The 144179-nt window shown below is 39.6% G+C and overlaps 2 protein-coding genes across 5 annotated transcripts; both read right to left on the reverse strand.

Annotated features, from left to right (window-relative positions):
• Window positions 1-17120: 17120 nt before the first annotated feature.
• On the reverse strand, window positions 17121-88835 carry Calcrl (calcitonin receptor like receptor). The gene is made up of 14 exons (XM_041639843.1): window positions 88704-88835; window positions 54407-54497; window positions 51935-52021; window positions 49941-50073; window positions 48994-49104; window positions 48652-48764; window positions 46980-47071; window positions 31732-31858; window positions 29084-29237; window positions 27636-27696; window positions 27479-27545; window positions 25822-26040; window positions 25020-25061; window positions 17121-20133 (listed from the first exon to the last, which is right to left on the reverse strand). The coding sequence occupies exons 3-14, from the start codon at window positions 51983-51985 to the stop codon at window positions 19909-19911; spliced, it is 1395 nt and encodes a 464-aa protein (XP_041495777.1). The 5' UTR covers window positions 51986-52021; window positions 54407-54497; window positions 88704-88835; the 3' UTR covers window positions 17121-19908.
• Window positions 88836-96564: 7729 nt separating this feature from the next.
• Tfpi (tissue factor pathway inhibitor) lies at window positions 96565-139161 on the reverse strand. Of its 4 annotated transcripts, none has more exons than XM_041639792.1 (9): window positions 139106-139161; window positions 136006-136151; window positions 123101-123223; window positions 119241-119438; window positions 116627-116665; window positions 109281-109457; window positions 107982-108074; window positions 98077-98256; window positions 96565-97158 (listed from the first exon to the last, which is right to left on the reverse strand). In XM_041639792.1, exons 3-9 carry the CDS (start codon window positions 123219-123221, stop codon window positions 97067-97069), a joined length of 900 nt encoding a protein of 299 aa, XP_041495726.1. In that variant the 5' UTR covers window positions 123222-123223; window positions 136006-136151; window positions 139106-139161; the 3' UTR covers window positions 96565-97066. The 4 variants fall into 4 exon arrangements, with proteins under 4 accessions (XP_041495726.1, XP_041495729.1, XP_041495727.1 ...); XM_041639795.1 differs by having other exon boundaries at window positions 136006-136131; window positions 139106-139157; XM_041639793.1 differs by lacking the exon at window positions 139106-139161 and adding an exon at window positions 136731-136806.
• Window positions 139162-144179: the final 5018 nt, after the last annotated feature.

Below are 144179 nucleotides of genomic sequence, written 5' to 3' on the forward strand. Positions count from 1 at the left end.
GTATATCTCTCTTTTTCTGACCACATGAGTCTTTAATTTACCAAGCAATCTCAGTAGGACTAAAGCCGTGGCTTTGATGGCTGGATCCAGCCCATTCCTTAGCTTTCCAGCCTCATGGCGGATATACAGGCTGCAGCCATGTTTATAGCCACAACTCTATGGCGTTTCAAGGTCCCTGCCAGCCAGCAAGCTACAACAGACAACACTCAAGTCCTCTCTCGGTAGCCGGCCCTCCTGCCTCAAATAGTCAGAGTTTGCCCTGGCAGGACAACCCAGAAAGCTGGCATTTTTAAACGGCACAGCTTTTTTCCTGCTACGGCTGAAAACCGAAAAGCATGCATTCAGCTTTTCGTCAACACCATTTAAGTGTTTTGTGGCAGGACCTCTTAATGAGCTGCAGGGTTTTGCAGCTAAAGCTGAGTCAGGAAGCCTCTCTCAGATGAGGCGCCCGCTTGCCTCTAGCAAGCAGAGTAGATCCGAGAAATTGTCACTATCAAGAAAACATGCTTTACTCTTTCCCAAGCTTTTTCAGGCTTTCTGTGGATTCAGTTGTCCACGTGGGCGCCAATCTGTAGTAATAAGGGTGGCAGGGCTGCGTCCCTGGCAAGCCAGTGTTCTTAACCATTGAGCCATCTCTCCTTATCTGGCAGTATACTTTAATGTACTTTAGTAACTAAAAAAAGAGAGAGAGAGAGAGAGAGAGAGAATTATAATTCCGAGTCTGTGAAGTAATGACAATAGAACTTGCCAGTCACACTGGACTCGGGAAAGTTGCACAGATTTCCATGTGGTACTTTGTCTAGTACATATTTGTACTCTATTAACTATGGACAAAAGTCCAAATGCTGTCTGTCATGGTTTTCTCCTACCAGCTTGTATTTATGTAAGAAGCTTTGTAAGAACTATAGAACTTCCTAATATGGTTACTTACGTATCCATAAAATGGTCGACTCAAAATTTTATGTAATTGTTATAAGGAATAAACATCAATTGGCAAAAACATATAAAATTAATTATAATGGAGCATAACCCTATCTCATCACCCTTAGAATATTTTTAAAAGTTCAAGAATGGTTCATTTTATTCTAACTTTCAAGAATTGTGGTTCTTGACATGGTAATGGGATATCAGTGCTGTTTGTCAAAATATCACTGACTGACAGAGTGTGCCTACCTCGATAAGAATTTGGACTGCAGGATCTTTGGAACCTGATATTCTAGACCAATATAGACAACAAGGCAGGCTCCCTTTTTAAAAAAGAAAAGAAAAAAAAGGAAAAAAAAGTCGAATAAAACTAAAACTCTAAAAACGTTGTTTACTGTATTTTTAATATAACTGCTCTTTGTTTTCATGTTCTCAAGCTCTCTTATTTGCCGATACCCCCCCAAAAAAAATAAAATGTAAGTATAAGACTATAGGCACATTTAATGTAAGTATATAAGTACATGTCAAGTTTTGTAAAGTCCAACCAGAAATGTGGTTCCTTGTGTTTTTATAATTTCAATTTATTTTACATGGTGAGCATTTTTCTAGCCACATTTATGTAAGCTACTAAAGCCGTGATGGGTGGAGTACCATAAGCTTTGGCTTGCTCAATATCAGAAAGCCTAATTGCACAAATTCCAGAGATGCAATACTGCCCTGTTGCATTCTGTATCGTTCTTAATGCATACAACTTCTGAAAGCTGCCTACTACATGATCTTCTTTTAACTACTGATAAAAATAATCATAATATTTCAGTTTTCATGGTGTCATTGTGATTATGGATAGAGTTCATACAGGCAAAGTACTTACAAACAGTTCTGGTATGCAGATGTACCACTCACTATAGTTATTATTATTATTATTAATGTTGCTATGTCGGAAGGGAAAATAATATATATATATATCTGACTCTAAATTTTGAAATTCTAGCTAATATAAAGGCAAGGCCTAGAGACGCACAGAGGCGGAGCGGTGGCGGCCAGACGCGGCGGAGCGACACCGCATACAGGAAGAGGCCTTCGGGGACCGGCGCAGCGGCAGACCCAAGCGGCAGGGACAGGCGTGCAATAAGGAGAGCAGATCGCCCTACTACAATTGAACCAAAGAGGTAGGCCTTTGGTTGGCCAGGTCACTGGCACAAGGGGAGCCTGGTCCTGTCCTGAAGATCCTTCGGAGGGGTGAGAGGGTTCTTGGCCTGCAGCAGGAACCACGAAAGAGAGTGAGGGCATTTTGTAAGCGGAGCCCTTGGCCAGCAGGGAAACCTGATCCGGTTTTTAAAGGACCCATTGGATAGGATCAATAGGAGGAAATGGGCAGGCGCCAAGGCAAGAATTCACCCAATAATCTGAAAAACAACATGAAAACACCAGAACCCAATGATCTTACAACAGAAGTATTTGAACAACCTAACACAGAAGAAGTGGAAAAAATAGACTTTATGAAGACAATAGAGTCCCTTAAACAACATGTAAAAGGCAAGGCCTAATATGAATATATTCTCAGAGAAGCCTTGAAAAAGGTATTTAGGGAAGTACGTGGTAGCTGTACACTATACATTACCATTTTGTTTATAGAGTTTGCTAATTAATTATTATTAATAAATAAATTTATTTTAATTTTAACCCAGCATAGCACTAAGAGATAAGTTGTCAAGAAATTCCAGTGTTTAGAATGTACTTAGAAATTGTGCTGGCCTCATACAGTGGTGGTAGCAGGTTCTCTACTAAGATCTATGACCTCCCTTGCCCCAGATAGTTGGCTAGGTTTCTAGTCATTATTTCCCCACTGTTGAGTGGGTCTTCCATAGAATTAGACAGTTTTGAGGTACCACCAAGATGAGGAACATCATTGTATGCTTGGGGATATCATGCCATGCTGGCCATTGCGTGGTTCATTTGAGTCAAGGGTTGATCGAACTATTGGTTGTTTTCCTCCCTTGGCAGCTTGACGTCTTCCAGTACTAGCAAAGTTAGCCTCCAGGAAGGAGACTTCCTTCCTAACTGCAGCTTGAATCTCCTGAGTCCTGCATTCAAAGCCTCTGAAGCAATAGGAACTTACCTTCCACCTCTGAGGGGCAATCAGAGACATCAGCAATTCCCTATATTGTTTTGGGAGTCACTTGGTCTTTCCTAGCCAACGATTAGAATGGTGGTTTCTCATGCCTGCAACAGGAATATTTTTTTGTTGAATAGTTTATGGCTCTTTGGGGAAGCATTGTCAGCCCAGGGGTATCACACGTGCGTATACACACACACACACACACACACACACACACACACACACACACACACACACACACACCAAAGAAAAAGAGACCATCAATTTGAAAGAAATTGAGAGTATATGAGAGGAGGGAACATAGGAGGAAATAGAGGGAGAAACAGGCAGGATAAATTGAAGGAATGTGATTTTAATTATGATTTTCAAAAGTGTAACTAAAAGAGTAATTCTAATTTTGCCGCTAAAGCAGAACAGTCTCTCAGCTTTTACTGAAGAGAACATCTTAAGGGCCCCACTGGGTCATAGCTGAGACAAATACTAATTCTACTTTTGCTCAGTGTCACCAACTTGGCTGAGTTACAAAAGTTCTGCGAGTCTCAGTTCTCTAATTTGCAAGGTGGAAGCATTATGCGTACCTAAAATTGTGTGATGAAGATTAAAAATATGCTTTTAAAAACCTTAATATTGCACCTAGACTATAAATTATACTATAAAATATAAATAAATACTATAAAACTCTAAGAGACACTAAATGAGTGACATTAAGATACCCATCGGTTCCTAACTGTCAATCTATTTGACACTGTTTTCTTAAGTTTTCCTCCTTGCTCTTAAACGGCCACCCCCCTTCCAAGTAGAGTCAGAGGCAGACAGCTCGTGGAAACGTCACTGACACAAGCTGTACTGTAAATACATATGCATATGTGTTTTATTTTAAAGGAGCATTATAAGTCTTCTTTTGTGAGTGTTATCAATACTCAGACTTCAGCCATCTGTTTTCCTTTAAATGTTCTCTGATTGTCCCTTTCTTTGTATGACTTCAACCATTTTCTTTCCAGGCCCTTGGGCATGAAATTCTATTCTTTCTCATCGCCTCCCTTTCTCGATCTTTTCATAATCAAACTCTTGCAACATACTCTCTTGAAGGAAAATTGATTTCATTTGTCTTCTCTTATCTGTCCTATTGTAGCCGAGTCCCTGGTGACTAGGCATTAGTCACATTATCCAAGTGGCTTTTTTTTCCCACCCTTCGATTGAAACAAAACGTCCTCCACTCAATCTCCAGATTCTCCTGTATTTGAAATTTGAAATTCATCGTTGAGAGCCTCAAATTTCTCAGCCTCTCACTCATCTTCTCTCTTCATCGCTGCACTCTCTCCTTTTGATGCCAATCCTTATAAATTCAATAAATAGATTATCAGCCACTTACATCAGCAATATCATTTATTGTAGTTCAATTTATATATTTGAATTAATATTTTTCTGAAAGAACGTGATACAAAAATCAACTTGATTTTTGGAAAATTTCTAATTCAAAATACATAATCATTATCACAAGATTTAAGTACATCTCAGAGACTGCTCACTAGCTTGTGTATGTAGATTTATAATGATGTAAACATCATAGTGTTCACACACAAAAACATCACACTATTTCAGTACACAGAAAATACCACACATATACAGCCGAGACATTTTATAGCTGCAGATGTGTGTGTTTGACATGCTGGACAAACAGTGGCTGGAAATGGGCAATTCATTCTGTGATTTCTTTAAAGTTGGAAGTAATTCCAATCAGAAGAAATGAGAAACCGAGGGGGGGGGAGGGGCTGGAAAATGTATTTGCTCTTGGCTCCATCTTCAACGCTGATCATAATTTTTACCCCAACAGAACTACAAACCTGTGACGTGCAGAGCTGGACTGAGTTCACACACTTAGCAGAAGGTAATTATAACCATTGTCACCAAGCCAAGAGCACAACATGCCAGCTGCGACTGGCCAAGAAGCCTGGAAGTCAGAGGCTGCCTTGTATTTATTTATTCTTTCATGTTGGCTGTTTATCAGGAAGTGACTTCAGTAAAAAGGAGCTGCAATTAATTTATTAAATAAACTCACAAAACCCTGGTACGTGGTCTCCATTAAAAAGCTACACTTTCAAAATATTTTTATGTAAGTGTTAATTATATTGACTATTACTGTTTCTAGTGATTCATGAAAATAAGATGGTGATGACAAGAGTAAATTTGATACATAATTTCTTCATGTTTTTGAAACACTTTCAAATTTCTCTCTATCCGATATCTTATGTGAAGGAACGCGTATGTGAATGTGTTTGCATATATGTGTGGGCTCGTGAGTGTGTGTGTGTGTGTGTGTGTATACATATTGTGTGATTTTAAACTTAATTTTCTCTCAATAGTAAATGCAACAGATGAACAGAATACAAATTACAACTTCAGGCCATACAAAACTCAGCAGAAAGATCGTGTGAATAAAAGGTAGCCTGTTCTGCTAGAGATGATGTTTGATCCACAGGTCTAAGGTTGAAGTGAGCAAGAAGGAGGAGGTCTGGTATTTTACCACCTCACAGTAAGCAAAAGAATGCATTGTACATATCAAAATGGCTAGAAGAAAACATGCTGAATGCACTCACCAGAAATAGCTAAAGATTAAGATGATAATTTGATCATCACAAAAATTATATGTATGGATCAGAACATATTGAATCAGAAGGTATTTATAACTACCTTCCTCCACTGCCGTAATGTGTTTCCTCCACCTTCAGCAGGTCTGGACTCCACAGGAGGAGAAACCCATACCTTCATTCCTGACAGGTCTGTGCCCTTTGTCACCCTGTCTGGAATAGGCTCTAAGTTTCTCATTGACTTTGCTCAAGGACGTGGCAGCACCCAGAGATGCCCTGAAGGATCTTCTGTGCTCCAGACATAATCTTACTTACCTCCTTGTGGACAAGCAATCCAATTTCTCCTCAGTAACCTGGATCGATCAGCTCCTAACACTATTCTTCCTTTCTTAGCCTGTTGGCTCAAGGGCATCAGAAGCCCAAAGAGGCCAGGTGGAAGTTTTAGCTTCCAGTTCAATGGAATGCTGTTGCTTCTCCTGGCTTGTGCCACCACCACCATCTTGGAAACAAAACTTCTCGGTCAGCAGAACTTAAGGTCACAGGCACAGGAAGCAAAGAGTGCTCCACTAGCTAAAAGTGAAATTCCTAAGAACTAAACACAATACCTATGGAAACAAAACACTTTAGAAAAAAAAAGAAGATAAAACAGGTTTTTTGGAAACACCAGAAATGTGTAAATTGTGGCTAAATAAATGTATAGATTTAGTATGTAAAATATAATTCATTAGAAAACTAAAAGGCAAATTTTGGTTGTGAAATTTTCTGCCTTAGCCAATTTGCTTAAAATGTTGTTTCAATTCATTGTTTTCCCATCATTTAATCAGTAGTAATAATTTATTAGGGTTTCTTCTGCTTTTTTTAATCACTGTTTCTTGCAATAGTGGCCAGGATAGTCTGTCTTGAACACTGTAGCATAAGCCATCACACCAAGCTTTTGAATTAAATTAATCTAGGTGTATATAGTGCCTAGCAGAAGATTAAGAAATAAAGGATATTTCAGTGAACAGAGTCTCAATTTTAGGTCCATTAATAACTATTATAAATTTTCCTTAATGTATTACATTAATAATATTATCAAAATTATACATACTAATCTTTCATAGCTACTTACTATATATAAATTTATTTACAATTAATTCCTAACCCTGCAAGGCAGAGGTGTAATTCTGTTTTAGTTATTTGCAGCTTAAAGGAAGTTAAGTTGAATGAGAGTCTCATGACTTCAACTAGAAAAAAGACAACAGATTGTAGCTAGCTGTATTTTTGTATGTGTAACGATCATGACTGGATACGTCATTTATTTTGAAAGACTGATACTTAAAAGGTGTATGTTTGTGTTTCTAACTTGGAAGTTTTAATGATCATTTACTCAATTCCTATTCTATCCAGAAGTTTTAAGTAATAATGTGTGGTTGTTGGTCATGTGAGTGTGGGAAACAAACTCGAGACGATTAAAAAAAATTCTCAGTGATATTCATCTCAAACGTAGCTGAGTGACTGTTTTATTGAAGAACCAGTTGAGGAATGTCTTTGATTCACTACATAAAGATGTGGGGCAGAAAGTGATAGATGCTGAGTAATTAAATTCATGTTTGACAGAAATATAATTCTTAGAAGGTGGTAGTGCAAGCCCTTAACATGACCGGCGTAACTTGCACATCATGTATTTGCTGGAAGACTATCAAATAGATGTAGCATCCATATCCTTCAATGTGACATAGTTGAGAGTATGCATTGCTGTGTTTGTGTTGTAACAGAGAACACAGCAAATTACACCTTTTGTAATGCGTGTGTGCGAATAAATGAACAGACTCATCCACTCATCCAGTCTTGCCCTCCTCCCACGGTTACCAATGCTTTCCTGCTTTTCAGCATCTGCAGGCTTGCAAAGTTTAGCTTGACTTGAAGCTCTCCTCCTCACTTCCTGAAACTTCATTGCATTTTTTCCCGCTTCTACTTCAGAGATCCTTGTTTTCTTTCAACTTTTCTGAGTTTTCACTCTCAACTGTCCTCAAATTCAAGTTATTTGCCACATAACTATGACCACTCTCTCAAATCCCTCAAATACTGCCCCCTACATTACCCTCTACTATCTCCAAACAGTTCCCGTCAGTCTCACGGGCCTTGTCTACCAAACCTTTATTGAATCAGCAAAGAGTAAGGGGTTGGTAGGTAAAAAGAGAAAGAAGAAAAAGAAGGAGAGAGGAAGAAAAAAGGGAAGGACAGAGAGAATGAGACAGAGAACAGACACAAAGAGAGGTTAGGATAGTTGAGCTGATATCCCAATATCATCTTCTGTCAATATGTCTAAATACAGCTGTTTCTTTCCCAATGGTCTCCACATTCAGTATTTACTAGATACACCATTAACCGCAGTAGGGAAAGGGGTGGATGAAAGGATTCCTGAAATCTGACCTTAAATACAAGTCTGCCCTCAACTCATGTCTGTCTGACCTGTCCTCTTTTCCCAGTGCCTTAGGTCAGTTCTGTGAAATCCATCATTTGGAATGTTTCTGCTTGTCCATGGGCCTGTGGCCACCCTGCTTGACTTACCACCTCAGAACCCTGTACAACTGAACACTGCACGATTCAAGCATCCCATCCCTTCTTTTTGTCCTTTGTATTTTGTATTTCTCATTGCTACCAGGCCCCCAGATAAGCAAACTGATTCTCGAGAACTCCTTCAGTACAGGTTTGCTTGAAGAACCTGTTACTTTGAACCTGTTACTCCGCTTCACACAGAGGTCTGTACTATGCAAGCCTGTGACTTCCCCAGGGCTCCCCGTGATTTCTATTTGCTTTGTTATAACTTGGTATATTCAGTAAAGGCTTTTTCCAATCCTGACAGATACGCTGAGATTTCTTTTAGCAAAAACTGAAAACAATCATTACCAAAAGTGAATCCAAAAGACAGGAAATTGGGGGAAAACCTGTGATAACTAAACGAGGCACTAGTAAAGTTGACTTCAGAACTACACTATCCTCTTCTGGCCTTTCACATGAAACAAAGGAACGAAGTGATTGTGTGCTATCATTGAACCACTTAGTAGCTGATACGCTCCCGTGGATTTGTGAAAAGAGCGGAGATGAAAAACTTCCACCCATAGTTCCCAGATTTTTTTTTTTTTTTGGCTGTACTCAAATAAATCTTGGAGTGTCTTGGAGAGCTTGGATGTTAATAAAAAGCTTTTTATTTATTTTGACACAAGGAAAATGAAAACGTCATTTCCCTTTCATAGTTTAGCATCAAGCTGAACTGCGCTTCAACCTTTCCCTATTCCTGGTTTTGTTGCTTCAGAAATGCCTGAGTAAATCAAATCACGGGCTTAACATGAGAGGGCTCGGGCATTTTTCCTTGAGAAATCAAAGTGGTTTTGTATTCAAGATTCTCAAATTCTAAATGTCTGTAGTTCAATTCGGCAGGACTTAACTAATTCTCTAAATCTATTTTGGTTGTTGATTTTCCTATAATATTTGGTAATGAATGTAGCTGTACAGTGACCTCTTGCACAGTGGTTCTCAGCCTGTGGGTCGCAATCCCTTTGGGGATGAATGATCCTTTCACAGAGGTCACCTAAAGCCATCAGAAAACGGGAATTTACAGTGTGATTTGAATTATAATACAGTTATGAAGAAGCAACAAAATTAATTTATGGTTGAGGGTCATCACAACATGAGGTACTGTATTAAAGGGTCACAGCATTAGGAAGGCTGAAAACCTCTGCTCTAGCAGCTGCCTGGTGTCCTGAAAATATTATTAATTTTCTCCTCATGTTTTTCTTATTTTAAGGCTCTCTATATTCAGACAAATAATCCCCTTTTGAGATGTCGTCTACAGTACCTTGGTGGACCTCCAGAGTGCTTAGGTTGTAGATCTCCACCACCACACTTGGCTTCCTCCTCATGATTATGTAGCTAAGCTTAAACGGCATGGCATAGCTACACAAAGCAATACACACTCATAGGAAAGGACATAATGATGTAAGAATTCTCAGCACAATGTGAACTCATGTGAGAAGTCCTTCTGCATATGTGTTGCTGTTATTGGTTAATAAAGAAGCTGCTTTCAGCCAATGGCTTAACAGAATGTAGCGAGAGAGAGAGAGAGAGAGAGAGAGAGAGCAGAGTCAGAGAAAAACCATGGAGCCACCAGAGGAGAAAGATGCAAGCTGCCAGCTGGAAACTTGCAGGTAGTTCACAAGTCTCGTGGTAAAATATAAAATAATAGAAATGGGTTAATTTAAAATATAAGAGCTAGCTAGCAATACGTTTAAGCTATTGGACAAGCAGTCTTTTAATTAATACAGTTTTGTATAATTATTTTGGGTGTCTGGGAGGCCAGGAAATGAACAATCAGCCTTCCCCAACAATGAACTTCTAGAGCTTCAGTAGAGAACATCATATATCGTGATTCCTACCACACCAGTTATTATTAAGTAGAGAACATCATATATAGTGATTCCCTGTCATACCAATTATTTACTTTCACCTGCCTGGTTTGTTTCTTCCATTTTCCTAGGAAATATTGATAATTTTAGAATCGAATCCACTACCATTCAGAACCCTAATTCAGGAGCTAATGATAATTAAAACTCCAGTCACTGGAAGGAAGACAGACTGTGAGACAAGAGTTTATCACCACAAGATGTTTTCATATACTTTGTAACTTTGGGCTGGGAAAAAGTAGATAAGCCCTAGAGGGGGAAAAAAAAAGACTAATCTAATTTGAAGCAGAACTAACTGAACTATGAGTGGGAAAACAAACTTTGGAATTTAAATCGAGCATAGATGCAAAGATACCTTCCTTATTCGTCAGTTTACACTAATATTTACATAACAGAACTCAAGATTTTTCTTAGCTAGAATTCTACAGTGTCCCGGATAAGAACAAGAGGAACAGAGTGAACTTCTGATGTCACAATGGATCGCCCATCAGTCAGACGGGAGACTTCATGGTACACTTATAGACAGTGATGCATTACTCTGGGTTGAGTCCTTAAATACAGTTTCCTAACTCCTGTATTTCTCTCCTGGATAGATGTAAAATTTGTTTATTCTTGATAAATTTGCGACTATTTGTATTTGTTTATATTGTTATCATGAGAAGAGACCAATCTTTCAAGGCATGGACCCCTCAGCAAATATCTAACCCTCTTTAGAAAACGTAAGCAATTCCAGCATTCCTGTAGATGTGCGATCCAAATCTTGCTGCATTAACCCTTGATTGCACTACAATAACAACTAAACAGCTCTGAGCCTCAGTGGTAAACAATTGCAGCATCCCTGTAGATGCACGATCTCCAAATCTTGCCGCATTAACCCTTGATTACACGACAATAACAACTAAACAGCTCCGGGTCTCAGTGGTGAGAACTGCTCATCCTTTTGAGCAACGCTGCTGCAACAGCCTTCAGGATGTGCCTGGATCAGGCACACTAGCAGCGTCTGAGGACGTTCTAACTCCAAGTTCTCAGTGAGCCTAGACTGACAATCAGCAGAGAGTTTCCCACCAAGATGTCTAGGAAATTCCAAGGCACACTCCTGTTGGCTAACCGTTGCTCTTCTGAGCTGAAACTCTTTATGCCTATATACAGTGGGAAGAAATCCTAAATTTTAGCCAGTTAAGGAAAACAACGATGTTCTCTTTGCATCCAAGTTCATGGACTCTGGTTTCCATCTATTAGTCCCTAAGGGGTAGGGCTTCCCTCTCAAGAAACATAGTTTTCAGCTGGGCAGTGGTGGCGCACACCTTCAATCCCAGCACTCGGGAGGCAGAGGCAGGCGCATCTGTGAGTTCGAGACCAGCCTGGCCTACAAGAGCAAGTTTGAGGACAGGCTTCAAAGCTACAGAAACCCTGTCTCAGACAACAACAACAACAACAACAACAACCAAAAAGATGTTTCCCTTGCAATCTGATAAATGATAGATGTGGCTCACTATGATACAACTTGTGAATCAAGCAAGTGTTTTCTGGAAGATAGAGAATAAACTGTTCTCCCTGACCCTGGGTCACCTACCTGGCAACAGGGTACCTACCTCACTACGGGGTGCCTACCTCACTGTGGAGTACCTACCTCGGTGTGAGCCAGCTACTTGGCAGTGGGGCACCATTCTCGGTATGGGGCTCCTAACTCACTGGGGGGCACCTGACTCACTAGGGGGCACCTAACTCACTGGGAGGCATCCGTTACTGTCACATCACAGCTGATAAGCACTTCGTTGAAATCATTAGAAGGCCTCCAGTTTCCTGCCTCTGCATGCAAAGTCTTATTCCACGTTTAAATCCCCTTCTGCGTTCTTTGCAAATCTTTGCTTGTTGGTTTGAGCGTTCCCATCAATACCTCTGAAACCCTTAGAACCTCTCAGAAACGGCGAATTGCAGGACAATCCTTTTGTTGCTGCGACCCACCCACATCTGAGGAAATGGATAGTTGAAAACCACAAAAACAAGCGAAGGTCGGAGGGCAGCTCAGGGCCATCGCTTCCACCCTGTTCCAGATCCTGGTTCTATGCGCTGGCCTTGCTGGCTATGGTTCCAAAGGGGCAAGAAGCCAAGCAGACCCGACTGCCGTGTGTGATAGCTCAATGGTGGTGTGAGATGAATGAAAAGGGTTTCTTTCCATTGCAGTTACTGTGGACAGACGCTTCCAACAGGAAATAACAGAGCAGAAAGGGATACGAAAACAAAGAGACAATGAGGAAAGGAGGTGCCTATCTATCCTCCCTGGCTTTGTACAGTAGGGCCTTTTCCCGCTTTTGTCAATTCCTTCTTCCAGAAACTATTTTAAAACCACGTTTTTATTCTTCCAGATCTTGTTTTTCAGATAGTTCCTTCAAACTGGTTATTAAGGGGGCAGTAAGAAGTCCTTGAGAGCGCTTTGTTGTATCTTCTAGTTTGTCTCTTGTCTGTATGTGCCGATTAGAACCAGAAATGGGCACTAGCTCGTCTTACTAATCTGGTAACAATGTAACATGAGCTAAAGCTGTCAAAAACTCATTCTCAGTTACCATAGAAGGATTGCAATTCCTCTACAGATCAGATACAGCTTTGCTAGATAAGAAAAATGAAACAGTTATGTACTGAGGACCTACTATGTGTGAAGTTCTCATCAAATGGGACAAGCAGGGTAAGCCAAGGGGAAAGGTAATACCAGGGACAGAATGGTGAGGATACAGGAAAGAAGAGCTGGTGTTTGAAGATGATGCAGCTGGCTGGAAGGGGGACGGAAACCAACCATGATGAGGTGAACAGCAACCAGACTGTGCTACCGGGAGACTGACCTCAGGGAACCTTTTGAGTGTCCGCAAAATCAGTTCTAAGGAATCAACTCATTTGTTTACATTACATAGTATGCTGAGAGCTCTCCATCTGTGTTTGCTGCCGGAGGCAGTTATGTGATGGACAATTTGAAAAAGATGGAAGTCAAAGCAATCTGTCTAATGTGTAACAAACCTGAATGCATTTTTATAGACAAAAGAGGAAGAGGTGTGAAATTTTACGTCTGCTTTTGTAAGTCATATGTGATACCCACCTCTGGCAGAGATCAGGTCTCACACATAGTTACCGGACAGGAGAGGGAAGGATTTGGTAAGCCTAATATTCTTCCGAGTAATTAAATAAAAAATTGGACATGTAAACTCTGACTTTTAATTTAAAGTTTAAGAATGGAAGATATATTTATTGTTTTAATGTGAGAAAAGAATCTGAAATGATCTTTGAAAAAGCAGCGTAGCTAGACTTTAAAATGCGACCATGGAAGAAGCTCATGATTTCTTTCTTTTTTTTTTTTTTTTTTTTTTTTTGGATTTTTCGAGACAGGGTTTCTCCGTAGCTTTTGGTTCCTGTCCTGGAACTAGCTCTTGTAGACCAGGCTGGCCTCGAACTCACAGAGATCCACCTGCCTCCGCCTCCTGAGTGCTGGGATTAAAGGCGTGCGCCACCACCGCCCGGCTGAAGCTCATGATTTCTGCAGGGACTCTCTTGTAATTTTATTTAAAGTTAAAGGCTTCACTGAGATTCACAGGTGTAATATTTGAACAGTGGAATGATAATATAGTAAATTAGTAGCTGGTTTGATATTGTCCCTAAGAATTATTATGTTTGACCTGTTGGAGACCACAGGTGTGAGGTTTAATATATTACTATAATCAATATAATAAATGTTTTATTATTAATGTTATATTATTATAATATATATTAGAGGTATGAAAAATCTATGGCTTAAATAAAAGAATGTTTAACTATTTGATATTCTTTTCAACTTGGGACAAGAAAGGATTAGTAGAAGCACTTGTGGGGAATACATATGCTTTATGAAAACCAAGGTGCTATTATCTAACATATGTATTCAGGCTCTTCCTTAGTATTGACATCTAAGGCAAGAGTCTAATAGTAAGCCTACATATTAGACAGATGTCAAGTATATAAATAAAACTACAAGGTAATTCAATAAGTTTCTACTTCCCTTTTGCAAATAATTTTAACAAACTAGAAAATTAGTTTCAAATTTAGGCTTCTTAGGAAACTCAAAATCCCTGGAGACTTGCACATAAATATGCTGCTTCTGGAATAAACTACCCTCTCTGCCCTTTGGAAAGTCCCTTTGCTCATTCCCAGATCATTCCTGAAACCTAAGGGCGGTCACAGAAGATGTACAACCCAACTCCAGGAAGGAAAATGCATCTAAAACTTCACATGGTACCTCCATGAGCACCACTAGGTTGGAATAGGGTATGCTGGTGGTCTAGGGTACACTGGTGATCTAGGGTACGCTGGTGGTCTAGGGTACGCTGTTGGTCTAGGGTACGCTGGTGGTGTAGAGTACGCTGGTTGTCTAGGGTACGCTCACGAGCTCAGACTTAACGTTCTAGGGAGATCCGTTTCCTTGATTCTGATCACTTGTCAGGACAGGAAGAAATACCAAGGCAAAGCAAACCCAAAGTTGAGAACAGTAAGTGAAGAAACAGAGGCCAATGCCTCTTTCTATTTTTCTTCCCATGGATCTAACCCTAGAACTACAAATGCTGAACCAGGATTGATGCCAGAGCTGTAAGAAAACACATCTAAATTCTTAAGACAGACTAGAATGTATGGCTACCCTGAATTCAGAGAGCACGTGTTAATTACAGGCCACACACAAACTGCCGTCTACAAAAACTGACCTGAGCATGTAAACCTGGACCATCAGGCACTGCATTTCGTAACAATGATAATAATAATTAATAATAATAATAAATAATAATAAAGAAAAACAACAAAACAAAGCAAAGAAAAAGAAGGCCATCTCTGGGTTCCTGGGCCGCAATGAATTCTCTGTTTAGGAATGTATAATGTATGCTCCTTTTGAAACCTATACATGCAGTCAGAAGCAGGCAGCTTGTGATGCTCTTGGCACTCAGCAGAGGAAGGCTCAGAACCACACAAATACACGTAGTGCACATATTCCACATGGAACACAATGAGACATAAACGACTATGCATTTTGACTTCTGTTATGTTTCCATTTTTTGCTCCTGCATGCTGTAAACTGTGCTGTGTTTCCACCCTTGCTCCTGCATGCTGTGAGCTGTGCTGTTTCCACCCTTTGCTCCTGCATGCTGTAAGCTGTGCTGTGTTTCCAACCTTTGCTCCTGCATACTGTAAGCTGAGGTAAATGTTTACAGAACTTTTAGAGACTAGCGTGTCAATTTTGATTCAAGGGAAGGGTTGTTTTGGGGTCAACTGAGGGATTTTTGAAATGGTCCCCAGTTGGAACATAAACCATTTCATTTTGTAATTATAAGAGAGATGAAACCGGATTTAGTTCAACAACTTTTTTTTAATAGTTGCATCTGCTGTAAACTGTGTTGTAAATTTATTTGCGACGTTTGAATCGCAGTCATAGATTCAAAACAAAGCAGCATTGTGCAAAGATTCTCGTGTTTACAGGAACTCCTTCTGTCGTGAGAGTGCACTGTCATGGTACGGCATTGTGAAAATCAGGGGAATATTCTCCAAACACTAAAGACCGAATGTCCACGTGATCCAGCTATACCGCTCCTGATACACAGCCAAAGGGCTCTGTGTCTTATTACAGAGGTACTCACACACCCGTGTTTCTTAAGGCACTGTTTGTAACAGCAAGGAAATGGAATCAACCTAGATGTTCATCGATAGACAAATGAATAAAAAGAATCCAAGATATATGCACAACTGAATTTTATTCTGCAATAAAGAAAAGCAAAATAACGAAAGGAGGTTGATGAACCCAGAAATAACTGATGGACCTAGATGCATTACACTGAGTCAGTAACCCAGATTCATTGACAAAACCACAGAATCTCTCCTATACACACACCTTAGCTTTTAATGCCTACGTGTGTGTGCATAAACAGAGGTGAGCGTGGGTGTAAGTCTGTTTAACAAGAAGGTCGGGAGAGGACAAAAAATGTCCAGGAAGGGTGACAATAGCATTGGTGTGACATGCAGAAAGGGGGACGGAAAAGCACAGGGGGTGGGGTGGGGCGGGAACGTGGGTAAGAGTATGGGGAGGAGAATTCAACTGTATCTGAAAATTAAACCTATCGTTGTGTGTGCTCGGTACATCCTTTAGTTAAAAAGTAAGCTGGAACAGATTGTCAGAAACCGTGTCCATGGTAAACGCCATCTGGAGGAATTCCATTTCATACTATACCATTCCCAGTGTGCTTCTGGAGTAGTATATGCTTGGAACGCTTGGTAGACTTAGGTTTGTTTCATAATGTAATAACAACCTCAGCTGTAACAATGCTGACTCCACTTTGTGTATTAGCATTTGTTATTAGGATCTCACTCGGAGCCTTATTGTTTATGAATGATTAATTTCAGAGGTAATATGGTCTGTCTAGTTGGCTCTATTGTATTTTAGCCTTTTGCCACTGAGTAGTTCAAAATACCATAGGGATTAGTTCTGTTAAATGTAAGCACTTTGTTCTTATGTAAGCCTTATGTTATTTTTTAACTCTGTATCAATATTAGTACATTATTTTAATGTCTGTCTCTCCTGGGTGTGTAGTCTAATTGTATTGACTATTTTGCCTACTTTTACCAATATGTATACTTGATTAGTATTCTTAAATACAAATATTTGTATATTTACTTGTATTTTTATATTCTCAAGCATATATGGTATTTTAAATTCTCCTTTGGCATATTACTGGTTCCAACATCAGTTATTGAGTTAAACAAAATCTTTGACACATTTAAGTTTTTATTTGTATGAGGTTATGACCGTGTTTTCTTTTGAGAAAAACTTTCATTCTTCTTATTTCTAATATTTAACAGAAACCCACACTTTGAAATACAGTGCAGAAAGGAAGATGATTCCCTAAGCGTGTTCCTCTGTAAGAGAATCTTCCTTTTCTTACAGTGTAAAAACCTGTGCATGTAATAGTTTTAGCATGAAAACAAATTCATATCTTTTAATTTATTAAATACACTTACTAGTTTATTGAAGTCTTTAAAGAAAAGGCTGAAGACATCATCTTTTATTTTGCAAAATATCTCAATTGTGGCAAGAACTTTGTGAGAGATTTAGTTATTTTGTTCTCCAGAGGAGATGAGTGAGCATCAATGTTAGCTTTAATATTCTCATAAAATCTAAACAAGAGATTTTTAAATAGATAAAACATACGTTCTTTTAAGTGACTGGAACATCTTGGATATGTTTTACAGGTAATGTTTCTGTGAGTACATTAAAACACAAAGGAAATTAAAATATTCACATTAAACTATCTAAGCAGTGGGAACACTGCGAGTTCTGCTAAATTCTATACAGTTCGTTATATTCGAACAAACGTTAAACTCCAGGATGAATGGCTTATCAATAAAAAAATACAAAGTCACTTCTAAAAAGGTCAGCCATGACTATAAGAAACAACTGTAGAAAAACGATAGATCTAACTTTTAAAATACCAGAAATTCTCTAAATTAGTTTTTAGGCACCAGAGAAGTTTCCCTTCAAAACTGTCAGGTTTTTGTTGTCTACAAGCAATACAGAAAGTTTTCATTGGCACTTCAGTTTTACAAGTCTAGTTTCAACTATCATCACAAAACTAAAGCTGACGAATTTCAAACCAGTGCGGCTGAGGATCACTCCGCAGACGAGGTTGGCAGTAAGGAAATCTCAGCTACACTCAATACAGTAAAAGAATAATACAACGGAAACGTATACCACCTTTTAAACACGCTCTCTGGCAACAGCACTCTGTACTATCATTACGGCTAATACTTGACAGTTGGGGAGAATGCAGAGCCACGTGAACACTGTCAGCAAGGATAGGAATCTAGACCTCTGAATAATAAATAGCTAAAATCTGAGAGTGGTAAAAAGAAGTTTTGTACAGTTTTGGCAACTGAGAGTTCAGAACCATCTGCATTCCCTCCTAATGATGGCTTGCTATGAAATCCACAAAACTGAACCCACCTTAGTTACACCTTTGCCTGTACAGATAAATTACAAATATTTATACCAGATCACCTGTGTCAGTTCTTGACAATCCGAATTACTTTCCTTGATGATGCTAAACAACTATTGCAGCATAAATCACTACTTCTGATTCGTCCATTGTAACCTGATTAACACACTTCAAAAAACACATACGTGACTTTCCCCAAACTGACTTTTACTAACAGAAAGTCCAAAACAAAACAATATTAAAAGAACTGAATCCATTTAGATGCCTCTTTATCTCAGGAACAAGGCTTTCTTCTGTCTTAATTTAATTTAATTTAAACACCTGACAGTTCCTCCTCCATGCTAAGTTCAAGGCTTTCCCTGGCTTGTATTATCACCCACAGAAGTCTGAAATATTGAAACAGTGTGCATATTATATAGATAAAATTCCTCTATGGTTCATTTAAAAAAAAATAACCTGGATCTTTTTCAAAACTAGATAGCTTTGTTTAGTAAAAGTCAGTAAAGGATATTTTAGTGAATTAAAGCCCGCATGTGTAGCAGACTAGTTTTTCATGCTGTAGGTGTTATAAATTTCCTGATTTCAGTGAGTCGTCATCAAAATTGAAGAAATATGTCAGCACACCAAAGATAATGTGTTTGTAAAGTTATGGCTTTGCATTGTTATATAAATATTTCATATTTAATCACTGGTATTTCTAGGGTTTGTTATTAGTTCTCAGACTTCTGATGCTGGTATCTGGTTGTCCTTAAAATATTTACCAAATATAGACTTCAGGACTCTACCATAAAATCAGCCCAGATACAGCATCAGATACTAAGTTGCATATAATGCTGCATTATCTAATTGCTTTCAAAGTTACCGAGGTTCTGTTTAGAATTAAAACAATAAAATAAAATGAGTATTTACAGGTTCATTTGCATGAAATCAATCTCTCTCTCTCTCTCTCTCTCTCTCTCTCAGATTTAGAAGATAAAAAGAAATCCTTCATTGATTCCCTTCACGTAAAATGAGTGATCACTTGTCTACACAGTAGAATTGGAAAGGCCAAGGTTTCTATGTACAGATTAGGGAAACTGATCTCCTCCGAGGCCTGCACTAAGGTTTTTTTAAAAGTAGGCTGACAGGGGTTTGCAGCTTCCACCAATACGTCTCCCTAGTGATTCAGAAAAAGACTGCAAATTCTAGATTTTGCTCACCAAGTGTCAGATTGGATATGCCACAGGATAGAACTGTCTGTAGCAGCAACTGAGAAACCCATAGGCATTCTGCTCAGCTGCTTTCCTTAAAGAGAAGAACATGAGATGACAGAGATAACAAACTCCGTCTAGTTTATTAGAGACGTCATAAAGATGGCTGGAGTATCCTCTTGGAAAACCGTTCACTTCCAACAGATAACCATAGGTCAGAAAGTTTTATAACCAACATAAATCACAAATCTTTTCATGTCTGTAAAATGGAGCAAGGTCTCCTCAGGTGAGAAGCGCAGAGCTCTCTGGTCAGCGCGGGTGTGAAGGTGCGGTCACCCATTTGTGCGTGCGTGCAGTGCTGTGCGGGTTCCAAAACCTGGCAGCTCCCAAGAGGTGATTGTGTTTAGCTTCTTTCCAGTTCCACAGTTAACAGGTTGGTAACTCGAAACCAGCCCAGTGGGGGCATTTACTGGCCAACACTATCAGTTGAGGCTCTTCCCCCATAGAGAGAGGGTTGGACACTTATCAACACAAGTCTCTTTTCATTTGAGGGCTTTCTTGGTGGCATTCAAGAAATCCATCCGCTGTTAAACCTTCTGATTATGAAATCATGGGTTCGAGTGGCAGGAAACAGGTGAGGGCTCTCTACGATCACATGACTAGGTCATACATTTTTTCCGGCTTTAAGGCAACATTTTCAAACTCCTGAATGCTTTTTCCATTTAAGTGTTCAGTGGGGCAGTCTTGACTGTAGCCTTGGACATCACTGATGGTAGACACCGTGTAGGATGCGCTGCGGAGAGCTTCGGAGTGGGAAAAGCTGTTTCCAAATTGAATTTTATATTGGTTCCAATTTCTTCGCAGAATTGCTTGAACCTATCAATCAACAAGAAGCAGAAGCGGAGAGAACAACCCATTAGTTGAGATGAAACGTCTTATTTGAAGCACAGCAAAAATGTTTTTGCAGAAAGGGCTTATTTTTTAAATTTAAGAGGAAGACCAAATGATCCTAGTCTACACTTTAAGCAACTAAGGAAACCTCCGCAGGAAAACCACACGGTCAATATCTGCATGCTAGTGTTGAGTAAGTGCAGGCCAGCCTGAATATCATTGTGTCAAAGCCAAAAGAAAGGGGGAGAGAGAGATTTTAGCTCCTGAATTAGCTGTTTGCTTAGCCTGTTTGATGTCCTAAATTTGGTCTCCAGTACACATAACACACAAATTTTAAGTAAAACACTTTTATACTAGGGAACAGATTACAATTAATCTGTATTTTTTATTTAATTAATATTTTAATATTTTTATTCTGTGTCTAGTCTTTAAAGCTATAATAATCCAAATGGGCTATGTGTATTTTTGTCAAACACAATTCATCCATACCTTTTGTATCCAACATAATATGTATATATGGATTTTATATCAATACCTTGATGAAATGAGAGTGTATATGAATTGGGGAATGATGCAGATAAAAGGAACACGGGGCACAGGGGAAATTACACTGCCATCATTACTAACAGTAGCTTTTATTGAATGTGCTAAAAATGTACCACTTTCTGAAAGCGCCAGAGCCTTTGTCCTCACAGACCTCACTTCCTGAAATCATGGAATGCACTGGATTGGACAAGAGTTACGGTGGAAAACGTCTAAGAATGTCGCTTCTTCCTATTTTGCCTCTTTCCTTTTTAATATTTTCAATTAATTTATTACTTTTGCTTTATGTTACAAATGTTTTGTCTGAATGTTTGTAACTGTATCCAGTGAGGCCAGAAGAGGGAATTAGGGACCCAGATTTGTAGTTACAGATATTTCTGAGTCATTGTGTGGATACTGAGGAAGGAACCTGGTCCTCTGTATGAGCAGCAAGGGCTCTCAACTCCTAGTCCTTCTCCTGCATCTTTCTTTCTTAAAACAGACGTGAACTTTAATGCCTTTTTTTCCTGAGCGAAATGAGAGATTCTGAGTAGTATGTCAGATACAATGGCGCTGATTCTGACTGAATTGAGAGCACTAGAAAGACTTTCTTCATACCGAGTCACTAAACACAAAGAAGAATGTTCAGCCCCATATCAGACGCCATCCATCACCTTTCCGCTCTCAGGTCTGGAAAGCGGAGCTTAGAGACTGACCACTCTCGGTTCATGAAGCATTCACCCTGCCGCTCTGGCCTGACCTATGCTTGCCTGCGTCCTCATTGCTTGGATAGATTTTCCCAAGCTGTCAACTAATTTTTGGCCAGTTTTTATGTGCCGTGGGATAATCCTGTGCACTGTGAAGATGTGGTTTACTAATTCTAAATCAACATACAAGATATTTAAATTAAAGTGGCAGTAATATTTATGTATATAATAGCTTCAAAAATGCAAGCAAATGATAGCTATAATGTGTTATGTAAATATTCAGAGATGTGAACAGTATTTTTGAACAATTATGTAACTATTTTGGGTGGGAGTTATTTTGTTCTCATGTTTATAGATATCTTTTTCATTTATTATGTATACTAGAAGAATTAGATGCTGGAACTGCATAGCCTCAATCAAATGGTCATGGGATGTAGTTTCCCATAAAATATTCCACACTGTTATAAAGACCTCAACAAGAAGATACCATCTTGAGGTCCTAGGACGGATAGTTTTCAAGGAAAAGCTAACCAAATCCCAGCGGTCAAAATGAGTTTGACTGTTAGATGCTTGTCCTTGAAGAATATATGACTATAACCAACAACTTATTTCTTCTTGATGCCTAAATCATGAAAGGACAGTATTCTGAAATGTGGGTTACTATTTCTCAAAGTTGTTTTAAAGAATGTAATAAAGACCCAGAGTCTTTGCAAACCGGTGTGATATGAATGTTACAGTTTGAAGACAGAGGGGGAGTGCATGGGGAGGGGGAGATGGAAGTCGGTGGGAGGGAACAGGAGGAAAGAAAAGAGGGGAAACTGTGGTTGGCATATAAGATAAATTTAAGAAATGTTACTTAAATAAAATAAAATTTAAAGAAAGAATGCTACATTTTTAACTGCTTTCTCTAATACAAGATCATGCTTACTTAGCAGAATATTAAATTAGACATTCAATAAATTTAAAAGGGAAAAATGAAAAATGGCTGGTTCTATTAAAGATATGGATATAATTTCAGTGGTTTGTGTATGAGCTTTATACAGGCAGCTAAATCAAATGCTTAGGATAGTATAAGCTCACTAACACACGATAAGGATCAATAATACTCCTTAACCTAAATCAATTTTGAAGACTATGATAGAGGTTATAAAGAAAAACTACCCAGTTTTCTTTGTAGAATGTTAAGGCTTCTAAACAAATTCTTTTGTTTAGTTGATGAAAATACATATAATGCACTGTTGTTTCCGATGACTTCTGATGACCACAGCTCCTGTTTATGTTACCAGGACATAGTTTTATTTGAGTGGAATGGCGCTGAAATGGCCTGGCCACTTGTCAAACTACATTTAATGAGCAAGAAATACTGAGAGGACAATAGATGTTTGCGAAAAGCCAGCAGTGAGAGTCAAGCGAAGCGCAGATATTAGGCAAAAGCAAGTCACTTGACCTAACGAGAAGGGCAAGAAGGAAACTAAAACCAAGCAACTGACTTTAACAAAAACATGACATACTTGGAACCACACAGACTTAATCTGGTGGCTATTTCTTCATGCTACAGGAGTGGGAAGAAACTAAGAGGCAGAGAGGCAGAAAGGGAGGGATGAAGGCATTTCTTCAGACAAGGGATGAATCATGCTCCAGCAGGGGTTGTGTCTCCCAAGCAGAAGGAAAGAGGACAGATATTACAGATGTTGTCATGAGCTGAGGGATCTGGCAACAACCTCGTTCAAAGGTTTTCTTCTTATTAAAGTTTTTCAAGGCCAAATTTTCTCAATTTAAGGCATGGCAGCAGAACAAGGTACTGTGTCTCTTTTGTTTAGACAGATAAAGGACAACAGAAATACAAGGCACTAACTTCAATATTCCCTGGACGCCGTTTCGGAAGGAGAGCGCCAATTTGAAAATTAGATTTCTCAATTCTACGTGGTTTTTCATTAAAACAATGAGTTATCTGAGCAACAGAATGATGGAGCTATGCTATTCTAAGGAAGCGATGAGGTGGAGGCATTGTATAAACTCATTGCATTCCTCCCTCTACAAGTTCACCTTTTCAGCATTAGTGTAAAAAACTTGCTTTTATTTCCATTTTTAAGGACAAATATGCTTTCCTTGGTTCCAAATATTTCACAAACTATAACTGCTAGGAAGAAGTGTCTCCAGAGTTGGAAGGTACCACCATGTTGGTCCTTTAGCGCCTCCAACCCTAGTCCACTACCACATCACCTACTTTACTAGTGACTACGATTTAAATATTTAAAAGACACTAATCTGTGTCTACAGATAAAAAAAGCACATCTTCCCTGTTTCATACATACTCTTTGGCATGTGTTCATATCATTCTCATGAATATTTGATTGGTATAGCCAACATCAGCAACATACAGGATTACCTAAGTCAGTGTGTCATAATAAAGTCAGTATGACTCATAATAAAGTCTGTCGAGTTTTCCTGTCAAAACAAATGGTGTATGGGTTCTTTCTTGTTGCTAGAGAGAAATGGTCACTGTCATGTATGACATAGAAGAGTCACAGCACTAACAACAACTCGACAGCCACATATGACAGTGCGCTGTTCTCCCCCACTGTTAGACGTGGTGTTCTAAGTCATTATCATGTAACGGCTTTAGGTTCAGTTACATACATGTTAACTTTGACTTCAAACAATTTGTGTGATTACATCCAAAGAGAAAAAGTAAAAATTTACTTAGACAAGGACAAAGGACTTTATAGTTTTTCATAAGATGTGTATAATTTCCAATTATTTGTTTTACAGGAAATAGCCTCATGAATTATGCCATCTGGTCCGTGTGCTCCCCATCTGAGGTTTCCTGAGGAGTTTCTTGGTTGTCCAGCGCCTATTTCTCACTGAGCTGCTGTCTCGATTTCTGTGCTCAGTTTTGCTAGCTTGCTCCAAATGAAAACTGGCCAAGTAGACCAGAAGCAAATAAAAAGCAAAGTCAATAATGTTCAAACCACTGAGCAGTAACAATATCCAGATGGACAGGCTACTAAAGCCTCTCAAGCAGGAATTCCTCAGGTAAGACCTATAAATCTCCAATGTCAATTTGTCTTAATCGTCTGTATCTATGGTAAAACCCATCAAAAGGTTACATAGTTGAGTCTACTGAAAAGGACAAAGGGGGAAATGAGTAGACTCTGTCTCAGTATGGGCTCTATGAAGCTAAAGATTGCCCAGCACTGGCCCCAAAGCAGCATCCAGACTTAGTACATTCTCATGATAGATCAAAGGGCTAACTCGTTCTTGGAGTATTTTGAAGTAAGTCTAACTTTTCCCTGTTTCTCAACTCTAATATTACCTAAATTTTGAGATAAAAATTTGGGACTACAAAAAAATAATTTTATGTTATTTTTTTCTCTGATAAAATCGGTACTTGAAATAGTTGTTTTGGGCTTGGGTGGTGGTAGCCCACACCTTTAATTCCAGCATTTAGGTGGTAAAATAGGCAGATGTGAGTTTGATACCAGCCAGGTCTACAGAGCAAGTTCAAGGACAGCCAGAGCTACACAGAGAAACCCGGTCTCAGAAAAAAAAAATAGTTGTTTTGGGAGGAGTTTATAATTCCATCTTGTTTTAAAAGAAAAAAGTTTAAATTATAAAAGTATTAAAAATCAATAACCATACCTCTCCATTAAAAAAGCAGAAAATTGTAGACACCAGAAGACCCTGTTTAAAAAGAAAGCAGAATTATCTGGATCTATTTTTATTATATTCTTTATTATTTAAAACAATTTTAAATTGAAGATATTTTGGTCATATCCTTCCCCTCTACCAAGTCCTTCCAGATCTTCCCCTCTCCCTTACCCTACCGACCCAACTCTAAGCTAAATCAAAAAACAAATACTCAATAAAAAACAAAACCCCCTAAAACCAAGAAAACAAAATAAAACCAAAAGGGAAAAATAAACAAATAATAAGAAAACTAAAAACACCAAACTGTAACCAAACAAAAGCGTGCGTGCGCGTGCACACGCACACACACACACACACACACACACACACACACACACACACAAAGCCTGGGAAAGTCAATTATAAGCTGGCCAACTACTCCTGGTTCTGTCTAGCGTGGTTGATATACCCAGTGTCATTCCATTAAAGAAAACTTATTTTTTGCCCTCCCAGCAGATATACCTGACAGTTCAGTTGTCAATCTTTACTCCTGCAGTAAGGTTTTTGACCCATTCATTCACTCATTTCTTAAAAATATAACAAAATAAAATATAATAAAACAAACACTATCACACCCACGTCAGACAAGACAAACCAATAGAAGGAAAAGGGCCCAAGAGGAGGCACGAGAATCAAAAGGGTTCCTGTATTAATAATCCACTGTTACAGAAGCAGCCAGGAGGAAAACCAGGCCTCCATGCAAACTCAACACAAAACTTGCCAAGCTGGCTCTTGATTGGCGGGAGTCCCTTACCTGATAGTGCATCAGGATATGCATGACATAGTCATACACCTCCTCGGCAACCTTTCCTTCAGGCCTCCAGGGAAAGAGCACAAATTCAATGCCAAGGAGCGGGACCAAGATGAGGGTCGCTCTCACGGCTTTCATGTAAAGATTGGACTCCGCTTGGTGAGTAACTTTCAACTTGGTGATGAGAACGCGTACAATATTTAATAGGAAAAAGAGATTGACCTAAAAAAAGTAAAAAAGCATCTAAAAGTTAGTTCATGTTTAGTGCTAAGATGCCTCATGAGAACTGTTTTATGAGAAGATTTTATAAAACTTGGATTATTTCATGTATAAGGACTGAAGGCACATTTTGCATAATAATACACGTATTAATAGTGTGTATTTCTAGAGTAATGCTTTTCAGTTTACAGGTACATGAATTTTGGTGAAATTAACTTTTAGAAAAATAAAATTATGGTAGAATCACTATGGAGCACATTCGTCCAGGAAATATTTGGGTCATTTTCTTAGTACATTTTCTATATAATATTAAGGCTTGTCTACGATTCCAAGTCAAGATCATAAACACTTTTAGAAAAAAGAATTGTCCTTAAGAAATGTTAGGCTTTAAGGATGTATTGGTGTGTGTGTGTGTGTGTGTTCCCATGAAGGCCAGAGGAAGAAGTCAGATCCCTGGAACTGGAAATACAGGCAGCTGTGAACTGCCCAATATGCAGCTGGGAACAGAACACAGGTCGTCTGGAAGACCAGCAAGTGTTCTTCTCTATGAAGCCAACTCTCTAGCCTCAACAATCATTAAATTTGAAAGAATTGCCTTTCCACTGGAGCCCGTACTGTAGACTCCCCAAGCATACTATGCCATCATGATTCTGTACATATTTGGTTTCTCTTCCTTTTTGATGATCATTGCCACAACACCCTTTTATATAAACATTTCTATGACAAGTACTTGAAATAAGACTGTCATTTTCTTTATGCTTATGAAGAGATGATCATACAACTGAACCAGCTGACATTCAACCTAGCCGATGAAGTTTTGACTTGCTATAATTGTAAATGACTTTCCACAACTATAATTTACTAGTTATTGTCCTGTAGCAACTTTCCTAAAGGGTTTGCATTGTCTTTGAAGAGATTCATAGAAATCTGAAAATGGAATTTGACTCAGTAGTTAAGAACCTGTCTTATGAAGCATTAATTTCAATTCATCTATACCCTCCCATCCCTTTCATCCATGTTCTCTGTCAGACAGAGAGGGAGAACAAGGAAATATTTGATTGAGAGAGCCATTATGGGGCTAGCAAGAAACCTGGCACTAGGGAAATTCCCAGAAATCCACAAGGATGACCCCAGATAAGACCCTAAGCAGTAGTGGAGAGGATGGCCTTCCCCTGTAATCAGATTGGTGACTACCTTAATTGTCATCCTAGACCCTTCGCCCAGCAACTGATGGAAGCAGATGTAGAGGTCCACAGCTAAGCACTAGACCGAGCTCCCAGAGTCCATTCGAAGAGAGAGAAGAGCAATAATATGAGCAAAGAAGTCAAGACCATGATGGGGATACTCACAGAAATGGCTAACCTGAGCTAGTGGGAGCTCACTGACTTCAGAGCGACAGCAGGAGAGCAACAGTGAGAAACGGAGGATTTTAGTTACATACCAGTAGAGCAGCACAAATCGGTCCATGGATGATGTAGAGGAGGTGGGTATCGGAGCTGATCCAGCAGCTAGGGGATTAAGTAAAGACAATAATGTATAAACAGAAGGTTTTCGTTTTGCTTGGTTCTAATAGAAATCACAAATGGAAGCCATCTTACTTGTCATTGTAATACATGCTTCTGGCCATGGCGTGGATGCAGGCGGGGAGCAGTGGAAACCCTACAAAGAAGCAGACGCAGATGAATGGATGTCTTTCCCTACAGGTGAGGCTTCTCAAAGAAGGCACAAATATGACATCTGGAGACACTTCAGGAGCCAAAAATAATGAGCCACCTACGTCTGCTGTGTGATAGCCAAGCAGTAAATGTGACAGACTGTCAGGCTAGACATACATCATTCCGAATCCGTAAGATTCCAGAGATTAAAACCATAGCATGCTGCTAAGTCACAATCCTTAAAAGAATTTCTGTATTTATTTACTTTCTGTGGGATGAACTTGGCTAATATGTAATATCAATGTTGGAAATTTTGGGACTGATAATCATTTCTATTGTAAAAGACAGATTTTACTGTAATCCATGTTTTGCAGGGAAAAAAAGAGAAGATATGTTTCTTATACCAAGATTTCTGTGTGTTTTGAAGCTTCTAAATAAGATCTTGAAAAAACTGAAGTAAAGAACTATTTGATAAAGACAATAAGAATGTGCTAACAATTGGGTATGTGAACAGGCATATGTCTTTAAATCTATCTCAGTATCTACGTCTCCATCTAGGTAGAAAATTAAAAAGTAAAATGATTGCTTTATCTCTGAAAACTTGTCCTACATGAATCAATTTTCTACATATTATGTTCTTATATCTTATTCCAATGACCTTAGGAAGCACACACAATGCCAAGAGATTATGTGAAAGAAGTAGATCTTTTGCATACTTTAATTTAATTATTGAAACCCCTAGTTTAACTATAAAATGACAGTTTATGATCTTTACAGGGCACTCAGATGATTCTCTGCAAGTTCAAAGCCTTCCTAATCTAATAGCAAGTTCTAAGCCAAAAAAATCTGGTCTCAAAAACAAATAGACAGACAGACAGAAGAAAAGGAAGGAAGAAGGAAGGAAGGAAGGAAGGAAGGAAGGAAGGAAAAGAGGGGGAAGAAAGAAAAAGAAAGAAGGAAAGAAGGAAAGGAAAGAAAGAAAGAAAGAAAGAAAGAAAGAGGGAGGGAGGGAAGGAGGAAGGCAGGGAGGGAGGGAAGTCAATCTCAAAGGTTTCTTGGTGGAGTTTAAAACACCAGCGACCTCTTTTTACACGCGACAAAGGAAATTCAGAAGACCATATCCTTAATTCATAATTTTAATTCTATTGTTTAGTCATTCAACTAAGATAAGCTTGTTGCTGGAATATCAATGTTTAAAAAGATGTATTATTAATCAAAATGAGACTAGAGAAACCATGAGTCTGTGACACTTGGCTTTCCATAGTTCAATCCATCACAGCGAGGAAAGCCTCGGTTTACATGTTAAGAGTGATTGGTAATAAGTCACACTGCCTGAGAGCTGAAAGCCTTCTCAATCAGTTGGTTACAAAGGTCATGACAGTGGCACCTACCCCAGCCAAGAAAGTAATACCACATCAAGTGCTGCTTCTCTGCAAACACGGCCACCACGATGAGCGTGTGCAGGTAAATGCCTTCACAGAGCATCCAGAAGTAGTTACAGCCCATCAGGTAGAGATGGATGAACTGAGACACTTTACAGCTCACCTGTGACAAGGTAAAAAGTGGTTCTTAGTCTACGAAATCCCCATGAGAAGCGTTTGTCCAAGTTTATTTCAGAAACCATGGGATTCTTCTTTCCCCACCACACAACTGTGCGCACGAGGGTGTCTGGGTCGCACAGTGCTCTTCTGAACACCACCCCGTGATGGCCCTAAAGTTATTAACCATGAACTTTATCAGTTCATAAGAACCATGTGGTATTCCAAACAGTTCTGCAAAGTCCAAAATCTCCCTTTGCTTGAGGGTGTCTGCTTTTCTAATGTGTTCCGATTATTGCACAACGAACATAAACTGTCCATCGTCCACAACTGCAATCTCTTTGATTGTGGCAGTGGCTTTCGGTTAGAAAAACTTTGATAGCCTTATCTGCACTTAATTAAACATGTCCAAATACTTGGAAAATTTGGTAACCTTCATTCCGCAGGAATAAATAAAACTTACTGAGTAATTCTCTAATGAAGCTAAAGCACTGGAAAGACGTTTAGAGTAATCACGGATTAGAGAAAATAGCAAGTGCATGAATGTCATCCTAAAGGCTCTGGAAAATTGTCATTTATACACAGTTACCAAATTCTTGAATATTTCTGTGAGGCACGCACTGAAAATGGCCACACATTGTACAGATAAAAACACTAGTAGCAAAAAAGTGAAATAATTTGAAAATATTCATATATTAACCAGGTCTGCATCCTAAACAAAAAATCTATAATTTTACTTTCATTATTACATGAAATAACACCTTCCTTAAGGATATTTGTAATGTCATTTCCTCATCTGTGTGGAAAACTCTTTTACAAAATTTTAAACAATGCGGTATGTGCTTTACAAGATGACAACCAAGTCTTTTAAAGATAAAATAATTTTAACTGCACATTTTGAGTATATTTATGATGTATTTAACCTTTAATAGTTATATAGGTATTACATTCTTTTCTAATTCAATTTGATTCTGATGTCACTTTAATCCCAGCACTCGGGAGGCAGAGGCAGGCAGATATCTGAGTTTGAGGCCAGCCTGGTCTACAGAGCAAGTTCCAGGACAGTCAGAACCACACAGAAAACAAAAAACAAAACAAAAAAATAAACAAAATTAATATAAATTATTATGGGAGAAAGCATTTAGACTATACTTCAATAAATATTTCTGTAGAGAGCACTGTTACTATAATCAAAAATATGCTTTTCTAAGTAATAAATTCACCGTACTTTAACTTATACTTTGTTCAATAAATATATACCCTTGTAAATAATTGTAGGATTTAGAAACTCCCATTGGGTTACACAACGAATTCTCTCATTTGTAGAGAAACTCATTCTGAAATGGCAGAATGGCAGCTCATGTTTTATATTGCTAATTATATCCTGGCCTGTTTCCTGCCCCAGTGACTTTAGAGAGAAACACGAGAAAGATTAAATCACCCGGATGCACATGTGCAAACCATGGGCGAAACTTCAGAGCTGTGTAAATTACCCTAAAAACACATAAAACCCATGTTATTATTGACCCATTTGTTTCAAACTCCTTCCCTTCTCTGATTTCAGTAACTAGATAATATAATCCAGAAAACACAGCTTGATGCTCCCAAGAGCACACACACACCACATACATATGCCACACACACACACAAACCCACAGCACATACATATGCCAAACACACACACACACATGCACACCACATACACACAGCACACATGCACACACATACCACACACACATATGCACATACCACGCATACACACACCACGCACATACACACCACACATGCACACATAACACATATATGCACACCACACAAACACATACAGCACACACATCATACAAACACACAGAAACACCACACAAATACAGACACACACACACACACACATATCCATATCCAAAATTGGAGATCTGCAGCGATATTAAACTAGATGCTTCCAAAAGTGTGACTACTTCTGCTATATATACATATATTTGAATCCAAATGTAGCTTACATATAAATATCATGGGGAGTTTACATACATAAAAATTTTAGCATACATTTTAAATATGGCTTTAGGAAGAAAATGTCATCAGTATCTATTGAGACAATGATTGGTAGAGCATTGGAACATTTTATTTTAACAGATTTTAACTTTATTCTACATACAAAGTATGTAAGTCCTTATCTTCCTGGTTTTATTAATTTTTAATGCAAGCCTGACGCCAAAATATAATTTAGGGTTCTCATTACATATGTTTTTCTTTCGTGTAACAACTCAGTCGCTTTTATTGCTTTTTAAATTGGATTGAGCAAATGGGCTCCATAGCCAGACGCGAACTGAGGCTGTGGAAATACTGAGGGAATTTACCTCCCTAGACGGTAATATCACTGAGATAAACCTGCATGTCAAACCCAGCATTTACATATGCATTAATTTAAGGACATACATTTTCCATACCAGAAACCACCCCCATCCCATATATCTTCCTGCTAATTCTCCAAGGGTTTTACTTACAGGATTTGTGGCCACCAAGGCCTGGTTGTTGGCCACCGCAGTGAGGTGGATGATTGTCACAATCGAGTTACATATAAATGAAAAGAACAGGTTCTTATGCAAGGTGATCCGCTGGCAGCTTAAGCTCCTACAAGGCAAAATCAACAAATAAATAAAAATAAAAAACCCTGTGTTGATATCATAAAATGTTTCTACAATTGTAATCAGATGTAATTCAAATAAAGTACAATTTCAATTGATAAAGATTGCCCTAATTTTGAAAAAAAAATATTTCTTATCCATAATTTTTACTTGATAAAAGTTTTAATTGAGGAAAAGCCCAGATGGAAATGAGTTGGCTTGGTAGAGGAGCCCATACATATGGGTGGGAAACTTGTCTGTACAAAACCTCTGCATTAATTTCTTCTGTTTAATTCAAACGCAATTAATATTTTAATTCATTCTGCAAAAGCAGAAATTGAAATTCAGTGAAGTTACATAATCAAAACCATACTGACAATGAACTAGAGTCCTTCAGTCTATCTGAGACTCTCAGCAGATACAATGCCTCTGGCTACACTGCACGGTCCCCTGTGCTCATAGACAAGTATGTTTCCTTGGGGTGGTGAGGACTGTATTTATACTGACCCGTCATGGGAAATATAATTGTATTTAGACTAGCTTTATAAACAGAAACTAGGAATCATGGAAGATTGTTCAGTTTTGCTGATTATTTCTCTGGTTGACCCAGGTATCCTCAAGCTATAAAAAGAAGTTGACCTTTTATCATTTGTATAAAACCAAGAAGAACTGGCCCTGTGGCATTCTTAAAGGGTAGATTTTAGAAGAGATGTCACCACAGTTGAGTGAAGCAGCTTGTTAGATGTAATCCACAGTCAATCTTAGATTGATTATTTTTCTTTTGCACATGACTAGCTGGCCCACGTTCAAGGGAAAATTCCTGTACAGATTCCCTCACGAAGAAATTGAACAGTTTTATTTGGGGTTCCAGGTAATAATAAGAAAATGAAACCTACATGAAACACAGTTAAGCATGTGTGAAGGAATGCATGATGACCACTTCTTTGCAGAAAGTAAAACCTCATAAGGATTTTACTAAAATTCAGATAATCTCCCTTGAGAAACCACCTTCCACGATTCCAAGACTTCTACTTTGAAAATTAAAGAATTAGTATCATTTTGCCACCTCCCTTTACATTAAAAAACAGAATGCATCAAACTTCGGAATTAGAATGGGTACCAATGTTTTCCACGTTTGAAATCACAAAGTTGAGAATATTTTCCTTCCAAAATGCGTGTGGCTCTGTGGGTCTACATACATAGCTCTACTGTGTCCAAGAACGAGGATGTCAACGTAACCCAAACTAATGTTTAAAGGTTGCCAATGCATACTGGATGCTATCAGGAAAGCTTTAGAAAAGCTTGAAACAGTTCTTAAATAACCACTGAGTGTAGCCAAGATGGCCATTGGACAGCAGGTGCTTGCGACCATCTGCAGTCCATCAGACAGAAAGAATTGCGGCTCCTGGATTCATACTAGAGCCGGTGAACTTGGCTGGGTTTCACAGCAGCAAAGAGAGGACCGCTCAAATAAAGTCTGATCTACAGAGTGTTGAAGATATCCTACAGCAGACAGCAATTTTCGAGAATTTTGAGGAGTAGCACGATTCTTGTCATTTAAAGAAATTCAGCCCTGAAGGACAGCCTGCTTCCAACAAATGACACAGCAGCAGATGAAGAGGGGAGGGACCACACAAAGATGTTCTTCTGACAGGAACTAGTAGAACGTGCGGTTTTCCTCCATATCGCTCTCCTACGATGAAAGTCCTAACCGCCAACTGTCTGCTGGGGGCTTCCACTCTATGTATGGAGTGCCAAGCATTGTTTGGGAAGCAACTACTTAGTAATACACATACTTACTTCTTTGGGTTACAGAATTTAAGTAAATAATCTGTCAGCAACAAAATATTTCCCTTAATGTGACTAGTTTGCCATTTTCTGCTAAACACCTCTCTGATCTAAGTCATTGAATAAAACTTATGCCCGTCTTTAAAAATACACATAATTTTCCAATTATGATTAAAGATTAGAAAACTTTGCTTAAAGGACAAATTTGAAGGATTTTAAAGTAATTGATCGCATGCATTAAAGTCTTTTATGAAAAGAGCATTACATGCACCTGGTAACAGAAGCCTGAAATCGTAACTATCTGGGAGGTCATGGTAGGAGGATTAATAGTTCAAGGCTGCCTGGACTACGGAAGGTTCCAGACCAAGTTTAAAAGCTTAGTGAGATTTTATCTCAAGTAGAATTTAAAAAATCACTGTACTAGGAAAAAGAGCACCCACCTAACATGCACACAGCCATGGGGTTCGGTCTCCAGCACTGATGAGCCAACTCAAATTAAATTAAATATGGCAAGACTTGAAAGAAATAGCAAATGAAAGTTGAAAGATAGGATCAGGGGGATATAGTATCAACATTTATGATAACATGGTATACATGTATAAAATTCAACAATAAATATGATCTTAAAAGATTATTTTAAGTGTTGATATGTACGTATGATATGCTCATGGGAAAAGACCGGAAGAAATTGAAGTGTTAGCCATAGCTAAAAACTTTTTAGACTGCTCTTTGTACATGTGACCATCCTGCCCCTTCTTATACTAGCTTACCTATCTGTTCCCCTTAGCAACTTCCTTTTCCTGTGATCGCCCCTTTCCCCATCTGTCTTAAATGGTGTAAACTTAGGGATGAGCAGCTGCTACACGCTGTCTTCTGAAGCTGTAACTGAGTATCAGCCTACTTAACTCAAGCCACTGCCCTGGGCTGTAGCAATCCTGACACTCAGCTGAGCTGTCAAGACTGTTAGAATAAACTAGATCGCTGCCAAATCCGTTCCCTCTGTGTTGTGAAAACATACCCCACTGTCTAAAACATTGGCCTGTTGCTTTCCTTTCCTCCATGTCTGCCTCTAGGCCCTGCACAGATTAAACAAAGCAGACAGATGCAATCTGACATATGGCTTCCATCAAGGTCTCATGATAGAAAGGTCGCAGATTCGGACTGTAGTGATTCCTATTGCTGCCTTCTAAGCAAGCTCATTAACACGTGTAAGAAGATTGGTGCAGATAGAAATCAACTTGTAAGTGACATTTTTAAATATGATTATTAAACAAATGATTTACTTGAAACATGCTAAAAATTTTAAGGTAAATACGTATAAAATTTGTCCTGGGGACTGCAACTCATGGCTTTGTATATGCTGGTCAAATTCTCATCCACAGGTAATGACTTTTTTTTTTTTTTTTTGAGACCAGGGCTCCCTTTGTAGTCCTAGCTGGCTTCAATCTTGCTATGTAGCTCAGGATGGGCTCCAATCCACAGACACCCCCATGCCTCTGTCTCTGCCTCGAAAGTGCTGGAATTAGTCATCCAATTAATATCACATGGAGGCCTACTCTTTTCTGAAAGGAAATGAAGCAGTGGATCTGGGGGAGAGGGGAGGAAGGACAGGAGGGAGAGGAGGCTGTGGTCAGGATGTATTTTATGAGAGAAGAAAGAAAGAAAAGGAGGCATGCACAGTGGTGTGTGTCTAGACATGCCTAGTTAGGGAAATTTATCAATTATTAATCTATGTCCCATTTTTTTACCTACTCTAAATTATTACTTTCCTCAAGTACTAAAAGCGATTATAATCCTTGGAAATACTTTGCAAAAAAAAAACTTGCTGTTTTTTTTAATCACTACCCTTTCTATTTTAGCATAACCACAGAATAAAAAATGTGGCTAAAGAGTCTGTATTGTTTCCATTTCATAGTCTTTTCTGATAATTATTTTAGAAAATTGTTTCAAGATGCACTTTCTGGTAAGCAGGGTTATAGAAGCAATTGGTACAAGTATGCCAATGACACCATTCTAAGATTGGCCATTTCCGCATCTTCTGGAACAGTTTTACAGCAGATGATACCATCAAGTCAGCACACATGGTCCTGACTGGGCTTCTGAAGATGAGCCCTTCCTTACAGCATGCGTTTGAACACGTTCCTAACATCTCTAATCCTCAGAGTCCTTATCTGTCCTAGAGGAATCATTACATGATTGATTGCCTTGAAGGTTGAGTATGATAAAGCATGACATGGGGAACACTTATCAATGCTAATTATTACCTATAGCATCCTTAGCATAGAGTTAATTTTAATTACGCAGTCAACAGTTTCCTGACGCAATAGTAAGATGGCATCAAATTCTATCTCAATGGTTTTAAACTGCTTCTGTAGTGAAATAACCATGGTTTATGTAACTCGACAAAGGAATTAAAAACCTATCATGTTTTTGTTACAATCACAGGAATTCAACATTCAGAAGATATAACTTCAGGACAATGAATTTTCAGTTGATCAAATAACCTAAATTACTTTCCCAAGGATTTCTATTCTGGCTACACAAATCTCCAAACCACTGTCTTTACTATCATGGTGACCATATTCTGCTGCTATTGCAGCAGATAATGTGGTCAAGGATCTTGCCTTAATTTTCCATTGAAAATTCCATTCCATGGAAAGAAATGTTTAAGCTACTTTTCTCGGTATTAGTGACGAGCAGCAGAAAGTAGAGAAGAATGGAAGACGGCTGTACCCCCGTCTATAGAGGACTACTTCCTTATTCTGGTTTATCTAATTTAATCACTGGGTGCTCAGATCACTTCCCATTAAGTCACTGGCTACGTATTTCAAAGGACACCTCGTGCCAATCTTAGTACAAGCAGAAATAATAGGCAGAAAACAATTAATACACCCAAAGGAGGCTCTAAATTTTCATCATTTGTCCATTGAACTGATTTGTGCTAATAAGAACATCTGATTATTTGTGACAGGAATATTTAAAAAAAGAAAAAAACTCTGGTGACAGCTCTTTTTGAGGCTACTTGTGATTATCTACACACATTAAAGGATTTGTGTTTATTTCCATAGAATGCGCAATAAAAATCCCTGCCAGGAAGTGGTCCTCTTCCATCAAGTCCTTCCTTCCCCATCCTTGCCCTTCAGGGCTGACTCTTCAAGGTCACAGGTGAGACAAGGCTGCTGAACGCTTCCTATCTGTGAGCTACAAGGACTTTCCCTCACCTCCTAATGGGCAGGAAACCGTCAGAAGAGGAAACAATCTTTTGGATGTTTGCATTTCTTGCACTCCGAAAACAAACAAAACCCTTTCAGAGGTAAAAAATCACCATTTATTGGGTTTTTAATATATACCAGGCACTAACATAAGCAAGCTACAGTCATTGCCTTAACATCCCCTTATATCATTATCTTTTAATAAAACTGAAGGTTATTCAAGGTCATACATCCAACAGATGACTTACTGAATTGAAAGGTCCCGAGGAAGTAATGGGGGTTTAGTTTATTACTCGGTTAGTTCCTAGTTGCTGTTTAGAGTTATCTGCTGGCACTGTTTCTGAATTCTGGGGGAAGAGTTGTGAACTGCTCAGAGCAAGACCTGAATAATTATTTTATCACAGTGGACAGCAAACAGACACATGAATTGATGTCCTTCTTAACACTTGGGCTCTTTTTGAAAAAATTCAAAGGCTGGAGTCAGAGTAGAAGTCATACTCAGTACAGACTCAGTCCGGAAGGGACAACAGGGACATGGATTTTAGGTAGAGAAGATGGCCTTAGTTAAAGTGTCTTGAGAAGGAAGAAGACCAGAGGTGACAGCGTAAGGTGATATTACACCTTTCTACAGCCGAAGAAAATCAATTAGAGACTAATTTGCAAAATATTTTTTCATTCTGTGGGATTGCAGCCAAATGTTGTGTTTATTTTTCTGCTTTTTTATTTTATTTGTATTTTATTTATATATATGAAAAATATATAAATATATTGTACATATATACATATGTTGTGCAATGTACTTGTCTAATTCTCCTCCTCCTATTTAAGGTCTCAGTTTTTAACATCTGAATGCCCCATCATCAAGTGTAGCAGTACAGTTTCTAATCACTCAATGGCTTCGTATTTCCTAACTACTAAAATGATGGCACAATTCTGAGAGGCATTTACCTTGAGTTTCTTATATATAGTCACATCTGTGTGTGTGGATCAAGAAATTATGTATGTCTGCAAGACTATAAGATGAGATTACAAAATACATTCCCCTCTGGAGGAAAATGACTCTTACTGCGTGTTCTCTTTGTATCGCAGGTTTTAATGCAATTAAATGACTGTATAGTTTTATGCCAAGCAATGGTTTGCCAGCTCAGCTAAAGTAATTTTGTGTTGGTTTATATCATTTTAATTTAGACACATTTAAGTAGCACTTTTGGTTTAAGCTTTTTCAAAAAACTACATAAAATCTGCTTATAAAGAAGTTAAAATCTATAAAACATCAGTAAACATTTATCTTTAACATATATATGTAGCTTCAAATGATGCAATTATTTCTTAAAAGAATCCCAATTTTGCAATGGGTTATTTATTTTGTTTCCATATCTGAGCCTCTCCTCAATAAGCCACTAAGAACAGTTATCTTAGAGTAGAAATGGTTTTTACTGAGCAAAATCTATTACTTCTTGCCCTATGCTGCTCTTACCCAAATCTGACACTCTAATGTGGAAATGCAATTTTATGACATAAGTCGGTATACACTTTTAAGATTTTTTTTCCAACTACAACTCGTATTATGTAATGGAATGAGTTTAACTAACACCACTTTCAGTATGAAGAGCACAGTTTTCAATACACTGATTAAAGAACAACTTGGAGATAAGCTGAGTGGGATTTGATAAACAAGACTAAGGAAAGCATATTTAAGTAAACTATATACAGTGGTAAACTGAGAAAGCCTGGGGCAAATGTGTACGACACAATATACTTCAGGACCTAAGCACACAAAACTTGAGGAAAACAAATGGATCACAAGAGTTTGGAAAGCAAGGGTGTGGTGGGTGCGTCTTGACAGACATTGGACAACTCTAGCTGACTGCGAACTCAGCCTTGTCAAACTTCTTGAAAGATCAAAAGCCGGGTTTGAACGAGCCACTTTTCAGTGACTGTCCTGGTTTATGAGACAGATTTGCAGAACAAGACTCAAGGTAGGATTCCTTTGACTCTCAGCTACCTTCATGGCTAAATTATATATAATTTCTGAAGAAAATAAGAGCTGTAAGGAAAAAAAATAGACCTTCTTTAATTCAAGAGAAACGTGAAAACAAATAAAACCTATGTTCCTAACAATAATTAAAGATATTCAGATCCGAGCTGGGAACAGGTGAGTGCTTGGGTCATTTGTCTTGAAACGTAAATACAAAGTGCATGCAGACAAACTACAAGGTTGTTTCACTAAGCCGAGAATACTTGACGCACCAATGGGATCTTTTTCTTGCAGTGTTTTATTAGAAACTCAGGTCAATAACCTAAAAAGAAAATTTCTACATGCTCAAAAATATGCAACTTGCTTTAAAAGAAGTTGGGAGTAGCATCTAATATGTGTGTGTGTGTGTGTGTGTGTGTGTGTGTGTGTGTGTGTGTCTGTGTGTCTGTGTGTCGTGTGTGTCTGTGTGTGTGTCTGTGTGTGTGTCTGTGTGTCATGTGTGTCTGTGTGTCTGTCTGTCTGTGTGTGTGTCTGTGTCTGTGTGTCTGTGTGTACATGAAAATGCACCACGTTTTCACTGACAAGTCAGATAGATGCTGTGTGATCCCTTTTATGAGCAAGCAGATGAAGCCTTTAATCTGAGCTGAAAGTAAGATGCACGTCTGCTACGCTTTCAGTTTTGCACAGTAATTAAAACATAATTTGTAACTAATCCGAGTGAAGTTTATTTATTTTTTATCTAAAGGGTTCTGCTTTGTTTTTCCAAGCATTATTATGAGTAAGGCATTGCCTCTGAGGGCTTGGCAAACCCCAAAGTTATGGCTCTGTCTCTCCCTCCCTTTCTGCTCTTTCTTTTAATCTCCTGCTCTGATTCCTTACTTTAATTGGCTCTAATATAAAACAAATCTATCTGGTGAACAGCATTCCATGTTCTCTGTTTCTAATTTAAAGCATGGATGAGTCGTAGACCCTTGTCTTCCCTTTCTAAGCAAAAAATAACAAACAGTACCCTGAATCAACATTTTGTGTAGTTCTTGGTTTTTATGAGGGTGGACCAGTGACCCTTGATGACCAAAGTGGGGAGAAAAGAGTTTCCTCTACCAAAGACTAACTGGAGAAGTCTGCCACGTGAGGAGCAGGGTTAAGAAGCAGAAGGAATATGTGGATGAATTTTCACACAGAGAGATTTTATCTGAAGTATCAGCTCCTCTAGAAATTGTTTCCAATTTACTTGGCACAAAATTTGTCATTGCTATCACCCCTGACGGTGCATGTGCAGGCTTCATGCAGTATTTAAATCCGGGGATTTCTGAGGTGCCTGACTTCCTTTGACTTAGCTGCAGTCTGCCATCTTATTTTACTTGGATGCTTCTGTGGGTCAGAATTCAGAGTCCTGACCTATCTCCTCGCTTTCTTGATGGAAACAATAAAGCCTGGAAAGCCTCAAGGAATTTGCTGCGTTTCAAGGCACACTATGACAAGTCAGTTCTGGATGAAAACTACAAGGCCTTTATGGACTTACTCATTCTTCAAAAGCCCATTTAGAGCTAATCTCATGCAAGACACTATTCTAAGGCTTAAGATGTGTGAAGGAACAAAACAGAAATGGTTTTTAGTCTCCTGACACTCATTTTTGATGTTTTTAAATTATTTTTATTAGACATTATTTATTGGGGGGATGCTTTCTCGTGTTTCACACAATTGTATCCATAGACTTTTTCTGAAATAATTATATCACCAAACTATTCATTCCATATTTGTTTTCATTTACATGGGCATTATGACAATCTCCTTCCAGATATGGTACATATAAAACTAAAAGTTTTGCTTTTTAATTTTTACTCTAAGGACCTTATAGTGTATTTTCTAGAAGTAGCAAAACTGGGAACTTTCAATGGACTTTTAACGGAAATAGTGAGAGCAAAGTCCACACCTGCAAACATTTGATTTGAATAAGAGACTGCTCAGCGCTGCAGCTCAGTGACAATACTGCTACTCTAACAGCCCTAATCACAAAGCGGCCGTGTAGGTGGTAATGTCATCTGCACAGCAAGCATGAGAATTGCACCACGCCCTGATACATCTCTGTAATGATGACTACATATATCAAAGGTATTTGAAAGCCAGGTGGTAGTGGCGCACGCCTTTAATCACAGCACTTGAAAGGCAGAAGCAGGAGGATCTCTGTGAGTTTGAGACCAGCCTGGTCTACAGAGCAAATTCTAGAACAGTCAGGCCTTTTACACAGAGAAAGGTACTTTGAAATGCCACGAGTTCTGCCGTGAGCATCTGCTGTATTTCACTTCAGGCCTGGATAATAACAAAAAAAAAATGGTTTGTGGTTTTGTTTCTTTCTGTTCGAGCTATCTATAATTCAAGAATATTCAAGTCAAAGAAAAGAGCTAAGTCAAACAGAAAGGTTATAGATGGAGAAGGACCTGGGAAAGTTAGCTCTTTAACTGGGAAATGAGGAAAGTTTAAAAGTTAGCCCAGATAGTATCTTTATGGCTTCTTATCTACAATTTCTAATGCAATTCTTGTTAATCAAAAAAAAGCCTTTCAATGACACTATCATATCACAAATCTTTGACTCATGAGTCAGATGAGTCTTCCTTCATGTCCCTACCGTTCTTTAGAGATCTACACTAATACTTTTAAAAACTGTTTGACTATGACATGGGGATAATGCTGGGTAACTACACACATGTAGCTAGCCAGTGTTCCCAAATGAATGGTAACTCATCATTTTCTGAGAAGTTCATAAATGCTAGATACTGTGTGAGTGTATGATGTGCAAACATTTCCAGCAAGACTTGAAACATTCCATCCTGAGGGAAGCTCCTGAAGCAGAAAGATAAACAACTCAAAACAGCAGTAGGAAGTCCCTGAAACTGACCACATTCACTAAGTCCCTCCATGACTGAGGAAGCAATAAACGTGGAGAGCTTCTCCCAGACTAGTTGAAGTCCAAATACAGAGGAGCAGAAAAGAGGGCTCTGGGAGCACCCCAGCTGCCGGGGAAAAGCAGAAACCAGCCCAAATAACCCGGAAGATGTTTAGACCAAATGAGACAGCTGGAAAGGAAATCTCCAGCCTGTTGAGCAACTTGCAGGCTGTGCCAGGTGTTACGGGTTCCCAGCTTGGGTGGGCCTTGGGGATGCTTCTCTCTAGGGGTCATTGCTGCTCCAGTTTCTCCTCCCCCATTTTCATCTAAGTAACCCCAAAAAAGACTTATTGTCTCAGCAAGTTGGACTCTTGTGGCATCTGTACTTTGTCAAGGATCCCAATCCAGGATGAGGAGATGTGTGTGTGATTATACTACAGTCTACTGAAAACATGACGGCTCACTTTAGAAAAAGAAAACATTGAGCTTGCTTATAGCCAGAATTAGGCGAAGTACACACTATGAATAAGTATTGATATCAAGATTAAAATATGCCCCATTTGTTAAAATTATTTTCAGATCCAAATGTGTGCCTGTCATACTAACTCACAATTAAAAAATGTGTGATGCTTTCTTTTATAAAGTTCAGTATAATAAACAGCTCATTGTAATTTTAGTATAAACATTAGGTATATGCAAAGAAACTATTTTCAGTCTTTTAATATTTTTTGTAGAGGTCAAGAGCCAAATTTCTTAAATTGGCAAGCAATTCATCTGCTTTAGAATATTTCATTTGTGTGGCACTACATGATTATTTTTAAGAGTAAAAATGTTAGGAAATAACAAATATTTGTATTTATTATATATTGCTCTTTAATTTCTTTTTCCTAGATTTTTTTTAATTAAGCCACATAATTTCTTATCATTTTTTCCATGAGAGGTTTCCTCTGTGTAGCCCTCCTGGCTGTCCTGGAACTCTCTCTGTAGACTAGGCTGGCCTCAAACTCAGAGGATCTACGTCTGCCCCCATGAGATAAAAGGCATGTGCCACCTACTGTTAGCTTCTTCTCCTTTCTTATTATTCAAACTCTATTCCTAATTATTTGGACTCGAGGGGTCATATTTCTAACACTGTATATCCTGATCTTTTTACGACATAACATAATGGGCTGTTTATATATAAAGCATCTGTGGGAGCCCACAGAAGCGAATCTATTTCACATTGACGAAAGATCAGAGAGTTCAGACCTGGTTTTGCTCCATCCAGGTTCTATGAAGGGAGGTTTGACCCAAGGTATGGCTAGGAGAATATTCTGACCTAGGGTGTGGTTACTTGATGCTTTGGCTATGGAGAAAGGTGATTACTTTGCTCTTTGCATCTTAGTGAAAAAGCCTCTTGCCTTCCCCCTCCTCTTTGGGTTGGGTAGATAAAGCCTATGAGAAATCAGCAGGGGCGAATCTCAATTATACTAGTTGCCTTCCCGATTCTATCCTGTGTCTGTCTTTTCTTTTGTATCTGTGTTTTTCTAGCTGCCATTTCCTAATCCTCACACTTCCCTCCAAGCATGGACGAATAAGCTGGGCAGGACCCAGCTGATGTTGCTGCCCAGGTGCAAGATACGGGAGTATTTGTGATAACGTGAAATTTCTGGCTTTGGGGGGAATGAGGTTTGGATCTGTCTATTATATCTTTGAAACTAATATATTTCAAATAAATATATGAGTTCATCTTTGAAAAAGTGATTTCCATGGATAGTTTGGAGGCTTTAAATCCTAACCTTTAAATATTGGTTGAATGATTATTGTATAAGCCTGCTTGTTCATTTCCCGGCCACCCAGACTACTGAAATAATCACACAGAAGCTATATTACTTAAATCACTACTTGGCCTATTAGTTCTAGCTTCTTATTGGCTATCTCTTACATATTAATTTAACCCATTTCTTTTAATCTGTGTATCACCATGTGGCTGTGGCTTGCCAGCAAGATTTCATCTGGTATCTGTCCCTGGCAGAGCTACATGATATCTCCGACTTGGCCTTCTTTCTCCCAACATTCAGTTTAGTTTTCCCCACCTAACTCTACTCTACCCTATCACAGACCAAGGCAGATTCTTTATTCATTAACCAGTAAAAGCAACACATATACAGAAGGACCTCCCACATCAAATGACTTTTGTTTTTAGAGTAAAATATACATAAGTAGAGACATCAAAACACTAAGCCAGAAATTTATGTCAATGATTATTTACCTACGTAAATTTCTTTTGCACACAAAAGTACCAGTTTCTTTGATGTTATATATTTTAACCTAAAGATAACTCATTCTAATTCAAATTACTTCTCCATTCATAGATTCTTAGGCTTTGAAAGAACATTATAAGCCTTCAAGCCCACCTATAAACCCAAAACAAGAACAGCTGACTATCTAGTATTCCTTTGTGTGTATAAGAGTGTTCAGCTCGTTGTACATGTGTGGAAACATGCACACATGTGTATGCATGTAGAGGCCACCAGTTGACACCAGACATTTTCCTCAACCACTCTTTCAATTATTTTTTTAAAATAGTATGATCCACTGAACATGGAGTTTGCCAAGTTGGCTAGGCTTGCTAACCAGCAGGACCATAGGGCCCTTCTTTCTCCACCTTCCCAGCAACGAAATTCCAGACAGTAGTTTCCTGCTCCCAGCTTAGTCCATGGGTACTGAAGATTCAAACTCAAGTCCTCATGCTTCCAGACAGAGCACCTTACTGACTGAACCATTTCTCTGACCAACCATGTCAACATTCTTGATAGATTAGTGAGCAATTTCTCTTTGAGAACTTTGAGTGACAATGAGGTCTATTGATAACCAGAGATGTTCACTATACTTCGTTCAGCTATTAAGAGGTTTTCAAATTAAGCCACATAGTCTCTCCTCTTCGTTACTGTACAAACTCTATTCCTAATTATAGCTATTTATACTCATGAGGTTATTATGCTTCTATTGCTATGAATCTTAATCCTTTATGACTTAACGTTCTTTGTACTTTAATGATATAATCAAAATAGATATTGTTTGCTTTAACTTCTCAACCTCCTTGATAACCCGTTTATTATGAAAGTGTTTTCTCCTTTGAGAACTGAATGAATGAGCAGTCTGACAGAGATTTAGACCGATGCTCTACTTTTCCTGGTCCAGTTTGGCTTCAGTATTGTTTGCCTTGGCAGCCCCACTTGCCTCATAAGCCCAGTGAGCATTTTATCAGCTCTTAGATTTTTTCACATGAGGAAGTAGTATTAATTTTGATTCTCACTTGGTGGATATTTTACTGACATGTTTGCTAAATCAGAATTGCATGAAGGCATATGACGTAAAATGCCAGGAGACCATTGTTTTCTTTCTTACTGCTGGTTTTGGAATGCAATGTAATTGCCATTAACTTTATCGCCTTCAGAAATTTAATGTCCTGGGATGTTTTGGCGTATTACATGAAAAAAGAGACAGTTTCATCTGAAGAGTCTCAGCTGGGATGGTTTTTAATTTAAAGAGATCGTTGTCTCTCAAATGCTTTCAAATTTTTACATCGTGTCCACTGTAAATAGGTTACAGCTCCAGTAAGGAATTCAGAGAGAGTCTCCTGAAGAAATGATCAAGTGCAGTTCCCAGATATAAAACATTTAACCAAGCTAGAGAGGCAGAGACGATGATAGGCAGGACTCATTCATAGTTTTGTGTTTACATGAGGGGCAGCAAAAAGCAATCTAAATTTTTAAGCAGAGAATGACAAGTGAGGCCTGTACTTGATATAAATTTTTAAAGATTATCTTCAGGCAAATAAAGAAAGCTGATCTTAAAGCTGCTAGAATAGCAGCTAGGCAGTGGTGGCACACACCTTTAATGCCAGCACTTGGGAGGCAGAGGTAGACAGATCTCTGTGAGTTTGAAAGTAGTCTAGTCTACACACACAGGTTCAGGCCAGCAATGGTTACACAGTGGTTTAATAAAACGTTGGCTGGCCAGTAGGCATGCAGGAAGTATAAATGGGGTGACCAGAATAGGACAATTCTGGGAAGAGGAAAGGCTCAGTCTGCAGTCATCACCCAGACACAGAAAAAGCAAGATGAGAATGCCTCACTGATAAAAGTTACCAAGCCACATGGCTAACACAGACAAGAATTATGGGTTAATTTAAGATATAAGAGTTAGTTCATAAGAAACCTAAGCAATTGGCCAAACAGTATTGTAATTAATATAGTTTTTGTGCTATTATTTGGGTCTGGGCAACTGGGAAATGAATGAGCAGTCTCCTGGTGTGGGACAATTATGTATTCTGTCAATAATGTTTTAAATAAACACTGATTGGTCAGAAGCCAGGCAGGAAGTATAGGCAGGACAATCAGACAGCAAGTAGAGGCAAGTCAAAGAGAACAGGAGAATTCCGGGAAAAAGGAAGCCCATTCCTCCCCAGTCCTGTCCAGACACCAAAGAAGCAGGATGTGACCTGCTCCGCTAAAAAAAGGTACTGAGCCATGTCACTAACAAAGATAAGAACAATGGGTTAATATAAGTTACAGAGTTAAGAAGCCTGAGCTAATGGGTCAATCAGTTTATTATTAATATAGACTTCTCTATGTGATTTCTTTGGGTCTTAACGGCTGTGGGAACTGAGCAGGACAGAAACCCCAAAAAGCAGAACCTCATGCTATAGTCTCTGACTACAAACTGTTATTAAAACTAACCAAAAGGCAGAGAGACTAATTAACAAAATCAGAAAAGAAAAGGGGGACATAACAACAGACATGGAGGAAATCCAGAGAATCATCAGGTCATACTTCAAAAACTCACACTCCACAAAATTGGAAAACTTAAAGGAAATGGATAATTTTCTGGATAAATATCATTTACCAAAATTAAATCAAGACCAGATAAGCAAATTAAATAGACCTCTAACTGCTAAATAAATAGAAACAGTCATCAAAAGTCTCCCAACCAAAAAAAAAAAAAAAAAAAACAACCCTGGACCAGATGTTTTCAGCACAGAATTCTATATTTTTAAGAAAGAACTAATACCAATATTCTTCAAATTGTTCCACACAATAGAAATAGAAGGAACATTGTCAAACTCTTTTTATAAGGCAACAATTACCCTGATACTCAAACCATACAAAGACATTACTAAAAAAGAGAATTGCAGACCAATCTTCCTCATGAACATGAGTTCAATACATACATAATCTTAATTTATCAGTTTTAAAATTTTTTAAAAATTAAATATACTTACTTGAAATAAAAAAATATGATGAGAGAGATGAGCAGGGATGCAATAGATAATCCATGTCCAATTATAGTTAGGTAGAATAAATTCAGTGCAGTCTATAATTGTGTGATTTAAAAAATAGAATTAATTCTTTATCTAAAATCTACTTGTGTATTAGATAAGATACAATTTAATAAATTTTATTTTAAAAAAAACATGTTGCTAGATTTATAATCACTTGCTTGAAAAATCAACAAATACTTGAAAACATGTAAATGAAGTACATCTATTCAAATATATGCCAAGTGAGTTATCAAATACTTATAAGTCATGCTCCATTTTAAGAAATCAGAAGTCACATATTAAATCTTTGAGGTAATGCATTTACCTATCTAGTTTATACTGTACACAAAATCTGCATTTTATATTTAAAAATCAAGTGATACTCAAGGTTTAATTTGTGCAGAATTAAATGCCTGATAAGGCTTTCTTTACCTATTGAGTGTGTCTGTTTCTTCTCATGAATCTGAGGCTCAGAGACATCTTACTATGGAAAGTTAAAAGATCCTTTGATCTATAGAAAGATCATTCTTTGTTTTTCAATTTACTTTTAATATTTTTAGAGGTTTGGTCAGTAGGATGGTTGGTTGACTGATAGGTTGGTTGACTGGTTGGTTGGTTGGTTGGTTGGTTGACTAGTTGGTTGGTTGGTTGGTTGGTTGGTTGGTTGACTGGTTGGTTGGTTGGTTGGTTGGTTGGTTGGTCGGTCGGTTGGTTGGTTTGATGAGTGGGTAGGTGGGTGGGTGGTTGTTTGACTTGGTTGGTTGGTTGGTTGGTTGGTTGGTTGGTTGGTTGGTTGGTTAGCTGTTTGGATGGTTGTTTGATTGGTTGGTTGGCTGGGTGGGTGGGTGGGTGAGTAGGTGGGTGGTTGATTTTGTGGGTAGGTGGGTGGGTGGTCAGCTGGCTTGGGTTTGGGAACATCTCTGAATAGGCAGCGCATACGTGATACATGAATACAGTGACACCATGAAGTTTTTGAGTGGGCCTTCCGAGACCCACTGAAGAAAGTGCACTTGTCCTGGTGAGCACACCAGGGGTGTCTTGCCATGGCCATGGGGCAGACAAAGTGCCAAAACAGGAGGCTCATATCAAAGTTCTCATTTTTAATCATACACACACAAACTGAAACTACATGAAAGTATTTCAGTCAAGCTTTACTCTGTGAGTAATGTCCTTAACTGTGACTTTAATTCTAAGTGTCATAGCAGGGACAAGAATGAAAGTGTCTTGCACAGCCAGTTAGTATGGGTGCCTTCTACTGAGGGGCAGGTGGAGGTTTAGAACCCACTAAGCTTATCCTGTTTGCCTATGGACAGTTTCTGAAATAATTCTAGAATTCCACTAGAAATTAAAGTTTCCCCTTGTATTACACTTTTAATTATATTTTCTCTGGAAAATCTGAAACCCCTATACTGAGCCATTGACTTGTAAATATACGGTTACGTAACAGAACTATTTCCCCGGTACAATGTCTGAAATAAAAGCAGCTTTTCCACAGATTTTTTTTTTCCATTGTTCTTCTCAAATGATACCAGGAAATGGTTTTAGTGTGGAATGGAACATCAACTACTTTCCCCAGTGCTTAGGGAGCAGTTTTAAAGTCTGAACCAGACTTCAGCTCACAGCTGCTACATACCTTCACCTTTTCATGCGTGCTGTTGTTACACAGAGTGTAATTTGTCCATGTTCTGTTACTATCCGGATGTCTAAACCAGTTTCCATCTTGGTCACAGATCTTTGTAACCTTTTCTTTAATAACAAAAAGGAAAAAAATTTAAAAAGAGTTTAATAAACCTACAGTTTCTATTCAAATTTTTTCTTTGGTTAAATGAATTCAGAAATAGAAAGCTAAAATCAAGATAGTTATAGACTACAAATCTTTCTAGACTACTTTTGCGATAGGCTCCAAATACATTAATAAACACAATGTTCACTGAACAGATTTCAATAAGATGTGAGACTAAATTCCAGCATCCACCTGAAGGATCGAAGTCCTGAAAGTAGTCAGGGCAATACTGCATGGACTCGGTTCCTGCCGCGACGTCATTCCAGCACAGCCAGCCGTCCCAGGTTCTGTTGCAGTAAAGGCCTTGGAGGGGAAACGGAAACAAAGGGCACTAAGTCTCTGCAGCTGACCACGAAAGCAAGCTTAAGGAAGGCTTCTCAGTATAAAGAAGTCTCCTGGAAACGAAGATGCACAAAACCCACAATTGCTGAATTTTTGTCGCTAGGCAAGCATTACAATAACTATTAAGAATTATTAATAATAATATCCAAACCAGATTTAGAAATGACCCTGCATGAATATTAGGGTCAATTCAATTTCTTCCAGGCAATTGTTGTTCTATAAATCAGGCTATCTTTTATTCTAACCATGAGACAGTTATTAATTAGTGTCCCTGTACTTAATTTTTTTAAGGGAAAAGTGAAGTATATTATGTTTTAGAAAATGCATTCTTCCCCCCACTCCACCCCCGAAACAGGATTTCTCTGTGTAACAGCTCAAGCTGTCCTGGAACTCGGTCGACCAGGTTGGCCTCAAACTCCTAGAGAGTCCCCTGCCTCTGCCACTGCCTGCTGAGTGCTGGGATTAATTAAAGGCATGTGTCACCACCGCCCGGCTATTTTTAGTGTATCTTTTCAAATTCCAAAATGCACTGTCTTGTTTTAATATTAATGCCACTAATATTTTTTATATTTTTACACCTTTTATAATTCTGGAAAATTTTGTGTAAGAAGCACTTTGTTGAATTTCAATAAAAGGAGTGAGTTGAATCATGTCATAAACACACTTCACAAATGCATAACTTGTACATAAGCTAGAAAATAAGTAACTAGTTAACTTTTAATTACTGGATGAAAAGAACTCACATAGCTAGTTCTTTTAAATATGTGTTAAGTGCATCTAGAATTAGCAGCGTCTACCTTCCGACTGTTGAACAGGATCTTGCATAATCTTTTGGTAGCATTCATATTGAGCAGTCATGATCTTGTTTCTAGTGACTCCCAGCCCCGTTTGGTTAAAGCCTTCTTCTTCTGCCTGTGCCGCGACGAGAGTCTAAGGAAGGAAAACAACAATGGCTTTAGAATGGTGGAAATCTTTATCAGAGACCTGGTGGAAAACAGTAAGAGCAGAGAGGCGCCTGATCGCTAAATGGTTCTCAAGAGGAAAGCCCCCAGTGTGTAGCATTTGCCAGTTTCTGTAGTCTAAACTTTTACTGTGTCAAGTTTCAAACAGCCTTCAGGGCGATGCCACCGCCAGCACTGAGAAGCACCATTGACTCGCCCACGTCTATGGTAGCTGGTGGACTCCAGCACAACCTGAACACTTGTTCTGAAATGCCAAAAACTATATCTATAGCCCCCCAGGGTTTTTACTTGCTCTGTGAATGTTGGTAAGGTATCCATCACTACTAGCAAGACTCTCTTTCATATTGTAAAACAGTAGAAAATAGCATCCAGATATCAGGGAGGACCGATGACATGGGAAATCATCAAGTTTTGTGCACTTGTAACGTTAAAGTAATAATTTTCTCACTGGATGGCATCATATTGCCTGATGAGCACTAAGGTTAACAATTGTTTTCTGCAGGTTTGAGTTTCCTGATTAGAGTTACCCTGGGGAGTAACCGATGAAATTCTAGAACATCAGACAACTTTAAGTCATTTGGTTTTATTTTTCGGTGTTGGGGGTTGAACATAGCATCTCAGGTAAGCTAAGCAAGCACTGTAGATTGAACTACATTCTATTCCAAGACAGAATTAGAAAAACAAAACACATAAAACCATTTTTCTGAAAACATTTGTAGAAATCAAGAAAAGTAATAATAATTTCAAATATATTTACACACTGTCTGTGGGAAAGAGTCCGAGTTCTTTATATTACACTATGCTGATTGGTAATATCGACAATATTGCCTGCAGGGAACTCAAGTTGGCCCATGTAGCTTGTTGGCACACTTAACTGAGGGTGTTAGTGGAAGAAACAGTCTGTCCTTTGAAGTCTAGTCAGCCACTCAAGATAACATCTCGTAAGTGCAGACACTAGACTACTTCTAGACTTGAGGATATTTTCCAATGTGTGGACTCACAGAAACATAATATTGCTTTGTGTGCTCATTGAAGTTTTCAGTACTTTTTTTTTTAATTTCTTTGTCTGAATACTTTTGAGGGCTTTGATTGGAAACACCAGAGGAAAAGTCTTTGCTGTCACAGAATCCGATGAGATTATATGGGTCTCTGGGTTTCTTGCTCATATAAAGAAGAGCAACATGGCTTGCTTTAATTTGATGCAGAGGGCAAAACGAAGAGACACATCAATAAGAAGCAAAACCAGAAGGCATGCAATTCTTTTGGCTTTGCTAATCCTCTTCTGGCTTCACAGCTCTAACACACATATGTCGAGATGCACATGCATGTACACATGCAAATGGAGACACGCTTGCCCCAAATTCAGCACCAAGAGCTATTTGAATGAGCGACTTCATGAATGAATGAGTAAATGAATACAAAATACAGCACATGTCTCCTAGATGACAATCAATTGGTGGAACAAAAAAAATGTTAAAGGAGAATGTGGTTTCTCTTCCAACAAATAACAGAACCCATGTGTCTCTCTAAGTGTATTTTCTGTGCTGTGTGTAACTGTACTATCATGAAATGTCATCCCACTGTTTTCTAACTTTGCCATTTTACCAGGAGTTTTGCACATTTGAATTCACTAATCTTCCAAAGACCCCAAAGTTCATATTAGTCATAAAAATTCAAAGTATAAAAAATACTAAGAAGAAGTGGAATATTTTACTTGAATATAAAAATGAAATCAATGTACTCATCTAATAACTACTTTAACTTGTATTTATTAACTTTTATCGTTTGGAGCTATATTGTAAGGTAAATATGTGGGGATGAATGCTTACCATACTAACAGGCAAGAGAAACACAAAATATAGTATATGCTTCTTCTCCATCCTTAGAGTCCAAAGGAAATGTGCTGTATGTTCAAACTGTAACAAAAATGAAAGATATAAAATTCAATACTCATGCAATCAATAATTCCTTCAAAAGAAAATTACCTGTTATAATTCTACAGTAATCCTATGGACTTGATTAGTAGTCATACAAGTAGTGAGGACATTACGGCTTAAAGTGTAACAGAGTTTAGTGAAATATACTCTAGTTTAATTTGATTTACAAATAATAAAATATTTTGTAGAAGTATTTTTGTGTGATTGGAAAGTATCTTGCTTCTTGCCTTTACTAAAATTTAAACAAATTATTTAACTACAAACAGAATCAGCTTTACACAATTATCTTTTATATTTTATTATATATACATCATTATCTGCAATTTCCTAACTTTAAATTAAGTAAGGAAATTATTCCCAGGCCAATTTCTTGAGAATTAACATTCAAACAACATAAAAATGAAGTTTCAAGCCAAAAGGTTCACTTGGTATACAGAGGCAGGTGGATCTCAGAGTGAGTTCCAGGACAGCCAGGACTGTTACATAGAGAAACTCTATCAGGAGGAGGAGGAGGAAGAGGAGGAAGAGAAAGGAGGAGGAGATGAAAAAAAGAAAGGTTTCAAATCTTAATTTTTCACTGTAGAAAATTGTGATTAAATTTATGTTAATACTAATTATCAAAGGACAGGTTTTGAATCCGCAGGAAGACAATCCTCCAGGCACACCTGTGAAGAATTATCCACATTAAATTAGCCTCTGAGGACTAAAGCACAAGTCGGGACTGACCTAGGCACTCTGCATGGAGGTCACAAGTTTGTGGGTTGGTCCTCTGATGGGAAACCTAAGAGTGGGAACAGGGCCTTCATGACTCATATACAGGCTTTGGGGACCCTACTCCTCATACTGGGTCTCCTTGCCCAGCCTTAATACATAAGGAGGTGCTTGGTCTTACTGCAACTTGATGTGCCCGTGTTCTGTTGATACTCATGGGAGACCTACCCTTTCCTAACTGGAAATGGAGGAGGAGTGGATTGGGAGTAAAAACAGTGTGGGGGGGATGTGGGGGGAGGACAGGGAAGAGAGGAGGGAGGGGAAACTGCAGCCTGGATGTAAAATAAATAAATAATTGTTTTAAGTCAGCCTGTGCGTATGACTGTGGGGAACTACTGGATGGGTTAATAACTGTGGGGAGCAGAATTCTGTGGCCTGGGATCATGAGCTAAATACAAAAAGACAAGCAGGCCAAACGGGAGCATCCACTGCTGTCTGTCTGCAGGCCAAACGGGAGGATCCTCTGCTGTCTGCTTCTTGGCTGTGGACACAAAGCGACCAGAGTTCAAACCCCTACTGTCATTGCTTCCTTGACAAAATAGACTAAACCTTCCGATTATGGGCAAAAATTAACCCTCTTCCTTTAATATTGTTTCCTGACAGATATTTTGTTAAAACAATAAGAAAAGTGGTAAATATAGCGATTAATTCTTTTAAGTCAGGAATATAAGAATATTCTTAAAGCCATCTACATCATTGAAATAACGCTATGGGGTGAGCATTATTAATAATATTACTGTATTTCTAATGCTTGATTGTGTTCTGTGCTGGTGAAAGGGCCTCTCACACATCATCTGCCAGCTGCATACTGAGACAGCCTCTGCTGGGCTGAAATTCCTAAAGCTGACGTCCTAGTAATATACTCTAACAGACTAATCTTAAACATCTGGGTTATCATGAGACAGCCACCAGACACAATACACACTTAAATGTAGTGTTGATTTCTCACGGAAAATAAAAAACTGCCAGGTGGTGATGGTGCACATCTTTAATCCCAGCACTTGGGAGGCAGAGACAGGTGGATCTCTGTGAGTTCGAGGCCAGCCTGGTCTCCAGAGTAAGTTCCAGGATAGGCTCCCAGGCTACATAGAAAAACCCTGCCTCAAAAAAAAAAAAAGTCTTCAGTAGATAAGTAGATATTTGCCATTGAATTTTAGATTAAATTCTGTTAGAAAACACGGCATGACGTTCATTCTATAACCATTTTCAGAATAAAATTAGAATCCCTTTTCCACATGACGCCATGTTGTGTGGGATTTCTTATGACATGATTGAGACTCCATCAGCTGTCAGGTTGAGTTTGCTCCTCTATTTGTCCCTGCTGACTCACCTAGCTAGCTGTGGCTGTTCTTTTTCAATCATAAGCAATCTTCTGAATATTGTTTCTATTCTATCAATCAGCTACCCTGGACGTGCTCTTTCAGATCTGAAGAGTATACCTGAAAATCAGGAAGGACTGTATGATTCTCACGCCTTAAAACACAGGGCACTAGACTGTAAACACGAACCCAGGTTTCTGCAGTCTAGTAACTAGTGTGCTGCTAGTTGTTAGTGGCATTTCGCCCGGGGAAAACCTTATTTACAAATACTCACACACACGGTCGTCTCCAGACTCTAATCACATCTTCTCCTGGCCCACACTCGACATTGTCTTCAATAACTTCTTAATTACAAGGGTCATGACCTAAAATATGGATTGATTTAACATAATGTAATGATGCTAACAAGACAAAATTATTCCCATAACAAACTGAAATTTTCTAAGTAATACCTCTACTAAAATTATATATTCTTAAGCTATTCTAATTTTTAATGAACTACAGAAATGAGACTGGGAAGGAGAGTCTTTATCCTGATATTTAGATTCTTTGCTTATGTTTGAGTTACCATAGGACAGCTTAGTCCCTGAATGTAATTTTCAATATAAAGAATAGATTATATAATAAGAACACAGTTGGCCTAGAAATGTACATATTTACTGCAAGCAAATAATTTTCAAAGTGGTTATATTTTCAAGAAAAATGTTGCCAGGCCTGGTGGTGCACACCTTTAATCCCAGGACTCTGGAGGCAGAGGCAGGCAGGTTTCTGTGAGTTCAAGGCCAGCCACAGTAGCAAGGAGAATTTGAATCCAGGCAGAGCTATACAGAGAGACCCTGTCTCATAAAAACAAATAAACAAAGAAAATGACTTTGAATATTAGCACTCACATTTTTCTTTCTTCATTGGTTTGTTAACATATTTTTCTAAGATATTTATAACTTTAGTAGACTTCTCTATATTTATATTTTTATGTGATTTAGAAGTACTTTCAATCATTCTATTTTAAAACAATGGGTATGGTTTTCTGAAACTTCAATTATCATCCAGAATCAATTTAAAGAAACAGAAAAAAGCAATTTTCTGGGGGGGGGGTAAGAGGGATACCTGCATTTATATTAAAGAGAGGTACGTGTCCGTGTAGTTTTCTGAGCTCTTAGCACAGTGATAATAACGTATTAGGATGCCTGGTTAAGGAATGTAAAACGATAGCAAAGTGAAATTCATCACTAAGTAACAAGTTTCGTCTGGGGCTGGGGAGCTCTCAGGTTTCCTGGGATTGGTGAGTTGATGAGCCACAGAGCCTGGCAGCTCTGACTTATGCCCTGCTGGCATCACAAAGACACAAAGACATCCATATCGATTTGTTAGATTACCGTGAACACAGCTTCACAGGTTCTGTTCATACAATCACTGATATCTCTACACGTGTGTGAATATATCTCACTCTCCCCCCTTTTAGGTACCATGTTGTTCCCCAAACATATACTCACACAGACATACATACATGCAAATAAATAGAAGATAAGTAAATAAACCATTTTAAAGACCTACAACCCTAACATCTTAACACCAATCTCCTAACACTGTTTCTGGTCTGTTTTTATTATCTTAGGAATATTTTCCTTGGGTCTCCAACTACTAATAGTCTAAGAGTTTGACTCTGACAATGAAAATGAATCATTTGGATGAATAATAGTGAGCTTGTAGGAACAAAAGCTCTAGCAAAATTTTTGTATATTGTGGCATCATAAAAAAAATAACATTCTAAGTTTTTTTTTAAAGATGGCTACATGAAGCCTTCTAATCTGACTTCAAGGCGGTGGAAGGGCCTTCACTAACATTGTTAGGATACACGCCAAAGAAGCTCAGCGGCTCTGTGCTGACTTGCTTATCTAATGAGTATTCCGGCTGGATGGCTGAATAACTATTAAGAGAGATTCCTTTGTGATCGTGTTTGGGATTTCATTTTATACTTTGGAGTATTTACTCATGGGGATAATTTCCCCATTGTGGGCATAATTAGCCATTTTCCGGTCATTTTGGTCACACTCTTTTTATTTGAAAAGGCAAGTGGCCAATATCAGCCCAATTAGTAAAAGGTGGGAGGGAGCCATTTAAAAAAAAAAATGCAGCACTCTCTCTACATCTAATGTGGAAAGAATTAGTAGAAGTAAGACGTGACTCAACACTGATCAGGCTAACGAACCCTCTGATTTAGGCTGAATGAGCCATGGAGATAGAGTCAGGATCCTCCCTTCTGGAAGGGTCGTTGGAAGAGCACATCTTCTTACTGTAGCTAAAGGGCAGGTAGGGTACCATGTCAAGGTATTCTCTTATGCATCCTTTTACCATGTGTAACCTACCACTGTCGAGAAGTCAATGACGTCATCAGAGCCTTTGACTCCAGCCATATTTAACGTCAGTTACAGTTCTGAAATCCCTCATTGGGTGACCACACACTTTTGACTTTAAGTTTTGGTTTGGTTTGTAAATGCTTTGAGGAAAGTTGTAGAGGAGAAAGTTCACTAATTTTAGACTAAGCAAGCTTCACTCTTCACCATGTGGTTGAAATAGCACAAAATACCTACAAAATGGCACACAACATGTCTTCCAGTCACATGATCTAGATACTTAAGGATTTCTTTTACCAAAGTAAAGGTAAATATTTTCTACAAAAAAAAAAAGATTTAAGAATTTATCATCCCCTGCCTAGTATATTCTATGCCCTGCTAGTAATTCATAGCTAACACTTTTATTTTTTTAACAATCTTTTTTATTTTGCATACCAATCCCAGTTCCCTCTCCCTTCCCTCCTCCTGCTCCCCCCTTCTTCCCTCCACCCCATCCCCCACCCACTCCTCAGAGAGGGTGAGCCCTCCCATGGAGAGTGAACAAAGTCTGTCACCACCACTTGAGGCAAGACCAAGGCCCTCCCCACAGTAGCTAGGCAGAGCAAGGGAATGGGCTCCAAAGAGCCAGTTCATTCACTAGGAATAAATACTGGATATCCCACAAACTGCCCAAGCCACACAACTGTCACCCACATTCAGAGGGCCTAGTTAGGTTCCATACAGGTCCCCCAGCTGTCAGTCTGGAATCAGTGAACTCCCACTAGCTTGGGTCACACAGCTAGCACTTAAATTCAATGGATCTGAAGAGTGATGGCCTAGTCCTAGATGAAGAACAATCATGACAAGAGAGAGAGAGAGACAGAGACAGAGACAGGGACAGGGAGAGAGACAGAGAGACAGAGACAGAGACAGGGAGAGAGACAGAGACAGAGACAGAGACAGAGAGAGAGGGTCAATCACTTTCCTCCAAGAATGAGCCCTCTGCTGGATTATCTAGTTTTATTTAGTCCCAACAGTTCAGTCTTAAAAACATGTACACACAAGCGACACTAAATGGGATCAGTAGTGTGAGGGGAGAGGGATGCGTTTACCAAAAATAAAGAAGAGGTCATAAATTTGAGGGGTGGTCATAGGGAAGTATTGGTGAAAAATGAAAGGCTGGAAATGGTGTCAATATGGCACTTACATATGAAATTCTCAAAAAATTAAAAATGCATGACAGAATTTCCTTCCGGAAATCAGAAGGATTAATTCAAAGAGAAAAAAGCACACTGTTGAAGAGAATGATTCATATTGGAAGTCTACAGCAAAGCACTCTAAGCAAGTGAGCTGGGTAAACTATCACGTGAACAAACGAGATGGGATTGGAAAGAGACGAAAGTCCAGGTAGAAGGTTTATGCCTCTCTCCACCACCCCAGGGTTCACATCAATGCTAATTTTCAAAGTGGTCATTTTTGGAAATGGAACATTTGGAGGTGGTAAGTTTAGATGGAGCCGTGAGAGTAGAGTCTCACCAAGGGATTGACTACAAAGGGGAAAAGGAGGGGGGTGCATTGTGTGTACATGTATGTGTGTACACATGCACAGCTGGAACTTTGCGTGCCATCAATGACATAATATGAGAATAACCAGAGAGGGCATCTTCATTAATAACCCAGACAGGGAGCTAGGTTTCAGTTTCATGACTTCTAGAACTCAGCCCATGTTGATTGGTTTCAACAGCTCACTGTGATCAAGACACAGAAAAACATATTTAAATGCCTGTGATATTAGAAAACTTTCATTTTGGGTGATCTGAGGACTTAGTAACTTAAAAGTATAGATCATTCCCAGAAATGGATATTGGGTTTTGGGATAGGAATCAATGGCTGATTCAGGGACAATTGAGAAAAGTGTTGGTTTGGGGAACGGGGGATCCTGAGCCCAGCTGAGACATTTTATGACTCCAGAAGCCTTGTCTTCATGACTGTAGAGATCTGTGAAAGAAAACCTTGAAATGGGCACACACACACACCCCATCATGTCCTAGACATTTGGTCTGGAATGAGCTGTCTTTAGTATGAAGGAACAAAACTATATACTATGATAATGTGTGTGCAAATTAGTTTTGATCACTTTTGCAAACATTAGTGTCTAAGGTGGTGGTGGCGCACGCCTTTAATCCCAGCATTCTGGAGGCAGAAGCGGCGGATCTCTGTGAGTTCAAGGCCAGCCTGTTCTACAGAGTGAGTACCAGGATATGCTCCAAAGCTACAGAGAAACCCTATCTCGAAAAACCAACCTCCCTGTTCCCCAAAACAAGCAAACATTAGTGTCGAATGAATTTCAAGTCATCGAGGATGTATATGAGCGGAGGATGAAGAGCCCAGCTTTCTAGGGATGAAGACCTAGAAACACAAAGGCAAGGATGCAGGAGTGAGCCAGGCCATGTGATGGAGACAGGGGACAGTGAGGAACTTGAGCGGCTCAGGGGAATTCACCAGTGGACACCTGCATGTGACGGTCAGGCATGGGCGGGCAGGGTTTCCCTGGGAGCAGCTGTAATCTCGCATATCCCAAACACTGCTTAATTTAATTATCAACTCTTGGGACTGTGTCTGGGTTGTGATTTAAAAATAGACTTTCCAGTGTAAAAGAAGTCTGCAGGAAGGGGCTCCTTGCCGAAATAAGCCGGGCTTAAGTGTGAGCCGCCGCCGAAGGACAACGCGTTCCCTGTGAAAAAGATGGCAAACCCATTCCAGCGGCTCTAACCTTTACGCGCTGCTATTATCAACCCAATTGTATGTTTTTTCCTGTTGCACAAACATGTTCCCAAAAGACTTTTAAAATAGCTTTCTTTCCTGCTAAATCGTTGTGCCAAGCACTTTTTCTGACTCTCAACTCTAAGTGGACCAGGATGTGTTAAAGGAAAAAAAAAAAAAAAGCCCTGTCACACTTGACAGGTTTTAATAAGCCTTAACAACAAAGAAATGTTTCCTAACCTCGCAGCCCCCCCTCCCCGCCCCCACCCTGGGAATCTTCCCATGGTGCGTTCTAAACAAAATAAAAACTGTCGCGAAGAAAGGCGCGCACCTTCCCGACAGTCACACTTTCAGACAAGCCACCTGGGGGAAAGTCTGCACACCCAAGCAGAGTTCTACAAGAGGAAAAAAAAAAACAGAACAGAAAATAAAACTTGCTTGTAAACATTTATATATCCTAAAAGAAAAAGAAAAGGATGCCCCTCTTTATGAACTCAGTACCTTAAGTCTGAGCGGGCACTCAGGTAAAGAGCGGTCTGGAAAACACATCTTCTCTAAATCTACGGAATTGGTTTTGAGGTGCGGAGTGCTTCTGGACATCCCTGATAAGGCTCTCTCCTTCACTTTTCCCTTTTTAAATGTCTCTTGTTGTTTCTGAACAGCGAGTGAACAGCCAGGATATACTGAATCTGACTCGGCTGTTTCGAAATGACCCTGCTGCCTCGGTTGACACGTTTCTCTGACTGCGATGCAGCCCGCGTCACCAGCTACGTGTCTGTCTTCCTCGCACACGGTTTCCTTGACAGGAGTCTATCTGCGCTACAAAACAATGGCAATCTCAAAAGGAAATAGATGGAAAGGAGCAAAAGATAAACACTATCTAACCCATGTTTTAGTGGTGCCCGCGGCTGGAAAACTCGGTGAGGTGTTTGGGGGGCAGGAGCCCAAATGATTATCCAAACGGCATGGCAATTTGGCATTTAAAAAAAAACAAACAAACACTTAAAAATAACACTAGAAGTTTCAGGGGGTGGACCACAGGAGGCAAACCCTAGAAATGAGCCTCCGGGTGGCCGAGGGTACTGATTGCCTGTAGAAGGCCTAGCGTCCTGGACACCCGCAGCCGCCAGTCCTGAGCCTTCCTCCAGGCGTCTGCAGTTGTAAGATGGGAATAGCATGTGCTTCCTAAGGCCCGTGAGGGATCGCAGGTGCTAAGATCCCCAATCACCAACTGAGCACAGTGCCGGGGAAACGCTGCCTGCGCAGTGGTGGTCTCTCCCCAGAGCTGAAACGACGCGTCTGGGATCACTCTGTAACTGGTCACCGTTACAAAACTTGAGTCAAATTATATATGAATATTTAACAGTGCCCACTCTCCACAGCTTTTTGTAAAGTAAACGCTGTGGGCTCCTGACGCTAGTGGGATTTAAGGCATTCAAGAATGAATGAGGAAGAGAATTGTGTCTCCGCCATTTGCTTCTAATCAAATGACTTGGCTGTGTGTGCATAACCCTGCTGCTTCTGACTTTGTCATGTGTTTTTCCTCTCCTTTAAGAGCAGTAATGAATAACAATGCCATGTGTCTGTCTGTCTCACCTCTCTTTCTGCCTGAGGATAGCATTATTAAGGAGAGGGCGTCTTCCACGCTTTGCTTACAGGAGCCCCTGAGTCTGCACTATCAACTCTTATTTTGTTAGTTTCAACAGTTCCTAGTTAAAGAGGAGCACCAGTGAACCGGGGGTGTCAGATGTGGTGGTCTGCAAACAAAGAAGGGGGTTCTTAGTTCCAGAGAGGCTGGCGGAAAGAGACGCAAGTTGGATGCAAGGTTCAAGGGGGGGCTGTAACACTTATGTGTAAAAGAATGTCCTTTGAGGTTGAGAACTTGGGAATAACTTGGCCTTTTGTTTTTTATGTTCTTACTTGTACTATTTAAGGTCTACATGTATCAGTACACGGGGAAACGTGTATGTGTGTGTAGCATGTGGTGTGTGTGAATGTGTATGCGTGCGTGTTTTCATCATTTTACATATTCTGATGCTCTATGTGCTCCTAGAAATTAGTGTCGTTGAGTGGCTGTGAAGCAGAGAGTATTTAGTCACCTCGTTTGAGTCTTGTGAAACCTTATCACAGACTCCACTAATGTACAGGGCAGAGGGAACCTGTTGATAGGAAAAACCATCCCTTCATCTGTCCTTTTAAATGGTTTTTTAAGTCCCAGAATGTTTCAGATACTTTCTTGTTCTATAATATATAGTGTATGTTTGATTAATCTATAAAAAATGTGTAGGAAAACATAATAAAACAATAATCAATTCATGTTTCAAACACATTATCTGTGGGAAAGTCCTGTCAAGAAAAATCTTGGAGGGTTCTGATTTTGGAAGATGTAAGGAACCACCAAGGAGAAGGAAAAAGCAGAACTCTGGAACACAAAGAAACGCTGGGAACCTAAGCTTTATTCACAGTTAATTTATCGGTTTTCAATCTACTGTTTTCAAATCTGTAAATATTGCTGTGCTACCATTGGAACTAGAAAAACTATTTGAAAAAACTATTTGAAAAGGGATGCACTTTGCTGACTTTTATGGTATATTTGCTGGGTGTTTTACACATATACATAACTTACTAAAATGTTTCACTTTTATGTTTTAAAATTAAAAAAGAAAATCAATAAACTTGCTGAAGAAATTATTTTCTCATAACTTTGAAGAACATAAAAACTTAATAGACATATAAATCATGGAAACATGTTTGTTTTCTGAGAGACAGAAAGGGGGTGGATCCAAACGGGAAGGGAGGTAGGGAGGAACTGGGAGGAGTAGAGGGAGGAGAAACCATATATTATGCAAGAAAAAATCTACTTTCAATACAAAGAAAAATAAAAATTAAATAAATAATGGCTATCAAATGGGAAGGGGATGAAAATTTTAATGAGTGATCTCTATTAATTCACCTGTAGTGCACATTCAAATTTTAGTAGTACATTTTCACTATCACTTGTACTAATATCGACCTTCATATTATAGCAGAAAATACAATTTTAAAATAAAAAATAGAAAATTAATCATTGGGCACCAAGTAAGGACTGAGATCTGAAATAAAGTCGAGTATAATATGTGGGGCTTTGACAGTACAGCTGTAGTTAGCATAAACACATAAAAGTTAGCATAAAAGTTGTGAGCAAAGAAATTAAAACAAACATTAAATTGCATATGAAGAAACCCAGGTTCTAATTTTAACCAAACCCAGGGATGACAGTGGAGACAGAATGGCGTCTAGAACACAGAGCTGTGGGTCTAAGACGTTTTGAGCAGGGCACAAATGATTTCCTAAAGATCCTATCTTTGTGTGCTGTCTTAGCTTCTGTTACAGGACAATAACATCATATGTATAGACAGTGTGTGTAGACAACTGTGTAGTCGGTGTGTAGACAACTGTGTAGTCGGTGTGTGGACAACTGTGTAGTCAATGTGTAGACAACTGTGTAGTCGGTGTGTGTAGACAACTGTGTAGTCAATGTGTAGACAACTGTGTAGTCAGTGTGTGTAGACAACTGTGTAGTCGGTGTGTAGACAACTGTGTAGTCAGTGTGTGTAGACAACTGTGTAGTCAATGTGTAGACAACTGTGTAGTCAGTGTGTGTAGACAACTGTGTAGTCAATGTGTAGACAACTGTGTAGTCAGTGTGTGTAGACAACTGTGTAGTCAATGTGTAGACAACTGTGTAGTCGGTGTGTGTAGACAACTGTGTAGTCAATGTGTAGACAACTGTGTAGTCAGTGTGTGTAGACAACTGTGTAGTCGGTGTGTAGACAACTGTGTAGTCGGTGTGTAGACAACTGTGTAGTCGGTGTGTAGACAACTGTGTAGTCGGTGTGTGTAGACAACTGTGTAGTCGGTGTGTAGACAACTGTGTAGTCAGTGTGTGTAGACAACTGTGTAGTCAGTGTGTGTAGACAACTGTGTAGTCGGTGTGTAGACAACTGTGTAGTCAGTGTGTGTAGACAACTGTGTAGTCAGTGTGTGTGGACAACTGTGTAGTCGGTGTGTGGACAACTGTGTAGTCAATGTATAGACAACTGTGTAGTCGGTGTGTGGACAACTGTACAGTCACTGTGTGGCACCATCTTTCACCTGGTGGACTCATTTTTTTCCTCTTTAATTGAAATAATGTTATGGTACCAGATTGTTAATGATCATTAACCCTTCTCAATTATATTGTTCTAAGTAAAAATCTAATAATAGTCACATTATTATAAGCAGTGTTTATGTATATGCATATACATTAAGTATTAAAGTTCAAACTGAAAACAAAGAACATTTTTAATCGTTATTTACATTGGAGTTTATAGGAGAGAAAAATTACAATTTAATATATAACATCCTCTGCTTGTAGATAGATGATAGATAGATAGATAGATAGATAGATAACTGATTTTTTTTATTTTGTTTTATAGCTACCACTAATTTTATCTCCCCAGTGCCTTAATAAATGCTTTGAAAAACACTGACATTATATTTTAAGATTACTTAGAGCACTCTTAAGTGTATCAAAAATACAACAGAAAGGGAAAGAGAGAAAGGGAGAGAACATTACCCTCACTCACCAAAAATCACCACTGAAGACCATACTTTCACCACGGTAATAAACATGGGCAGTGAATATACCTCGAGCTACAATTCTCTTCTGTACAGAAAAACAAAGCAAGCTTCTTTCTACAACAGATTTCGTTTTAACTCTTGGAATAATCCAGGTTTTTTTATTATGTTATTGACATGCATATATAAATTTTTGCCATTTAGAAAGCAACCAGTAACCTTTTAGTAAAAGAAATGAAGTAATGTAATCACCACACAGTTGAAGGAGATAATTACATCCCTATAATAGCAGAAGACTCCAAAGACCAAGGAAAAACACAGCAGTTTTTCTCTTATCATTTTTATCCCATTTTCTCTTCTCTAGTCCAGATAGTGATTAAAGCTGTTTTGTGGAAGTATTGAATGTATCTGTTATAAAGAAGTGGCAATCTCGTTTACAGGATTTGTAAGTAAGTGACTTAGAGCACAGAAAAGGCCAGAAACTCTTCCTGCTCAAAGGTGCAAAGTCTTTTCTCTTCCTCCCAGGGCTTTCTTTCTCCTCAGACTGTCACCAGGCTCTGAGTGGTTTCCTGAAGAGATATTTTACATGTGAATGCCTTTAACTGACCCTGTTTGTCAAATAATTGATCTCCCTGGGAAAGTGTTTCCAAAATAAGTACTCTTTTCCTCCCTCCTTTGAGCCAGCTTCCAAGGCTTGCTTGTTTTGACTTGGGAAATAACCTTGCTGGGGAGTAAAGTTGTCTCTCTGGGCCAACGAAGGAGATGCGGGGATCTAGCATCTATGACAAAATACATATTTTTTTTTGACATTTGTCACAAGTGCTAAGAAGCTTAAGTAACTTTAAGCAAAAGAGATTTGGCAGCAATATTTGACTTTAAAGTCACACAATTTGAGTGACTGTCGGCACGCTGCAGACAGCAGCACAGCAATGCTCCAGTGTAGAATGCACACGCTATCCCATGAGGCTCTATATTCCGCTGACGTTTGGTTATATTCACGCAACAAGTACCAGTGGGCACCTGAGAGAGGACTGGGTATGAGTAAAGAGATGAGATGAAGCTTCTTATAAGTTACTCTGCGGAGACAGGAGTTAAACATTTGCACACATCTAAAGTTGCCGATGAAGATAAGTCCTACGAAGGAAGGAGATGACCTCATACGGTGGCTCGAGGGATGATTTCCCGGAGGAAGTGGTATTTCACTAGACATCTGTAGTTGAAGGGCAGCTGAGCAACACAAAAGCAAATAGCTTCGATCAGAAGGGGGATGGGGGCAGCGGGCAAAGGAGAGGACCTGCGAGATGGCCTGGAAGGCAGGTAGAGCCCTAAAGAACACACTGAGCTCAGGTTTCAGTAACTTGCCAAAGACTCTGGTCTGTGTTCTGCAACACCTGCAGACATCTGTTTCCGGTAAGAAGAAACAGTTGGGTTTAGGCAGGGGAGCCCTGTGTGAGGGAAGGAAACAAGAATGAAGAAGCCTTCGGATGGAGTGGCTTTTGAAAAGGAGAAGCTTAGTGGTAGGTGTGGGAAGACCTGTGGAGTGCAGTTTTATTTTTAGATAAAGCTGACATCAACGCTTTACAGCAATAACAAGGATGTATTTGGATGAGAGAGTTTGACCAGACAAAAGACATTTTGATTTCTCCGAAGACTGGAGGAAAGGGGATGCCAAGCAGCACTGGGAAGGATGAGCTGACCAGCTTTTAAAACTGGGACAGAGCAGGGCAGGGTAGCAGTTCTGGTGTACAGAAACAAGCAATCACGTCCCATCTGCTCCCTCCTTTTGTAACAATGGTCATTGAAAAAGAAGAGAAGGAGCTGATGGGATTCATGGAAAGCATAGAGGTGTTGGAAGACTTGGAGATGTGGGATAAAGGTTTGACTAAACCAAGAAGGGTCCTCGCAGAGGCAAATACCACGTTTTAGCTAAGATTATAAAGTTTCCTGACTGAGGGAAGAACAACATTACGATTGTTGTGATTTAAAGTGACTGTTATGTAAAACAGCTGACTAATGAAGAAATCCAGAAAACTTGTTAGTAAAAAAAATATTAATTGTGGGGGGGGGGCAGGGGGAAGGGAAGGGAGGAGAGAGAAGGGAGAAGGGGAGGATTGGGGAGAGCTTGGGGGAATGGGATGGTTTAGATAGAGGAAGGGTAGATATGGGAGCAGGGAAGAAGATATCTTAATTAAGGGAGCCATTTTAGGGTTGGCAAGAGACTTGGCTCTAGAGGGGTTCCCAGGTGTCCAAGGAGATGTCCTCAGCTAGGTCCTTGGGCAGCAGAGGAGAGGGAGCCTGAACTTGCCTTCTCCCATAGCCACACTGATGAATATCTTGCATATCATCATAGAATCTTCATCTGGCGATGGATGGAGATAGAGACAGAGACAGAGACCTACATTGGAGCACTGGACTGAGATAGAGACAGAGACCTACATTGGAGCACTGGACTGAGCTCCCAAAGCCCAGATGAAGAGCAGAAGGAGGGAGAACATGAGCAAGGAAGTCAGGACAGCGAGGGGTGCACCCACCCACTGAGATGGTGGGACTGATCTGATGGGAGCTCACCAAGGCCAGCTGGACTGGGACAGATGGAGCATGTGATCAAACCGGACTCTCTGAATGTGGCTGACAATGAGGGCTGACTGAGAAGTCAATGACAATGGCACTGGGTTATGATTCTACTGCATGTACTGGCTTTTTGGGAGCCTAGTCTGTTTGGATGATCACCTTCCTAGACCTGGATGGAGGGGGGAGAGCCTTGGACTTCCCACAGGGCAGGAAACCCTGACTTCTCTTAGGACTGAAGAGGGAGGGGGAGGGAGAGGAGGAGAGAAATGGGAGAAGGGAAGGAGGTGGAAATTTTTAATAAATAAATAATAAAAATAAAGACATATTCAAGAAAAAATATTAATTGACTTCAGTAAGCAACTATAATTATACAGCTTTGCCATGCTCAAAGCATAGTGGGAAAATTTCCTTCCTCATGGGCCCCCGTGGCCCAGAACATACGTAACATGATATGCTGGACAAAGGGGTGGTTAATATTCAGGTAACATACCTAGCTTTTTGTATGGGTGCTGGGGATTAGAACCCGGGTCTTTTGCCTGCACAACATCAGTGTTTCTACCCAGTGAGAGCTATCTCCCCAGAAGACTCTAGCACAGGTACTCTTAATACAATTGAGACAAACTCAGCCACAATAGTTTGGTATTATGTAATAACCAGACAACACTAAATAAAGCATGTATACAAAGGGAAATGGGTACAATGGTGGAACACAGGCTCGGCGTGCAAACAGGATTTCAATCTTAATACTCCCATGTTTACACACACACACACAAGAGGGGGGAACCCAGCTATAACACTTCTGCACATATCTTAGGATCATGAAGTCTGCAACTGTGTCTATAACCAGGATACGGAACCCAATTAAGCATCTTCATCTGGCGAGAGCCTGAGGAAATGTGTAAGTCAATTTTTTGGGGGGAAAAAAACTGATGAACTCAGAGGACATGATACTGAGAGAAATAAGCCAGGCCCAGGATGAGAAACACCACATGGCCTCAGTCTTGTGGACCTTAACATAGTTGATCTTATACACCTGGACAGTACATTGCGGTCCCCAAAGATTTTATGGAGATGATGGAGTTGGTGATTGCGGAGATATTGGTCAAAGTGCACAAAGTCAGTTACAGATGAGGAGTAAGCTTGAAAGATGCACTGCTTGTATAGCATGGTGGTCGTAGTTAGTAGTTAACAGCAATATAAGGAATCCTTGAGAAATGCCAGCAGTGTTCCCACCAAAAAAATAAACAAAATGGTAACTATGTAAAGGGATTCACGTGCTTATTGACTGGATTTAGCTGTCCTATACCATGCATATGTGCCTCAAGATATCACATTTTACATGCCAAATACATACAAATATATATGTCAATTTACAAAATAGCAGCGATATAAAATTTAATGATGGTTAGCTTATAAACAATGGCTATGTAAAGCATTTCCATCCTAATCATTTCTAATTACAAATGTCTACAGATTTTGAATGACGTAGAGCTGCTAGACCACATAAAAGACAGAATGTCTCCTATTTTCTAGTATTGTTATGATTTTACTAGGGATAAACCTAAGGCTCTGTGTGCATTGGGCAAGTCTTCCCACAGGACTCCATCTCCAGTTCTTCCTCCTCCTTCTTCATGCTGAGATGGAGTCACAATAAGTCACATGGGCCTTAAGCCTGCAAGTCTCCTGCCTCATCCTCCCAAGCAGAGCAGCTAAGGTTATAGGCCTGGACCACCAGACCTGACTCTGCATTTCTCATTTGTGTAGTATCTTAGTAATAAACTCAATTAAATATATGAGAGTCTAATTCTTCCTGATTAAATCTAGTTAGCACCGTTATAATGGCATATGAAAGGGAGGCCATCACAACTAAAGTGTTGGAGTGTGAAGAGGAACTAGGAGTGTGGCTGAAAGGTCAGATACGTCATAAACGAAAGCCACTGTTCTTTAGGGCTGGTCTAACGTTTTGATTCTGACATTTCTAGCAGGCCAAGTTTCCCAATGTGCCGTTCATAGGGTGATAACTCATCAACTACTTGGGGTTAAGAGCTAGCTATTATTCTCCAAGAAATCTAAAAGAACATTTTGAAATGTTCTTTTCATTTTTCTATTAAATTCCATTTATGCATTGAAAAAGACCTGCTATTGGCCATAAGTCTGCATATGAAGAGATTATGATCTGTCCTTCAGTCAGCTAACTTGACAAATTCTGATCTATCTAAACATATCTTGAGTAAAGATGATATGTATTCTTTTTCTTAAACAAGACCCATTTGGGGACTAGGAGATGGCTCAGGTAGACATGTGCAGTGCATGTCTTCAAAGCAGGATAACCCGAATTTGATCCCCAGAGCCTATATGAGAAAGATAGGCCTGGAATGCCAGGGAAGGAGGTTCGCTGGCCAGCTAAGCATCACCCTTGGGAGGTAACTTCAGGCTACTGAAAGATCCTGTGTCTCATAAAGCAAGATGGAGCCTCTTAAGGAACAGCATTCAGGTGCGCAGTGGCGGCGCAGGCCTTTAATCCCAGCACTCGGGAGGCAGATGGGGGAGGATCTCTGTGAGTTCGAGACCAGGCTGCCCTACAGAGCAAGTCCCGGGACAGGCTCCAAAGCTACACAGAAACCCAGTCCCTAAAAAACCAAAAACAGAAACCAAGAGGAAAAAGGAAAGGAGGTAGAAGAGCAGATGATAATAATAGAATCGAATATAAAAACACTCTGATCGCAAAGAAATGGATCTTTCCAAACAACCTTTAGGAATGCAAACCAGGAGCTAGAGTTTGGCAGTTCCATCCGCGGACTGATGGGACCAAAGCTTTACTTTTCTTTACATCCGAGGTTTGTTTTTCACTGGCAGGAAGGTTTTAGACCCAGCACATAAAAAGCTGCAAATATTTGCGCTTGATTTTCCTTTGTGAGATATCTATAGTAGTATGAGAAAGTAAAGAGCATTTGGCCACAGCAGGAACTTCCTGTAAAGCCATAGTCAAGCGCTCTGCCCCCTTTATAAATACACCCTTTGTTTCTTCAGAGGTTCTAGACATTTCTCCAATGTTTAAAGTACAGGCTTGTTCATTTGAGTAGAAACAGAGTGTCAATGTGTCTTTACTGACCAGGGGAAATACAAGCAATATTTCTAAGTTCATGAGTAGGACTTTACACATTAATGCAACATGCCAGAGGCACCTACAATTGAGGAGAGAGAGTAGGTAAAAATGAGATCATCTTTGAACACCCAAAGATGGCTCTACTGAGTAAACTGACTAAAAGCAAAGAAAAGCTGAGAGAGATGTAGCTCTGATAGTCCTCTCTAGGTCAAAGTATTCTAATCAGATACTCCAGACTCTCAGAGCTGGAGTGGACCTGAGAACCTTACAGCAGAAACCGCTCACTTACAGACTTAGAACACAGGAGCCAGGAGGAGTTAGAGAATTGTGCTATGGTCTGTAACAGTGACCCTGAGCTGAGCACAGACATCATCTCTCCTTGGCTCAACTCTAGGCCAAACTAAACCGCTACTGATTCAAAGGGATGTAATGGAGGGCTATTGCTACTTCTAGATACACGTTTCGTCTCCATGGGAAAGATTTGGTGAATCTATTTCTTGCTAGAATTTAAATGGATTTTTACTTTAAACTTAATTATTAGAAATAAAAATAACTACAAAGGCACAATTAGCCTCACACAAAGACACACACACACACACACACAGAGAGAGAGAGAGAGAGAGAGAGAGAGAGAGAGAGAGAGGAGAGAGAGTCTGATCCACACTCAATAAGTCTTATGAGATAAAGCAACTAAAGAGATAGCAGTTTAAATCTGACCTTTTCATTGCAGCTCTTCCAAACTACTAAGTACACACTACAACTTGCACATTGGAATGATATTCTAAAATATTATATAATCCTCTTCAATATCAAATTAGATGGATGCACACATTGACAAGCCAAAGCCAGTTCTTTGCTATTAAAAACATTCCTTTGTTATAGATTCTTCCCTCCCTATCTATATGAAGCGAGGTGGATGGTGTAAGACGTGATCTGGCAGAGCCTCACTTGGAACACGCCAGGAAGAAGAGGCAGCTGTCACATACATGTAGGCATTTGAAGTAGAGAAACCTCCCCGCGAGGAGCCGTGAGTCACCCGAAACGAAGTGTGCAGAGGAAGCTGACACATTAAAGGACGGAACAATGACGGGTTCCCGAAGACAGGCACTAGGACAAAGAGCTATTACTGATAGTCTATTTTGGGGTCTGATGGCGTAACTTGGGGACTCTTTTTAAAAACCTACAGCTTAAAAGCAGACAAAAGGAACCTTCTCACGAAGCTTGGAGTTGAAGAGAACGCAGCTTAGGACAGTTTATTTTCATTCACGTTACTATACCTTAGCAGGAAAATCATTATTCAATTATTAAAACTCTTTCGACTCGAACATAAGTTACGGTAAGGAATCTAATGAGATACTGCCGGGAGGGGCTATCACACGTATCAACGGATGCACAATTGTTTCACGTGCCACAGCACTATAACGACTGAACATGTCTGTCCTTTTAGAAACACCAAGGCCCCTGCTGTTCTTTGACAGAGTAACATTCACACTTTTTCCTAGGGGTCCCTAAAAATAGCATCTGGAATCATGCAAAATATAGAAACAACCATTCCACTATCTTCTTGTTCTTTTCTTTATAAGTGAGGTACCCTCTGCTTTCTAACTGTAAGAAACGTTTACCTCACCCAGTGACAGGCATATAATGTAACAGTGATTGTGGGTTAAAAAAAACAGAGAAGACAGTACAAATGAATAACAACCTGGCCATATCATGACAGTTAAACCCATCTCTAGAGTAATGTGATATACATTTATATGCATGGCTTACCTCATTAAATCACTAGAATAAACTACATGATGGGAGACCTTCAAAATTACCTTACTATCCCTACCCGTCTGGTCAAAAGTAACACAATTAATTCTACTCCTCCATGTCTTGAGAAAATAATTTTGAATTGATATATGTGCAGAATTCTACCTGTATTAGTACCTTATTGGGTTGCCACTGAAGGTTTCTTTTTATTTAAAGGTTAGCTACACACTATTCTGTGAAGTTTCTGTTTCTATAATTACTGCATTCTTAATAGCCTTGACTTTATTGGCAATCCAAGATGTTACTTTGAATATCTTGTTGAAATATATGCAATATCTGAGTGTTAGACCATCCAAAGTTTTGAGAGTTGGTAGCACAAGATGTTACTGTATCATTGTAGGGCCCTGGATGACAAAAAGACTTCCTGTGAATTTGGCAGCAGTCTGAGGAGATGGTGAGATTTTACAGAACTTAATTGAAAACATAGACTCGTGTGTGTCTCTGCTAAAATTACAATTTTAAATGGTGTGTTGGAAAGGGAAGTTTGGAGGAGATGTGTCCGTCACATTCAGGTTACCATTAAGCTAGCCTGGAAGTAAAAAGATGAGCTTTGCTTTGTAGCATGGCAACATAACTTTATAACGGGGTTGTTGAGGGACAAAGCATGAAGGCAGAGCTTCCTATAGCATGGGATCTCAGCACTTAGAAGGAGGTGGAGTCTGTGTAAGTGTAGCTTTGCTCTGTAACATGAAGATACTACAGTTCCTGGCCTTCTGGGGCTAATAAGGCAAAAGCTTACCAATAATTAGACATGCAAAGGCCCTGCGCTAGTAAGAGCGACAAAGAAATACACAGCTGAAAATAAGAAGGAGAACCCAAAGAAAAACATATAGGCATCCTCCTGAATATTAACCTTCATCAGGCGATGAAAGGAGACAGAGACAGAGACCCACATTGGAGCACCGGACAGAAATCTCAAGGTCCAAATCAAGAGCAGAAGGAGAGAGAGCACGAGCAAGGAACTCAGGACCACGAGGGGTGCACCCACACACTGAGACAATGGGGATGTTCTATCGGGAACTCACCAAGGCCAGCTGGCCTGGGTCTGAAAAAGCCTGGGATAAAACCGGACTCGCTGAACATAGCGGACAATGAGGACTACTGAGAACTCAAGAACAATGACACTGGGTTTTGATCCTACTGCACGTACTGGCTTTGTGGGAGCCTAGGCAGTTTGGATGCTCACCTAACTAGACCTGGATGGAGGTGGGTGGTCCTTGGACTTCCCACAGGGCAGAGAACCCTGATTGCTCTTTGGGCTGACGAGGGAGGGGGACTTGATTGGGGGAGGGGGAGGGAAATGGGAGGCAGTGGCGGGGAAGAGACAGAAATCTTTAATAAATAAATAAATTTTTTAAAAAAAGAAGAAATACACAGCTGACAAAGGAAAGCTGAGGAGGAGACAGAGAGCCATGAGAGTTCTCTGAGGAGCTGCTACAGAAGCAGTGACTTCGTAAGGGGGAGGGGAGGCTGCTGTGACCGCCCTAGGGAAGGGCCAGTCCTAGAGTGAGGGCTTGGTCAACCACAGTTCTGGAACGGGAATGAGCTGGCTGGTTCCAGGGATGGGTGGAGGGTTAGTGCTGCCAGAGTGGAAATAGAAAAGGCAAGGGGGAGTCATAGACCTAGTCAAGGAAGAACCAGAAACTTATCGGGTCAAAAAGGAAGTTGAACTCTTTTTACACAGAGTCCTAATGATCTACTACTACTGAATAAACTAAATGAATGGCCTGTATACATCTTTCCAGGTTGAGTGAACGCTGAAAGGAAGAAGAAGTCATAATAGAGTTATCATTGCTTTGCATTCACACCCTATTAACATGGACTGAACTTCAAAGATGTCAAATTTGGCCACTGTGATCTGAGAAACTTTTGCTGATTTTGTCCTCATGGTCTATTAATCGTCTGTTATGCCTTAATGGTCATTTAAGTCATTATTAAGGATTTCTACGAAGTCAAGACAAAGGCTTATGTGAGCATTCAAACATACTTTCATATTTATAAAAGACTATTAAAAGCAATAAAGTATTTTGTGAACCAAACATTTTAATTACCTCGTAATATTACTCTACAATTAAAAACGTATTGCTTCCATAATTTCTATATTTAATTGTAATGTAATATTGCTATTATTAGGATCTGGTTATATTAAATAGATTTATTTAGATGTGAGTCAAAGCTGCCTAAGCCTAGAAATGGGATTTTTCTAAAAATGCTTTTGAAAAAAATAAAATCTCTTCAGCCTCAGACTTTATTGGCACCCATACAGAATTCCACAGGTTCAAAGTTGAAGTTTATTTTGAGTATATTCCCAACTTGTTAGAAAATACCACTAGAAATAGAAACAGCTGAGGGACATCAGTATTCTTACTCAGAATAATTCAAAAGTTTTCAATTTTTTTATCCCAGGCAAAGAGACCATGGGAGAATATTTTAAGCCCTTGGGTAATTAGGTCATGAAACCAACTAACCAGCTATCACAAAATTAAATATGGAGTTATTTTCAGTTGATAAACACCTTGAATATATTAACAAAATTGTAGAGTATGAGTTGCCATGTAGTTTCATTGTATAAGACAGACATTAATACATATAGTATCAAATAATGTGGTAAAAGTAGATGAATATCCAATAAGAAGCATAAAAATTATACAAACCTCATGGAAATATAAGATATCTAGGCAAAAATGAAAGAAACAACTAGTTTTGTTCAGTAGCAGGACATCTAAACTGACTGGGCAACGACATTTAAATGAACTGAATCTTGAGAACATTGAAAAGAAATAGAGCATGAGCACATAAGCAAATAAACGTTTTTCGTGAAATGTTGCCATAGTCAATAACTAAGCCAAAGAGAAAAAAACCCACACCTAACCGTACTAAGTGGAAATGAAAGCCATGAAGAAATAAATAAGATGAATTCAATCTATAGTTATAAAGACAATTATGTAGTTGGATAATGTATACCTTGTGTGAAAGACACAAACTCCGGTGCCCTTTATAATGTCTTAACATTATATTAATATTACAGTGGGGAAAGGGACACATCATTTTCACATGATTTGTGAGCTCCATAACTTACTTTCAATATTTAATAGAATTTAAATGTATAGAAAGATAAAATAGATGATATACAGGCTAATGATAGATAGTAGAAAGATGATCGACAGGCATGAAGACAGGCAGATAGATAGATAGATAGATAGATAGATAGATAGATAGATAGATAGACAGACAGACGGATAGATAGACAGATGATCCACAAAAAGTGAATTAGTCACAGTTTCTCCAAATCTATTACTTCAATTACCTAATTTGAACCAAATGTTTGAAAGGGAAACTTTATTCTTTTTACATGCAAATTCACCGTGATTCATGACCAGAGAGATGTAAATCAAAACCACAATGTGATATTGCATTACACCCTCCAGACTGGCAAAATTAGACAACAATTCAGTTTTGGAAAGTCTATGGTGCAATAAAAATCTCATTTACTGTTGGGAATTTAAATTGGGTCAGCATTATGAATTGCTTGGAAACAGGTCTTATAAATCTTTTCTCTAAAGAAGTTCATAGAGACAGGTGTGGGGGTTACATAGGGGAACTGTTTATGACTTCCTTGCTTGCAAAGGTTGAATGATGGAAGCAATTCTTGCATTCCTCAGCAGGAGAAAGGGTGGATGCATTCTGATACATCCATGCAATGAACACTGCAGTAGGGTCAAATAACATAGCACACAACATCCTATAAGAGTAATGGACCTCAAAAGGCACAACACTACATGAAAGAGGCCATTGCCACAGAAAACATGATTGCAGTTTCTTAAGGTAAAAATCAAAACATTAAGGCTAAATAATATCATAGCAGGGGAAAGTGATCTGCAGATATCCAGACCCTAGTTCAGGGTAACAGTTTACTGGTGGAGCTGTAAGCGTGAATCGTTAGGCAAGAACTTGATGCTCAGACAAACCAGGTTCTAGTAATGTTTGCTTAGATAGGATATTGATGACAGATAAAACCTGCAAGTGAGACACAAATCTTAGAGAGGACTTTACAGAGCATTAACCCAGTATGACTGCCAAGAACTGTGAATTCTGAATCTTTAAGTCAAAACATAGATGTCCAGTGTATGACGAGAATATAGGGGGATAGCTTTGACTCTCACAGTATAATCCAATTTGAAATTTTTTTCATTCGTTTACAGTCAACATATTAGAATATTCATGGGAGTTCACAAGTATTGTTATATGAAAATATTATGCACTTGAAGTTTAATGAGTATGATTCATTTGTCTGAATTCTAGCCATCTGATTTTGTTTTTTAAATGTACGTCGTACTTTTTTATGAATCTTCTAGGAAACCAGTGATGGACTTTTAGGTAACCAGTAATGAAAAATCCTTGAATCTCACTGACCAGTGTCTGATTGCCCCTGTTTGACTTAAGACCACTGCACGAGATGGAACCCATGCCCAAAACTTCTTGATGACAAAGAACCAAAGACAAGAAATCCCAGAGACCTAGGGTAAAACCAAATGCTGCTGGTCCCAAAAAAAGTGACAATAAAATGACTCCTAGTGACATTCTGCTGCATCCATAGATCAGAGCTTTACTCAGCCATCATCAGAGAAGCTTCCTCCTGCATCAGATGGGAACAAAACAGAGAGCCACAGCCAGACGTTCCACAGAAAGAGAGAGAGAGAGACCTTGGAACACACAGTTCTGAATGAGATGTCTCCCATCAAATCCCTCCCCTCAGAGCTCAGGGAATCCTGTGGAAGAGGAAACAGAAAGAGTGTAAGAGCCAGAGGGGATGGAGGAAACCTGGATAACAAGGTGCATTAAATCAGCTAAGCAAGGCTCAGATGAACTCAGTGACTGAAGCAGCAAGCACAGGGCTGACACACCTCTGCACCGGGTTCTCTGCATACATGTCATGGCTTTCCATCTAGTGTTTTTATGGGACTCCTGAGTATGAAGGCGTGGCTCTCTGACTCTTGTGCCTTCTCTTGGGCTTTTTACTTATGTTGGTTTGTCCAATCTTGATGTGACTATTTTTGTTTTTAACTTCTTTTTTTGTTTTGTAAAATGGCAAAAAAAAAAAGAAAAACCCTTGAGTTAATATATGCTTTCAACTGTGTTTATGTGTGTGTGTGTGCACATGCATGTGTGTGTGTGTGTGTGTGTGTGCATGCACGTGTGTGTCCTATTGTGTGCAGGTCTGTGTGTGTGTGCACCTGTGTATGTGTGTATTAATAATTACTCCTGAGTCCAATGGAAGCAGAAAAGTTGTAATTTGAATCAATAACAAGTTTCTGATACTTGTTAGTTATAGTGATCCACAGAGGGAAATGTGCCTCTGAATAAAATTGATATCAATGCTGCTTATTTGGGGCTAAGGCTCAGAACAGAAAGTTTTACATATATATTTTTTTGCAGGGGGTGGGGGGTAATGTCAGTGTAAATGCTTAGAGTTTGGTAGTTTCTGAAGAAGATGGTCACTTCATTTAAGCATATGGCTTGTTTGCCCTCTTGTGCTATTGTTGGGAGTTTGAACCTAATCTATCAATACAGCGTGCTCTCACGAGCTACGGGGCGGTAAAGAGATCACTTTCAGAACATCTGAGCACACTGGGAAACAGGCATTACTTCTATTACTTATGGCTGTGCTGAACCACCTCATACTGCCTGATAGGTTTGGTAAAAAGCACTTAAATTTTACCAAATAGCCATGATCCTTCCAATGTGATGACTGTCTGTTCAGATGCCATTCTGAGAAACCAGAATGTGTCAACAGCTTAGACTCTAATATACCACCACCTAGAAGTGGCACCATTGTCTTAGCCATTTGAGTTCCAAGAAGACAGTAAATCTGTTTACTTTTGACACTTCTCAGAGCTTATCTTAGGTAGTAACTCTTAGGTTTAACCATTAACCCCAAGTACCCAAAAACATAGAGTAAGTTTTTATTTCTCGAGACAACTAGATTTACTTATTAACTAAAGAAGTACACTTTGTAGCATACATCACCCATGGTCATGATCCTAGTGTCTCCCCACCCTAAATGACATGCTTTGGGGGTGGACTTTTATCTTATTATTGTTCTGGTCTAGCCTATTGTTTTATCCTGTTATTTTGCTTATTCTCATTTCATTCTATCTTCCTTTTTAAATGAATTTATTTAGGCTTTGAGCATTTCATATATGAGTATTTACACCATTCCCCCTCTCTTTTATCCCTACAGCTCCTTCCACACTTCCCTCTATTCGTTCTCAAATTCTCTGCTTCTCATTCTTTGTGTATTCTTACACACACACACACACACACAATACATTTAAATATATAAATTCAGCCTGCTGAGTTCATTTAGTGTTTCTTTGTCTTTCATAGTTCCTTTTACTTTCAAAATTCAAATTTCATTTCTGACTTGATTTTATATCAGACTGTTCACTTAGTCATTAATAATTACTGTTAATTTAGGTGAGATGTTCTGATTCGTGCCTCCTTCTTTAATTTTGTTCCTTTCATTTCTAATTCATCGATTTCTACACAGGTCTCCAAGCTTTTATTTCATTTTGCTACTTGTAGCAAGTGTGATATACTGGATTCCCTCAAAAGTGAAACACTTGCTGGGTGGTGGTGGTACACACCTTTAATCCCAGCACTCGGGAGGCAGAGACAGGAAGATCTCTGTGAGTTTGAGGCCAGCCTGTTCTACAAGAGCTAGTTCCAGGACAGGCTCCAAAGCTACAGAGAAACCCTGTCTCAAAAAACAAACAAAGAAAAAGTAAAACACTTTAGGTTGTGTTAAATGTTTTTTAAATATTTGACCAAACTATGATGGATACAAATGCTATTCTAATCTGGGCAGTGGTGGTGCACACCTTCAATCCTAGCATTGGAGAGAAAGAGACAGGTTGATCTCTATGAGTTCGAGGCCAGCCTGCTCTACAGAGTGAGTTCCTGGACAGCCAAAGTTGTACAGAGAAACCCTGTCTCCAAAAAAAAAAAAAAAAAAAAAAAAAAAAAAAACACTTTTCTAAACTTTCTGAAGTGAGTAATTCTCAACAGAAGTTAGTAGAAATGACTCTTATCAAATATAATAACTAACATTGTATATAGGTGACATCATAAATTACAACACTTTCTAGGTAGTTATTTAGTCATTGGTGTTAATCTCTTGCAGGGAAATGCTTCACAGAGTAAAGAGATCCAGCATACAGAAGAGTCAAACATGCTGTATCATATGATTTACCATCCACCCTATGCGGTACCAAAATTTCTCTATGCAATGAAGAGCAAACTGCAGTAATTATTGAACTATTCAAAATGCACAGCAAATTTCACAGATGTAATTTAGCATTAAATATTTAAATAGACTATATTCAACCTCTTAGGTATTCTGTTAGAGGCTCTCAAAAGTATTTGTTTCCTCTGCTGAATCTAGATGAAAAAGAATAATTATTTGGGCACAATTATTCTTGTTTTTCTGAAGAGGAATACACTTGTCACTCTAGGGATCAGTGCTAGCTTGAGAAAGTGAAATTACTCTGCAAATTGAAAAATTAATCATTTTTGCACTCAAAAGTACTTGACTTGAAATTTCATTAAAGTATTTATTTTCCTATGGGTGATTTATTTTAAGTGCCTTTTGCACAATTTAATCAAATTCACTTGTTAGATATTATTGCTATTTTTTTTAATGTTATTGGCACCACGTTGTTTTTTATTTCCTGGTGTATGCTACTTGGAATGCAGAAAACACACTGCACAGTATTGCACTGTCTTGCTTATCATACGCTTCAGCATGTACGTTCTTGAGGCACATTATTTATAAAACCTACAAAATAAAATCAAGCAGAAATTTCTGCATTCTAGGAATACACTAAATGAGGATTAAATTTTAAAAGTTAGGGCATGACTCTCTCTATGCTTTATGATAATCTAATCATAAATACAGTACCCAATAATGACCGCTTCAAATGAAGTCAGAAAGTTTGAGAATTAAATGACAGAAAAGAAGGGCAACATGAAATCCTTTGAATTTTGGTTTTTAGCAGCGCTTCAGCCGCTTAGAGCAGAATGAGTACAGTGCAATCTGCAGCTATGGTCTAAAAATTTCATCACCTCGCTACTAGAGGATGAGGTAAAATAGGAACTAGGATGCTTATTTCATTCATTATGTCTGAATACACACTGTATATATCAAATATAATGGATATCACTCTTTATCCTTCCCAAAATTATATTTCTGAATTATATAAATACCTGGACTCAGAGTGAATGTCTCTGTGGTATTCATGAATGAATGGTTGGCTCTATGATTGTCAAGCAAATGTCAAATCCAATGTCAAACAAAAGATTGGTTGTTAATTTTATAACTTGTGAATTATAGCAACTCAAAAAGATACGTTTGGTGGAAGTCAAACATTGAGCATTGTGACAGATGAAGATTCTATTTAATCATGACTCACTCGTGTGTGTGTGTGTGTGTGTGTGTGTGTGTATCAGAATCTGTTTCTGTTTCTGTATAATATATATACATATGAGTTTATAAAATACTGATTTTGCTTTAAGTTTAATAAACCTATAAAACACGTGAAGGACATTGAGAGCATTCTTTTTGGAGTCTTTATTAAATACTTGCTGATTGGCATTAACGAGTTTAATGACTCACAGAGGACGGGGATGTAACTCAAGGCCTCCTAAACTTTTTTCTCCCCAGTGGAACCAAATCTGTGTTTCCCCATAGGCGATCTTTTTAAATACTTGACTTACTTTCTTTCATCTCCACTACCCAGCGTTTTGCTCTTGCAGATGACCTGGCTCCATTGTCCAGAAAGGCAGCAAGCAATGGAGTAAGACTCTATCAGGAGCCAACGGTTGGCAAGTCTGCCAGTTTCAACAATAATTCTGCCAGTTTAGGCCATTGTTGGGCCTCTTGTGGAAAGGCTTCAACACTTGGTATCAAGGTCCTGGGCTCTATTCTTGTTTACACTAGCTGGACAGGCCATTGCTTGGAGCTCAGTGAAACCCGAATACCAAGCTCATCACAGAAAGCATCTTTCAGTTCATTTTCCCACACCAAGGCAGTTAGGGATAAACATTAGATTAACCGAGAATAATAAAATAGTCATTGGTTTTCGGACATCTTCTCTTTGGACGTGTGCAGAGATTCTAACACATTCAGAACTGAAGCTCCAGCATCTAAAGCCACGAGGTCAATGGGCAGTTTTCTGTGGCGTAGAGACCAGTACATAAAGTCCCCTCATTTAACCATTTATTCAGCAACTTTAAGCACCTATGACATTCAAACACTCATAGGAAAATTTAGAAAGTTGGTAAAATGTCTTCATACGTGAGAAAGGAACATGTTAGAGGAATAGACAAAATGTAAAAAATATATAACAATTATGTAAATTACAGTAGAATGTTTGTTGCAAGATGCTTAACAGTATAGGAAGAACACACGCCGTACTACATAGGTGAAAAGCAGGAGAGAGGACAGGAGCGGGGAGGCATAGGTTGGCTGTAAGTAGTGAATTGGGCAGAGCTCACACGAAATGGCTATAATGAGTCACAGTACAGGGAAGAGGGCAACTTTGGCTGGTGCTGTCTAGGAGAACATGAGAAACATACAGAAAACATACAGAAAGTTAGATGGCATACTTATCTCCCTTTAATGATGGTTTATATTAAAAGCTCGATCATGAAACCCATTTTCTAGAGCTAAGGAGCTCCACAAAGGCAAGAAGACACTTCAAGCCCGGTTTCCTAAGAACCCTGAACCCAGGAATAATGAGGAGTGAGGTCAGTTTTCAGTCAGAGGCCGCAGCAATGCATCTGTGACCCACAGCAAAGGTTCTTGCCCTATGGCGTTACTCCAGCAAGACCTCCCTCACCGAGCTCTGCCACAAACGTCTAGCCATAATGTTGTACAAGATGATTTAATTTTAGTTGAAATAGTTTTTCAATTTGGAATGGATACATTGTGACCTATGTCCAGATAGATAAGCTCATATGTTACACTTTTAAGTGGTGTTTTTCCCTTCTAAGATTGTGATGCTGTCAGGTTTCTGGAAATATCCATTCAGAGGTGGAACAATGCTTGATGTCAAACCAGGGCAAGCTGACTGTTGTCTGAGGGTGCAGGCTAGCTTCTCTTCCTCAAAGCACAGACTATCTCTAGAATAACAAAGTCCTCCAATGACAAGCAGCATTGGGAGGGTGTTTCCTATCTCTGAATTAGGAAGAATCCATTAAAGTAGGTTTTTAAAATGTGTTCAGGTCTGCAACTACAGAAGATTCATGTAAAAGGGACCTTCAAATGTTGACATTCAGAACTTGGTGAACACACGTGACTTTTACTGTCATTCTGAAAACTGTACCCTTAGTGAGTATTCCTAAAAAATCACCAAACTCATATATAAACCCGCTTAATTTTCTTATATGCATTGTGAACTAATGCATATAGTTCTAGGACTAGGTTGGGGAAATGTGAGTTTTAAGAACAAATTCCTTAAGAATAAAACTTTGAAAACTGACTTCAATCATTTGAAGAGGAGGACTTTCAAATGAGATTTGATCAAATAGTAAGATCTCAACAACCCAGTTGACAGTGTTGGAACCTTAATTTTCTTAATGTTTCTCTTATTTTTAATTAATTCAATTTTTCATATATTTTCCCTAGCTATACATTTTATAAATGATTTTACTATGCTATATCCCATGTTTTAAGTCTTTAAATGATCATAATACAGTGATACATTGTTTAATCATAGTTAGTACATGTTAGTCTTTAAAGAACAAAATTCCATCCTAATAAAATATATCAAAATTAACAACAAAGAGTTGTCAAAATTGTTTTGACGTAACAAACTCTCATCACGAAAACCCTATATTGAGGCTTTTGTTTGTTTGTTTAATAATTTTATTTATTTTATGTGCATTGATGTCAGATCCCCTGGAACTGAAGTTACAGACATTTATGAGCTACCATGTGGGTGCAGGGAACTGAACTCAGGTCCTCTGGAAGAGCAGTTGGTGCACTTACCCACTGAGCCATCTCTTTAGCCCCCTATATGGGTTTTTAAAGATGCATGGAACAGGGCCTCTGTTTTGGGCAGCAGCCAAGTAGCTCAGGTAGAGGTGTGAACTCAATGTGGTGTTGTTAGTATTCTACTTTCTTCATTTGCCCCAAGAACAGTGGTCAGTTGTTAAGTGTGGCCTTGTCTGAAGTATCAGAACTTGATAAGTCAGATGTTTTCTGCATCCACATGTTAATGTGGATAGCTGAGGGTTATGGATTAGAAGCTGATCACTCTGAAATAAAGAGTGAGCTAATGAATTGTGAACCATCCACACATAGGCATCTCTGCTGGGGGATTCTAAAACAGCTTTAACCTTTCATACTTTAGCAGTAAGAATTCCTTTCCTTTAATCCCTCTGCCAACGCAGTTCAGTCCTAGTATTTTCTTAATAGAAATAATTACGTAGTCAACTGAGTTAAAATAGAGGTCTTCCCTGTGGGATTAAACCATGATGCAAAAAACAAAAAAAAAAAAACAATTTCTTCCTCAGAGTCCACCACCACCACAGCAGCAGAGTGTAGTCTGGACAAAGCAAATGTGAAACCCCTCTGTGGATGAGAGTCAGGAAAGCAAGCTCCATCAGACAGGAAGTCCGGTGAATCCGTGCAATGACGTTAACAATGTCTCTCTGTGAGTGAAGCTTGTTTGCATGCTGATTGTCTCCACAGAACGTGTTTTCAATTTTTACTACACTCTCAAGAAGGTCATAATCCACAAATACTCAAAAGCAAACTCTTACAATAAATTGCCTTCAACCCTTTCATAACCTAAATGTGTTTTCCCATCTTCTTGCATGGGTATTCTTGAGAGATTTTAATATATAAGAAAACATGTGTTTACCATTAGAAAGTGATTAGAAATATCTACTACAAGACAGCCTAAAAACCCAAATAACCAAGAAGACTTTCAATCACATAAATTGAGCTTGTTGGGTCATTCTCGATATCCTTTTTGTTTTAAGCGTCTCTGGATGTTATAGTATTTATCACTAAAATTTCCCTAACATCTTGACAGCTATTTGTTTATTTACTTACTTCAGACAGCTTCTCACTCTGCAGCCCATGCTCTCCTAGGGCTTATTAGTAGCCTAAGCCAACCTCTACACAGGGGTAATCCTCCTGCCTCTGCCTTGTAAGGGCTCGGATTACACATACAAGCCCACATGCTACATGGGGACAAAAGGACAATCCTTTGAATACTAAAGTTGTAAGTTACACTTGCTCGGGCCCAATCACATAAGCAGACTGTGTTTTCATGGTCTAAATGCAGGTTTTAAAAACAAACCTTTGTGCAGATACACATTACAGCTCCAATTGCATTCCAGAAAGATCTGATGGTTTGTGAGACATATTGAGCACCTACTCAGATAAAAACATTCTGCTAAGCGCATCCCATGTATTCCCCCACATCACACTGGACCTTACAAAGCCATGAGTCTCACTCGCAGCTTATAGATGATGGAGGAACAAGGGGTGAGCTGGAGGCTAGCGCGTGGGTGTTGAAGGGCTGGAGTCTACTAGGCCACGTGTGTGGACATATATCTGAATGTCTAAGGCAAACTATACAAGTTGTTCTTGACTTAGCCAATAAAGCATATCGGAATGTTCTTACAAAGGTCTTTAAAATATAACTTTACTGAAATTAAGTAAATTTCTTGAAGGAGCACACATAGGCAGCCTGTTCCATAAAATACTAAACCTGCTATTCTAATATTGGGTTTCCATTTACGAAGCAGGTCTCTCTTTGGACTCTCATAATAAAAATAGCTGCAGAATTCTTAATAACAATTTTTATATATGAAATTATTTTCCACAGCTTTATCATTTCATTAAAAATGCAATGCATTCATCCTTTCCTGACACTCTGACCAAAGTCTCAATTTTCCCTTCCAATTCTACTTAGTAGGCTAGACTGAGTTAGATATACACAAGAAAACCGCATAATTATCAGTCTCAGGTTGGTGTTTGGCTGTAAGACAAATTTATACTAGTTCTCATTGCTGAAGCCAGCCTTATCTACTCAAGAGCACGTGAAGGGCCTTCCAGGGATCTGGGGTGTAAGAACACTCTTGCAAACCAACCTGCTGCTTATTCTAACTGCACTCAGGTTAAACACAATTAACTCAGGTGAGGCTTGAAGACAACGATGACAACGTCTTTACAACAGTGTGTGCTCTACAACGATGACAACGTCTTTACAACAGTGTGTGCTCTACAACGATGACAACGTCTTTACAACAGTGTGTGCTCTACAACGATGACAACGTCTTTACAACAGTGTGTGCTCTACAAAGGCGGTTTCTTCTAATTTAAAAAAAAAATGGCACACTCCTAACAGGAGCAAGAGTTCTCTTAGAAACAGGTTCCACCCAAAGACAGTAATAAAAGAGAAAGTTATAACTCAAATATCATAGGATTATTAAGTAATTGGTTATTTGTTGTTCCATTTCTTTGACTCATGTTGCTTTAGGTGAATTTGATATTTTGTCCTTTTAATTGACTAGGAGGTAGAAAAATGTCACTATTTATTAAAACCACGTATGGATTAAACTCCTTTACTTTTAAAAACCTTAATACCCTATTTTGACCATATTTGCAAACAGTACATTAATGTGTTCATGTTACATAATATAGTGTTACAGAAAGAAGCTAACTGAAGAAAAAAATAAAGGAATGTGTTCTGTAAAAATAAAATTTATCATGTGATAATAATTCTACCAAACTAAGAGACCCTAATTCAGTTCACAGCCAATGGTAAATTTATTTAATAGTATTGGAGAGTAAAATGATTTTGTAGTTGTTGTTGAGTTTGTGGGGAGGGCTGCTGGTGGTGGTGGTGGAGGGCTGCTGGTGGTGGTGTGGTGCATGGGGTTTTTTTTTGGTTTGGTTTGGTTTGGGTTTGGTTCTTTGAGACAGGGTTTCTCTGTACAGCCTGGCTGTCCTGGGACTCTCTATGTAAACCAGGCTGGCCTCAAACTCAGAGATCCACCTGTCTCTGCCTCCCTAGTGCTGGGATAAAGGAGTGCGCCACCACAGCCTGGCTGGGAATAAAACATTTAATGTGCCTGTAAAAATTAAACTTTTTTCTTTTTTCTAAAATAACTTATTAACTTAAAAACTGAATTAATTTAAAAAGTTTTGAGATTAGTTGTCTTAAACTAATTGACTGACAAATATAATACTAATTACACATGAAAAAATAATCACCTGGATTTATTGAGGAATTTCCACTTTCCAGAGAATTGCAACAGAATATTAAAATGTATTTCTTTTTGTCAAGTGAATATTATAATATGATTATGGCATATAATTCACAAGTTTTTCATTTTTCCTTAGGCATGATAATTTCTTATTTATTCTTCAAATTTTGCAAGTATTCTACCTACTGTTCCACTTAATATGATACAATTCAAAGTTACACACGAATTTAAAAGTAATAAAAACATTGAGTTATTTAATGTGTTGTTTCCACTTCTTTCTCTAGTCACCTAAAAATTAAAGTGGGTAAACTTCAGATCCTTAGAGTTTGTGCAGCTGCCATTAGTGAATGCTCGTGGCAGGAAGAGAACTTCCATACAAGCAAAGGGGGGGAAGACTGGCATGCCTGGTTGGGACGCAGGTCTTATTTGGAGTTTTGCAAAGTTTTGTCTCTATGCCGTTGCATTGGGATACTCTTACAAATTAAATGAGATTTTTAAAATAATTTAATATTGTAGTATAGTTCTTTGTAGAAAAAGACTACATTCGAAAATAAATACATGTTTAGAGTTCATCCACAAACTGATCCTCACAGCTGGGCCCAGAGAAATGTTTGTTCTCTCATGGTTTGTAAGCTGGTCACTCACCCTCACTGTGAGAGAACTCTGAATGAGTCAGGAGCTGAGCTGTACCACAACTTAATTTGAGACGTGACCCCTGTCTGCCATAAGATACGACTTACATTAGTGCTTTAGTAGCTTCCCTAAATCCCAAACAAAAACAGGGAATTGGATGCTTGGACTTGATCTGAATTCTGGAAAGGTAACATCATTGTACCTCTAGAAGAAGAATTAGACTCACTAGGTTCACTCAAAGTCACGTATGAAGCATGAAATACATTTTGCTTAGTGAATACCTATTTCAGTTCGTTAAGGGTAATTGCATTAATTTATCTGCAAAATTTGAAAGCAACTCTAAATAAATAGTGGCTATCAAAATGTAAGCCGACTGGTAACACTTGCAGTTGCTGGACTGGCTGCAAACAGCCATCTAAACATGCTGCGCTACAAACAGAACAATCTAGGGGAAACCTAGCTCAGATCACAGGAGATGTGACGTTTCTGAATTCTGTACTTTATTTGACATGCTTAGGACTTGTCTCAGACTATAGGCACTGATTTCAGGATGCTAAAAGGCATATCTCCTGTAGAGTTAAACTAAGATAAAAAAAAAAAACATAGCTTCATTTTCAGACGTTTATTTATTTTAAAAGCCACATTTATTCTAGAACGATATGAATTCTTATTTTAATCTCCCGGTTATTAACTCAAGTCATGTCTATGCCTAAAGACCATCAATATTCACTGTCTGGCATTTTTCTGTTACGGTTTTTGGTAATAAAGATTATTTTAAATAATGCTATTAATACAGGTGAGGATATTTAATTATACAAGATAAATGATTGTGTTTGGGAGCATTAATTCAACAAAAATCAGAAGAGTTCGTGAAGTTACTAATTTACAATATTTTATTAGTATAATACCTAATTTCAGAGAATAATCCATCTTAGAATAAAGCTTTTCAATTTCTGTTACTATAGAGCATTAGGTTATTTAATGTGTTGATTCTTTCTCTAATTACTTAATGAGCATTTGTAAGATGTCATATCTTAAAAACACCTTACCCATGTCTGCACAGCTGAGAACCCAGTGGTATAATAATAAAATAATAATAATAATAAACCTGAAAACATAAATCAGCTGCAATGTTTTTAAAAATTGCAAGTATATGAATTAATGTTTCCATTACATTGAAAAACATGAATGGACACAGAGCCAAGAATCATTGAGGAGTTACTCAGGATGAATCTGTAAGACACTGTTTGCCAGACCACGAGTGGCTGTGGTCAGAAGGGCAGCTAGCATGGAAAGGCATCTCGCAGTGTACAATTTCATTTAAACAAGAAAACATAGAACTCATTAACTATGCTAATAAACACCACTTGGATCCAAATCTGATGTCTGACATCCCCTGGCGATAATTTGCAATGCTTCCATAACAACCACTTCTAACTGGACACTAGTTTCTGAAGTTCTCAGGACGGTCTGTACTGTGGGAGAGGGGACTACAGATGGTTCATCTCAGCATCGTTCCAGCGATGCTTCTCTGAATACCTAACCGAATTCCTCGGTTTAAGGAGTTAATACACTCGCTTGTCATAGCACCTTGTTTTTCTATCTATAGAGAGCTCCTATCATATTCCTCCCTGAAAGTTTGCAGAAGGGCAGTTGAAGTAACACAGCTCTTGGGCTTCAGAGTTTAAAAACCGTGAAGTAATGCAGAGACCACTACTTTTTTTTTTTTTTAACAACACTGGGCAGTTCGGGTTTTTTGTTTTGTTTTGTTTAAGTTAGGTAGCTTTTGTTTTTGGTTTTGGTTTTTTGTTTTTCCTTACCTTACTTGTAAAACATGATCTAAATACAGTGGAAACAGTTCAGGAACACCCCCACCAAGAAAACAAACAAGCAACAGCAAAGAACAACGCAAAACAAAAGTAAAGGTATTTACACAGATTAGGCAACAAAGAACAATGAGAATCCCCTCCATTCGGTAGTTCTGAGTGTGAACAGGAGTGAACCGCGAACACAAGTCCTGCTTTGTCTGTGTTCCGTCACACAGGAAGACTCTTGGACCCGGTGAGTCTTCTGCTACCCCTTCCTTAGAATACTGATTATGTGGAAAATTTAAAGACCCTTCCTGAGAGGCAGATGTTTTCCAGCTGTCAGAGCTGAATTTAGCTAATAGCAGAACTAGTTTTAAATGGTATTGTTTCCGGATTCAAAAATTGGTCCAGAAATTTGCCTTTCAGCCCATTCTCGTTGTTATTAGTTGGTAATTTTATTTTCTAAACACCGCTGTAAACACTCTTATAGACTAGTAATAGATCTGGTATGCACTCTGGAGTAACACTCTCTAGTTTCCCTGTGTAGAATTAAAAAAAAAAAAAAGGCGGTCTCAACATTATTTCAATGCCACTAGAAACATTGCCAAACTACCTGAGAATTTTGCTAAGAATACATATTTTGAGTAATACACTTACCAAGCACAGCTTCTAAGGAAATTCTGTGTGTAATAGTCACAGGAGGGATTTGAGTTTCTGAGATTCCACAGGAGAGAGTTCCCAGGCGACGAGGTGCGGGAGTCTCAGCCTTGCAATATGGTCCTGCAGGCGGGCGAGCTCCAAGCAGCGGAGCCTGAGTCAAGGCAGGACTGCGCCGCTGGAGAGAGAGGGCTTGCTCTGAGGAGATGGGGAGTGTTGTCAGATTGTAAGTGATCAGTCACAGAAGGGAAACATCACCGCTTCCTGTTACATCACCCCGCCCCGCCTGCAGTTAGTGTTAGGTTACTTTCTTTCTCAAATAGCTTACCCCAGGAAAGCAGCTACAGCTCGCTTCTCCCTCTGACAAGAGCAAGAAGCAGCCTGAACAGACAGAGATCCTTTGCTGTATGAACACATTGTTACCAGCCAAAGCTGGCTGGCTTTCACCTAGACTGAGTTGTCGGAACTTGCTGACCGTGATTTGAAGGCAGTCTAAGTGTAGGGGTGTGTGTGTTGAATTAGAGTTCCCAGAACAAATGGAGCCAGTGCTATCTGTCACATCTTTCTCTGAAATGCACATGGAGTTGTGAGCATCAGAATTACTTCAGACTCAATAATTCAGAGCACTGATATGTGATCCAGTTCCACAGTCAATTTTGCACAAGGAGATGAAGCAGCTTTGGCCTGCTCTTTCTAAAAACTCCTTTTACTCATTCATGACATAAGTATATGTGTATGTATTATAAAGTCAATTTGGGTACAGAATGTAAAAATCATTGTACATACTTTTAAAATTTGATGTAATTATATCACTGTATATAACCTAAACATTATATTTATCTCAAAATAAACTTAAAAAAAAACGTTTTGTGGCTATTTTGTAACATGATACACTGAAATAATTTTATATAGTAAAAACGTTAATTTTTTTCTAAACGTTTTATCTCTAAACATAATTGTATCATAAGTATTTTAAGAAAACATTGAGTATTAGTAGGGAAAAAACTGTAAACCTGAAATATATTGTTAGTTCGTTTTATCTAATATGATAATATGATAAATTATGAGATTTGGCAATAATCATAACTCCTGAAACCAGACAATACTAAAAGTCACATGACCTTGGCACCAAATTTCTCACCTGCAAACCGGAAACAAAGGATGAAATAACATCCAGAATTCTTTATATCTTTTAAACTTTGAATCAACGTATTTTATAACATTTAGAAAGTTGTAAGCTACTCTTCTGAGCATGAAAATCTCACAGGACTGAGCTCGAAGGCACAGACTAGTAGTATCAAACTGAGGAGCCCGGAGTCCCTGCAGATTAGTAACGGAAGTGAAGACAGAGGCTACAGAATCTAAGAATAGCATGTGGCTGTGGTCTTTCTAAACTTTTGCAATCTAGATCTGTGGAAGAAATTCATTACAAAATCTTTAATTTTATGTATATATATAATAGGATATATATATATATATGTAAGAGACATAATTGACAATCTCAATCAATCACCCATATAGCAAGAGCTATATAAAAAGCTGAAATGACACAAAGTAACCCGGTGAGGTACATTGGGAAGTTACTTTGTATAGAATTTTAGTTTTGCTTTCTTTAGGGAACTGTTATATTACATTTTTGTTGTGCTGTTTCCTTCCGCTCTTAAGAAGAAAAATCAACTCTGTGAATCACAGCTGACTCCTTAAATAATAACCATTAATCAGAAGAACAACAAAGACATTCCTGGGTGCCTAGGCAGAGCTCTGATGTGGAGTCCCAAGCGCACAGGGAACAAGGAGTGAAGAAATAGAGTAGCTACGACCCATGCAGGTCCTCACGCTTGCTGGGGTGATCTTGACAGAACTTCTAGGTAGGGTGTTTACAACGTAAAGCCCAGAGAAAAATGAATACTAGATTTTAACTTCCAAATGATCGCAGTCCATGCCCATAAATCCCATTCTAAGAATGTTTGGCCAGACAGACTGGCGTGTAGAAAGCTACACACATTTCCGTAAATGCTAAGGCATTAACATCTTTTAATTCATTCATTGGATTTGCTCAAACGAAACAGAGTCTTCGTAAGGAAAGGAATTCTTTCTCTGAGATGATGCCTGGAGACTCACAACCCAGTGACCATTCTCCTGTATGACAGGTGTACAAGGAGCTGTTACAAATGCAGAATGTAAGACAACTTGTAGTATTTAGAATAGATTATTGGTTGGGCACACAGGTTTATGGCTGTGGCATAGAGATTTAGGATAAATCTTGTTAGTATCATATATGTGTCTTAGAGTAGTAAACATACATTCCAATAATCAGATGGACACATGCTGTATTAATACATGCTATATTCATAGATGCTATAAAAGCTTCTGGGAGGCTAGCGAACCTGAGATATGTAGGGAAAAGTGAAAAGACTGAGTGAAACCTCTCACATGTATGCTTTAAACATGACAACAAATGTTTGGATACCTACAGTAAAACGAAATTATACCATTTCCAGAAATCGGCGAGGCAATTCTGAGCCAGTGGGGTTTTGCTAATGCAGCCATCCGGTCATAGAGACCCCACGTGTGTCTCATTTGTGACCTTTCCCAGAACACAGTGAAGCTGTTTAATCATTTGATAAGTCGTGATCAAGTTTGTAGTTTCAGATAAGCACTCAAAATGACTCTGCTTTAGGAAATAAAGAACAACTAAGAAGTGTCTTCTCTTTTGTCATGTAAAAGACAGTGAAAAGCATTCAAGAAACCACATTCTCGGGGGCTGGAGAGATGGCTCAGAGGCTAAGAACTCTGGCTGCCCTTCCAGAAGTCCTGAGTTCAACTCCAGCAACCACATGGTGGCTCACAACCATCTGTAATGAGATCTGGTGCCCTCTTCTGGCCTGCGGGCAGCATGCAACAGAACGCTGTCTACATAATAATATAACATAATATAACATTATCTGTCATTCGCAGATGATGCTGCCAGTAGAGCCGCATAGTGGCAGGCACCATGCAGAGGGCTTCCAGTCCACTTTTCTGTCTAGTGAAGAATGCTACACAAATGAAAGGCATTTTGAGGAACGGCCAAGTTTGTCCACTTCAAAATTTTACTGCAGGACTTACGTCTTCCATTTTGGTCCTTTATGGGACTCAGAAGTACCAACGTCTCTAAATAAGGCAAATGGCTCCCCTACAAAACGGCCCTTGCCTCACAAGGCAATTAATCAGGAGGATCTAAAACAAGCTCTTACAGCCACAAGTTAAACCAGTTAGAACGAAAATCGTGAGTGAAAAACTTGGGGTTCTGTGGACTTAAGTGACTGCTTGAGTTTCTGTTGCTACTGCCTTGAAACGTGGTTCTTTAAGAACAACTGAAACAAAACCCTTTTACATGGAGCATGCTATAGCTAGACCATTCCCAGAGAACGTGCAAGGGCTGTCAAAGAAGGCATTTAAAAATAGTTTGTGGATGCTGTCGGATATTATATTCTAAATTAGCAATGTTTTGTGTTTCTAATCATGCAAAATTCATTATCTTTAAATCATTGATGCAATTAAAAGTTTAATTGCTTCATCCCTTAGAAGAATTCACTATTTGAGAAACTCATAAGTTTTACACACTTATATCAAAAGAAAGTTTATTAAGATAACAAGTTGGCTTCAGCATTTACTACTTTACTTAGCAGCTACTGTTAAGACTTTTTTGAAAGCAAAGGATAATTAATTGCATTTGGTAAAACAGTTTCCACCCAACACCACATCCACAGAGAGTGCGTACGCTGTGACCAAAACCAAAGAACCAATTTTTATCACGTTTATACAAATTATGTATTAAAGGTAAGCAATAATGCATTAATAAGGCTTCCTGTGCATAAAATTTTCACAAGTGCAAAAGCTGAATTTAAAGTGAGCAATCCATGCATGTCATCCACATAACGACAGAAATTTCAGGAGCCTGTAGTGTTTCTTACAACATTTCATGACGCGTTCCCTAAGAGCGTCCACTTACATCAGAGTCAACCAGATATTTACCTATTCAAAAGCCTCTTTCTTGATATCCCTTGGTAGATTTGAATGTTCGTGGTTCTTACTGTTGTCTGATTGGTGGTATTCGTGAGAGTCTACTCGAGAAAGAAAGAGTACAGGCGGATGAAGCGTGAGATAAAATAAGTAGAATGGATTTTAGACCTGAAAACTTAGACATTCCTGGTTTAAGTAAGGTGAAGTGAGCACCCTGGCTGCAAGCAGTCTTCGGCTGAGTGTTTTATTTCTCAGTTCCGAGGGCAGAACCCCTTTCAGGGTCAGGAGTGCTCCCGTTTGGGTGAGAAATTACATGTGGTCGCTCTTGTTCCATAGCTCTGTCTATATGGACAAGCAGTAAATGAAGAACAAGAGTTGAAGTATGAGCAGTTCGTTGGAGGCTCAAAATTCTCCTTTCCCCGAAAGGTTTAAAATAATTCATTCTATTTCTGGAGCAGAGTCAGATCACAGTGAAAACGATGCTTTCTCCTCTAATGGTATCAATTTATGCTGGACGCGTTGTGAAATGCTTCACATTTTTGAATACTAATCTTCACTGTGGAAAATGAAAGTTGTATTTAAATTTGTATTTGACATCTTGACCCATAGTTCATTTTTTAAATGGCCGACTTTATATTTTCAAACAAACTAACCATTAAATTCAAAGCTGACAGTTTTAAACTTTTCCTATACTAGAAGACATTATTATTCAACTCTTGTCATTAATATAACTTGTGAAAGTTTTTAGCAATTTGTAATTTATTCTATTATTTTCAAATTTTCATTCATCAAGATAAATTCCCACAACCGTGTTCTCTAGAATATAGGTATTTACAAGTGTTAAGAGATTTGTAATACACATAATGCAGAAGTTAAAGAGTCACACTTTTAGTAGGAACTCTGGAGACCTGAAAAAAGCAGCCAATGTTTGGTCGGTGAGGAATTGGGGATCTGCAGTCTCATCCTGCCGCCTAGTGTTCTCAGATTATAAAACGGGGCTTCTTGGCAGGAGTAAAAGCTAAATCCTATTTCCTTTTCACTAACGAAACAAATCTAGAAAAGATATGATGTCCTCCCTGCCTCTCTCTCTCCCTCTCTCTCTCCCTCTCTCTCTCTCTCTCCCTCTCTCTCTCTCTCTCTCTCTCTCTCTCTCTCTCTCTCACACACACACACACACACACACACACATCAATGCTCTGAAATCTATGAATACGTCAGTGAAGATGGACCCCTAAACAGCTGATCAGGAGTGTAAATCGAACTTTCTACCACTCCTAACATGGTAAATGCCTCCCACATTTTGATAAGCAAGCTTAAGTTTGGTAAGTATTTGTTCAAAGCTATCTGGCCAAAATCTTAATCACTAATAGGTTATAAAATTGCTCCAGCCAAAATTTGGCTGACCTTTCATAAACGCCATACTTTGTGTATATTCTTATTTTCAAGATCTAGCTCTTCAACCTTTTGATCATCAGAAAGAAGTCTCTGAGTAGTCATCCACTGAGCACCAATCAGTTCACCATATTAAACATTCAGGTAGCAACCAGAATACAAAATTTGCCAATAGGACATTCTCTGCTCTTGAGAGTTTGCAGTGAACATTTTTATTGTTTGAAAGCTTTGAATTTTTTATACATATATACAATTTAAATTGGATCATATCCACCTCACTCCATTTGTCCAACTTGAGGCCCCCAACACATCTCGACCCTCATTACTTCCTGGCTCCCCCTTTCCTTCTCTCTCTTTTAATAACTCACTAGGTCTAGTTAGTGCTGCTCATGCATATACGTGTGTAAGGACATCCTCTAGGCTGTGGGAATTCATCAGTGTCCTCGTGCACACACGTGTGTAAGGACATCCTCTGGGCTGTGGGAATTCATCAGTGTCCTTGTGCATATGCGTGTGTAAGGACATCCTCTGGGCTGTGGGAATTCATCAGTGTCTTCACTGTAAAGACAGTGACTTTCTCTCTTCCGCAGCTGTCAGCTCTCAGCAATAACTCAGTTAGAGTAGAGGTTGGAGTCCTTTCCCTCCTCCATGCTGTCACGTGTGACTGGCTTGAGCCCGCACAGGTGACCACAGCTGTTGTGAGCAGAGGACAGCATTTCATGGGGCTTCTCCAGTATCTGACTTACTACATTTTTTTCCACTTCTCTTCATTGATGATGTGATTCACAAGCTTTTGGCCAACAGGCAGGTGAGATGTTGGGTGTATGGGGAGTGGATGAATTCCTGAGTTGATGTGTATTGTTGACATAGACATGACCAGGTCCAAGACCCCGATGCTTCAGACCCACTGGAAAGACAAAGCAGTTCCCAGGGCAGGCCTAGGGGAATGGCAAAGTTTTCCCCTGGTGTATGAGCATTTGAGACCAAAGTACACAAAAAGTCTGAGGGTATGTTGAAGAACTATTTCAATATCTAGTCATCATCTCTCTAGGGCTTTTTTCATATGGTCAATAACTGATCATCTTTCAAAGAGCATTATAGTGTTTCTATTTGTCTGGGAATCAAAATGGCTCAAAATGTGAGAAAATAGAGCATTATATTCATGTATACTGGAGATCAGAGTTGCCAGGTTTAATAAACATTCTTCCTGACCATGGACCTTTCTTGGATTTTTTTATTTATTTATGATAAGCATATGTAAAGAGTTTGACATAGTATACTATTCCCAGCTAATTTCTGTATCTTGTCTTTTTATATTTACTATAAAACTAAGGCTGTTAGTATATGTTAAGTAAAGAAGCAACTGGGAGCATTTAGGCTCTATTGATCACTTTAACAGAATGTTTTCAAAACTTGATCACTATGCTTCATGTTACTGACAATTTTGGTACATGTTATCATCAGACTATCCGACCTCTATTTTGCTGCAGGTTATTCAGGGAAAAATGTTGAGTTTCATTTAAAAAAAATCATTCATTTATTGAAACTGATACTGAACTTCGTTTTTATGTTTATTTTTTCACTATACAAAGTAATAATCAAATGTGAACTATTATTTGGTAAAAATCCTCCCTCCTCCCTTTACTTTCACTTTCTTGTCCATCTCCCCCTCTCCTCCCTATATATTATTTTGTATTATAAATTCCTGTGACCCCCCCTCTGCTCGGCCCTCTTTTTCCAATGTTCTGAGTAACGTTCTCTGAGAAACTAACGGCGTGGCTGGAGGAATTCAAGAGCTGGACCTGAGGGACTGAGAGAGCAGGGGAGTTTTACGTTGCACAAAGCATGTCAAAAGCATAATTATGGTCTCTGTGTTCGAATAAGATAAAGTAAGAACTGCTGACAGAGAAATCAAAGCCCTCTGAATAACTGACGAATCGTGCAACGCTTTCTTCTTTCTCCTGATGTGGGGCGAACCCAGTGTATTAAAATAGTTTGAACTGGAAGGACTTATATAATGTATAGTTATATAATTTTTATTTAAGAATGTTTAGCTTTATGCAATAATCGATGTAATCATTGATGGAAATACAAACATAAAAAGCTTACGTGAGCTTTTTAAAGTTTTTTTTTTTTTTAGTGTATGTGTAAATGTGTATCTGTGTGTGTGAGACACATCTGTGTGTGATGCCTGTGGAGACCAGAAGGGGCTGGAGGAGAATGCTTGGGGCTGTTAGTCATCTCTCCAACAGAAGTGCTGGGAAGTGAGCTCATGGCTTGTAGGAGAGTGGTACCTACTCCTAGCTACTCATTCATCTTTTCTGTCCTTCCATGGATCCTTGAGGCATTGTGTGCTATCTTCTTTGACAAATAAGAAATCATGATGTGTGTGTGTGCACTTTAATAACGGAAGGAGATTATCGAGTTCTAAAGAAGAGAGCGCGTGCAAAGTGAAGCAGGGACAATGATTTTTTTATTTGGTTTCACAGCTCTGTATCTCAGAAGTTCTTTAGTAAACACCAGTGGGTAACAGTCAGGTTTATTGTTCAGGCTATAGTGTTTTACTTCTTACACTGCTAAAATTGAAATCATGTGGGAAGGCTTAGACTATCAAGGGTACACATTGTTCATGATCATAACAAATGAAAGTATCTCTTCCGGTAGATGGTCGCGATGGAAAAGAGAAAACTGGTTCCTGTGCTGAGCAGTAGGAGACCTTGCAATTGAACAGGAAGTGGCTTGAAAGGGAGCGAGATGAAATTCACAGTAGCCGTTTGATAAGTTGCTGCTTTACAAAAGTGGAGTGGCTAAGGAAAGCCCATCCTTAATGGACACAGTGGCCTGGGAAATTAACTTTTATATATTCATCAAAATTATTGTAGTAGAAGAATAGACATCATAGTACAAATACCTTGTGGAAATATTTAGTATAATTAGAGTAACAATAGTGTGTTTATATCTCAACACTAGTCCATGGCTGCATACACTATTTTCACTGTAGGCTCCTTTCCTTTTTGGGTGTTAATTTTTCCTCCTTTTGTTACTCTTTTGATGAAACCTGTAATAAGAACAGTAAATGATAATAATAGTGAAAAGAGAGCACATATGAACTTATCTCAAATTTTCTCAAAGTCTTTCATTTGTCTCCGTATTTTTGTGAAATAATCTAATTCTAAGAAAGTCATTTTGCCTGTGAGAGTCACCAAAACTGGGTAAGTATGCTACAATTTGTTTGAAAATACATGCTTATTTTTATTAAAAGGTAGGTATGTGGTAAATATATGGTTATTAGACTAACATGTTATTTTATTTAATTTCTATGTTTTTTTATAAATTCTTTGTGTTCTTCATATTGTATCATTATATTCAAGGGAAAAGTAATAAAAATGTTAAAAGTTTGGTGTATTAAAAGAGAGCTTGCAAGAATTTTAACATATTTCTTAAAAAATAAGATCTTGGCTCTTAAATATTTACGGAAGAAAACCGGGCTGCGAAGTGGCTTCCACATTAATAGTGTGCCCTGTTCTTGCATGGGACTGGCTTCAATTCCCAATACTACTTTAGACACCCACACCTTTAGTTCTCAGAATCTGACGTTCTGTTTAGACTCTGCAAACACCTGCACACACAGTAGCATTCCCATATCCAGATGCGCGCGCACACACACACACACACACACACACACACACATATATATATATATATATAAATAAAAATCTTTTAAAAATAAAAACTTAAAAATTTCAATCTATTTGAAATTGATAATTGACCTGTAATACATATGGAGAATAATTATAGCTACCATACCTACTAGGATTATCTAAGTTTAGTTGGTAGGAGAGCAAATATTGGCTAAGAAATTATATTACTCCTTATAAGAAAATATTTGTTATTTTGTAAGGCAAAGCATTTCATAATTTCAGCATAATTATCATTCCAAATATTAGCCATTTAATGGGAAGAATGTCTTTCATACCTTTTTTACAGGCCCTCACACATTCTTTCTTGGTAAAAAAATTATTGTTATTTCCCCCGCATCCGGTGTACTTAAATTGGCGACATTTCCCAAGGACTGAATTATAGTAGAATCTCTTCTCACTGGCTTTACATGATCCACTGTCTGCTGGACTAAGACACCATGAAGGGCCGTGATATTCTAGAAATAAACAGATGGATAGAAGAATAGATAAATGAATGAATGGATAAATGAATAAACAATTGCAAGTTTAACTTTAAATTTAAATCTTAAAATTGAAATTTTAAGAATCAAGAAAATTTGGTAAGCTCTCTGCATCGTGAATCTGGGTCTTCTTATTAAGTATCCCTTGCAGATCAGTTTTACGGCATGTCTTCTGAATAAAGCAGGATCTGACAAAGATGAAGGCACAGCAAAGCCCAAGAGTTTCAATGACAGAAATATGCTTAAACAAATTGAGATGTCCATAATACCATGGTCTTTCTCCAATGAAAAAAACAGAGCGCATTTGAAAAAATGAAGGCTTACGGTTAGTGTTTATATGAACAAATTACTTATACACAATCAAAACAAGTTCTACTCAATGATTTACCTTCTGAAACCTTAGCTATATATTTACAAATGCATTTAAATTAGTATACATCAAATAACTTTTCCATATTTACATAGTAAAGTAAGTCACTGGTTTGGAGTAGATACTTATCATCTGTCAATAGGACCAGCAAAAATTCAAAAACCAAGAACAGGCAACTAGGGTAAAAATGACAATAAGAGTGATAATAATAACTCTAGTGTGAAAAATAATTGGAGCCTAGTAACATTTTTAAAAATTCTTTGGTGATTTCTTTCAAGCAGGGCAAGCTGGTACTTCTCAACTGTCCAACCATGTCTGGCGGTCGTAAAGTGAAGGCTGCAAGCGAGGTATTGGATGGCGATGGGCTGTGGAGGAGAACTTGAGTGGCTTCAGCAGATGGTGGGTGTCATACAGCACATACAGGGGAAGACTTGATCAATGTTTGTGGGCAGAAGATGCAGCTGTGAAGAGTCCAGGGGCCGACAGAGGCAAGCGGGTTGTGCAGAAAGCAAGCAGCAATCTTTTGGCACACAAACCCTGGATGGAAAGTTCAGGGAAGAAGACAGCTGAAATGACGCAACCCATCAGAAACAGCTTCATTCGAGAAACACATTTTTATCATCTCCTGCCTTCTAGACATGAGTGGAAATCAGAATGTCTGGACATCACTGGCATACCGAGTAAGAACCTGGGAAATCAGAGAGGCACTGGGGATGATGGAATAATATATAAGGAAGAATTTACAAAGGTAACGTGCAAAATGTAAGATCTCACATAAAGAATATTTAGTATCATTTAGGTCTTTGGCTAAACATATAAACGCTGCTTTTGAAAAAACTCTTAGCATCTTTAAAGTAGCGTTCATAGTGTCTAGACTATTATCTTATCTGTTATACCTGCATCTTTGAACATGAGCATGCCCCATGATGAACCTGAGCTAAGATCATGTGCCAGGAATGGGCTGTAAAGGTTCCATCGCATGCTAGCTCTTTCTGTTTAAGACGGTAATTTTAAAGGTGGGAGAGACATATTGCAAGGGGGGGTCCTCCTATTGTCTAGTAACTCCAGTGGGTCTCCTGTGTTGTTTCATTACTCCCATGTTTAGATGTGAATAGTCAGCAACCTCACCTCCTCTGTCTCCTTAACTTCCAAAGCCACCAACCAGGCTCAGAAACAGTGGCAGACTGGAAGCAATTGAATGAAACTGAGAAACGGGAATTTGCTACTTGTTTTATGGTTTCTCCCAGGAGGCACCACGTATTTTTATAACAAATTATATAGAGAGGATATGTAAAGCATAAATTACTTTCACTTTTATGTGTTCTCTACAAGATACGTCAGTCCACAGTAAGTTGCAATAATGCCTGTTAATGTACCCATATTTATAACTGCACATTTCTTTACAAATGTTAATGACTGTGTTTTAATAGCAATGCCCACTCTAAGGCCCCTTATGTCAGGACAGAGAGAAATTTTCATTCTCTGAGAGTAACTCCTTTTCCACTTATGGCCTGATAAAAGTTTAGCTTCATAATCAAAATCAAACATATTTCAAGGTGAAGAAAAGCTAATTTGACTATTGCCCCTAGACTGGAGGTAAGAAGGAAGAATGTTACCATAAGCCAAAAGCCCTGCATCCTAGGTGAAAACTAGAACCAGAACAGGCATTTCTAGAGGAACACAAATCATAGTATACATAACACAGGTATAATGGTATAATGGGCACATGGGCTCTAGCCTCTCTCTGCCTTTGAACATCTAATAATGCAGAAATATTTACTAATGGCCAATGAACTCAGAAACCAGTGGAAACAGGTTTAATGCAGCAGAAGGCGGGGGTCGTACGAAAGCAGGCAGTTAGGAGTGCGGGTGCATCAGAAAAAGCATCATTGCCGCTTTAACCATGCAAGACTTCACATTCCTGCTGCCTGTGCACAGTGACGTCTGCATCAGTGTCTAGCACAGCTCTGGGAGCGGAGGTCAGCGTGCAGATGCACACACCACACGCCTCTGCTATCACACACTCGCTCCCCTCGAAGGCATCTGCCCAGGAACGAACAGTGGCCGCTATTTACTTATCTCACTTGATTAGGCCTGATACCAGACCCTGTCTAGACAGATCCAATACAATCGACCTTTGACCACAGCAGCAAGCATGTTCCTGATCCTAAAAGAATGCTATTTTCAGACAGGAGTTCAATTTGAAATTCATCTCAGAGTACTTTGTACTATGCATAGTGAAGTATTAAAAAAATCAAAACACGGCCGGGCGGTGGTGGCGCACGCCTTTAATCCCAGCACTCGGGAGGCAGAGGCAGGCAGATCTCTGTGAGTTCGAGACCAGCCTGGTCTACAAGAGCTAGTTCCAGGACAGGCTCCAAAACCACAGAGAAACCCTGTCTCGAAAAAACCAAAAAAAAAAAAAAAAATCAAAACACTTTTCATTTTGGAAGGTTTTTTTTTTACAAGAACATAAGTTTTCCCAGAACATAAGTTGCAGGCAATAATGAAGTTAACTCATTATTTTTAAGATTATGTTAATACTGACTACCATTTGCTTTATCATAAATCACAGGTAAAATAAAGCAGACAGTTTCTGCAGAATGTTTGGAGTCCTTGACTGGCATCTCCATTTCCAGAAGTGAGAAAATGGAATAGTTTTGTACCTCATGAAAAATAAGTTTGCCTATGCTCAATTAACAAACATATTCTAGACAATAGGTAGGCACTCACCTATTTCAATTCCAGACACTGAGATCTACAATAAAAGAAGATACATTTTGAAGTAGTTGCACAATGTGATTTCTTTTGTCTAGATTATGATTGGAGAAAAAAAAATTACGATAGGATAAAAAGACACTAACCAGGCTGGTTTCCGCTCGTGTTCCAAAGGGACATCAGTAGCAAGATGCGTCCGTTCTGTCTTGATCCCGCCATCAATAGCAAGTCGAGTGGATTTCATCTCAAGGACTTTCTGAAAGGTTTCACAACATACCCATCTCCCTTGTCTCTCTTATTATTACCAGTGGGGCTGCCAAAGTACAAGGTGACGGCACAGGGTTCGTTTCCCAAGGAAAATGTTTTACGTAAATTTACTTTGAAATTCATAGAGCGAATTTTTAACTTAATGCATGGAAATGTTATTGAAATGTCTCATTCCCACAATACTTTCCTGTGTAGGTTCTCATTGTATTAAGCAAACTAGTATTTATGAACTACTTCATGGCCTATGAACTTGCTTTCTTCTGAGGTTTTGGGGTTGGGGGTTTGAATAATAAGTCATTCCTTTTTTTCCCTATAAGTCGTAGTAAAGAGAAACAATTTCATTACAATGTTTGTTAAAATTTAAATAATACCAAAACATAAAAGATATGAAACAAAGCATCTGCATAATGCCCTCCCCCAATTAAATTACTACCAATGATTTGGTAAATGTTTTTTTCCAAAACCATTTGTATATACATATATTCATATTCTACTCATCAAATTATTACTATTCTGAGTAACATGTGAATTCATATTTATATTTTATACCATTATATATCCTTTTAAATATATGCATAATAGTTCATCTATTTTACTAAACATCACTTGCATAGAATCTACTATGACTTTCACATGCACTATTTTATGTACTACTAATATGGAAAACCTGACTCTATTATTGTTTACTACTGGTGATAGGATTCTTCATAATTACAATCATGTTAAGATGTTGAAAAATGCGTAACTTAAATTGAGTAAAATATGCTAATTTGTATTACACGCCAAGATTCCAAATTCATGCACACATACATATATAAGTAAAAATAAAAATTACATATATTATTTGTCAGGCAAAGTACTAAGTTATGTACTAAACACATAAAGGTATGTGATAAGTGATTACATAAATAGCTTTCTGGGGATGTAAGCTCGGAAGTTTGCTAAGCTAAAGTTCTACAGAGAAAAGTTTGTGTTATGGTTATTATATATTTCTGGACTCCTCCAGCAGATACTTACAATCATTTAGTCATTTGCTCCGTGATGATTTTTTTTACAAGTTGAATAATATTTATTGACAAGTTGACGTGGATGTCTTTTCCTGTATGATGTGACTATGGCCAACTTTTTCTGTTGCTCTGCTTTCAGTGTTTAATATTCCTAAATTGTAATGCTCAAGCTACACAATAAAAATAGTTGACTAGAGTTCATTCACTTCCCTCAGCAGGGAAATAAAACGCTGCAGACTGGAACCTGCTCTGGCTGGTGATGGGCAGAACGGCCACCATCTCCTCTGCCTTGGAGAAAGCACACAGCCCTTCACCACACGGGCAGTCACTGACCCAGCAGAAACTGATACTTCCTTCAGCATTGGAAAACAGGCAAGGGCTGCCGAGCAATTCCCTTGAGGGTTGTTTTTCTTTCCCTGTGTGCACAGGCCACTTAGTAGAGAGTGAAATGTAGAGGTTGTGCAGCCAGGAAACTTGAGACTGAAAGGTCATAGGAACAGACTGTAAGAAATCTTTCCTGGACAGGAAAGCCTATGCAGATTAAAAAAGAGAGAAACTAAGTAGGTATTTGTTTGCTTTCATCCAGAGGTTGGCTAATCCATACTCAGAGTTGATTAAGGTATCTATACTCAAGAACTTTTCTTAGCAATCCAGAAAGCAAAAAGGCTTTATACGATAACAATTATGAAATTTTCAGGAACATATTTTTTTCAATTAGGTATTTTATTAAGAAATGTATGTTTGGAAAAAATTACTTACAATTAGTACCACCATATGAGGGTTAGTATTTTCATCTTAAAATATTTTGCAGAGGGGGCTGGAGAGATGGCTCAGTGGTTAAGAGCACTGCCTGCTCTTCCAAAGGTCCTGAGTTCAATTCCCAGCAACCACATGGTGGCTCACAACCATCTGTAATGAGGTCTGGTGTCCTCTTCTGGCCTGCAGACATACACACAGACAGAATATTGTATATATAATAAATAAATAAATATTTAAAAAAAAAATATTTTGCAGAGATGGCTCAGCAGTTGAGAGTACCTGCAGCTCTTACAGAGGACCCACTGGGCCATTTATCTGCGCTTCCAATCCAGGAACTGATACTGGCTGCCTCAGGCAATGCACACATGATACAAAGACATGCATGCATGCATCCAAAACTCCCATACACACACAATAAGAATAAATTTTAGGAAAAGATATAGATCATGATTGCTGACCCAAAACGTGTGTCATAGACCTTTGTCTGTGAGGCTGATGGTTTATTATCCTCTGTTGTTTTTTTTTTTTAATACGCTGGTTAGCTTTAATAGAAGAATGGGATTTTAACAATCAGAGAAACAGTAGAATATGGGTGAGAGCACACAAACGAGAATATTTCTAGTCTATCTGGAAGAGTCTGGAATAACTAAAGAACAGAACACAACAGGATGGTAGAGAGTAAAACTGGAAAAGCAGATTTAGGGTATGCACAGAGAACTACAGGCAACTGAAGAAGTCTGGAAGGGAGAAAGGCAGTCTTCCCCAGGGAGGTCTTGGCAGCAAGCATGCTTACCCTGTGAAACATGTCACCGTATCCATGTTTTAAATTTCAGCCTCTCCTGCCATACCCCGTAAGATCTTATCACTGAAGCCTTTCCCTACCTGCCAGTTACATCTCCAAAGAACAAAAGCACCATCATGTTTTCATTCTTCCGTTTCCAGGTTCTATTACAATTCCCATCAGCCAGGCAGTCGAATTTATAAATTTCACTTAAACTAGAAAACACGCAAATCTGTACCTTGGGTCATAAAGGTGGACAGACAGATATTTAATACCTCCAGTGATCGCAAATCAAATCCAGAGACACAAAACATGAAATTTTATTTAGTTAAGTATGCTTTGATTTTATAAGTACTGTGTATTAATTCGGATAACTATAATGAGTTAAGATTCTTCAGTTCAAGGTTACAAACTTAGTTGCACTAAAACTATAATAAAAGATTCGCTAGCCAGTATCTTTGAGCTCCTTCTTATATATCTTAGGTGAATATGGGTCAGTGTTGTCATCACCAAGATAGTCTTAAAAATCAATATTCTTGTTAATGATAACACAGGATGAAGAGTTTTACAAATACTGCAGGATTTTAAATACTTTATGACTTACTGCATTCCACACGTAGCTGAGAAAGAGCTGGAGGCTTGGAGAAGCTGCCTGCTTTTTTTTTCCAAGGATACAAAACAAGTCGGGAAATTACAGAACTAAAATTAAGCTCAAATTCCACTCATAAAGTACGTGTCCTTGCCCACCCTGAGACAGCACTCCAAAGCTAAGTAGAAAATACTTCTAGACTTACTGAGCAAATATTTCAGCAATGTGATCAGATAAAGTTGGTGAAGCTTCATTATTTCTAACCCCCAAATCCCTTCTTCCCATCAACTGCCAATCAAAGAGACCCAAATGTGTTGGTGCACCATCACGTGTGTGAACTGGTGTTCAGCAAGTCTGAACAGGGAAAGGTGCCGAGCTGAAACAGAAAACCCTAATAAGGCGGCTGGAAACTGGCCCTGGGCAGCAGTTCGGAGCCAAACAGCTCTCCAGCACCTGAAGGCGGCAGGAATCATTAGGTTGGCATATTCCACCTGGCCTCTTTCTGGAAATCACAGACCACAGCCAGGCCTTTATGTCTCCGTGATCAGATGCATACCAGTGGCTGAAAACTGGGAGCATGGCCCTGTGGTGTTGCGAAAGGTAGACTTGTGGCTCTTTAATGATGCTTCTCGCTTCATCTCTGCAGAGATGATCCAATCTTGACAGAGAAAGGCCACACTCGGAGAATTAAGACGGAGTAGCACAGATTTTTCTAAACTAATTCTTAATCCTCGTCTATCTGTTGGCTGTCAATACAAAATTTGTATTCCAATATAGATTTTCCTACTGTTTTAAGAACAAGAAATCTTGACAAATTAGTAGCACTGGTTAGTAGTCTGGTCGGCATTAATATGCAACTACATTTTGGGTGTAACCTTACGATTGTCACAAACTTAAATTTCTATGATTTGTTTAGTACAAATGTCATTTAAACTAATTTGGTTGACCCAGTGAAGCTGTCCGTTTCGTTTCTAGTAAGAGTCTCTGTTGACGTTTGAGAAACACCACTCTGGAGGGCTGTGCTGTCTGGGACAGCCGTGGTCTTTGATTAGGCTCAGAACTGTCTGTGAAGAGATCTGCCAGGTAGGCAGGATGACAGCTGCGACTCTGGCAGAGGAAGCGCCACATTCTTGCTCCGTGCCAGCGCTCCTGTCAGGAAGTAGAAGGCCCGGTGTGAGCTCTGCTAACGCTGTCTATTTCTGGAAAACCAGCTCGCCGGGGTGTCCGCACAAGCCACCAGATTTACTATGCAGGAATACATAGGATGAGATATACTCTAGGCTTCTCGGTGAGCGTACATTTGAAGGCCACCACACTTGCTTCAAACTGTGTGTGCTTGTTGATGAAATAAAGCTTACAGCACTGTCCACAGAGCTCATGATGTATGCATTCATGGGGTATGCATTTAAATGTGTAATTCTCTAGTTGGTAGGGGGACGTTTTTCCAGAAATTTTACATGACTGCAATATTCCTCTGCGTGTGATCAGTATCTTCTAAGAGAACATAGAAGTGAAAATATTCTATTGCGGATCTCTAACATAAACACGTCAGCGGTGACACTTTGATTATCGAATAGCTTCTCTGTCAACATTATTCCTCTTCCAGAAGGCCAATGACAATGATATATATATACATATGTATGTGCATGTATAAATATAATTATATATGTATTTATTTCTTTTCCACCATTTTCTACGTATGTGGAGCTTGACTCCAGGTCATATGCTAGAGTCAGGAGAGAGTTTCAAGTGGCCACAGGGTCTTCTTTCTTACATCTAGTCATTCTCCCTTGACCTGGAGGCTGGCATGAAGCAGTATAGCCCTGGATCAGTACTTGGGTGCTTGTTTTCTCATTCAGAGATTAAGTGCTGGAGATTGATTAGCAGTAGGCTTTTGAAGTCTACCCAAAGATGAGTTTTTTCAAAATATCATAAAGGTGATGGAGTCCCAAGGCCACTGTTAAGAGATGATGTACAGAGGCAAAGTGGGCTGTGAGAATTTGGAAAATAATTTTTTTCCAGGAACAGCCAAGTCTACCCCCAAAGACCCAGAACCAATATGATTAGTCTTTCCTAGTTAGAAGTTTAAAGCTAGACATAGTAAAAAGACTATGTTGTGAATGCTAATATCAAAACTTTATTAATTACGAGTATAAAAACATCAAGTATACTATCTACATATTAAGCAAATCCAAAGGTGATGCATAATAGGATATACATAAAATGCTATCTAACCCTAAAACTAAGAAATGTGAGTACATGAAGGCAGAAGATGTTCAGAAAGACTTGGTAAGTACAATCAGCGTTCTTCCAACCACCATTGGTTCCTTCTTTTGTAACTGTGGATCACAAGATTAATAAATAAAACATGTAAGTCGCCTATCATATGCTTACCATTGAGGCAAATGCTGGAACAGAGGCAGGCAATAAATGACCGTACTCAAAACCTTGTGGCACAGTAACTTGAGCAGAGAGTGCACCTCAAGTGATAGATACACTGAATGGATCAGACTGGGTAGCCAGAGTCAAAGCAGAGGAGGGAGGCTTCTCTCCAGGAGTGAGTCCATAGACAAGAAGATGAGCAGGCCAATGAATATTGGTTGGGGAAAAATGCATAGACTATTCCGTGGAATGAACATAGATAACTTGTGATTGAGAATAATTGCAATGGGCAGAAAGTCTTGTATTTAAAAGCCAGTTTGTTAAAAATATAGGATAGGCAAAAAGCTAACAGAAAACGCTGACAAATTCAAATGAAGTAATGAGGCCAAATTAAAACAAGCAAAGAATGCATCATATACACATTTTTACATGTTAATACACAGAAGCCCAACTTCAAAGCACATTTTAAAAGAGTTTAAGGAAATGATTACCTTTACGAGATTAAGTGCCTTAAATTCACCAAATATCTATATTTTAACATACTCTCAAATAATAAAATCATTATTTTTTAAAAGATAATGCTAACACGCATCCACTTCTATTGTTACCATAATATATTCATAAAATAATAATAAAAGCAGGGCAGTGGTGGCACACACCTTTAATCCCAGCACTCAGAAGGCAGAGGGAGGTGAATCTCAGTGAGTTCAAGGCCAGCCTGGTCTACAAAGTGAATTCCAGGAGTCAGGACTGTTAGACAGAGAAACCCTGTCTCGAAAAACCAAAAATAATAACAATAGTAATGATAATAATAATAAAGATTCTTACCCCAACCATTGGGCGATTTGGTAGATTGGGTAATCAAAGTGTTATTTACAGTATTTCGCTCGGGTACATGGTTGCCCATCGGTAACTCATTCACTGGGAAAAAAACAACACAGAAATTACAATCTGAAAACAATTTTGTATCTTTATGTACAAGCAAATGCAACTGTTGGCTTAAGAACAGCAGACTTCTATTGCTTAGGGTCTTAGCTGGGATCATCCTTATGGATTTCTGGGAACTTCTCTAGTACCAGAAAGTGTCCAAAATGGCTTTGCCCTGTAGTCAGATTGCTAAATATCTTAAATGTCATCATAGAACTTTCATCCAGCAACTGATGGAAACAGAGGCAGAGACCCGCAGCGGAGCACTGGGCTGAGCTCCCAAAGTCTAGTTGAAGAGTGGGAGGCGTAAGAATATGAGCAAAGAGGTCAAGACCATGATGGGGACATCCACTGAAACAGTTTACCTGAGTTAGTGGGAGCTCACCAACTCCAGCCGGACAGAGAAGGAACCAGAATATGATCAAACTAGTCCCTCTGAATGTGGGTGACCGTTGTATGGCTGGAGCAGACTGTGGGGCCACTGGCAGTGGCACCAGGATTTATCCCTACTGCTTGTACTGGCTTTTTGGGAACCCGTTCCCTAGATGGATACCTTGCTCAGCCTGGATATAGGATACCTTGCTCAGCCTGGATATAGTACGTAGGGCCTTGGACCTTCCCCAAAGCAATGTGCCTTATTCTCTCTGAAGAGTGGATGAGGGGTGAGGAGTGGCAAGGGGAGGGAGTGGGAACTGGGGTTGGTATGTAAAATGATAAAAGATGGTTTGTTTTCTTTTAAAAAAAATAAAATAAAAAGAACAGCAGACTTGTTGCAATTTGGTCCCCCTGCGATTCCAAATTAGCAAACGAGGAATTTTAAACACAAATGCACTAGTAAATTTGTAACAAGAGACCAAAATCCTGCAACAGTCCATGTACAAGGTTTCCCTTTATCATTGTATGAGTAATTATTAACCTCATATTTCATAAGAATAAGAGATCTCAGTAGTCTTGCCATTGTGCTGCCTGCAGTCCTCTGAGGAAAAACATTGAGCCACCATATCTGAGAACGTTATGGGGTTTAGGGGAACTGTAGAGATGCCTTAATTATCTGTATTTATGTTTTAACACAGTTGGGAATCTCTTTCAGAGCTAGTTTCTGTTCGCGCAGCTTAGCCAGAATCCAGGTACATGCTCACGGAGTCCTCATCTCAGATGACCCCTGTAGACGGCCCCAACCGAGACGAGAAGCGAGCTCACCTGTGTCCTCACAGGTGCTCCGGCATGCGTCCAAGGTCTCAAAGTTGTTCTGGTTGCCCAGGCACCCACCGTACTTGAACCGTTCGCACTGCTTTGATTGGTTGTTGTAAAAATACCTAGTAATGAGGCCTCGGCAGATTCCAGGATCCTCTTCCAAGAAGCAGAAATCTGGCTTCCCTAGAATCGACAAAATACGTCAGGAAGAAGTATCTTTCTTTTGTTATTATCATTTAGCTATTTTAGTGAAATTTATAATCAACATATTTAGAAGATAAATTTAGAACCAATTTTAAAAGGTTAAAGGTTAAACCAGAAGGTAATGGTTATCTCATTAAAAATAATAAAATGACTTAATTTAAAACTGAATCATTATCTAACCCTTTGGGTACTTGGAATAAGGAAGATTAAACTATTTTTTTTATATTTTTTATCTGGTATTTCAGTTCTAAATTTCTTTTATCAGATTACAAAGAATTATTATCAACATTTTCATGAACCAATAAAATAAAGGATGGTGGGTTGATACATGCTGACCTTGCTTTAGAAGTACAAAATATTATGGTAAGTTTTGCTTTAATAATTTCTATTAAGTTTAATGCACTGATATTAAAGAAAAGTCGATTGAAGTGTTGGGAATCTCTGTGGATGGAGTACTGTGTTAGTTCTTTAAGACTGCTATAGAGGCTTTAAACATTAGAAAGGATATTAGGGCTACAGAAGTTGACCTGGCTATTCTTGGAAGTTCCTGAATTCTTATGCTGGAATTAATATCTGTGCTCAGTATGTCACCCTCCACTGTTGGGTCTCTCCCTCCCTCCTCACTCTCTCTTTTCTTCTTCTTCCAAGCATTGGGCTGGACCAACAATGTAGAGGCAGAAAGGAAATACATGTTCAGGGATTAGAAGGACTTTTGCAAAGTCTAACAGCCTTCCTTTGATCATGCTCCAAAACAGGCTAGACACAGCTGTCACAAAAGCTGCAATATTGTGACCTACATTACAATCTCTGTCTACATGCATACTGTGAAGAGAATCGAGTTCGTTTTCCAATGTATTATGCTCAAAAGTCTTACTGCACTTGAATATTTTGGACAAGGTTCCAGTTCCTCCAATTTCTCCTATAAATATATTTCTGTGGTAATAAAATGAACTATGATACCCTTCCATGTCTTTTTTTATATCAGGAAGTCGGTGCTCACAAGTGCTCTACTATCTAAAGAGTGTGTATTCCGTGTACTTCAGGCACAGAGCCCAGAGTCCCCTAAGCTGGAAGTGGCCTGAAAGTCTCCTCCCTGAGGGCTAGTTCAAGCTTCAAGGGAGGGAGGTGATCAACAATCCTACCCAGCTATAATACCTATAAACAAAAATGACCGGAGTGACACAGTGACCCTAAGAGGGCAATAGAGAAACACATATCTTGACAGTGACCAACAGCTCTATAACTTTAAGATACTCCAGAGCCCCCTAAACAAAGAGAAACCATGCCTGATTCCAGAGACCTAGCCAGCTACCCAGGGATAATGAAGTCATGGGTCTAGAGAACCTATAACCACCACCACTGTACTAAGTCAGCATAATCCCCAACTACATTCTCACTATTCCCAGATAAGTGTCATCCTCACCCTGGGTCAAGGAAACGTCTCTTTGCAGCAGGAGAACATCACAGAAAACCACACCTAATCTAAATATGTGTTTATGAAGATCAATCTCTACTGACACACCTACAACACAATTCCTACACCTAAGGCTAAGGGATCACTGTGGAAGGGTGGACAGAATGAATGTAAGACCCAAGGAAAGAGAGAGTTTGCTACAAGATTGTGTCTCCTAGGAAAGCCATACTGATAAACTCTCACCAACATGAGCTAAACAGTCGTGCTAAATATGATCTGGGGGAGGGCCATGAGTGCTCATCCCTACACAAAGAACTATAGAAAACTGAAAGTGTGAGAAACAGACTCCAGGAAAGAGCACACTGAATAGTTATCCAGTGCCAAACGGCAGGCCCTGGAAACATATGCATGTATACATATGTATATATGTACATACATATGTGTGTTACATTATACAAATTGATCAGATTGTACTTATGCATTTATGAATATATATTATGTATTTGGAACCATATATTATATGTTTAGGAACACACACATATATATGTATGTGTATATATATATATATATATGTGTGTGTGTGTGTGTGTGTGTGTGTGATTGCTAGAGTTTGCTATGAGATTGTGCCTCATAGGAAAGACAGAAGGCTATACGCAAAGTCTCACCAACATGACTGATATATGTATATATCAGCACTTAATGAAAGCAACAGCCATGAATTTGAGGCAGACCAAGGAAGGCTACATGGGAAGGTTTGGAAGGAGGTAAAGGTGTGGTTATATTATAATCTCAATAAATAGAAGAAATAAAACAAGAGCATGCACTCATTAATGTTAGCGAGAGCCACAGCAGTGGAGAGCTGGAGAAGAATCCCCAATTTAAAAGTTCTTATTAAAATATCTGTTTTCTATAACTTCTCAACTTGTAAATTGGAAGTTAACTTGGTTTCTTGTTGTCTCTTAAAGTAAATGTCGGTGAAATTCTTATGTTGTATGAAACCAACCATACTGAACCTCATAGAAGAGAAAGTGGGAAGTACACTTGAACACATTGGCACAGGAGACCACTTCCTAAATATAACCCCAGCAGCGCAGACACTAAGAGAAACAATTAATAAATGGGACTTCCTGAAACTGAGAAGTTTCTGTAAAGCAAAGGACATAGTCAACAAGACAAAACGACAGCCTATAGATTGGGAAAAGATCTTCACTAATCCCACATCAGACAGAGGTCTGATCTCCAAAATAGACAAAGAACTCAAGAAACTTGACAACAAAAGAACAAATAATCCAATAAAAGGGGTCGGATCTCAAATGGCTGAAAGACACTTAAGGAAATGGTCAACATCTTCAGCTATCAAATGCAAATCAAAACAACTCTGAGATTCCATCTTACACATGTAAGAATGGCCAAGATCAAAAGCAATGATGACAGTTTATGCTGAAGAGGATGTGGGGTAAATGGAACACTCCCTACATTGCTGGTGGGAGTGCAAACTTATGCAGCCACTTTGGATATCAGTATGCAATTCCTCAGAAAATTAGGAAACAATCTACCTCAAAATCCAGAAATACCACTTTTGGGTATATACCCAAAGGATGCCCAATCATACCACAAGGATATGTGCTCAACTATGTTCATAGCAGCATTATTTGTCATAGCCAGAACCTGGAAACAACTAGATGTCCCTCAACCAAACAATGGATAAAAAATGTGGTACATTTATACAACAGAGTACTACTCAGCAGTAAAAAAAATAATAATAACATCTTGAAATTTCCAGGCAAATGATTGGATCTAGAAAAAAACATATTGAGTGAGGTAGTCCAGATCCAGAAAGACAAATATCATATACTCACTCATAAGTGGCTTTTAGATATAAAGCAAAGAAAACCAGTGTAAACAGAGACTGATCATTCATTTCCTGGCCACCCAGACCCAAATAATCATGCAGAAACTATATTAATACAACACTGGCTGACAGCTTAGGCGTGTTCCTACCTAGTTCTTATATCTTAAATTAACCCATTTCTGTTGTTTTACATTTTACTACAAGACTCGTGGTCTGTTACCTCTTGCTTTTTGGGCAACTACATGGCATCTGCCTCCTTTGGCAGCTACATGGCATCTCCTTAACTTTGCCTTCTCTCTCTCTCTCTCTCTCTATATATATATATATATATAGAGAGAGAGAGAGAGAGAGATATCTATTAGGATTTCCCACCTGACTTTACTCTGCTAAGCCATTGGCCAAACAGCTTTATTCATTATCCAACAAAAACAACACATATAGAGCACATCCCATATCAAACCAACCTACAGTCCTCAACCCCAGAGAACCTAGACAACAAAGAGGACACTAAGAGAGACATACATGGATGTACTTAGGAAGGAGAAAAAAGGCAAGATCTTCTGAGTAAATTGGGAGTGTGGGGGTTACAGGAGAGGGCAGAAGGGGAGAGGGGAGAAAGGGAGGGGAGCAAAGAAAAATGTATAGCTCAATAAAAACAGTAAAAAAAGAAATTTTTATGTTGTTTTCTTTTTCAAATTTAAGTGGATTTTTTGTGTACAAAATTATAGCTTCACGCATATATATTATGGAGTGATTAAATCTGGATAATTAATGGCTCACTCCACATGGCCGTAACATGTTTAGACTGAGAACACAAGGAACATGCACTCTCTCAGCTGTCACGAGAGTTAAACAGATGACTGTTAACTGTAGTCCATGCTATACGGTAGATCATTTAGATGTTCCCTCCCATGCAGTGACTCTGTGTGGTCATCTCTCCCCCTCACAGTCTTGGCAATAACAATGCCACGTCTACTCTTAGATCACCCTTCCAAGGCTCCATGCTGTGTATTGCCTTCGGCATGATGCTCACCAAGTCCACCCATATTGTTGCAAGTTACAAGATTTCCTTCTTTAATTCCACACCGTGTGGAATATGACACTCCCTTTATCTGCAGACTGAACCTTCAGTTCATTCCATATAATTCTCGCAGAATATGACTTCAGTGAATGGGAGGTGCAACCTATGAGTGCCTTCTCCTCGATACAAACTGAGTGGTGGGGCTGATCGCTAGATGAAACAGTATCTCTATTCCTAACTTAAAATTGTGATGAGGAGTATCCATGCTGTTTTCTCTGGTTGCTGTTTGGATTTAACAGCAATGAAATGACAGCCCATTTGAGTCTGGATTTGTTTCTTCGATGATTAGTGTTGTGTAATCATTTCCTATCATATTCCTGTCCTCACTGTGATATGTAATTGTGTCATGTACACAAAACAGGAAAAACGGCTTTGGTAAATTTTAATGTTTTAAAGGGAAAAACACATATATTCAATTTTCATTTTGATTAATTTTAGGATATAACTTTTTGTGAAATTTTAAGTAATCTTAAGTATACAAATTTTATGCATAAAATGAATTAATGAATGAGATATGTCGCATATTAAAAGCAAAAATTATAATATAATTTAATCTAATGATCATTATTAATAAATTCTATATGGAAGCTTTTTTTGTGAGACCCCCATCAAACTACATGAATTTATTTTAGGCGAAAGTTGAGAACGTACACATGTAAAATAATCCCTAGGTCTACAAATTAAAAATAAAACAGGATTATAAATAAAATAATTCTCCATATTCCTGGAACTGCACTCTGTGGTAAAAGGTCCTCAGTTATGGCTGAGTAAGAATATTGACGTAAGCCATGCAGCATCTTTCCTAAGCCGCAGAAATATAATGCCAAGGTCTCTGCACGCCCATACACCATAGATTGCTTACAACTAAGCTTCGCTCCTGAGGGACTGGCCTGAATCTTCATTACCTTTTGATTTTCTTTTGATATCTTCTAATAGTGTCATTATCATTAAACCTGGGAATTGATTTGTCCTGCTTCAGTGCTAGGAAGCATATCAACTTCAGTTTGATGGGACTTTTGCTAGAGAGTAACTGTAGCAATAAAACAGTTCTAACATTCCTATGTTCACAGCGCTAATTTTTTTTCATATTTAATACTTAAAGTGACTGTTTCTTGAATTCCAAAATCTATTTTTGCATTCTGCTCATACAGTAAACATTTCCTGGCATTTAATTTTTCTCTAATTCTAGGTTTTAAAAGAAATCTTAGTATTTCAACATTGCTACTTCTGCTCACCAAAAAAAAAAAAAAAATCGATACAGGGAACCATTATGGGGTTAGGGAGAAACTTGGTGCTAGGGAAATTCCTGGGAATCCGCACAAATGACCCCAGCTAAAACTCCTAGCAATAGTAGAGAGGGTGCCTGGACTGGCCTTCCCCTGTAATCAGATTATTGACAGCCCTAATTGTCATCATAGAACCTACATCCAGTAACTGATGGAAGCAGATGCAGAGGCTGAGCTTCTGGAGTCCAGTTGAAGGGAGGGAGGAAGGATCATATGAACAACGGGGTCAAGATCATGGTGGGGAAAACCACAGAGACAGCTGACCTGAGCTAGTGGGAGCTCACAAACTCTAGACTGACAGCCGGGGAACCTGCATGGGACTGAACTAGGCCCTCTGAATGTGGGGGACAGTTGTGTGGCTTAATCTTGTAGGGGGCAGGGCTGGCAGTGGAGCTAGCACTTTTCCCAGGTATATGAACTGGCTTTTTGGAGCCCATTCCCTATGGTGGGATACTTTGCTCAGCCTTGATATAGGGGGTAGAGGCTTGGTGCTACCTCGAATTGGTATACCAGACTTTGTTGACTCCCCAAGGGAGGCCTTACCCAGTTTGAGGAGTGGATTGGGCGGGTGGTGGGGGATGAGAGGAGGGTGTGGGAAAAGAGGAGGGAAGGGAAACTGGGGTTGGTATGTAAAATATAAAAAAATTAAAAAATTAAATCTTCTTTCACTTGTAGACAAACTCATTTTATAAATATACTGTTTTCTTAAGTGCTAACAATAACTACGATCTTACTTAACTTGACTACTGGACATTGTTACCAATATCAATTCAATATTTGAAGGGATATGTTTTTAAATTATAAATAATCACTTTTATTTGTTATACAAATTGTGATTGAGTTTATTTCATTTGTTTGCTTGTTTGTTTTGTTCTTTCAAGGCAGACAGATCTCTGTGAGTTCGAGGCCAGCTTGGTCTACAGAGTGAGTTCCAGGACAGGCTCCAAAGCTACACAGAGAAACCCTGTCTCAAAAAAAAAAAAAAAAAAAAAAAATCCCCAGTGGACTGGAGAACTAAAATGAGACAATCAAGAGCTAACTCACTGTCTGCATGTTGTTAAAACAGCCTGTGTGGCTCTAGACCAGTGGTTCTCAATCTCCCTGCTGCGACCCTTTAATACCTCTCGGCCAGTTGTGGTGACCCCCAACCGTAAAATTATCTTGTTGTTACGTCATAACTGCAATTTTGCTATTGTTACAAATTGTAATGCAGACATCTGATGCGCAGGATATCTGATATACCACCCCTGTGCAAGGGTTGTTCGACCTCCCACAGGGGAGTCCCCACCCATTGGGTTGAGAAGAAATGGTCTAGAGAGCCTGTGATGCCAAACTCAGCCCGTGGAGCCTACTGAACAGTGTCTGCAATGTCTAAGTTTTCATTGCATCCACCAGAGGAAACATTGTCTCTGATGCCGCACAGATTCAAAGTCAACACACAACAGCGGTCTATAAAAACGGAATATCCAGCTGTCTTAGATAAATGCTACTAATTTTTACATAAAGAAAATGTACCTCTTGCGGATATTGTCTTCACGGGCGTCTTTTTATAACCTGTAAAGAAAGTGTGTCAATTAGAGGCCATCACTTAGAATACGATATTATGAACTTGACCTTAAACGAGAACAATTACATAATCCCATTAATATTATCCTCACACAGAATGTCTTAATTGTAGGGCCCTGGTCTGCCCTTATTTTTGGGGTGCATTTGCGGGGACAGTTTATGGTCAGCTAACTAAGCTTTCTGTGTGTTTCTGTGCTCTCCCTGCCCCGCCTGGTGATTAGCTGCAGGGCATTGTCTCCATTGTTAATATGGTAATTTCCCACCTGCCTGGGCGGAGATCCTTGTACAGCAGTTAGGTAGATAAGGACTCCCCCAATTCTGAATAAACTGGCATTCCGCTGATCTTCTTTTGAATGACCCCAGTCTCTGTGTGTGTGTTCTTTTCAATCTCCAGGCTCTTGCCCGACTCGCGTACGGTACGGTGGCGGGCAAACTGTACCGAGGGTGTAACACAAAATCGGGTGTTACAATTGGAGGCACCGCTGGGGTGATCATCGGCAACTAGACCCATCTGCGAGATCGGGAAGTAGGGATCCCTGAGAGGTCACCCTCGGGAAGGCTGGCCAGCAGGTAAGAAATTGAGTGATGAGGGTGTAACACAAAATCGGGTGCTACTCGTTTATTTTTATTTATAGATGATTATAGTCATTTTTTCCTCACCACAGCCGCCCACCTCTGCCTTCTCCTTTTCCTCCTCCTCACCATAACCAAAGTCTTTGGGGAACTGACGGCCAGGGGCATCTCCTCCACCCAACTGTAGGAACAGTGCCCGGACAGGACAGGACAGGACAGGCCAGGACAGGACAGGACAGGCCGCCCCCGCCACCACTGCTGCCTGCAGCCAGTCATTTTTGTTTGCTTGCTTTATAGTCCTGTTGTTATTTCTTCTCGTAGTGTCTATCAAACACAGCATTTTACAAATGCTGTGCAAAAACTCCACCACTGGATTAAACCTCCAGCTCACACATCCTCTTTTGGGAATGATTTTAACTGATAGATAAAAACGTAAACTTATACATAGTGATGGGTGTTATGTCACATTTCAATACCTGGGTATTGTTAAGTAATGTTGAGGTGAGGCTAAATATGTCTATCCCCTCAAATATATATCAATCCTTTTTATTGAAGCCTTTTAAACTCTTCCATACAGCTTTTGGAAGGTGTAATATCTTGCTGCCTGTAGCTCCCCTGCTATGCATCAGGATCAGGCAAAACTACCAATGATAAAATGTGTGAACACTGTTAAAATGTTATGAAATTATGATGCAACTACAAAGTAAAAATCTCCAGTTTGATAATACATTATCATGTGTTTTATAGTCCTACATCAGTAAAATCAACACCAAAGCTAGGTTTGGTAAAGTTTGCACAGCATACATGAAATTTGGAATTTTTTTGTAGTATTAAAATTCCAATAAGAATGACACATTTCAGCCAGGCAGTAGTGGTGCACACCTTTAATCTCAGCACACTGGAGCAGAGGCAGGCAGATCTCTGTGAGTTCAAGGCCAGCCTGGTCTACAGAGCTAGTTTCCAGGACAGACTCCAAAGCTACAGAGAAACTCTGTCTTGAAAAACCAAAAAAGAAAAAAAAGAAGAAGAAGAATGAGATGTTTCTAGGTCAATCTCAGACTTAGAAGTGCTAAGCTGACTCACGTGGTAGAAATGTATATGTGTTAATATATTTATCTTCGGAGCCTAACAGTCAGTTCTCTGATTATCTTCCAAGGAGAGCGCTTGCCGAGTGTCCTGTTCATAAGACAGGTGCAGCCAAGTGTGTATGGAAACAATGCTTTTCCTGCCAACCCAGCTCCCAGCTAAGTCAGCTGCACCTCATGTCAATGAACCTAAGAAATTCTCTGTGAACTTCAGGCTCCCTTCCCTTTCCACCGTGGAGTAGACTCCGAGATGATAAATGAGGCTTCAAATTTTAGGATGACTGACAAGAAAAAACTAAAAAACAACAGCTGACTGAGAAATCTAGAAATGTCAACTGTCGCAGAATATTTGCCTAACTATGCAAAGATGTTCTGCATTTGTCTAACTATGCAAAGATGTGCCGCTGTTTTACCTTGCCTGTCTAAGGCACCTGATTGTTCTAATCGAAAGCTGAATGGCCCATAGCAAGGGGAGAGGTAGAGGCAAGACTTCCGGGTAGAAAGAGTAAGTTGGAGGAGGAATTTAGGCTCCGGGAAAGAAAGAAAAAGAGACCACAGAGAGACACCAGGGGCCAGCCAACAATATACAGAGGAAGCAGAAAGTAGGTCATACTGAATGAAAGAAAAGGCAAAAGGCCCGGAGACAAAACGCAGATGACTGGAAACAGGTTACAACTGGTTGGAAGAGCTAGTGGGACAGACCTAAGCTAAAGCCAAGGATTCATAATTAATAATAAGTCTCTGTGTCTCTATTTTGGAGCTGGTTAGTGGCCCAAAGAAAATTCCAACTACAGAAAACAATGGGGTTTCTTGCGAAACGGTACTGGTTTTCTAGCACTGCTAAATTTCCATTTAGGCCTGGTATCCAGGCAGGCTTCGGTGTCAAAGGCTTCCTGGAAACCTACCTGGTAGGCACGCTGCCTTACACTCTTCCACGGTCTCAAATCGGTTCTCGTTTCCTCTGCATCCCCCATATATAAATTCTTCACATTGTTGAGTAAGAATATTGAAGAAATAACTCCTTATCATCGCCTTGCACGGCCCATCCTCTACCTTCATTGCACAAAATGTTTGCTTCGGTTTCATTGGCAGCGGCGCAGAATCTACAAGGTAGAGTAACAACATCACGCTTAATTCTCTGCCAACACCACGACAGTGTCCTTGTTGTCACCTTGTCAAATACATAATTTTTCACTCTCGATTTTTAAATAAGAAGTTAGAACAGAAAAGTAAAATTATTATGAGTTCCGTGACAGTCGCAAGCTGAGTGTGCATATATGTTCCACGCCTTTCATAATTTGTTCACAATTCTTAAAGATGACTGAAGCTTTAAATGACATGAGCTAATTAGTCCTCTAGAGGGCAGCTGTGCTCTGCTAGAGTAAAATCCATCCGCACAAATACCCAACTATAAAATTATTTTAAAATACTAAAACATGAGTGGACATCACTTCATTGCTTTCATATAAAAATATTTTAAAGCAAAGCATAAATTTGTATACTGTGCTACTCTAGTAATAAATTGATTTTTTTTAATTCCTTGCAATTTTAAAACAAACTTTTGGAAAATATTCATATAAATTTGATTTAGGTTACTTTCAAGTATCTTCTTCCATTTGTACTTTATTATTATAGTTATATATATTAAATATTTTCTAGCCATATTTTAATAATATTAAGATTCTAACAAATTGGTATGTTCTCATTTATCTGTTTATTTGTTTACTTATTTATGTGTGCATATTTGTGGAAGGCACACATGCACCCTGACTGTCTTTCTTCCACTACTCTCTACCTCTCACTAGCCAGGAACTCAAAAGGTAGGCGAGGCTGGCTGGCTTGCTCTCTGACAGTGGTCTCCAGGAATCTGCCTTTCTCGGCTTCCCCCCACCAGGCTTACACACGTGCACCAGCAAGGTGCAGCATTTTCTACATAGATTCTAGAATAAAACTCAGGTCCTGGTCTTGCGAGACAAACACATTATAATCTCCCCAGCCCAGACACTTATAGGATTAATAAAATTACATGTAGACTGCGGTAGTTGGGGTTAACTGTCAACTGGCAGAATCAAGAGTCACCTGGAGATGGTTTCTGAGCGGGTCTGGGGTATGGGTGGGGTGACTGACCGGGAGGACCCTGTACTTGGCTCCCACTCTCTGGGCTGGGATTAGACCGTGGAAGGGAAGGGAAATCTGAACTGGGCACAGACTTTGTCTTTTTTCTCCTTTACTGTTTTACATAAGCTCTTGTTTATAAGCTCAAGTGTGTGTGTGTGTGTGTGTGTGTGTCTGTTCAGGAAAACACAGAGCCCAAGTGCGGCCCGTTGTTTAATAGTTCTGCCACAAGAGGGTGAGAGTGTACCACAAAAGAGTTTCTTTGTTGTTTCAAAGTTGTTTATGTAGTTATAGTAATACCGGGATTTTTTTCTGAGTAATTAATTTCCCAGAACTTTGTTATAAAATTAGCTAATGATCACCATTTTGTCATGTGAGTGTTATCTTCATCTTACAACCAAAAAAAAAAAAAAAAACTGCAGAAATTAACTAAGTTGCTCTTATTTATACCAGAAAAAACAGAATTGACCATCACATGTTGTTATAACAGGTATACTACGCAATCTTTTTTTTTTAATATTTATTTATTTATTTGTTATGTATACAATATTCTGTCTGTGTGTATGTCTGCAGGCCAGAAGAGGGCACCAGACCTCATTACAGATGGTTGTGAGCCACCATGTGGTTGCCGCAATCTTAATAAGAATAATATTGTCACAAACCTGTATGACCGAAATGCCTCCGTTGGCATTTGGGTTAAAAAATTAGATTTAATAATGTGATTTCCACTCAATAGCATTCTAAGACTCTGGTTTATAAAGTTGCAAATCATTTTCCTATGAAAATCTGGTACTGAATCCTAGTTCCCTTTCCTGTGTCTTTGGATGTCAAAAAAAAAAAAAAATGTCTCAGTAGACTATGGGGCGCTCAGGGTTATGGGACGCCCTGATGCTAGGATTTTACTTTCCTGGAGACTGTTTGTGAATTTAGAGCCTGTGGGTTGCTTACTGTCTAAGGGTCTACATGCTCGTGCCTCTGGGTGTTGCAAAAATAATAAAAATCCAAATGAAAACAAAACAAACCTAGAGAAGACTGTGCAACTCATTGATCAAGAGAGCTTCAAGTTGAAGTATGGTTAATAAAAATTCAAAGACAATTATTGAGGTTCAACCTGAGGACCAGAAAAGCAAAGCAGCCAGCCACTGGCTCTTACCTCAGCCTCAGTGTGAAAATTGTGATCCTGCCTCCAGGAAACCTCAGAATGAGACAGTGACTGAGAGTTGTCTCCTCCCATTTTATAATCCTGTCTAGTTCTGGGATTAAGGATGTGTACCACCACCGCCTTTGGTTTCTATGGTAAACTAGTGTAGCTACTAGATTGAAGGTGTGTGTCATTGTTGCTTGGTCTCTAATGCTGGCCAGTGTGGTCCTTAGGTAAGCTTTATTTATTAAAATGCAAATGAAATGCCACTATGTCCCATCTACAATAAAGTCAAGCTATTGCCAGGTGAGGGACCCCTGCCTGCAATCCTAGCCCTGTGAGGAGAAGCAAAAGCTCGTAAGTGTAAGGTCAACCTGAGCTATGCAGTGAGAACACTCTACAAAGCTGTGAGAATTTAAGACTTTCACTCACCACTATTCCCTCCCATCAACTACAGTTTCAGGTCAGAAAATATACTTACCCAACCTTTGTTAAGGGGAATACACGAAACCAATTCACTAGAGATGAGAATGTATATATGGAACTCTATATATATATGTCAGAAATAAGATAAATTTGGAGACTATCACATTGTTAATATTTTCCATTACCAGTAACCTATCAATAATTTTATACAAAATGTTACTTTGGGAGAAATATATAAATTTCTATGACACCTGCTCAAGTTTTTCCTTTTTTAATTACTAATGTTTTTATTTTTGAGACAGTTTATGGAGTTGAACCTCACTTCCACACTAGTTCCTTTGATGTGCAGCTCAACTTGACTCCAATGTGAGTTTCATCTCAGATATTATTTTGAAAATACCGGTAAGAAGGAGAGGATGGTTGAAGCTTGTGGAGACAGTTCTTTTTCCTAGCTCAAAGCTAAAATCTTATCGGTAAGAATCTCCTTCAGAGCCAGGCTGTGCTGGTACACACTTGTGATCCCAGTACTCAGGAGGCAGAGGCAGGTGGAGCTCCGTGAGTTCGAGGCCAGCCTGATCTACAGAGTGAGTTCCAGGATAGCCAGAGCTACAGGGAGAAACCCTGCCTCCAAAAAAAACAAACAAAAGTCTCTCTTGCTGAAGTGACTTGGTTTTGTATAGTCTAAAACGTAACCCACTTAATAATACAAGAATTATGTTAAGGAAAATACTACTTTGTTTTACAAAAAAAACCCTCAGGGAGCTGGAATGATGGCTCAGCAGTTAAGAGCACTTGCTGCTCTTCAAGTTGATGAGGGTTTGGTTCCCAGCACACCCATGGTGGCTTACAACTGCCTATAACTCCAGTTCCAAGAGACCTAATGCTGTCTTCTGGGTTTTTGAGGACACTGCACACACACGGTACACATACACACAAATAGGCAAAACACATATACACATAAAATAGTAAAATAAAAATTAAGAGGTAAAATTTCCAACATGATGAAAAATATAAACTTTATACGAAATTGAGAGTTTTGACAAACAAACAAACAAAAAACCAGATCAACTTTGCAGCATTTACCTGTGGTTTCTGAATGTTCATCAACTTCCTCAGGCAGAGCATTGAGAAGCCCAGGGGTGACGCTAAGCAACAGACACACAGATGCCCAGAAGGCACGTTCTTTCTTCATCATATAAGTCATTTCTGAAATACAGAACACAAACATGCTTACTAAGGAACCCATGTGGATGTGTCTGTGGACCAGTGGGACTCTCGCACACTGCTCCGAGGGAACTGAATACACATTCTGAGGTTCACCTTTGAAACACGTCCTTGAACTATTTAGAGATACAGTCACATCTGTGCAGGGTGCATTTACTAATATTCGACGGGGAGCCATCTTTTAGCCTTGAAAATACAAGCTAAAGGGAAAACGCGTAGATGTTTAAGGGATTGGTGCGGCCTCTCACGTGTGTAATCGAGACTTACATACAGGTCAGGGAGGACATGGCAGAATAATGTGTTTTAAACGCAGCCTAAGATGAATTAATAAAAACATGATTTCAGTCTAAACAGGTTACACTTTCCTCGCCACTCAGCTGCTTTTCTTTCTTTCTTTGTCAGAACTAATTCTTCCAGTAATTTTTTTTTTTTTTTTTTGGTTTGGTTAACACTCTTCAGATAGCTTCCCATTTTTTATTACCCTTTCCGTCTGCTTTGGTCCCCCTTTGGGAAAGGAAGCATTTTCACGGTTCTCCCTCTTGGTTCTTGTGGTTTTTGTTTTATAGCCCACGTCTTAGCCAGGTTTTCTGTGAGGTAAGCAGGCAGTCACAGACGTGCCCCTCATCCCAGCCACTCCCTTCTTCAACCCCTCGGTTCACCTTTCCCCAGCTTACGGAGAAGCCAGGAGCCAACACTTTTGCACCCTGAGGGAAATGAATTCCTGCAGGAAGTGAGACATTTCCTGTTTCAAACTGATTTAAAGATCTAGATCTAAAAAGGAAAAGAAGTTGAAAAACACGTAGCTTAAAAAAATATGACTTCCTCTTTGCCCTCAAAGGTGAAAGGAAACGAGGACCACGGGATGTTGATGCTTTAGAGTCAGGAGCAAACGTGCGATCTACAGATACACCTTCATCACGGTTTTTATTGTATACGAAATTGCTTTTGTCAACTTTTACAGTTATAGAAAGATGCCTAAGACGGCATAATTTTTAAGGTCTAGAGACTTTAAAATTTAGAGATTTCTGTCATAATTCTGGAATTTGGAAAGTGCCAAATCGGGATACTGTTGAGTAGAAAAAAATAAATACAATTACATGAATGGCCTTGGAATACGTTAGTAGTAAAGTAACAAGTGCCATTTTACTTTCTGCATCATTAAAATCACTGACAAACTACAGTCTTGTTCCTCGCGACACACTGGAAACGCTAAAGCATGTCTGAATGTCAGTCAGCAGCAATGTAAGATATTTGTAGCTCATACAACAGACCACATGTTGTTACGAGATTCTGATACGCACATGTGATTACAGAGAGCCTTTCTGCTAAACTTCTAGGTTTGCGTTTACTTTTCAGACACTTTCAGAACCTTCTTTTTTTTTTTTTTTTTTTTTTTTTGGTTTTTCAAGATGGGGTTTTTCAGTATAACAGGCAGGCTGGCCTGGAACTCACAGAGATCCACCTGTCTCTGCCTCCAGAGTGCCAGGACTAAATAAAGGCGTGCGCCACCAACACCAGGGTCCTTTCAGAGACTCTTAAATTCTATTTGATTCCATGAAAAGTCATGGCAGCTGTATTTTGAATATAACATGAAGTGGGACTTTTGTCTGGGTGGTTCAGAGTACAGGCTTGGGTTGGATGCCTGCTAAACACTCAAGAATAGAGACTCTCAATCAATCACGTTGTCATATTTCAAAGCTGCAGCTTAAAATATTGCTTATATTTAGTCATTTTGTCTTGGTTTGGTTGCAAGTAGCCAAAGCTAAAAGCTTAGACGAATTAGGTCAAAATGTCATTAGCCACATTCCAGAAAAATGTAGAACTACCTAAGCCTAGAAGGGCCAATTTACGTTCATCTCAGAGACAACTCGATCCCGAGAACTGAGCACCATCAGGAGTCTCTAACTGCTTTATTCTCTGTCTCCGTCCAGCTCCTCTCAGTCCCTGCCCCATCTGCAGCATGGAATGTAGCCCTCACCATTCCTGGACACTGGGCCATAACGTTTCTTTACACACCAGGTCCAAACAGCTAGTAAATAACCCTGGCGATTCCAGTTTGTGAAAGAAAACCTTTCAGAGTAGGACCTTTAAGATGGCACATTCGGGGAACCCAAATGGATTACAAATTTCCCAAACTTGATTCAAAAGATGTGAAAGCTAGAAGGGATCTGGAGTGAGCAAGGCAATATACAGCATGGCTGATCTATTTTATGTGTACATATGCATCTATATGTCTGCAGTGCACACATGCATCTATGTCTGTAGTGCACACATGCATCTATGTCTGCAGTGCACATATGCATCTATATGTCTGTAGTGCACACATGTATCTATGTCTGCAGTGCACATATGCATCTATGTCTGCAGTGCACACATGCATCTATGTCTGTAGTGCACACATGCATCTATGTCTGTAGTGCACACATGCATCTATGTCTGTAGTGCACACATGCATCTATGTGTCTGCAGTGCACACATGCATCTATGTCTGTAGTGCACACATGCATCTATGTCTGTAGTGCACACGTGCATCTATGTCTGTAGTGCACACATGCATCTATGTCTGTAGTGCACACATGCATCTATGTCTGTAGTGCACACATGCATCTATGTCTGTAGCACACATGCATCTATGTCTGTAGAGGGATACCAGCAGGTATCTTATTTATTATACAGGATATATATTTAATCTAGTAAAAGATATATAGAAATTTAAGACCTAAATTGGCTAAAATATACCCATCTTTCCCAAAAGGAAAGATTTACTATTAATATTTACTGTTAATATTGTCATCACAATATTACTTGATGTAATCTATATATCTCCTGTAACTTCTGGGCACGCCCCAGCAGAATTTTCTTTTGTCAACATTGACAGGGAAATCCTAAAATCCATGTGGAGACTCTGGCTGTTACCATAACTAAAGCAATCACATGAAAGAGCAAGGCTGGAGGACTCACACTTTGTGATATAGGTGGATGCCTTTGCCATTTGAGCACATAAAGAGTGTGACGCATGCATAATGGAGCTGCAAGCATGTGTCCACAAAGAAGGACGAAATCAATTTAGTCCCAAAACACTGGGTACAAACGAAACCCGCCACGTTAAGTCCACAGAGCCAAACGAATGAAGAGAAAATAACAACACAGTCTCAAAGCAGAAGGATTGACAAAGGTGAATTTGGACGGTGAATTCTGACACGTGTATATGAAAATGACAGAGAAAATTCCACTCGTTTGTGTACTTAGTGTGAACCAATCATATGGAAAAACTGAAAACAACTCAAAGCTACAGTAATCGATATATGTTGGCAGCCGTATGGATTCACGGAGAACTGAGAATCATTAAACGGATCAATGTCTACAATCAACTGACAATGTCAAGGATTTTAAGACCATTCAGTAGGGAAATATTTATCTTTTCACCTGAAGATGCTGGCATGTATGGATAGCTGTGTTTCAACACAATGAGACTAGACCCTACCCTTGCATCGTAAACAAAATTACACCAAAAATAGGCCAATGACCTAAGTGGAAGAACTAAAACTTGTTATGCTTTGCAATATGACAAAAAATTTGGGATCTTATATTGGGCAAAAAATCTCTTAGAAATGACATCAAAAGCAAAAAGAACAAATGAGAAGAAAGTAAATTCATACAGTTAACATTAGAAGCATCTCCTACAAAATAGTCAGGGAAGAAAAATGCAAAGCCTACAGAGTAATAGGAAATACTTGCAAAGCATTTATCAGACACAGGACTTACAAGTAGCCAATGGAATTTTCACGTGCCCTTTGCCCATTCATGATGGGGTTTTGGCTGGCTTACAGGACATAGTATTTTTTGCCTGTTACTGTTAGCTGAGCCCAAAACCCCAGCAAGGTCATAGGCCTTGGAGGTGAAGCTAATACTGGCTAAATGGATATAATATTAAACCAACTCCTAATGGCTTCTCGCTGTATGCAGGGATCTGAGCATCTCTCAGTCCTCATAAGAGAAGCTTCTTTTTTCAGAAGATGATGATTGATACAGGCACCCATAACTGGTATGGAGAATAAGAATAGCTCTAAATGAGATAGCTGTATTGTGACCCATAGAGACCAAGGAAGTGGGAGGGGAGATTTGAAGAATGCTAGCTTTTTAATATGTTATTCATGAGAAGGCATGCTACAACCAGTAGACATTCATGGGTGTAGTCCAGCCTTTCTGCAGTGCACACATTATTTTGTCGTGTGTAAATTACCTAAGAAACTCATGTACTAATTTTGCACATGAGCCAGGCACGGTAGCACATGTCTTTAACCCCAGCACCCAGGAGGCAGAGGCAGGCAAAAGCAGGGGGGTCTTATGTGAGTTTGAGACCAGCCTGATCTACAAAGTGAGTTCCAGGACATCCAGGACTGTTACACAGAAAAACCCTGTCTCAAAAAAAAACTGCACATGTATTACAGTTTGATGCTAGTAACTTTGAGCTTCCTGGTGCATATTTTCTTTACTTTTCCCCCTTTGTTGATCTTTTAAGAAGTTTTATGGGGTAGACAGACATGGTGGCGCACACCTTTAATCCTAGCACTCAAGAGGTAGAGGCAGGCAGATCTCTATAGCCAGCCTAGTCTACATAGTGAGTTCCAGAACAGCCAGATTACACAGTAATCAAACAAACAAACAAACAAACAAAAAAAGGTTTATGATGAATATATAATCTAGTGAACACTTTCCTATGTCTAAAGGAACAGAAATTTTACTCCAGCTGATTCTTCATTTATGGTCCACCAATGAAGGCATGAGGGATAAACCTGACGGCTAGGAAGGCAGAAACATTCTGAGGAAACATCGTCCGCCTTCATGTAAGGTTCTCTTAGCAGTGTAGCTAATGCTGTTTGCTCTCTGTGTTCCTTACATCTGCCTGCACAACTCGGCTGAGCCCAGGGTCATGCCCGCCAAACCACAGCAGGCTACTTTATCAAGCCATATGCCTTTTTATTTGTGGTATCTCGATTTGGGTGAGTTAGCAGCACCCTAAGGCCACGGAAAATAAAGACAGGAAAAAACAGTATAAAACTACACCATGTGGAGAGAGACAAGTTATAAAGCCATTCTCATAAATGGTTCATTTTTTTCTATATTTTCAGGATTTGGGGGTTTTGGTTTTGTCTTCTGTTGTTGCTGCTGCTGTGGTTGGAGACAGGATCGCTTGGCCAGTCTTTTCCATGTTTTGAATTTAACTGTATGTAAGCAGTATTCTCAAGCGGAAACTCTAACACATCTATAATAACTAGGTGCTGAAAATAAATTGTTGTTTAAAGCTTTTTTTTATGAGACTATCAAGTCACATTCTCTAGTGGAGGAGGAACGGCTCGGTCTCAGGAAGAAGTTTGTGAACCAGATTTGCCATCTCAGGAAGAGTATTTTCTGAAAATATACATTGTAGGAATGCAAATGTTTGGGTGAATCTCCAGGGGAAAGCATGGCTGAGAAGCCACACGTTTACAGCATACCACAGACTGGTGCGTCCACACAGCCCTCGCTTATCTCCTTGCTAACTTCCCTGGGAGCCACATTCCTCGTGCGCAGGGGCTGTAAGCAAGATGTGAGCACCGGGCTCCTTTATGACTAAAATTTAAACAAAGCTAGAACAGGACTCTGGATATAAGATATGGGTAAACGTTAATTTCAAAAATGGTATTAGAAGCGCAAAGACGTGTAACTATAAAAGATTGTACATTTTTGTAATGATTTAACGTTTTCAGAGAGATTTCCTACCTGCCAGGTTGTTTGACGATAACACTATGCAACCACCTGGGCAGGCTTACTGAATTATGTTTGCTAAGCATCATTTCCTTTCTAATATCTAACGCCTAGGTGACTAGGAAGTGACAGAAGCAGAGGGGGTCCTGGACCGCATTTGCCGCCCCATTTGCCTGCAACATTCTTAAAAGAACTAACATGGGGCTGGAGAGAAGGCTCAGAGGTTAAGAGCACTGGCTGCTCTTCCAGAGGTCCTGAGTTCAATTCCCAGCAACCACATGGTGGCTCACAACCATCTGTAATGAGATCTGGTGCCCTCTTCTGGCCTGCAGGCAGACATAGAAGCTGAACACTGTGTACATAATAAATAAGTAAATCTTAAAAAAAAAAAAAAAAAAAAAGCACTAACATGTATGGAATGGGCATCAAATTTTAACAGGAAAATAGAAAACTAACAAACGCATTATTTAGATCTCTATTTACTTCTATTGAAGCATTATCTTAACTGCCTCTTGCGAAAGAGACTTAGGCAGTCTCTGCTACAACAGGATAAAACCAGCTTTCTACGCTATGCTAATCCTATAAGTAAAATTTATTAAATTACATAAATTATATAGCGGTTATTGTCATCATCTGTAATACTGAATATTGCTCAAATGTTTTATTCTTCTCAGTTAAACTCTATTTTATTAGCAATTATATTTATTAATGAAAGGTATTTCCCATCACTCTATCCACATATACACAGAAATTCAAGTTTCAGCCCAGTTCTAAACTAACCATATTAATAAAAAAAAAAAAGAAAGAAAGAAATCTGAAATTTGCATCTTCCACGTAGAAATGCTGTTAGAAGTTTGCCCAATGATAAAATCCGAATAAACAGATGAGACTGAGCCAGATAAAAAGAATGTCTTTGAAAGTGTGCCACGGATCCTATTTCCCTTGTTCCCTAAACTTCGGGGGTAACAGGAACCGTAAATTCACACATTAAAGAATCAGCTAAAGAGAAGAAAAAATGGAAAGAGCGAATCCTAACGTGTCTGAGCCTCTTCTAAGCCCCTCCCCGTCACCAGCTTTTGCTTTGTGCGGTTGTGCTGAGCTCTTTTTGATGGAAGCTGGAGGTGCGGGAGCCACCGCTTGTCAATTAAATCAGAACAGTGGTGAGGCAGACAGCAGCTCCCGCTACTGAGCGCTTAGCGTCCCCTTGACACTCTCATTTCTATCCTGCACTCTTGGTAAGGAAAAAGAAAACCATCTCATCGCTGTTTTATACAGGAAACAAATCCTGGTTCAAAATAAGGGAATGGATTGTCAAATATTTCCTTGAATCTAACAGTGTAGGAGACTTTAAATATTCTTGTAGGTATGTTTGCAAATTATTGGATTTGTTTTAGTGAAAGTGTGAAATAAAAATCTAAGAAGAGAAGGAAAGTCATTAATTTGCGGGCTGCTGGTCCCGACGAGGAGGTACAAATGCAAGTAAGCGGTCTGGGAAGAACGGGAACTGGGCCAGTTGAGGGTGGCTTTCCTTTGCTGTCGTTCCAGACCAGACGACCTAGCTTGAGACTCATCTTCACTGGTAACAACAAAGGGGTTCTATGGCTGAAGCCACAGATGCTGTCCAGTACTCTAGGCTGTCATAACACAGTCCCACACAGAGAGCAGCTTACACAGCAGGGACGTTTCCCACTGTAGACTGCTGTGTCCTGGACTAATGCCGGTCAGTCTGGTTCCTGGAGAGGGCTCTCTCTGGCTTGCAAAGGGCTGCTCTCTTACATCTTCATTTGGCGTCTTCTCTGTGTGTGCACCTTCATCTTACCACAAGGCCATCAACCCCAGTGGATGAGAAACACAACCTGCCTTCTATTGAACTATAATTACCTCCTAAAACACAACTCCTCAAATATCCTCACACTTGAGACCAGGCTCCAGCATGCAGCTCTGGGGAGAGCATAGGTCAGTCTATAGCAGGGATCTGTGGTGGTCTGGAGCCACGGATACATCACCAGACACAGAGTCTATTTTTCTCAAACCAGTTCTTTTTCCAAGTTCTGATTATTCCTGCACTATGAAACCAAAGTTTATTACATGACTACGAAGATGTAGAAATCACAGGTGTAAATGGTATCATCCCTCTCTAGTTTGCCTACATTATCATCCCATTTCATCTCCCTGTCCCTTCTCTTTCTTTTTAGTAGATACCTATATATTTCCTAAAGAGATATTTCCAGCTAAAATAAAAAAGAACTTTTGATCAATTTCCCCTGCCTGGGTCTTATGACCTCAGCATTCCTGGAATCCAGTTCCGACTTAATCTCATGAGCACGGTAGAGATAGAGCTTCATGGCCAAATTTCTCCTCAAACGTTGCCTTCTGAGAGAAGTTTGAACACAGAAGACAAATAGCTCCACGTGTATATCTGTATGTTTTTCATGCATGTGTGTATATGTGTGAGTGCCCACGTGGGGGGTTATAAGACCATGTGTGGAGAAGCCTGAGGTTAATGGTGGATGTTTCCTCAACCACTCTCCACCTTTGAGGTCCAGGAAGGGTCCTCACTGCACCCAGAGCTCACTGTTGAACTAGTTTGTCTCACCAACTTGCTGATTCCCTGATCTGCCTCCTACAGTATTTTATTACAGGCAGAGCTCCATGACCACCCAGCTTTTAGAAGGGTATAGGAGATTCAAACATTTTACTTATGTAGCAAGTGCTCTACCTGCTGAACTAGCTCTTCTGTCCTTCTGCAGGCTGCTGAGGGAGAAAAGTCACCAGCAGCCTTACCCAGCTGCTTTGTGAGACGCAACAGTGACCAGCTGGGCAATGTGTGCCTATTTGTACAACAGAGGCACGAGTTACGGGGGTGACCAACAGCTTTCTAAATGGATTTTTTTTAAGGCTCATTCCACAAGAAGAAATTCAGGCCTGGTACTATAATTCTTTCCCAGAACACATGGCTGAGGAGGTCATAGGCTCTGGGGAGAACCCACTACTATTGTTTTGCTAAGTATCAAACCACGTTTTAATACTTATTCTTACAAACATAGATTATTCGTACAGCTTTCACCCCCAAACCCAACAGAGCAGCTTCTTTGTGCTGCTATTAAAAGAGCCCAACTGCCGGGCGGTGGTGGCGCACGCCTTTAATCCCAGCACTCGGGAGGCAGAGGCAGGCGGATCTCTGTGAGTTCGAGGCCAGCCTGGTCTACAAGAGCTAGTTCCAGGACAGGAACCAAAAGCTACGGAGAAACCCTGTCTCGAAAAATTAAAAAAAAAAAAAAAAAAAAAAAAAAAAAAAAAAAAAGAGCCCAACTGGTAAAGCACAGAAAATAATTGACTATGGAGTATTCATTTTTAAATGAGATGTCTATATCGTAACGTTCCCCCACGTTCAGACAGAACTAAAGATAGTAAAACCAGAGGAAGAGTGCTGGGAAATACTGTCTTCTGGACTTGGCTCTCAAAACTGCCAGTCACTGTGACTGCACGCACAAGACCTGTACAAGATCAAACACGTGGACATTCTGGCCTGGGTAAGAACAGGACTCAGGAGGCCCCACTTGAAAGGTCTTGATAATTGACAGTTGCTGGAGATGGGAAAATCTCTTTTGTTGAGTATGGCTCATGGTAGCATAATGGTGACCTTTATGTTTAGAGGATAAATTTCCTGTGCTCAGCTTGTAAACACACAATCGTTTTTAGCTTGTATAAGCCATAAGGAAGTTGCTTTTACCTTGAATGTACCATCAACTGGCCCAAGATGGATCACTTCCTGTTGTAGTTGGGCTATTCTTAAAAAATTGATGATTATTGCAAAATATCTCACTGCCTCAGCTGTTCCTACAAGGTGATGGGTCACATGAGGAGACAGGCTAACTGCTACATTCTGGTTTTGTTTGAAACCTTTGTTTACTCAAATGACTGAGGTACCTGTTGGGCTTGCCTGCACCAGCCAAGATATGAGTTAATTTAGCCCCCCAAAATTATAACTTTATGGCTTTTGCCTTTATAATCCTTAGTTGGGGCCTTACCTAGAGAACTCTCTTTGGTCTGATCTTTACCAGTATCTTTTTACATTTAAAAAAAAAAAAAACTTAAAAAAAAAAAAAAACCTTGAGTCAGACTGTGATAGACCCACAGTAGGATGCCCAACCTCTAGTAGAGGAACATCCTTGTGCATACTGGTAACCGTAACTAGACTCAATGATTTATGGGAAGGTTTGTAGAAGAGAGGGGGGATTGATTTGATAAAAGAGAGAGACAGAAAGAAAAGAAAAGAAGAGAAGAGGAAAAAACATTATATAATTGTATGAAACTACAAAAATTTGTGCTACCATTTTATCTCTAGAAAAGAAAGAGGAAGGGTGGGGGAGATGAGAGTTGACTTTTCAAACTGGCAAGTAAGTAGTCCTGAACTTTTAAAACTGTGAAGGTCTGATGTTTTCTCTTCTTAAGATGAGGCTTTAACAACTCCACTTTAAATGGTTTCTGGGCTGTTGTGAACCCAACCAATCAATTCGTGGTAATGTTCGTCTTTAAATTTCAGTCATCCTTCCCATTAGCCACTTGAATTAGACTCACAGCTGAATTTTATCAACTGAATAGCGACTCAAGACAAAAGAGGCAGGCCTTCGGGAAGTGTTGGATAGGAGAGAACACATAGATGGTTTACGACGTAATCAATAAGTCATACGTTATCCTACACATGAAGGTTTGTTGTTCAGAAATACCTACAACTCTTCAAAAATACCAAAATTATACAAAGAACTAAATGTTACAAAAACATCTAAATATACACTCACGTAATTAAGCCATGTTGATTTTCAAGCTTGTAACCATTACTAAATACAGCGACCCCTTTTACTCACTAAATGCTACATCCTATGAAGATCACCCGACAGAGACTAGCTTATGTCTACTGAAAGAACAAATCCTTACTCTGTGCTCATCATGGTGATCTGTGATGGATTTAGATGACAGCCCACGATACTCTCTGCTAGGGCGGGGCTCCTCAACCTGCCTGACGCTGTCACCCTTTATGCTCCTCCTGCTTTGATGACCCCCAACCAGAAAACCATTTCATTGCGACTTCATAACTGTAACTTTGTTCCTGTTATAAATCGTCATGTAAAAATCTGATCTGTGACCCCCCCAAGGGGTCTCGACCCACAGGCTGAGAACCCCTGGTTGGGAAGGGGTGGGATCTATGAGTGTGTGTTTTATCTTGTTGGGTTGAAGATTTGGGTGCTTTTTAAAATTACCCTTCCTCTAAGTGCCCTGTCCGAGAAGGTCCAGCCGAAGTCACCTTTGCCTGGTTCCACAGATGTCGCCCGTGTGACTCCACAGCTGTCCTAAGATATGAAGATGGCTCTACCTATACTGGTTCGCTGTAAATGGTGGGGATGCTCGGGAAGGAGCCTGAATTCACACTGATGTGGCCACTCTTGAAATACCCCACCTCTGTGTTGGAGGCGCTAAGTAAGGGCTAATCGCTAGCCTCATGGACTTAAGCTTGTGTCTGGTGCGGTTGTTTTCCTTTGGGGAACACAATACAACCTGGCAACTGCTGCTTGTGTGTCGTGAACAAGCTATTTTAGTCGGAAGATATTTAAGGTGAGGAGACAATTAATACCATATAGTTCACAAAGCCCAGAGAGCATCCTATTTTCTTTTGTGGTGTTCGAGCCAGGGATGTGGCACAGAAGATAAAGGCACTTGTTGCACAGACACTGCAATCTAATTTTATCTCTGCACTTATGCAAAGGTGGGAGGAGAAACTAACCCCGTAAGGCGATCATATTTTTAAAGATTCCCCAGACCAAAACTTAAATACGGGGAGTAATGAAACAAACCATTTTGGACCTGAGGAGTGACTATTAGAACATGGAGTGATTTAACACAAACAGAAATGAAAACTCACAAATACACACACACACAACCCTCCCAAAGTAGTCCCTGGCTCTGAGTAATCAATTTACTGAAAGATTGGCCAATCCAATAGCGCAACTCCTTTTGGATTTGACTCTAGTTACAGGGAGCTGTAATTTTCCCAGAAATTGCTCAATATAAAACTTCCTGATGATGTAATAGATTCATTTCACTGACATTTAAAGTAGTTGACACAAATGGTTTCATAAAACAAAAAATTCTCTTGAAATAAAGATGCTAAAATCTTTAGACTGTATGACTCTAACTTCTTATTCATAATAATATAAAAAGCAAAAATGACCTGGTCTGTGGTGGTGCACACCTTTAATCCTGGCACTCAAGAGGCAGAGGCAGGCAGATCTCTGAGTTTGTGGCCAGCCTAGTCTACAGAGTTGAGTTCCAGGACATTTAGGGCTACACAGAGAAACCCTGTCTCAACTCCTGCCCCAAAATAAGGAAAACTAGAAATAATCTCATGGGAAAGGAATAACAATAGCAGGCAGAAAAAGAATATTCTAATGTTATGACAAAATAGCATGGACAAACGAAGATCGTTAAGAAGATTAAAAACTTCAATGAAGGTAACGTTATTCAGTACGTGCTGCTAGAGATGAAAGAACTCATAAGTTATCTGAAATAGTCGGCATATTTTATAAATAAACGAAAACTTAGAAACCAATGGCGCGGGGCAGCTATCTGAACCACAGCATCACTTCACAACAGTTGGCTGGGCTCACTATATATCAGGCTGTTATCACCTGGCAGCGATCTTCCAATCTGTTTCTCGGGGGCTAGAATTAGGTGTACCACTGCGTCTGGCCTATCTTCTCTCTCTGCGGTTGCGCTGAGAACACGGGCTAGGAACCAGTGAGGCTGGGCCGGTAAATCGGCTGTTCTGAGAACGTGCTTGCTAGAGGCCAGGAATGCCAATGCAGAGGACCGGTTCCTGTTTCCGTGGTCTCTGAAACCAGCGAGCGTTGCCTAGGGGCGTTAGAGACCGCGACACGGAGACAGCGAAAGGCACCTGGACACTTTGTGCGTGGGCCAGCCAGACTGACCAGCACGCACCCCCCTCCTGGATTCCTTACCTTGGTGAGTCGATGGTCCTCAAAACAGATCCAGGGATGAGGTTTCAAAATTATACCGTCTTCAGAAGAAATCCGGAGGCCAGCCCCCAAAATGACACAGTCTAGAAATAATACGGCTTAGGAGGTCTTGATTGGGTTCAGTTTTCCTGCCAGTTAAAGAAATAAAAGGCAGAAAAAAATCTGAAATGCAACAGATTTTTTGACAGACACGGCAGTTGAAGGAAGGCGTCTGTGAGGGTGAAGAAACAGGCACGCAGCAGCCACGCCGAGAAAAAGACCCTCTGCTAAGCAGAGAGAGTACCCCGGCCGCGGAAAACCCAGTCTAAGCAGAGAGAGTACTCCAGCAGCCGGAAACCCGGTCTCCTCTGAAGGCCTGGGGTTTTAAAGGCTCAGAAGAGCCTTCCTCCCCCAACTTCAGGGCTGATCAGTTTGAAGACAGATAGGATGGCTGATTGGTCTGAAAAGATGTGTGACCTGTCCTCCTCAGGCCTTGAACTTGGGCCAGTTCCTCAGCGGGGATTCGTAGCTTGAGGCTTGAGGCTTGAGGCTCAAGCTAGGAGGCTGAGAAAGAAACTGGCCACCTTTCCTACCTGGTGGTGACTCTTCTCCCAATCTGTCTGCCTACCGGGAAGTTAATTCCTGATCGCTCACCCTGACAGACAAAAGTACCAGTTCTGGTAAAAAAAAAAAAAAAAAAAAAAGCGGAGAAGAGCAGCAACACCTACACCTAGAGCTTGCTGTGAGTGTAGCGAAGAAGACTTGTCCCCGTGCCTCCCCTGCCGCCAAGGCCCTGCGGAAACTATGGCAACTGTTGGGTTGACTGCCCTCTCTGCCTCGCCAAGATAATTTTTCTAAGTCCCTCCTCCACAGGAAAGTCTCTTTGACCTTCTGGGTCTGGTGGCTGAAGGCTGCTGTGACATTTCCCTGGGTGGCAACTGAAGACTTAACACTGCCCTGTGTGGCTGCCAACCACTGGCAACCAGCAAAGCCAGTGACGCTACCATACTGTCCTGGTGGCAGGTAACTCTCTCTCTCATCCCTAAATTGATGTAGAGGCCATTTGGTTTACACTTCCTGTTGAAATTTATCCTCCTCAGATCTTGGTGTTTTGATGGATGCCCAAACCCTAGCTCTATCGGTTGGGGAGCAGCAAGCTGACCCGAGCCAGCTCCTCCCTCAAGACCATTTCCTACTTAAAATCAGGCCTTGCCTTTTCTAGAGTTCGGGTCTCTGGCTGGGAAGGGGAATTCACACACAGGTTTACCCCCACTGACAGGCTTCATGCTGAGAAAGATAAACTCACAAAACAGACTTCAGTGGAAAAAAAAAAAACAAACTCAAGCTATTCTGTTGCTCTTACTGAAAATTTGATTGTTACCGTCCCTTATTTGAGAAGAACTGGTTTTTGGGTGACTTTTCTCAGTAAGCAAGTACCTGTGTCTCATGGTAAATGATTAGATCTTTCCAGATAAAAAGAAAAGGTATTAGGTCTACAGAGGGAGACAGGGCTACACAGAGAAATCCTGTCTCAAAAAAAAAAAAAAAAAAAAGAAAGGAATGAAGAAAGAAAAATAGGAAGGAAGAAGAGAAGAAAACGTTTAAAGCTTATGCACGTTGTAAAGGTCTGAGGAAGGGATTGAAGGCATGTGAGATGAATCTTAAAGACGACACACGGTGCTGAGACGTCACAGATCACTCGGTGGAGTCCTGATACGTTAACCCAGCCTTGATAAAACACTGGCTACCAAACCTTTTTTTAAAAAAAATCATCATAGTCACAGGCTGAAAATTTTTAATTTCCTGTGGTTGTTTCCTAAATATAGACTTAAAAGTGCTTCTCATTCCCTGCCAAGAAATATCCAAGAAATATCTGTCTTATTACAGATAAATAAATGTTCATGCTCTTATTATGCCGGTCACTTTTCAAGTTTGCTTTGCTGTGGTCCAGAGATGTGCGTCTACTCCCACCACTATGTTAACTGCTTTCCCAACAGTGAGTACTTCAGCGTAGATTACAGAGAGTGGTCCTGCTAACACCTAAAGCTCTTATCTCTTTTTGTAAACTTAAAACAATTCACGTAACCATCAGAGGGTCGTCAGTGATAGGTCACCTACTCTGGGATCCCTTGCCATTCATTGTTAAACCAATGTGATTGCTCCCTGTGTCTCTCTCTTCAGGCTCCCCCTCAGCTAAACCAGATCCTGCCACCACCCCCACCCCCACCCCATCCTGGCCTTTGACTCAAATTCCGGCCTTCCTGGACTGCCACGGCAACCCTCCCCAGCTAAGAAGCAGCTTCAGAAGAGAGACACTACATCACTCCTTATCATCAACAAAAGGCTGGACCATGAGTTCTCACAGCTGTCCAAATAGACAGAAATGAGCTCAAGCTGGACTAGAGGGGGCTTTCTGGAGACTAGATAAAAGACAGCATTCCTCAGGAACTTTGGAAACCAGTTCCCGTCTGCCAAAGTTGTCTTTTCTCTTACCTCTGGCAGAAGAGACATATGGCTCCATTGAGCCATACGTGGCTGCATATCAAAGCCATGCCAGCCTCCGGGCTTTCTCAATCCCTATTCATAAGTGCTTGTTATACATTTCAAAGGCCCCACACCACTCTCCTGGCCTCGCTTCCCAGCTACCCACTCTCTTTACATCGTCAGATTCTGACTATTCTCTTTCTGGTTATCACTGACTAGCTCTTATTCCTATACCCCCACTATGTTCTCTCTCTCTCTCTCTCTCTCCCTCCCTCCCTGTTCTTCTCTCCTCCTCTCCCGCTTCCCTGGCCCTGACCACATCCAGTCTGCTGGCCATGGTCTTTCTACATCTTTTTCTCTGTGCTCTGGACTCCTCCAGATGTCTCTGGCTGTTCTCACTCTCGTTGTCTACAATAAAAAGCTTAACCGTATCATGGAGCCATCACGCCAGCACTTTCCCTACTGCATCTCCTCGTATACAAGAATTAAAGCCATGAACCTTTGAAAACAGGCTCAGAACTCAATGCTCAAAGCGCATGCAAGCTGTTAGATGGTGTTAGATTGTGTAAGGCAGCTGTAGAGAGGCAGGCGGAGGAGAGAGAGAGAGGCTCAGTCTGACCTTAGGTAAGACCATGTTTATTCACCGCGAGGAAGCTCTTTATCACTCACGTGTGCAGATGACCAAAATGACCAGAAGAAGATGGGATGCGGCCCCTTACAGGGGCGGAAATGACTTCCGTAGTCCACAAGGGAAGCTGGGAAGTGTAGTCTTTGAGCAGGAAACTATCATTGCTAACTCTGAGAGGATATTTAAAAATTAAGGGCAGGGGAGTCATAACTGTTTTCTGCTGAGGAAGGTTTTTGTTGGAGTGGGTGGTTCGAGGCTCATTGAAAAGGGGGTCTTCTGGTCGCACGGCAAGGGGAGTCTTAATTTGATCAGCTGCAAGGGACCATGAAATTGTCATCCTGCATTACTGAAGAGACTTGAAGAAGTATTACTAATTATTATTAGAAGGTTGTAAACAGATTGTTTTGTTTACAGAGTAAACTGAGGGGTTTTCTGGAAGGTTGAGGAAGGAAAAGCAGAGGGGCCAGTGAGAGAAAGTGGACAGACAGTTGACTCGGGGTCACAGTGACTGGTCCTATTGCCAGAGCTGTTGCACCTGAATGAGCTAGCAGAACTAGCAGGGGGCTACAGAGCATCCAAGGAGGAGAAGAGGAAAAGATAGAAGACTGATGTAAAGACTTGTATCTGACATGGGAGGGAAGGGATAAAGATTCACTTTTAGCCAGAGTTTCTCCACAGCGTCTACAGGGTCTCTTAGCAAATGAATCAGGAATGAATGAAACTGTTCTGTTACAGGGTGAGGGTACTGAGAGAGCTTAGATGGGACGTTCTGTTTGGGTAGAGGGTGAAGTTCAGTAAGCAAAACATTATAAAGGCAGAGTAAAAACATAAGTGTGAGGATAATAAAGAGGAAAGCAGTTATCCAAGGGAGAGCCAGAACAGAGCGAACCGGAAGCCATACACAGGAGGCTTGTTGTAGAATTTTTTTTCTGGTCCCTGTCTCTAAGCTCCATCTCCAACCACTTAGGATGTGTTAGCCTGGAAGCATCCTATTCACAGAGAACACAAATCCATCCCAGCGGTCAGATCAGGTCCTTTATAATTGTGGAGTACGGCAGCAGTCAAAGAGCTGAGCTGGTCCTGATGGATGCTAACCATCGGAGACAGGGATTAACTGATGGATGCAAAGGAGGCTTCAGTTCAGCTGCTTTACCTCTGAGTCCCCAAAGCAATGTTCAGTGTGACAAGAAGAAAGATGAGTTGGATGGCCCGTGGCCCCTTAGTCCCCTTAGAGAGGTCACCCAAACTGCTTTTAGGGTTTGGGGGCATCTCAATAACTGCTTCTAGGCTGACAGAAGGGCAAAGAGGGGTACAGCAGTTAGTATGCCTCAGAAGAGGGTCCATCCAAGCAGCTGTGTTAAAACTTAAATAGTTAGCAAAGATCCAGAACGTGGCAGGAAGTAACAATGGTGCAAGTTTATGGGGGACATTTAGACAAAGTTAGTTACACGAGGACAACTTTTACATCAAGATTAACACGAATTGACATTTAACATCAGGTTAAATGCAATGGTACTAGTGGATGGACCATGCACCAGATCCGTGGAAGAATAAGGTAACAAGGTAACCGTAATCAGTCATTTGTTACATCAGACTCCTGCACAGGAAGCAAGCACCTGGGAGCCCTGTAAAAGCAGTCAGCTAATGCAACTAACACCTGTAATGGAGCGAGTTATTAGTTGATTAAACACTGCTGCTGCTAAAACAGTGGCATGTAGAACTAACCCCTTACTTCCTTATCAGTGACTCGGCCTTCCTTCCTCCCCATCACCCACTGGGATTACACATCAACAGTACAGAAATGTATGGATGCCTTAATTCTCCACATCGGTCCGTAACTCCTTATTTATAAGAAACTGATAATGATGGAAAGGACACATATTAACTAACTTGCTGGTAAAGAGCCTATCGAAATTATTGTGCCGTTAAATAAGATGCAGGTTTATTATTTGTTCCACACTGATGATAATTGGCAGGTGGCATGGGCATGTTACTCGGGACCTATAGATAATCATTATCCCAAAGATTACTTTTTTTAAAAATATTTATTTATTTACTTATTATGTATACAGTGTTCTGTCTGTGTGTATGCCTGCAGGCCAGAAGAGGGCACCAGACCTCATTACAGATGGTTGTGAGCCACCATGTGGTTGCTGGGAATTGAACTCAGGACCTTTGGAAGAGCAGGCAATGCTCTTAACCGCTGAGCCATCTCTCCAGCCCCCAAAGATTACTTTTGAAGTTTCCCCATGCACATTACCTGGAATTACACATCTAAAAACCCCATAAACAATGCTTATTAGTGTTTTACAGATCGTTCTTCAAAGGACTAGGAGCATATGTCTTATATACAAATGCTACATCAGCCATAAAAAAGATTGTACCCACGCCCAGTTGTCCACGCAACAGTCTGAACTCCCCGTGATCAATCAGCTCTTATCAGATGTCTCTCAGTCACTGGATATTTTAACTGAACTCCCTGTGATCAATCAGCTCTTATCAGATGTCTCTCGGTCACTGGATATTTTAACTGCAAGCTGTGCTCAAACTGCTTCTCTTTTAGAAGCTGCAAGACTTACACCCCCACTACTAACGTCGTCTCACAGCGAGTCCCCTCCCTTGAGACGTCTATCGGACAATGAGCCCAATCTTTCTGTATAGCCCATATTCGTGCTCATTCCAATCAGCCAGTGTTCAAGCCGAGGACATGAGCCGGCCTCCTCCTTGCTCCTCAAGCTTTCTTTTGGGGCTGCTCAGAGATCTCAACACCCTTCACCAGCAAGCTCTTCTTTTACAGCACTGCCACCTGCTGGTGGAATTCCTTAATTGATCCTCGAGAGTTAAAGGCTATTGCCATTTGGCAAACAGGTATCTCTCAGACTTTGGCTGTTCGAATATATCCATGTAACAGTTGATGCTTTCTCTGACACTTTGTTGCTTCTGTTCACAGGGGTGAATCAACCTCGGATGCCATTAATCATTTATCGCGCACCTTCTTCTTTCTAGGATGCTCATTACAACTAAAATCTGATAGGGGTCCTGCATAGACAAGCAAATGCTTTAAGGAATTTTACAACTCAGGAAATATTATCATGTTACAGGAATCCCTTACAATCTGCAGGGCCACACTATCATGGAAACACCATCAAACACTTAGATGGCAATTTTTTAATAAAAAGGGGGCACACACACCTACCTAAATCCCCACGTACTTTGCTATTTAGTTATGCTAACCTTAAGCTTCCTCCCTCTGAAAGATGTTGCCCTAAAGGAGTCACAGCCTAAAGTATATGTTGAATGAAAAAAATCTAAAAATTAACCAATGGAAAGTACCAGATGTTTTTCTCAAGGTTATGCTATGTCTTCCCAGAACATGAACAAAGTCCCAGATGGCTCCCACTCTGATAGATCTGCCCAGGGCAGCGTCCTGCAGACCATTGGTCAACTATAACATCTGAAGATAGCTGAAAAGCCAATCAAGAAGAGATATCCAAGGAAGAATCAGTCAGTGACTTGAGGAGGCAACAAAGTTCCTAGCACAACTGACCCAAAACGATGCTATGCTTACTGACTGCACTACATGTGGTCGGAGGTGGAGCAGGTATACAAGGCACACCTGGGGTAGGAGATGTCACCATAAAGACAATCCTTGCCGGGATGAGGATTGTTTTTATGCTTTCTTATAACAAGTCCCAGGAATAATTACTGAACTACAAAGAGAGGTCTCAAAAATGACTCCTCTGTTTACTAAAACTACTAGTATTCTAGCAAAAACACTAGCAGAATTTAATCAAGAGATGGTCAAGTGAGAGCCACGGTTTATTTTACAAAATAGAGCTTCTGTGGACTATTTGTTGATCAAGTAGAATCTTAGTTGTCAACAATTTCCTGGACTGTGTTACAGCGCACAACGCCTGTCTGCGCTCTATGCGCTATCATACAGTTCGCGAGCTGGAGGTTGAAACACACAAACACACACAGACAGACAGACAGACAGAGAGACAGAGACGTCTCTCTAGTCACTTGTAAGAAGCCCTTTATTCAATAGCACCACGGAGGCTTATATACCCAACAGTCAGGTGGGCCAACAGGTGAAAACCTTATCCTCTGATCCTCAAGGCCAAGGCAACAACGTGCTCGTGAAGCAGAACTGGTAAACAACTTTGACACAGCTTTCAGTAACTCAAATCAGAAGGAAAGTAAAGATCTCTAGCAGGCAAGAGCAGCTGGAGGCCAGGACTCCAAATGGTCCCAACACTGTGTTGCTTTCATGTGTCCCTTCAAGCTTCCTTTCATATAAATTGCATTTGTACTCAGCGTGACTGATGATTAACTTATATATCTTCGTTATCTTTAACAGTTATCTTCAACAGCCAACATAGCAGCAAGCCACATAGATCATCAGCCAAGGTGGCCACAAGCCAAGTGGTTACTTACTCCAAGGTGAGCCTAGGTCATCAGCCAAAGTGGAGGGCATTCTGGCCTTGAGTGTGACTGTAAGCCAAGGCCTGCGTTATATGGGAAGGGGCCTTGAACCATGATGGCATTCTGTCTTGTGGAAGTATTTAAATGGTTTCGGGTATTAGAAATTGAAAGACTCTGGCCCAGAAATGACCATTTATCCCATGTACATTGAAACCACATTTGGACTAAGAGTTGAAGAAATGAACTAGGTATGAGGTCTATCTCACAGAGCTTTGTAGATTAGTCTGTAGCAAGACTGAGGGTGTGTGTACCTTGGAATGGAGATTTTGGAACCCATAGCAGGGTCTAAGATCAAGGTGAAATGGGAGTCAATGTACAGCTGCTTAGGCATCCTCTAAATCTTGAATCGACCAAATGCACCCAGAAAAATAAGGCAGCGTCCCCAGCCTCTACAATTCCAGGGCTAAGAAACCACGGAACCAGAGGTTTTAATCATACAGTTTTCCTGCCAGCCATGATGTTTGCAGGGACCCCAGGAGGAGGTGATTTCTGCAGTCCACCGGCGAAATCAGGAAGGGTAGTCTCCCAGGAAACTATCACAAGCCAGAGCACCCAATTTTGCTGTTGTAACTGTAGAGGC

Source organism: Microtus oregoni, unplaced genomic scaffold (assembly GCF_018167655.1).
Source record: "Microtus oregoni isolate MIOR12 unplaced genomic scaffold, Mior012 000060F_ref0000265, whole genome shotgun sequence".
Classification (NCBI taxonomy): domain Eukaryota; kingdom Metazoa; phylum Chordata; class Mammalia; order Rodentia; family Cricetidae; genus Microtus; species Microtus oregoni.

What these genes read in the sequence shown, in the direction of transcription:
- Tfpi (XM_041639792.1), bottom strand. Translation starts at nt 123,221, where the DNA reads ATGACTTATATGATGAAGAAAGAACGTGCCTTCTGGGCATCTGTGTGT. An exon ending in GAAGACAATATCCGCAAGAG is followed by an intron (nt 109,458 to 116,626) that starts GTACATTTTCTT and finishes TGTCGATTCTAG; the next exon opens with GGAAGCCAGATTTCTGCTTC. An exon ending in GAGCACCTGTGAGGACACAG is followed by an intron (nt 108,075 to 109,280) that starts GTGAGCTCGCTT and finishes TTTTTTTCCCAG; the next exon opens with TGAATGAGTTACCGATGGGC.
- Calcrl (XM_041639843.1), bottom strand. Translation starts at nt 51,985, where the DNA reads ATGGAGAAGAAGCATATACTATATTTTGTGTTTCTCTTGCCTGTTAGT. An exon ending in TTCTCTTGCCTGTTAGTATG is followed by an intron (nt 50,074 to 51,934) that starts GTAAGCATTCAT and finishes TTCCTTCCTTAG; the next exon opens with ACTCTCGTCGCGGCACAGGC. An exon ending in CCTTGGTGGCCACAAATCCT is followed by an intron (nt 29,238 to 31,731) that starts GTAAGTAAAACC and finishes ACCTTGTCACAG; the next exon opens with GTGAGCTGTAAAGTGTCTCA.